The 144,179-nt window shown below is 40.6% G+C and overlaps 3 protein-coding genes across 3 annotated transcripts; all 3 read left to right on the top strand.

Annotated features, from left to right (window-relative positions):
• Positions 1 to 6,182: 6,182 nt before the first annotated feature.
• Positions 6,183 to 7,127, top strand: LOC125286796 (leukotriene B4 receptor 1-like). The gene has a single exon (XM_048232079.1). The coding sequence runs from the start codon at positions 6,183 to 6,185 to the stop codon at positions 7,065 to 7,067; it is 885 nt and encodes a 294-aa protein (XP_048088036.1). The 3' UTR covers positions 7,068 to 7,127.
• A 33,257-nt stretch (positions 7,128 to 40,384) lies between these two features.
• Positions 40,385 to 52,299, top strand: rnf4 (ring finger protein 4). The gene is made up of 7 exons (XM_048232213.1): positions 40,385 to 40,501; positions 47,411 to 47,517; positions 47,708 to 47,784; positions 48,347 to 48,359; positions 48,603 to 48,690; positions 49,223 to 49,274; positions 51,800 to 52,299. The coding sequence occupies exons 2-7, from the start codon at positions 47,460 to 47,462 to the stop codon at positions 51,947 to 51,949; spliced, it is 438 nt and encodes a 145-aa protein (XP_048088170.1). The 5' UTR covers positions 40,385 to 40,501; positions 47,411 to 47,459; the 3' UTR covers positions 51,950 to 52,299.
• Positions 52,300 to 53,840: 1,541 nt separating this feature from the next.
• Positions 53,841 to 82,496, top strand: fgfrl1a (fibroblast growth factor receptor like 1a). The gene is made up of 7 exons (XM_048231178.1): positions 53,841 to 54,272; positions 54,698 to 54,782; positions 67,769 to 68,041; positions 77,067 to 77,144; positions 77,421 to 77,705; positions 78,460 to 78,813; positions 79,447 to 82,496. The coding sequence occupies exons 2-7, from the start codon at positions 54,719 to 54,721 to the stop codon at positions 79,857 to 79,859; spliced, it is 1,467 nt and encodes a 488-aa protein (XP_048087135.1). The 5' UTR covers positions 53,841 to 54,272; positions 54,698 to 54,718; the 3' UTR covers positions 79,860 to 82,496.
• Positions 82,497 to 144,179: the final 61,683 nt, after the last annotated feature.

The raw sequence follows: 144,179 nt of genomic DNA, 5'->3' as shown, positions 1-144,179 counted from the left end.
CTAGACTCTCTCCATTATACAAGAATACAAGGCACCTTCCATCCAACTGTCTCTCATTCATCCACTTCAAACTATTTAACTCCATCCACTTCAATCTATCTATCCACTTCAAACTATTCAACATGATTACCATAACAATCAGCATAGCAAATGCTTTATATAGCATAGCAACCACCATATGTACCCTAGCAACACCCTAGCAACAATCACAATTACCCTATTAACACAAACCACTTTCCTTTCAACGTTCTATCCATCGGTCTAATTAGACTAAGTTAACATGGAATTTTCTTTTTTTCTAAATTTCTTCTTATTTATTTATTTGGGTTGCACTCTGTGCATAGATGAATGCGTTACTACTAGTAAAAATACTTTTTTTCTAAATTTATTTATTTGGGTTGCACTCTGTGCATAGATAAATGTGTTATATAAATAAAAGTTACTTACTTACTTACTTACTACTTCCAACCATTCATTCATCCATTAAACTATCTGTCTATACACATCCATTAAACTATCTATCAACATTCATTAAACTATCTGTCTATCAACATCCATTAAACCATGTCAACCACCATAGCAACCAAGATGATTACTCTACCAACCATAGTAACCACTTTATTTGGAATAGCAACCACCATATGCCTTAGCAACACTTTAGCAACCATCTCAATTACCCTAGCAACAACCTAGCAACCATCATAGCAACATTTTTACCTTGTCTCCACCCATCTTCTTCAAACCATTCATCCATCCATTAAACTATCAGCTTATCAACATCCATTAAATTATCTTTCTTTCAATATCCATTAAATTATGGGCTAAACTGTGCACTTGCTTACTTGAAGTCGGCAAACCAGTTTCCTGTTCGTTGACATGGCTATGAGTGCTTTAGCTATACCAAAACATTAGAAACACAATGTACTGTGTAGCGAGTCTTAATGTCTTTGTATGGTTTACGAGGCTAGGATCTAAGGAGAACTGCTGTGTGCCTCTTTGTCGTTATAAAAGTGATTTTAGCTTCCACCAAGGATGACAACGAGGGATGTCAACGAGGAAACTGGTGTGCCGACTTCAAGTAAGCTAGTGTACAGAGCCCAAAATATAGCCGTGTATACGTGTAATTACAGTATTTATAAATATAAATAAAAACACTGTGGGTGGGATAGGGCAGTGCAATTGTCTGGGGGGAAGGGACTGTTGAGGGGTAAAATGTCCTCAAAATGTCCACCTCCTTGTTGTCCCTGTCAAGGTTGCCATGGTAATGGACACCTCAAGGATGTGCAGGACGAATAATACAAAGAGCAGTAGAATATGGCTATGTATAAATGTAATTACAGTATGTACATTTATAAATATAAATAGAACACTATGGGTGGGATAGGGTGGTGCAATTGTCCGGGGGTAGGGGGTTGTTGAGGGGCAAAAAGTCTGCAAAATGTCCACCTCCTGGTTGTCTCTGGTTGTCAGATTGCTCTCAATAGCCCCCTTCAGACCATCGAGCCAGGCCAGGCTAGGGTAATTTGGGGGCCACCTGGTGATAGTTGCCCAGGTCTACAAGCCTCATATCCCTGAGACCTACTAGCCTCTCCGGATTACACCTCGACATGCCCTCGCTTGTGAAAACGTCACCAATACAACCCATTTTCAAACAGGATAAGCAGAAAGTCACGTATATCTCTATCCTGTCCTGTATGCTATCAAAGTCAGTCACCTATTTCTGCCATTTTACGTGTATGTCACTTAATATTCATTTCTATACAAACCAAGAAGGCAACACAACATATGTGTATATAAATGAGCTATGTACCAAAAACGACATTTTACCGTGACTCGAAGAGCTGTAAACAGTGTTGTAAGGCTGTGTGTACAAATTTGCTTGGAGATCCAGTGGAATTTTGATTTCGCGACGATGTGCCGCATGAGAGGGCACCCACCAGCCCAGCACCAAACTCTGAGCACACAGTAAAGAAAATAGGATTTTGAAGGCAGTAGATACTCCTGCTAAGAACCAAACCAGACTTTGTTCAAATCTACACACCTTTGGCTACTGGAAAATGTGAGGTTCATTTATCAAATGATATTTTGAAGTATTAAAAAACATCTTTATTTTAAAATTTTCGAACGAAAGGGGCGGAAATTGGTGCTTTTACAATAATTCTCTAAAGTATTCCACACTATCGATATATAGCATAAAACACCCTGGCAGGAATAATTTAGCGGTACGCTTGTCTATTTTAGTTAACTCATAAGTTCTTTTTACTGTGCTCTATAACGACCTCTGGACAGAGTTAGCCTCCTGACAGGCAAACATCTTTAACGCGGATGTAAATTAGCCTGGCTAGCTCGGCTTTGGCTCGACGGTCTAAAGGGGGCTAATGGTGCAGCGGTAGAAGTTCACCTCAGAAAGAAGAGACGCTGGTGAGCCTTCTTGATCAGGGTAGAGATGTTGAGGGTCCAAGAGTGGTCCTCAGAGATGTGGACACTCAGACACGTGAAGGTGGTGATACACTCCACCTCAGTCCCGTTGATGAGAATGGGGGTGCATGTGCTAGCTTTTGACTTCCTGAAGTCCACATTGAGCTCTTTGTCTTCTTGGTGTTGACAGCCAAGTTGTTGTCGGTGCACCACGATGTTAGGTGCTGGACCATCTCCCTGTAGGCCGTCTCATCGTTGTTGCTGATGAGACCAATCACTATAGTGTCATCTGCAAACTTGACAATGGTGTTAGAGTCATTTACAGGTATGCAGTCGTAGGTGAAGAGGGAGTAAAGGAGAGGTTCCAGCACACAGCCCTGTGGTACACCGGTGTTCAGGGGAGGGTTGAGGAGTCTGCGGCCTGTTGGTTAGGAAGTCCAGAATCCAGTTAAAGATGGAGGTATTGATCAGTTTAGAGGGGAAGAAGGTGATGAATGATGAACTGAAGTCAATGAACAGCATTCTCACATAAGTGTTGCTATTGTTACGGGGACGCTGGCGACACACGCCGCTCCGCCTGGCATCATGTTTTTTTTTTTTTTATGTAATGTTCGTAATTTTATGCAATGTCATGTTTATTTTTTGTATTGGTTTGTCTAGTTAAATGTTTTCCCTATTTATTTACGCTATTTTTGATAGTTTTCGTGTTATTCTTAGCCCTTTTTACTGCTTCTAAGTCAGCTGATGTCGTTGACATTTGTCCATTGGGTGCTTGCTGTGGCTAGCTTTTGCCCTAGCTGGGCATCGGACATCCTTCCATCTATCCGTGAGCGGTGCAGCACTTCACTGTCTGGTCGAGGGGATCTCTCGGGACAGCTGGACCTAGGCTGGCTACTCTGCGAAAGATCTGCCGTGGCCGCCGAGCTGTTGCTGACCTGCGAGCTGCTTGCCAACTGCAGACTAACGTTAACGGTGAAGAGCTGCAATCTCACGGAGCAACAAGCGGTCACTGTTAAGTCCACCGGATTGCGGATCTACACGATCGCCCAGTACTTTGGACTGTGCTTCCAGTCATCTCCAGACTGCAGTCTACAAGGCCTAGCTTCTAACGTTAACGTTATCTCCAGACTGCCAGTGAATTCACCGGGTTGGTCAGTTGCTAAAGAACTTTGTTGGCATTGCATCGGTTGTGAAGACACAGCTCTGTGCGCAGTTTTCACGGATCATCATTGCCCTTGGACATTTCCAGCTGGTTTGGAAATTGGACTAATTTTAACATCACTTTTCCCCCTTTTTAAATATATTTTCTTTTTTTATTTGTTTATTTGTTTTGTTGTCTGTCTTGTATGTCTTGGTGTCACGGGTACGCTGGCGACTACGCCCCTCCATCCGGCATTTTTTGTATTTGTTATTTTTTAAATGTATTTGTCATGTCTTGATGTCATGGGTACGCTGGCGACTACGCCGCTCCATCCGGCATCTTTTGTCTTGTTGTTATGTGTCTTGTTTGTGGAGCGCTTTGGGTTGCACTATGTGCATGTTAAATGCGCTTTAAAAATAAATCTGACTTGACTTGACTATTGTCAAGGTGGGACAGGGCGGAGTGGAGTACCGTAGAGATGGCATCCTCCATGCTCCTGTTGTGACGGTAGGTGACCGATAAGTGCCCAAAATGCGTTGCAATATGGCCGCCGAGTGGAGCGACTTGCCTAATATGACTTTGGTTCAGCTTCAGCAGTGCAACAAATGCACCACGAAGTTTGTTCTCTGTATAACCTACATTCTTTCCACAGTTATACTGAAGCTATGTCTTTCCTAAATAAATATGTAAATAAATTACAGTGCATTTTCCAGAAAACACAATATGTGGTGGAAGATGTGTCTTTGGCAGTTGGAAGACGGCATCGGACAAGTGAATAATTGTGAACACTGATGTCAGTCAATGAAATCAGCCCAACGAGATTGCAGGTTATAGTGATTTTAGAATATAAAATGTCATTTAGTTGTTGGTATGTTGGCTGTTATTGGTAGTTTGATGGTATGAGAATGCATAGACTTTCAGAGCAGCTGGTTAGAGAATTGTAACCTCTGTGGGGTATCAGCATTAATGCACAAATTGAATGTTTGAATATTATCCCAGAGAGTATCTGATTCCCCAACACAGAATGTGTGTGGTTGTGGTAATGAATGCATACGGAGTCAGATTAAGCGCATATGACAAACTATTTACAAATTAGAAAAATAATTCAACCCTAATAGACTTGCCATTTTCAAACTACAGCCAACATGGCCACCAGCACACCCTGTGCTTTCTGATAAACCGATAAGGAGGGCACTTATTGGCTGCTTTCTTTACCCAATAAATGCTTACACACTAGTTTAGTATAATACAGAGGGAATACTATAATACACAGAAACCACATCTTTCCTCACATCCTTGGTGGACCGGTTATCCTCCATGGGCCATTCATCTTTGGACTGATAGGAGGCAAGGCTTTGACTGGGGTGCATGACAGCATAACACTCGAAACACAGTTGCGTACGTCATCTTTCACGCTCACAGTCGGATGTATCAAGACTGAAATGAATGTGTGTTTCTCCATGCCAAATTTATGCTTGCACTAAAAAAAAGCCAAACTGCGTAAAGGACAACCATTTGAGAATGATGGAGGCTACCATGCTCTTGAGCACTTTCAATGTTGCAGAAATGTTCTTGTATCCTTCCCCAGATCTGTTTCTTCACACAACCCTGTCTTGCAGATCTACGGACAATTTTCTCGACCCTCGTGGCTTGGTTTTCACTCTGACATACACCATAAACAGTGACACCTTATATATAACCTTTTTTTGCGGAGTGTTGGATTATTGTGTGTAGATTAATGAAAAAAAAATGAATTAAATTAATTTTAAGATGAGTCTGAAACATAACAAAATGTGGAAAACTTGAAAGGATCTGAAAACTTTCCAGTTGCACTGTAAGTCACATATTCGGGCACTGTATTGGCAGTCTATAAACTCTCTTTTTTGATCCATATAATATACTAGTAATCTCGCATCAAGAGTTGCTTATTATGGATTTACAAAGAATTAATGACTAAGAATAAGAAATTGTTCAATTAAGACTTAAGAAATGTGAAATGATGTCTAATACAGTGTTACCACTATTTATTAGCCATTTTATTGTTTGTAATAGTCTGCTATTGTGAGCCCTGTAAACTTTAGTGTATTACAAAACTTTCTTTGATGCTTTTTGAATTTTACAAGAAATCTTACATGTGAGTCATGTTGCCAAAATTCACAGTTATGGACCTCTTTACAATGTTAGGCCATATATTTAAAATAGACCATATTTGGAAACATAGGCCTACATGTCAGTCATATTATGTCCAAAGTATTCAAATTGTCAAAAATGATCAATTGATCAAAAATGTCATCAAATTGTCATGTCATTCAAATTGACATCAAATATGTGAATTTGAAAGTACTTTCAAAATAGACCATATTGTATAACATATGTCACTCACAATATGCCCCTAACCTACTTCAAAAAATTGGATAGATTTTTGTTGTGACTACTTTGAGCTGACAAAAAATGTAGGCCAAATTAGGCAGGAGCCATTCAGACATGTTTTCAGTGCGCTATTGTGCACCCTTGTGATTTGGCATTAGACTCAAGAGACAAACTGAGAAGATGCTTCAGGTCTATAAAAACAGGGCAATGGCTAACTTCTGCCACATTGCTCTGATCAGTCAGGAGAACCAATATGTATATCCAAAACTCCACTATACCTCTGTCTGTAAATTTTGATCGTCCAGAAGATTTTTTGATATTTATTTTTCATATTTTGTTCGCCTCTAGCTCAGCCCTTTTGGGTGGTTCTGTTGTGATTGGCATCCTTGGTACTCGCTCTCTTCGAATACAAAACCGCTTTATTTTTATGCTTAACACCAGCATCAGTGACACACTAACGGGATTCTCGGTTTACTATCTTGGTCTTTTTGATGTTCAAGAAGGGTATCCATCAAGGAACGGAACTTTTTACATACTTCCATCATTTCTTGGTGTGAATGTACTGACATTTTTGTTTGCACAATTTGATAGGTATTTCGCTGTATGCCATCCCTTTTTTTACAACCGCTTCATTACTCGTGCATGCGTTATTTGGATATGCGCATTCTGCTGGATTTATACATACGTAATACTGACTGTCCAAAACATGGTGCCTATATCAAAGGCCGCCCAAATTAACGCGTTTGGCGTCATTGCTTTACAAATAATTGTTCTCACGAAGGTTATCATGACTATAAAATTGTATGTCATTGCAAGACATCAACTAGGCCGACAGTTGCCCACCGCAGAAAGAGAAACAAAGAAAGAATCGTTGCGTATTATTGTGTTTGTTGTAATATGCTTCCTAAGTTTATGGTGTCCTTCTTTTGTGAATATTATTGTCAGACAACTGACTGGTAAAGGTCTCAGATTCAGAAATGAAGCGACTAACCTTTTTGCCGTAATGGCAAGGTTTAACGCACTCTGTACCCCCGCGTTGTACATTTGGGCCAGTCCTTCCTTACGAGCTGCAGTGGGCAAAACCGTCTGGCACAGAATTTGCCCGATACTGAGGAAACAACAAATAAATTGCGCATAGTTTTCCACTTAAAAAGGCTTACCGACTGCACAAATCTGCTGACAACTACAGCGACAGACTTTAGTGCATCTTCACGATCACTTGTCCTCTGCTCAAGCTCATCCCTCAAGCTTCAGCCTATCAAAAGGGAGATTAAATCCAACTGTGCCTCTTGAAACTTCATTCATTATTTTGTCCTTTCAAGTGTAGTGAGGTTGACAGAGGGCAACAATTATGTAATTATGAATTTATAATTATCCTGTCATTTTCTTGACTTAGGTCTACTTATTTATGTTTTGGCCTATATTACATCACAGTGGAATATCTTCTTATTTGGAGAATGACATTTGAGTGCATGAGGGGGGAATGTGCCTTATGAAAATAGAACAGAATGGCATGAGGTTGTGTAGTACAACCTCCCACATGTTTTCAGGGTCAGCGCCAGATGGGGGGCATAGGGCGGTACAGGCCACCCCAGAATCCAGTCGGCCACTCCACCAGAGATATGATGGATGAAACGTCTCCAAGTATATTTTCTTGTTAGCCAAAACAAGCGTTTTACATTGATTTGATGCTGGTCAAATTATTGAGGCTATATTTATTGGTACGCATGGCGATGTTATGCATGTCCTGTGGCACTAAACTCAAGGACCAATTTCTATCATTGTAGTGAAGTTGTTCTCCATGCACATCTAGCTTATACAGTATATGGTGGAAAACTTCCTTCTAGTTCGCTACTGCTTTACCTGAAAATACTCTCTTCTTGTTGCATTGCATCTACAAAGTTATGTGCTTCAAATGTTCTAAAACTTAAGTTATTTGTTACTTCATATGTCAAATTGTGTATTTTCAATTAATCTTTACATAAAACAGTTTGGTTATTAATAATGCATAATTTGATATTGAATGTAAGGCTTTAATATGTATAGTTGTCTGTTTCACGTTATGTTTATGTGCTGGCCACCCTGTCAGCACTCTCTAGAATCACCACCGGAGGTTTCCCTCTTCACTTATGTTCAGCACTGGACAGTGTCTTAAACGGGCGCTTTATTTTGACACATTTGACAAATGAGATTATTATTATTTTTTTAATTTGACAAATGAGAAGATAATAATACATTTATCTCTTGTTAATTGTGTATAGGCTATTTAGAAATATGCCTACAGCAGGTAGAGTTGCATCTGCTTTAATGTTTATGAATTGTTAATCAAAATCAAGGAGACTCAATTCATTGGGCTAAAAAGTGAATACATATATTTCTCACTGTCAATAATGTTGTGTTTTAAGTTATTTTAAAATCCAACTTTATTTAGGCTACAAATTGTATTTTAAAATGTATGTACAACACCACTTCGGCTTGTTCATCGGAAATATGCTATTTATTTCTGTATATTTCAGTATGATTTTGCTCTCTAATGCATTGTATTAATCATAGAGAATTATCTGTAATTCCTCAGATTGGGAAGATCTTTCCTCAACAATGTACCAATAATCCATCGCCTAAACCTTGATCTAATGGTCACTAGTTGGAGCAGTATTAATACATATGACATCAGAACAATTTTATAGTTACCAGATCAACAGCAAGATATTGGCTACAAAAAAACCCCAATAAATGTAGCTTTTTTTATTGTGATGTTTCCAGATTCCTTGCACAAATAGGATCCAGTGTTTTGGAAGTTCTTTTCTGAGTCTGTTAATGTATTTTGTAGAACTTTTTTCTTTCTTCATTACTGTTTTTCCAGTATTGCACAGAAATGATCTAATTTGTGTGAGGCAGACGCATTGTCAGAAACATAGCTTATGAAACTATTTCCTGAAATAACACCAATGTCCTTATTCGAGTGGAGCAGAGTGGTGCAACTGTCTGGAAGAAAGTGTTAATATTTATTAGAACTGACTTTGAGCCAACAATGAGTAATGGAAGAGCACTGTCGGATAAGCTTTAGAATCGTAACATTTTTACAGAGGGTATTAAACTCTGCACAGGATTAGGACCCCCAAAATATGGGGTCACTCAGTAGACAGACTTTTAAATATTATAATAATTTCTCGCACAATTGCATAATCTTTTTTGTAATAAATTATCTTGTTATTAACTGTCAGACACCCATTTAAAAACAACCCCAACTGTAACCACTGTGCTAAACGTGGGTTTAGAGCAGTGCTTCTCAACCTTTTGGATTAAAGCAGCCCTGACACCCTGCCGCCCTCCACAATACAATCCTAAATGCACACATACAGACCTTTACACTCTCACACACATACCAGTGTTTCCCATACTAATCTGTGGCGGGGCGCCAGGGATGGATTACTGCACGGGCCTACCGGGCCCAGGCCAAGGGGTCAGGGGGCCCTGAAGCCCAAGCCTTTGCATGGAATTATTGCCTCAATGTCAACAAATCAGGATGTAGGCTATGAATCTGATTGAATTTAGTATTAGCCATCCCCAAAATGCACCAGAATACAGGAAATCACATCAAACAAATTAAACAATTTCTGGGGGAGGACCCCCAAACCCCCCCTCCCACATATACGACAATTAGTGGGGGGCCCTTAATACATCTGGGCCCAGGGGCCCGAAAGTTCATAATCCACCACGAAATAAAAATCGGCCGCCACAGATTAATATTCTATGCTTAATTTAATTTAATTTAATTCCACATCCACACATCAGCAGCCTTTCAACTGTGTTACAATTGCAAGGGTTCTCTCAAACTTCCCCCCGTTGTCCAAGTCAGCTACCGCCACAAATTGAATCCAATTCTGTGGGAAACACTGCATACTGTATGTCCATACACATATAAGGAGGCAGCTACACATGTTCAAAAATGTCACACATGGCAAGTTATAGTCAGTGGACTTTAAAGGAAAGACACAGTGCTTACTGGAATAAAAATATTGTGGTAAGAAAGTGCAACCATTAATAGGGAATATTCTCAACACATTGATATCCATGACAACTTCATATGGAATGTTTATTTGCATTTTGAATTCTAGTTCGCAAAATATAATCTTTAGTTATTTCTAAATATCTGGGGTGTGTTTCCCATACAACCACAGAGGTTATGAAACTGGTACGATGCATCGTTCAGAAAACAGTTCCCAAAACCACCGGACTAACATTTGAATCATGAATTCCCAAATTTAGTAGTCTGAATTAACCTGGTTAATAATGCAGCACGTGGACTGGCACATCCTGGCGATTACACCGCTCCATCCGGCATCTTTTGTCTTGTGTGTCATTTGTTATTTTTTAAATTAGTTTGTTATGTCTTGGTGTCACAGGTACGCTGGTGACTACTTTGCTCCGTCCGGCATTTTTGTCTTTTGTGTGTGTGGAGCACTTTGGACAAAAATGCGCCATATAGCCTAAATAAAAGTGACTTGACTTGACCTGCAAATAACAGAGATTTATGATGGACCACCTCAGTTTCATCTGTGAATAGTCTGTTTTTTAAAGTATCTTAAAATAAAATAAAGTAACTTTTATACATGTGTCATTAGTGCAGGTGCACTGAGCCTGGGAGTTGTCATCTGGACTGATCCGTATTTCATTTCCTCTCTTCTTTTTCTCCAGTGGTTTAGGCATTTCCCATGTCAACAAAGTGCTTCATGAAAGGGTGGACAATACAGCAATATTCAGCATCTGTGTGATGAGGGATGACATGCTTGAAAGAGGCATTAGGCAATGGAAGCGCCAGAAGAAAACGTCCCCCAAAAGCCCTCTCAGGTTAACATTCCTTGGATTCCAGGTATACAGAACAGATTCTTTGAGGGAAGGGACAATGACATGGCAAAACCCAGTATATATATATAAAATTTCCCTCTTGCCCCCTGTGGGCGGTCATTCATCCTCCAAGCTCAGGTCTTCTAGGCCTGGGAGCTTGAGGGTTCTGCGCAGTATCTTGGCTGTTCCTAGGACTGCGCTCTTCTGGATCAAGGTCTCAGATGTATTTCCTGGAATCTGCTGGAGCCACTCATTCAGTTTGGGAGTCACAGACCTCAGTGTTGCCTTCTCCTTCCACATTTTCTCTAACTCTTCTCTCAGTACTTGCTATTTCTGAAGCTTCTTATTATCCTTTTGCCTGATGTTGCCGTCACTTGGTATTGCGACATCTATCACAGCCTTCTTATCCCGTTTCTACTGTGTCTGGCTGGTTGGCCTTTTCCAGTTTGTCAGTCTGTATCCAGTCCCACAGTATCTTGGCTTTGTCTTTCTCGACCACCTTCGAAGGTGTATCCCATTTTGAGTTTGGGTTTACTTAGCACAGGTGTTCCTATACTATCCCAGCCACCTAATTATGGCGCTCCATGTATGCCTTGCCTGCCAGCATCTTGCACCCTGCTGTTATGTGTTGGACTGCCTCAGGGGCTGCCTTACACAGCCTGCACCTGGGATCATGCCTTGTATGTCAAGTCAAGTTTATGTATATAGCGCATTTTATACACAGAGCTCATTCAATGCACTTTACATAAACAAAAGCAAACAGTAATAGCAAATAAAGGGCAATAGACAAAGAATAGTTTAAAAAGTAAAGAATAAAAAAGAAAACATAAAATACCCAAGGTAATAGTACATAAAAGCATAAAAGGGCAATAGTTTAAACATTAATAATTGAAAGATATAAAAACAACATAGAATGATTAGACAGAGCGCAAAACAACAAATTACTGGAACACCGGCAACAACTTAACCTGTATCGTAAAAGCACCAATTACTGCACCTCGCGTTCGAAAATTCTAAAACAACGATGTTTTTTAATACTTCAAAATAATATTTTACTGCCTGAAATATCCGTATTTTGTTTACCACGCTCGGAGTTTAGTGCTGGGCTGGTGGTGGGTGCCTATTTCCGCCCTTTCACACGGCACATCAACGGTTAGACCGAGAATTCTCGTCGCAAATCAAAATTCCACTGGAGCTCCAAGTGGATTTGTACACGCAGCCTTACAACACTGTTTACAACTCTTCGAGTAAACCAGTGAACAGTATGTGTAGATCTCTATTGATCTTGTACTCAGGGCCTGCTCTGCTCTTGTGCTGCCATGAGCAGTGACTCTGTGCTGTATGGCAGTCCAGCTGTATGGAGCCACAGTGCAGTACAGTAGTATTTTCATGTCCAAAATACTGCATTTCTGCAGTAAAGTACAGTAGGCTACTATGCAGTACAGTGCAGTTTTTTTTGTGTCCGAAATACTGCATTTCCATGGATGGATTATGAGCCACTGGGCCCCTGGGCACAGACATGAAAAGGCCCCCCCTACCCCCCTGAAAAAGTTAGTAACTCAGAAATTGTAGGGGGCTCTGGGGGGATAACCCCTTAAATGATGACTTCTGGTGAGTTTTGTGGAAATAAACGGACAGATTGAGTCATGGGTGGACCTTAGGGGGCCAGGCCTGTCCAAACAGGCCAATGAGTTCTCTCCTTGAAAAAAACATCTAAATACTATTACGGGATTGGAATTAAATACATATTGAATACTGATGTTGACCACTTAGCCTAGTCAAAATGGAACATGACACGGACTGACACTTGAGTGCCACCGACACATTTACCACCACTCCTACAATGGCAAATGAGCATAAATCTTGGCCAGTAGGGTTTTTTTGACACTGCTGCATAAGAACTGCAGTAGTAGGTCTCACGATAGATCTGGGAAGATAATGGAAAATAGGCCAACAAGGTTTTTCGTGTTTCTGAGCGCAGGATGACCCAAGCTGTCAGAGGAGGCTCACTGAGGTGCTGTGAATGCATGAGCTGTTGATAAATAAATTCATCCCTGTACATTTCCTACATAAGAACTGCAAATATTGACACTTAAAGTAATGCAGTTATTTTTTTGTAAGGGCTGTAATAATTATGTCTGGGGTAGGCCTATTTGGTGAGGTAGCCTTACACACCGGTAGTGTGTGTGTGTATGCTTTTCTGAGAGAGAGAGAGAGAGAAAGAGGGACAAGATGAGTGTGTGTGTGTGTGTGTGTGTGTGTGTGTGTGTGTGTGTGTGTGTGTGTGTGTGTGATGAGTTTTTTGGTGTATTGCTCACTTGAAATTTTACATGAATTAGTTTACTACTTAAAGTTTCCACAACTTGACATCGTATCGACTCATGACATTAGGCTACAGCCACTACAAATACTGTATGTTCTTACTAGCTAATACATCAATGTTTATGTTGCCTTGTCTCAGCTACACTTGTTGAGCTGGTGTTAAGAACTGGATGCTCTCGGCTCAGATTTTGAATCATCATTGACGTGCCGTTGTGGTACGCCAGTTCTGCTTTGCAGTGGACACATAGCACCTTGTCTTCTTTTCTATAAGTTTGAAATTATCCCAAAACATTGGACATTCTCTGCTTTTTACGGATAGTCTCAGTGTGGTCAGAGTCATACGAATGGAGACTCGTGCATACTACTAACACTGTTGTAGTTAACTAAACAACTTGACAGAGGAACTGCCCTGGAACTGCCATGGGTGCCTCAGCCCCTGCCCCTTTGAATGTCCCTGTGGTAGGAATGGCCCTTTTGAGTGGTTATTTAAATGATCAATGCTTCGTAAAATTACTAATAAACATTTAAAAATTAACGTGTGAATCAATTATTCGAGAATAAAAAATGTTTAAATGTAATATAGAAGTAAAGGTGGTAGCCTCGTCTACCTGCGCTGCTGCCGATAGGTGACGTCATAGGCTATCAATGTGACCTTTCAATTTTGCCTGCCTGCGTGCATCTACTGTATTGTTGTTTCAAGAGATGGTGAAAAGCAGGGTAAGATCACTGATACAGTTAAGAACAAAATTATTCATACCCCTGGCAAATATTGATTTAATGTTGATTTTCTCTTCATCATGCTTGTTCTGACTGAAAATGACACTGTCACATGCCAAAAGGTTGTAAGACAATATGGGAGAAACATGGAATCAAAAAAAGACATTTTAACATTTTTATAAAAATGGCATGTCCAAAACTATTCATACCCTAAATAGTCAATGGAAACATCTTTATTTGCCTTCACAGCTCTCAAAATGGTTCGTATAGGACCTACCAAGCCTCTCCAGTGTCCACAATACTTCTAAACTGCACTTTTTAAACAGAAATTCGGATTTTGAGACAGGAACGATTATTTGCCATCACTCTGGCCTTGTGCTCACTTTTTTTGACAGATTGAGGTCTGTCTAAAACAAGGGGCTAAATTAAGATTCTGGAGGAAAAGATCAGGCAGTGTGCCGAGAGACCTGCCCCAATAGGATTGGATTGCATTAAACCATTCAATGATCCAAAACATACAGCCAAACAAGGCAAGAAATGGTAAATAGAGAACAATTTCAATATTTTAGAGTGGCCCAGCCAGACTCCAAACCTCAATCCGTCAATTTGTCTGCATAGTAATAGCAGTCTGTATAGTAATTTTCTGTACAACTTTCAATTACAGACAGCTCAGCAGTGTGTGTTTTGATTAAAGTTGATAGTATTAGCTATATGTATATATAAATTATACATATATATATATATATATATATATATATATATATATATATATATATATATATATATATATATATATATATACACACACACACACACACACACACATACACATATACAACATGTTACATGTTCCAGCCTTATTCCAAAATGGATTCAAATATTTTTTGTTCCTCAAACTTCTGCTCAAAATACCCCATAATGACAACATTTTAAATGCAAATTTATTAGAAATAAAGAACGATGTAAATTTACATTTATACAATGGGATTCAAGTCTGGGCTTTGGTTGGGCCACTCTAGGACATTCACAGAGTTGTCCTGAAGCCACTCCTCCGATATCTTGGCTGTGTGCTTAGAGTCGTTGTCCTGAAAGATGAACCATCGCCCCGGTCTGAGGTCAAGAGCGGTCTGTAAAAGGTTTTCTTCCAGGATGTCCAGGATGTACATTGCTGCATTCATCGTTCCCTCAATCCTGACTAGTCTCCCAGTTCCTGCCGCTTAAAAAATATCCCCACAGCATGATGCTGCCACCACCATGCTTAACTGTAGGGAAGGTATTGGCCAGGTGATGAGCGGTGCCTGGTGTCCTCCAAACATAACGCTTGCCATTCACGCCAAAGAGTTCGACCTTTGTCTCATCAGACCAGAGAAGTTTGTTTCTCATGGTCTGGGAGTCTTTCAGGTGCCTTTTGGCAAACTCCAGACGGGCTGCCATGTGCCTTTTACTAAGGAGGGGCTTCCGCCTGGCCTCTCTACCATACAGGCCTGATTGGTGGAGTGCTGCAGCGATCTGTGCCTCCAGACAATCCTGTCTCTCGGAGGTCTACAGACAATTCCTTCGACTTCATGCTTGTTTTGTGGTCTGACATGCACTGTTAATTGTGGGACCTTATATAGACAGGTGTGTGCCTTTCCAAATCATGTCTAATCAACTGAATTTACCACAGGTGGACTCCAATTAAGAGAACTGTAGAAACATCTCAAGGATGATCAGTGGAAACAGAATGCACCTGAGCTCAATGTTGAGCTTGATCGCAAAGGCTGTGAATACTTATGTACAAGTGATTTCTTTGTATTATGTATTATGGGGTATACCGTATTATGTGTAGAATTTTGAGGAACAAAATAAATTGAATCCATTTTGGAATAAGGCTGTAGCATAACAAAATGTGGAAAAAGTGAAGCGCTGTGAATTCTTTTCGCATGCACTGTATGTCTGACACAACAGCGTGAGTTAAAAATGACATAAAAAAGTCAATTTCAGGCAGTGTTTTACTTTTAGTTGCACCAAAATCTACACCTAAGGGACGACAGACTGAATGGAAATGTTATACCTCACTTCCGGTTAGTGGTTTATAAATGCGGAAGTTATTTTCTCACAATTGTATTACAATATGTTTTGTTGTTCTGAGAATCTATTTCCTTCATCATTTATATACACTTTATATAATGCTATACTGTATATGCTTTATAGTGTATTTCCAACCTACAAGATGCTCCTTAAGAAGGGTTATTTCACACTGGACACATTGAATAATACAATCCAGCAATCCCTATACATTTCCAGACAGAACAAACAAACCCCACTTAATTCCCATAACATTTACAGTATCACCAAGCTGACCATTAGAGGAAATGGCCTTGAAAATGGGACCCTTGTGAGGTGACTTCCTCTTATGGTATGTCATTATGTCCCTGTGAATGATGAAACATATCCTTGAATTGGCATTGTCTAACAGAGTCACTATGAATGTAAAAAAAAGCTTTCCTAAACTTTGGGCTCTGTCCAAAACACCACTACTTAGCACATTATCCATATCTCATAAAGGCCTTTGGCCACTTGTCATCAGACATCATTCCTGACAACCTGTGAATCAAGCTTAAAACAGATGACCCTGAAAAACGCTTTGCAGAGAAAGTAACGTAAATAGGTTAAAATCCCATTTTTTATTTACAATATGTCAAAGATGGATCAATCCTTACATTTCATTTCATTACCGTTTTTCATTTTTTGAGTCAAGCATGATGCTTATAGACCTTCAGACTTTGTTGTGTGTTTGCTTTCTGTGTTGTGTGTCTGTGTTCTGCTGCTTTAAACAGAGAGCTGAAAAAGCCTTCAGACTGACAGACTAGTTGGACAGTCAGGCAGGTTGTGTTACATTTGTCTTGTGTTTTAAACTGAAATAAATACAGCCAGTGCATGCAAAACACAGTAGTGTTTAATGTTGATACAACTCCTATTGTACATTCATTATTACTTGCTCTCATATTTGATAACTGCTGCACACATTTATTGACATAGAATGGTATGTAGGCCTAATGCCAAACTGTTCACTCACAAATAAAGACAAGATAATTGAAGGCCAACAAAAGCACATTTATTGGCATTTTTCAACAAATATAAAGCACTGTGTTGTGCATACACCACCGGTATTTAGTTCAGGTGATTCAATTAGGTAGACAGAACTCATTAGCAAGTTATAGTTTTAAGTATGCAAGCCTCTTATTTATCAACTCAAGTTTGAATTACAGTGAGGGACACCACTGCCTTTTTATTGTTATTATTATAACAACATTATTAGTAGCCTATCTATAGCCTACTACTACTACTACCACTAATAATAATAATAATAATAATAATAATAATGTTGGCATGTTGATTGTACAAGCTTTAGCTATTATTATACGCTGAAGAAGGGCGCACAGCACGAAACGTCCGTTGTTGACGATTAAAAGTTTGAAAGAGAACTGAGAGTGCTGTCCTTGCTTACAACATGCAATTGAGACATTACCAAACATACCATGCATTCTTTTTGACACAAGGAATAGAAACACAGGAACAGACATGATATGAAATTACAATGTAAACGGCCTATACATTCCCATACAATACACATTTATAATAGATATTAAAGCATGTGATTGTCGATGCAAGTTTTAATAAACGAATGCGCCATTATAAACTACTTCAGCCTATATCCTATTTCACATATCACGTTTATCAAGTCATTTTCAGCTGTGTCTGGCTCAAAGCATAAATCAAGCATCCTATGGGTCCTATTTGGCAGATGATGGGTGCATGTTTAGCACATGATGACGCTCCACGGATTCTGGTTCGATGCTGAAAAAGTACAAAGAACATTTGGCCTGAATTCTATCAGTATAATCAGTGTCAAGAGTCATAGTAGCCGTTCAACACATTTGAAAACATAAAGTATTTTGCTGACAATATGATGAAATATACGAACGATAAGAAAATATTGCATGCAATGGGTAAGCTTTAACGTGAACATCTTGAAGCTGAACCTGTTACACAGGTGATTATGCAAAGTTAATTTCACTTAATGTATTTAGACGTCATACCAAACAATATTCTTCGAAGAACAAATCTTTGTAGACTTTAATAGTCGTATCATAGTATAATGTATATGATGTGTCACTTAATATATTATGCAGAATGCAATTATGTCATCATTCAAATAACTGAAACGAGACTGTAACGAGCCAGCTATTTAGTTTGTGGCTTGGACACATCTGTGCTGTGGGTTGTGAGTGTGAGTGTACACGCGCTTGTATGTATGGACAGAGAAGACGAGGTTTCTTACCTCTTGTGATGGCAAAAAAATCTCCAGACCTTAGTAAACAGCGTGGCTTTAAGAGCTGCGCAACCCCTAATGTACAGCAAAGGTGTCAGAACCGCATTAATGCGAGGTAAAATACGTAATGGGTCTGTTCCTTCGTTTCTAAATGCGTAACACGTTGATCCCAGAAAATTGCATACGATAATATGTAGAAAAATTGGTAGCCAAGCAGCTAGAAAAAATACTGCCACTATAATAATGAGATAAATGGATGCACGGTTATTTTCTCGTTCTGCAGTTGGTGGTTCGCGGTCCAGTTGAAATTTTGCAATGAAAAACAAACGGATATTTAGTCCAATCATTATAATTACAGTGAAGATGTTGCCAACAAATGTCCCTATTCCCGTAACTCTTTTGGCTATACCAACGGTGACCAAATTATTGACAGCAACTATTACAAATGCATAGACCCAGTAGGCCACAATAACCATCAGTGTACGAGTGCGCGTCATGCGCTGAGAGTACTTGAAAGGCGAACTGACTGCGTGGTATCTGTCTGACTGCGCGGCTAATATGGCCATGTAGGAAAGCCCAAGAAAGGTTGGTGCAATGTAAAATGTGCGAGTTGGGGAGTCATAACTATCCCTCACGTTAAGAACACCGCAATAATAATAAGAAACACCTGAACAGATGTCACTAAAACACGTACTAAGCATATACATGAAACGATTTTCAGTGCGTAGGGCCCGATTCATCATAATGGCAAGAAAAACCGACACATTAAAAAATATGATCGCAGTTGCAAGAATTATATTGAATAGAAACAATAACACGTTGCCAAAAGTATTGAGAGGTAGCACGGTTGTAAGGCCCGTGCTATTGCGACTACTTGACATAAATAAAGCCTAGCTGAATGAGCTCAAGTTAATTTCACGCACAGCTCTTCTTAAAAGCAATGACACAGCAGAGAGGAGATATTTAACTGGGATGATATCTCTCCAGAGATGTGTGTGCTCATGAGGAGTGCGTGTGTGCGCGAGAGAGAGTAAAGCATTAATTATAGGCTAGCAGAATAAACCAACCAACCAACCAACCTTTATATTGTAGTGTTTGATTTAATTGCAATTTCAAGGTGTAGGCCCAGTAAGCCTATGTTGCAGTTTAGGCCTACTGCAAGATTTTAGTGGGCCTATTGTGTCTTTTGGAGAAATTATAAACCGAATGACCTGCAATTGTAATTTTTCTCATGCTGTAAAATAACAAAAATAACTCCACAGTCTTTTATAGCCTATACCCATTTGATAATTATTTATAGAATTGGATACTATAGAATGTAAAATAAAATTTGAAAATAAACAAATGTTAAGAACTATATTGCATTTTGGGGCCCTTTTACGTCATATCGCATCGTATCGAATCACACCAAATCGTTATACGTATCGTTTCTGAAACGAGTTGTAGCTTATGCATTTAGTTATGTATCGAATCATCTTATAAGGGAGAGATGCACACCCCTAGGTCAATGCCATTCTATTAACCAGAGTGACTGGTTACTAGAGTAACTAGTGATTGAAAATGCTGAAAAAGGATTTAGCGTGTGTCAAAGTTCAATAATACGATCCAGTATCTTGCAATTTTTTTACGGGAAAACATGGGGGATTTGAATTATCGCAACTGTTAAACTCTCGCGGGGACAAATTAGTCTGAAATGCAGACGTTTTGCTCAACACACTTTTGTCCTCTGCCTTCAAGTGGCTCCTGTGATTTCCAGTACGTTAAGACAGCAAACTTAGATTTTTGCTACCCTAGAGCTAACTTGCAATTCAACTTGCCTTACATTAATGTTCATGCGCATGAGAAAACATTTTTCCCAGTGAAAACATCAATCACGTCACTTCATGTGGGAATTGGGAAACTGGGGGAAGATTTTGCTGAGTTGCCCAGTTGGGGGCTTGTCATCATTTCTGACATCATGTTGTAGGATAGTTCATTTGTAGTCCATGTGGACTTTCATGTCCTATTTTAATGTGAACATGGGAATTTGCCATTTTTGTCACTTGAAAGCTGCCTATCCTTCTTTCACAAGTGCTTACACCATATTTTTAAGCAAATACAGTTGTTTATTTAAGATTAGTAGCCGATGTTTTAACCGTTGTTGTGGCACATTCACTAACAGCAGAAAAAGTCATAAAAAGTATGTAATATAAAAACACAACTAAGCAATAAGGACAGTAGAAGATAAAGAATATACTAAATATACTAAAATACAAATGATACTAACACTTAACCTAAATCAATTCTAAAAACAGTATCCACATAGTGGTGATTAATCAATCAAGAGGCGCTTGCAATGACTGAGGCAGGGACTGAGCCTGTGATTCTCTGTGCATAGTAAGGTAAGGTAAGGTGCTCTGTGTGAGTGAGTGTCACGGTAATAGTGCAATGGTGATAGTGGTCATGGTGATAGTGCAAATGAGTAAGTCCAACAGTGCAACAGTGCAAGAATAAGTCTATATATCTATATATCTATATATAACTATTTTAAGAAAAGTTCGGCTGTGGCATGGAGGGAGGGGTAAGGCATATGTGCTAATGTGCTAATATAGCATGCAAACAGTGAGGCAGAAAGACAGTGGTAAAAAGTGGACAGACAGTATCCAAACATGGAGGGGGTGAAGAGGCAGACAGACTATGCAGAGAAGTCGGTAACACTTTACTTGACGGGTTAGTTCATAACACATTCATAGCAGCTGTCATAAACTGCACATAAAGCATTCATGACTGTTTCATGAGACTTGACTCAACATTCATACCAAACCTTTCATAAATGTGGAAGACAGAATGACAACAACTTGTCAAAATAAAAGTCCAACAAGTCCATCGCAAAGCAGCATTGCCATTTTTGTTCAAAACCTCTTACCTCACATCACATCTGAGTCAACAGGCTACTCCAGTGCCAAAAAGTCAGAACATGGTCAAGAAAATAATTTTTGTTTCATAAAAATGTATTTGTTTTATGATATAACCTTTGCTCATTTTTTGCTACTGGGAATGTCCAACCGCTCCAGGTTACACAAATAGGGGTCAGCTGAATGTAGGCTAGTTTACCTCCCAGTGTTAAACTGTGATTACGAATACTTCACAACTTGTATAGTAAAGTGACATTTGATGTAGATTTCATAAGATATTCATGAAATATTTACAAAGGCTGGAGTGATTAAATTAATGGTATCCAGGTTACACAAATACATTGACTCAGATGTGACGTGATCAGGTAAAAGGTTTGAAAATGGCAATGCTGCCTTACGATTGTTGGACTTTTATTTTGACAAGTTGTCGTCGTTCTGTCTTCAACATTCATGAAAGGTTTGGTATGAATGTTGAGTCATGTCTCATGAAACAGTCACAAATGCTTTATGTGCAGTTTATGACAGCTGCTATGAATGTGTTATGAACTCACCCGTCAAGTAAAGTGTTACCGAGAAGTCTATCTCTCCTCTTCCCTTAAGTGAAGCATTGAACAGTTCAATGGCCCTGGGGACAAATGACTTCCTCAGTCTGTCTGTTGTGCAAGGCAGCGAGTGAAGTCTCCAGCTGATCAGGCTCTTCTGCTTAACAATAGTGTTGTGGAGTGGGTGACACTCATTGTCCAAGATGTTGATCAGTTTGTTCAGGGTCCTTTTGTCAGATATTGAAGTGATGCACTCCAGTTCAGCTCCCACTACAGAGCCAGCTTTCCTTACCAGCCTGTCAATTCGCCCCGCATCCTTCTTCTTTGTGCTTCCTCCCCAGCATACCACTGCATAGAAGAGGACGCTGGCAACAACAGACTGGTAGAACATCCTAAGGCGCTTGCTGCCCACATTGAAGGACCGCAGCCTCCTCAGGAAGTACAGCCTGCTCTGCCCTTTCTTGTAGAGTGCATCAGTGTTGGCTGACCAGTCCAGTTTATTGTCCAGGTGGAGACCCAGATACTTGTAGGTGCTTACCACCTCCACATTGACCCCATCAATGGGGACTGGTAGCAGAGTGGGCTTAGACCTGGGGAAATCCACCACCATCTCCTTGGTCTTTGAAGTGTTGAGTTGAAGATGATTGAGTTTGCACCATTGCACAAAGTCCTCCACCAGGCTCCTGTACTCCTCCTCCTGCCCGTTCCTGATACACCCCACAATTGCAGTATCGTCAGACAAATTCTGCATGTGGCATGACTCAGTGTTGTAGCAGAAGTCAGATGTGTACAGGATGAACAGGACTCGAGAGAGCACAGTTCCCTGTGGCGCTCCGGTGCTGCTGATCACAGTGTCAGAGAGACAGTTCTTCAGTCTGACGAACTGTGGTCGCTCGGTCAGGTAATCTGTAATCCAGGTTACCAGGTGAGCGTCCACACACATCTGCAAGAGCTTGTCTCCCAATCTGAGGGGTTGGATGGTGTTAAAAGCACTTGAGAAATCAAAGAACATGATTCTCACAGCACTTTTCCCCTTGTCTAGGTGAGAATGTGTCCTGTGTAGAAGATAAGGGATGGCATCGTCCACGCCCACTTTCTCCTGGTATGCAAACTGTAACGGGTGTAGTGCATGGCGCACCTGGGGTCTGAGCATACCTAAGACCAGTCACTCCATTGTTTTCATCACATGTGATGTAAGAGTGACAGGTCTGTAGTCATTAAGCTCACTAGGGTGTGGCTTCTTAAGGACAGGGGTGAGACATGATGTCTTCCACAGTGTTGGAACTTGTCCAAGGCGTAGACTCAAATTGAAGATCTGCTTCAGTGCACAATTGCAATCACTTCACAAATTATAATAAATTAAAATGCAAACCTCACACATGAATGAAAAAGGCACACTGTACATAAAGCACACAAATGAATTAAGGCATTAAGCTTAAATTGGGTTCACAAATTATGGCACAGCTTAGAATGAAGTTCTACACTTGACATTTCCCCCCCCTCTTTAATAATGGTAGTCCCGACCACTTACTCGATAACGATAACGAACTGGGGGCCTCCCAAAATTGGATCGCTGGGACTGACGTACAGTGGGCTGATGTGGCTCACCCTGGGAGGCTGCTGGTCTTTCGGAAGGGTCAGGTGGTTGGGCCTGAGCTAGGCCTCTGGCCTCCATGTCCGGCTGCGGTGTGGGGTTGACCAGAACCCCTGGGAGCCACCATGTTGGAGGGGGTAACTGGTTTGCTTGGTCCGCGATAGGTTGCTCTTCTGCTTCCCTGCAGCTAAAGGGCATAATCGGAGGTTATTACGATGTACTGTACGCGTCGGGGCCTCCTTACCCTCTGGCCAAAGCACGTATACTGGGTGGCCCTCCCGCAGCTGCTTAACCACCACAAATGGCTCTGGTACCCATCTAAGGTTTAGTTTACACCTAGCCCTCCTACAAAAGTTGCGAACAAGCACTCTTTCTCCTGGGAGCAGGGGTGCTAGTTTAGCATGTATCGGGCTTGGTCCAATTTCTGTCTGTGTTGAGTCTGTCTCTTCACTGTTCGATAAGCATAGTCCAGGTCTTCCTGATGCCTTTTCACCCAGCCGGATAGGGTATAGGAACCTGATGGTGGCTTTAGGCAGTCTACAGGTAACCTGGCATGTCTACCAAACACCACATAGTGCAGGGTCAACCCAGTAGCGCTATGGATGGTGTTATTGTATGCCTGGATGAGGCTGGCCAATTTATGGGGCCACTGGTCTTGGTCAGATTCTGTGAGGGAGCTTACCAGTCCCAACAGGGTCTGGTTGAATCTCTCAAATGTCCCATTCCCTTGGGGGTGATAAGCTGTGGTACGACTCTTCTGGCATCCATATAGCTGGCAGAGTTCCTTCATCAAGGGCAACAAAGGCAGCTCCTCGGTCTGTCAAAATCCTTTCCGGGCAGCCAAAAGGTTGGATCAAGTTATTGTAGAGGGCTTGAACTGTCATGCTGGTCTCTAGTGGGCACTGCTAGAGCATATTTTGAAAATAAGTCTGTTATAACCAAAATATAATGATATCTGTCCTGGGGCCGTCCTAAGGAAAGATAGTCTACCTCAAGCTCAAATGGATAAGAGGTAACGATGGACATTAGGGGGAGCCTCACCTCAGGACCAACCTTTGCGCAAACACATTGTAGGCAGGTTCCTGTCCACTCCTTCACATCTTGGGCCATTTTTGGCCAGTAGCAACGCTGTCGCAGTATGGCCAGAGTCCGCTCACCACTTGGGTGACCGTGGGCTTGATGGTAAGCCCGCCATATCTCTTTAGCTTCTTGTTTAGGGACGATCGCTTGGAAGACTTCCAATCCAGAGGCCACCTCCTTGCACATCCTCCCCAAGACACTATCCCGCAACACGACCTGGTTACACTCCTCGCAGTAGTTTCGCATAAGGAGACAAAGGGTAACTCCACTCGGCTGGAGGCACTTGTTGTTCCTTCCACTGTCGTAGCTGCGTCAGCTCTGGGTCCTTGGCCTGCCGATCCGCCCAGGTCTCTTCCCCCTCAACCACCACTCCGTGGGCACTGGCTGGTGTCGACTCTTGTGGGTCTGGTAACCAGCGTTTTTATTGTGTATACCTGGCCAATATTTAACAGTATACCTAAAGTTTGCCAACTGCGCCACCCATTGTTGCTCCACGGCGCCAAGGCGGGCTGTCTCCAAATGCACCAATGGGATGTTATCTGTAAACACGGTAAATTCTGCACCATAAAGGTAATCTTTGAATTTTTCGGTGGCTGCTCATTTCAAAGCCAACAGCTCTAATTTAAAGCTGTAGTTTTGATAATTTCGCTCTGTTGGTTGTAAGCTATGGCTGGCATAGGCGATCACACGTTCTGTACCATTTTGCACCTGTGCTAGCACTGCCCCCAGACCCTCTAAACTAGCATCAGTATACAGTCTGAATGGTTGAGTAAAATCTGCATAAGCCAGTATGGGTGCACCAAGTAGGGCTTCTCTTAACTGGTCAAAAGCTTGCTGGCACTCTGGCAACCAGTTAAATTCCCATAGTCTTCCCGTGTGTAGCAGTACCCCGTATCAAGGCATTCAGTGGTGATGCAATTTTAGAAAAAGCAGGGATGAAACGGCGATAGTACCCTGCAAAGCCAAGGAAGGATTTTACCTGCTTCACAGTCTGGGGAACAGGCCAGTTTCTTACGGCAGCTGTCTTGGCTGGATCGGTTGCAACCCCATGCTCGCTGATGACATGGCCAAGGTAGCTCACCTTGCTCTGGAACAAGTGGCACTTCTTGGGCTGTAGTTTTAACCCATGGTGATGAAGACATTGAAACACCTCCTCCACATGGCGTAGGTGGCTACTGAATTCAGGAGAAAATACAACCACATCATCAAGATAAATCAATAATGAGTCGTTTACTAGGTTTCCTAGGCAACGTTGCATTAATCTTTGGAATGTGGCTGGCGCATTACATAACCCAAATGGCATACTGTTAAACTCATATAAGCCAAGTGGAGTTGTGAATGCGGTTTTCTCTCTGTCCAGGGAGTGCATTTCTACTTGCCAGTAGCCACTTGCGAGATCTAACGTGGAGTACCATCCTTGTGCGTGAGGGCATTCAATTTTCTATAGTCAACACAGAATCGCCAGCTTCCATCTTTTTTCTTGACTAGCGCTCTCCCTCACCACACCACTCTCCAGCATGTTCTGCAATAGGCCTCTATATAGACTTGGCCCCAGCCGTGGCGCAACTGGCTGGGGCACCTGCACCATACGCCGGCGACCTGGGTTCGATTCCCGCCCCGTGGTTCTTTCTGGATCCCACCCCGACTCTCTTCCTGTCATTCTCTACTATCCTGTCAATTAAAGGCATAAAAGGCCAACAAAATATACTTTAAAAAAAAAAAAACTCTGAATATAGACTTGGAGGGACCGGTCGATATTGCTCACGGCTAGGGGGTGCTGAACCTGTGGGTATTTGGTGTTTTACAACACCTGTGCAGCCGAAATCCTCATCATGTCTGGCAAACACTTTCTCCCATTTGCTAATCAAGTTGGTCATCTCCCCCTGCTGGTCTGGAGTCAGCCCGTCTCCCTGTAAGGACAACACTGGTTGTGGTTCAGTGGCATCAGCACTCCCCATAGTCCCTATCCGCCTCACCTCTACTTCCACAACATCGGTTGCCACACTGTTGAGGATGAGCTCTTGTTCCCCTTGAATGTCGTCCGTGGCAACTTCCGTCACCTGGGCCAATGGTTGGCGCTGGGGCACCTCTACAGGTTAAGGATTTGGATTACAAAGCCTGCAGGGCACTCGTCCACCACTCAAGTTGCCAAGAAGCGACCCACACGCCATTCAAAGTCAGAGTCAGAAAGTGGTTCTACAATCACCTTACACGACTGGCTAACACGATGATTGGATGATTGGTTACTGTCATGGCAGTTTTGCCATTCCTTGATAGGGGGAAAGGGGCCCTCTGGTGGTGATCCGATGGCACTCTGCGAACGCCTGTGCCCAGGCCTGCCCTTCTACCAGAGGCAGTGTAGTTTTGAAAGCCGACAGGCCCGGGTGGTTCCCCTGAGTGAGAGCAGACCAAAGAGGTTTAATAATGTTCATGCCAAGTATACCTTTATGTGGTCCCAAACATCATTTACAATTATTTCCCTCTTCCCTAAAGCCTGGACACTTCCCACCATACAGTCGACCAAGGCATAGCCCACATAAGGGATCTTCAAGCCATTGGCAGCCCGTAAAGTCAGCCAGGGGGCATCAGCAATGTTGGTCAAAAGGGTGCCTTCCAGATGTTTCTTAAAGGGACACCAGGCAACGTTTTCGTGTTAATTAATCATCTTCGACAGTCGGTATGGTTAAATGACTCATTACGGGGCGAATGAAGGCTCTCTCGCCCGCCCCTACTGCCTGTAGGAAGAATATCCCACTTGCAAGTTCAGTGTATCCTACCCGCCGACCGAAGCAGGATACAGCACAGAGGCAGGCTAACGAAACGCCAGAGATTGTTGCAAATGTGTGTATAATGGCAGAGCCGGCGAAGAAGCAGCGAAAACCCTTGACGGAAGACGCAAAGAAAAGGAAAAGAGCTTCAGACCAAGCGAGGGGGAGTTTCGTAGAGAAAAAGCATCAGGCTTGCCTGGTGTCCCTTTAAGGCGAGACACGGCAGGTGAAAACATCGTTTTTTCAAGCACTGGTCAATTTCGAGATTTTGAGCTAGTATGTTACCTTAGCATGTATTCTATCACACTACTACAACAAAAAAGTCCGATTTACACATTTAGGTGTTTATTTCATTATATTGTGTCTACTCGCGCCTGTATATTTCTCCTAAATTCAGCAAAAGTTAGCATTCTAACCTTGCATGCACTCCCGCGACCGTGGTCCAAAACATATCATGTGTACACTGCAAAAACTGCTTATCTAACAAAATCTAACCAAGTGTTATTAATCTTATATCAAGATAAAAAAACTAGTTGGTATTGTTTTCAGTATAAAGAGACTTACCTAGCGCTTTCTTGTGAAATCATTTGACTTAATAAAAAAAAAAAGACTTATTTTAAGACATCTAATCTTGAAAACAAGCAAATTTGTCTGCCAGTGCGTTAAGCAAATTTGTCCTAAAAACAAGCAAATTTGTCTTCCAGTGCGTTGAGCAAATTTGTCTTGATAAGACTCCTTAAAATAAGTTAAAGTCTTCTTATATTAAGTCAAAATGATCTTTTGAGAGGGCGCTAGGTAAGTCTTTTCATACTAAAAACAATACCAAATAGATTTTTTAATCTTAGTATAAGATCAATAACACTTGGTTAGAATTCTTTTTTTGCAGTGTACTACCGTTGGAAAGCTCTGTTTTTCCTGTATCACGCTATGTGATCCATATATGGACACTTCTTTTGTATCAGCAACCAATCGCGAAAGTTCAAAGGCGAGTCTAGGCTGAGAACAGAATCTCATTGGCTGTCTTTCAAGGCTGTTTTCTCAAAATGAGTTTCCTCTCACACTCTGAGCTCAAAACTCCACTTCAGAAAGCATTACATACACTAAACTTTCTAGACTTATGCCTAACTATATGTCGAAGATTTCTACAGAGGGGTCTGTTGATATATTATTCCTAGCCTGACTTACATGACATTTTATGCCTAAAAACATGGAAAAAAATAATTTTTTTAGGGCTAGTGACATAATTTTCTGATTTACAGGATAACAAAAGTAGATATTCATAAATCCCTCTGTAAATGTTTCCCCATCTAATATCTGAACACAATGAAAACATAATTTTGAACCTGGCTGTATCCAATGCTCAGGTTTTGTGCCTTAAAATGTATGCAAATTAGCGCATATTTAATTAGATAATGCCTAATTTGCATATGTAAACATTAAATTACAGCAAACTTGTAATACATTTTTTTCTCATATTAATGTAAGTAATCAACTGGGGAAGTTTCATAGTGATGTCTGCTTGTTAAAAAATTATTTTACCCTATTCACCTGTAGTGTCTCGCCTTAAACAAACTTTGGCTGAGTAAGGTAACCTGTGAACCAGTATCAAGCACAAATGCCACAGAATTTCCATTCATTTTTATAAATATATTAGGGCACTTACCAATCAACGCAGACTTGTGTCGTGATGTGGGCTCCTTATCTGGGATAACTGCCCCTACTACTTGGCCCTCAGCTGTAGGGGGATTTAAACATCCTGACGACTACGCCACTTAATTGAATGTCACGCCTGGTGCGAGATTCTTAACTACCAGCATTTAAAGTTATCCACTGTTAGGAAAAGGCAGACCACTAATTGCTGCAGTTTAACAAGTTTAATTCACAAGTACAGGACACATTATAATAAATAAGCAATAAAAAAGCAATAGTATAAAACCACAGGATCCGTCATTCAGCTCAAAATAGACAGCACATATTCAATATCAGTTCATTAGTCTATGTGAGGGGAGGTGCGCGTTGCTGATAAGAGTCCAAAGAAGCGCCTTTTGGAATCACAGTTCATAATAACGTAGTCCGAGTCCAACCGTGCGAATGCACGTAGTTACAGCAGTAGAGGCGATAGGAAGTGGAATGCAGTCATCCAATGCAATCTTTCGCTGACAACTGGCAGCCTTCTACACCGCTCCGCGGGCTTGTTTAAATAGCTGCAGCACTGTGGAAGGACCAAAAGAAAGCCCTCAGTCGCGAACACACACAGATCTCAGATCTCACTCACACACAGGGCTTGAAAGCGAAATTATTTTTCAAACGTTCCGTTCCGAATGGTTCAGGTAGGCCTATGTTTAACGTTTTCGTTCTTGCATGCGTTCCGCCACCAACATATCGGTCCTGAACGGTTGGAACGCAAAATATCGTTAAGTTCTTAAAAGTTCCGGCAGTGTTTGGCGGGCCTATCAAGTCTATTTTTGTGGACTTTACCTTAGAATAGACATACTCATTATTTCCCCTTGATTTAGCCTATACCGTAGCTATGCCCAAAAATAATAAATCACAGGCGGCATCCAAAAACATTCAGATGGGCTATCCATCCCATAGCCTACAGACTTACTGTAGGCCTAACCTATGCCTATAAATAATTTCTTATCAAAAATATTTCTGGATATGTGCTAAACTCCTTACCTGGTTGTAGCCTAAGTTTTATCCATATGGAGATCTTCAAAGGCTTGCGCTATTATTCCAACCCTGTTTATAAACGAACCTGTCTGTTGCTGACAAGGCCTATCTCAAATTCTCTAATTCTCTAACTCTTCTACATAGAATAGGCTATAATTGCGCAAACATTTCAAATCCCGACTTTAAAACGACAAGGCGTGGACAGGCAAAATAGGCTATTAAGCATAGGCTACAAACAATTTCCAAATCAGTTTCAGTAGCCTACGCTACGAGCTGGCCTAAGATCCGAAGTGGCAGAAGGATAGGTTACATTACAACAGTGAGACAAAATATACACATTTGGACCAAAGGTCCATTTATTTGTTTTTTTTTTTCAAACTGCAGAAATCAAATGATTAGGCTGTTATATAGAGAACGAGAAAAAAAAAACGTTATTAACCGGTTTTGTGGATTTCAGAATAACGTTTCTGTTCCGGAACAGTTGAAGACCATTTTGTTTTCGTTTCCGTTTCCGCTCCTCGTAAAATTCCGTTCGTTTTTGGTTTTCGTTTTCGTTCCTTGAACCGGTTCGGAGCCCTGCTCACACAAATACATATGGACAAGACAACTTTCCTTTACTTAGCTTAGATAAGCGTTGAATCAAGTTCCTCGTCTCGTTGCTCTGTCTTCCTTTCCGTCGACCTGCGCTCCGTCGCTGCTTTGTCCACCCGCAAACCCCTCAGTAGATATAACGCTCCAGTCCACAGTCTCCACAAAATCTCCGCAGAATCACTGCTGCCAACCCTGCTTTCTCCCGATTTCTCTGCTGCTTACTCCCGTGTGTCCGTGCCTTCTCAGTCCATTTTTCACCTCCTCTCCTTCGTTGCACCTGCTTTTTATCAGACAGCAGAACAAAACGCCAGGCCCACATAGTCTCACATCTCACCAATGCTGGGCGAAGAGGGTTGTGTCTCAGGTAATCGCAGCTGTCCATAATTACGTGAAGCCCTAACTGTAAAGTGTTAGATAAATGTCCACAGCAAATCCACAGCACTCCGTGCTCACACACAAGCTCAGTCATATCAGGCCAATTGCAATTGCAATTGGCTTCGATGTGAGTGGTTGAAGTAGCACGTCAATAGATGACGGACAAGTGGCTTATCCAATCATATGAAAGCATTTTTTGATTAGGCCCAGCCTTCTGAAGCACCACTCCAATGGATTGATCCCAGATGGATGAGTGGAGCTAGGCGGAACGAAATTCATCTGGCGAGAGTCAGGTTACCCTACACGTGCATCCTTGAAAATTCGGCAAAACAAAGGACTACGGCCTTGGTAGAATTTGGTAGACTTTGATGGATGCTTGACATTGGAACAGTACGTCCGCGGGACATGATAATGTAACATCCTTCAAATGACAGCTTTGAAGGAACCCACCTTGACTTTGAGAAACGTAAGGCTATTTCATAGCCGAGTTTCTCTGAGGGAGATGAGTAAGACATCGTTGGTCTGTGTCTTACTCATCTCCCTCAGAGAACTGCGGCTACAACCCGGTACAACGTGACATTACAGTCTAAAAAAGCCTGCATAAAGCAGTGTCTGTAAGCCCGTATAAGCCTGCACACACAGCCTGAATTGGAACACGCAGGAAGGCGGCCCAGGACGCTGCTACTGTACACCCAGATTCCACCCACAATCCAATGAGACAGTCTCTGTTTAGAGAGCGCACGTCCCCTGGCCCCAGTTGCAAAGCCCACTAACAGTTGCTCACTGCGCCGGAATGATTGGGTCTTTTCCAAATACATGCACAACGCACGAACGCGACAAAGCGCATGAAGTCTCTCTTACTCCTCCGAAGAGAACTGAGGGGGGCAAAAAGACGAGAGCTGCAGATCTGAGCAGCCATAAGACATAGGCACTTTTGGCATGAATGCAACATTAGGCCGTGAAGTAACCCTGCACTGAACGCATGACGGGTGTGTGGGAAAAGCATGAATCTCACTCACTGTCTTTGCCGGGGGGGCTGTCTTATAGGAAATAATCTTTATTTCTGCTTGCTGTTGGGTTTGAACGGTGCATCACACAGTGCGTTCAGCACCAAGACCAGGTCCCAAGTCGGAAAAATAGGTCTGAACGCCGGACGCAGGCGGCAGACACCCATTAGAAATCTGCATGCAAGAGGGTGCGCTCCAGGGGAGATGCCGTCATAGCCTACATGACAAGCTGAAATGGCTGACAGGTAGACTTTAAGCGTTGAATGAGCCTTACTCTGTTCAAATAGTTCTTATGAACGTGAGGACTGCCGCGATCGAGCACTGGAAAGCATTTGATCGCACCACTTTTCGAATGCTGACCATTTTAAGTCATACAGAGACCTCGTAGAAGGAGCTCTGGCACTCTGAATGGTCGCGATGACAGTATGTGGCAGCCCTGCGGAACTCAGTGTTTCCCTCTCACGAGGAAGGCGCACAGGTTCCATACGCTCGGGTTCAGGTGAAGTAACTCTCCTCCCATCTGAGACAGGAGGTCCGTGCGGTTGGGGAGATGCCAAGGCTCTCCGACCAAAAGCTGGAAAATATCAGCCAGCCATGGCCCGTTCATCCACCACGGGGCGATCAGTATTATGGTGAGACCACCGTCCCTCACCCTTGCCTGTACGTCTGGGACCAGATGAACTAGGGAAATGCATAAAGAAGGACATTCGGCCATGTATGCACTAGCGCATCTGTACCCAATGGTGTGTCCCTGTCCTGAATGGAGAAGAACAGGTTGCAGTGAGTGTTCTCTCTTGATGCAAACAAATCGATCTCCGCTCGTCCGAAGCGGGCCCATACACGCTCTATTATCAATAGGTGAAATCTCCATTCCTGATTGGATTGGGAGGCCCTCGAAAGTCTGTCTGCTGTTATGTTTAGTCGTCCAGGGACATGAGTGGCTCTGAGCGATTTCAAATGAGCGTTCGACCGAGTTAGAATAAGATAGGCAAGATGGTAAAGTCAAAGTGATGGTGTATTGTCTGAGCAAATCAATACAGGTGGTGTGATAGTATTGGGAGAAAATGCTGGAACACTGCCATCAGTTCCAAAACATTTATGTAGTGCTGACCATGAGCAGCTCACAGCCCGGTCCTCTAGTGTGGTGTCCCAGCCAGTCAGTGACGCATCCGTGGTTAACTCTTTGCACACTGCTACCAGCCCCATCGGAACGCCCCGCTCTGCGCACAGACCCAGTGAGAACACCCATCTCTGCGTGTCTCTCATAAACAGTTGGCCCAGTGGCACTACTGCTATCATCGATGCCATCAAGCCTAGAAGGCGAAGGCAAGTGCGAAATTTCACTCTCCTCCCCAGCTGGAATTGGAGAGGCATTTGTGGAATGATTCTGCTCGCTGAGGCGTGACCGTGGCCCTGAACTAGACAGAGTCTAGGGTGAGGCCCAGAAAGCTTATTGTCTGGGCTGGGATAAGCACGCTTTTCTGGTAGTTTATGAGTAAGCCCAGAGACTCTAGATGTTTGAGGAACAGCTCTGTGTGAATGTCGTCTATGTACCCATAAATCCTTAGACCCTGTTCCCTGAGGGGGGTTATAATGGATTGCATCACCTTTGTGAAAAGACGGGGCGCAGTGGCTAGCTAAATATTATAACCTGGAACTCCAGGGCTCTGCCTTCGAAATAAAAACGCAGGGATTGTGTGGTTTTCTGTGAGGTTTGTAGACTCCCACATGAAAATAAGCGCGCTTCAGATCTAGCTTCGTGAACCAATCCCCCTGTCTCATTGACGCCAGGAGCTGTTTGTGCATCAGCATTTTGAAAGTGTATGGGTGTGTTCGAAACGGGAGACAGCTGCCTACTGCCTCCCTCCCTACATAGAGAGCTGTCTCACTAGACATGACTTTGGATTAAATGCATCTTTTAAAAATGAGTGTAGCACTCTAGAATCTTTGGTTAACACTATGGTATGACGTTAGCAAAGGCCTGACATTAAACTAAATTAGCTTATGTAAGCTAGCAGGCTAACGGTATAAATTAGTTTTACGGCCGGCAGATATATCAGACCAGACGCTATTAATGGTTACAACAATGGCATAATCAGATAGTAAATTGTTTATTTCTCATCTCTAATCTACAAATCTAAGCAATCTAAGGTCACACAAATTTTAAACAGATTCAGCAGCCATTACCGATGTCATCCGCAATGTTTGTATACCTTTCACAGCTGTTTCAGACGTTGCCGCAAGGGATTATGGGTAGGAGGGAGCATGAAGTGTGCATCGATGCTGCCTCCAAAAATGACCGTTATTTGGGAATTCTAAGATATCTTAAAAGGCAGCAGAATTTGTTTTTTCAGTTTCGAACCGCACTTGCTGCCTTGCTCCCCAGTTAGATATCTTAAAAGGCAACTTTACCCGTTTCGAACACACCCTATTTAGCTGGGAAGGAATATGTGAAAAATCATGAAGATTGGGCACTTCTGGATAAGTTTTTGATTTTTGGCAGGGTGTTAGGTATAGGCCTAAGGTTTTAAAAAATCCATGGATACAAGTTGGGGTGGCCCCCCTAGTGGCAGTTATCCATAAAATCCAAAATGGCCCCCGCCGAAAAGAGAAAAGGTTATATCTCAGCTTCCTTTAGTCTTAAATTGTTGTATAATGTATTTTCTCTACTTTGTTTGATACAAGGAATCCAATGTTGATATGTTCTTCTTATTTTAAGTCCATTTAAATCTAGTATCATAGTCATATTTAGCTCATAAACTGTCAATATCTCTGAAAAAGTCACATTGAAATATTACTCAGGTCCCTAGACCCATATTTTACCTCCAAGGTATGCTTTTCTTTGTTGATTGGACAGGTCATTATCACTATAGTGTCAAAAATCACATGTTGTGACCAAAAGGACCATTGTTGAGGCCTTAAATAAACACAAATTCAGAACTATGCCACAGTGAAAAGTTACAGTATATTAGGCTTTTCACCATGTTAAGGATCAATATTATAACCTGACCCTAGCCAGATGAATGTCGTTCCGCTTAGCTCCGCCTAGCTTCACTCACATCCATCTGGGACCTCTTCCATTGAGAGTGATTTCTCCAACCAACTTTATGGTTTAGCCAATCAGGATGCAGGGCGGGAGTTTCATAGATGTGACATAGCGTAGAAGCGACTGTGAGTCTGTTATTAGCGTCACGGGTTGGCTTCGATGTGAGTGGTTGAAGTAGCACGTCAATAGATGACGGACAAGTGGCTTATTCAATCATATGCAAGCATTTTTTGATTAGGCCCAGCCTTCTGAAGCAACACTTCAATGGATTGGTTCCAGATGGATGAGTGGAGCTAGGCGGAGCGAAATTCATCTGGCTATTGCCAGGTTATCAATATTATATTTTAGTCAAATAACACAAAATAAACAATTCATACTTAAACCATAGACTTTCTAATTAGGAGACACAGCACTCAAAAAATCCTCCTTAGAAATGCATGAGCTTAGTTTGAAATGGCAATATGGCAGTTGTCTACGCAAATCACACCCCTTCCGCGGCAAAATGTTGACATGTAAATACATTGAGCCAATCATGTGCTGTGTTGTGAATACATTGAGCCAATAATGTGGTGTGTTGTGAAGACATCGTGCCAATCATGTGTTGTGATCTCACCGGTGGAGCAAGATTGGTCCAAAACTCCAGAGATTCCAGACCCCAGTGAGTGGGGTTGGGAATGGAATGACAGAACCAAAGTCTGGGTGTCATATTGGACAGATCTGGAAGATGCCAGCAACGGATGCTCACTCCTCCTCAACTGTGGCTGTGTGGTTGCCTGTATGGGCAACTTGTAAGTGCCACTGAGCTGGACTTTGCTGTACTACATTGTGCTTGTATCAAACAAAGTAGAGAAAATACATTATACAACAATTTAAGACTAAAGGAAGCTGAGATATAACCTTTTCTCTTTTTGCTTTTATGGATAACTGCCACTAGGTCCAAAATGGGATGTAAGCCTCCGACTTTTTTGGGGACAACAAAGTACTGTACCTGCTGCAAAACCCTGAATGCACCTTGTTTTGAGGGATTGTTTGCACTGCGTTCTGCTCGAGAAGGGATTCTATCTCTTTTCTCAGCACTTTTTTTGACTTGACCACTGACTGTAGTAGTCCCCGGAAACTTGGGGGCCGTTGAGCAAACTGTGTTTTGTGGCCCTGTTCTATCATAGACAGAACCCAGGGACACCTCACATGCAGGCGCCAGACCGGGAGAAATTCTGCGGGTATTGGCTGAAGTAGATTGAATGGACTCGAATTAATTTGCCCTCCCCTCATACTGCCCTTTAGTGGTCGAGAAAGGTGTGACACCAGAGGCTTATCACAGAACAACCATGTGGGTGCACTGGTTTTATTTCTACCACAGACAAAGGTTTCGTGTTTGTGGGGAAACAAGTGTGTGTTCAATCTAGACCCAAAAGAGGAACCGTGGGACTTAGATAACCTGAGTGAGGGGACACGTGGTTGGCACAAAGCCTTTATTTTGGTCACATACGCATGTGCTTGTGGGACAAACAGTACTGGTGAACTTCCCCAGAGCTATGCGTGGGGAGGTTATGCGTAAGTGTCGGGCAAGGCGTGAGATAGCCGGCCTGATACCTCGCAGGCATGTGCAGGGCTTGCACTCCCGCTACGCCGTTTTTTTCTTTTTCGCCATTGGGCTACGGCATGGTGGTCGTCCAGTGTCAGCTGAAACGTTGGAAGATGTGCCCAAGCGCCCTGCACCGCAGCAGGGGGGTGGCTGTGGCTGAGGCAAGCTGTCGCTGTTGGGACACGTTTGGCCAGCCACTGGTGTGCGTGCCTTGCTGGCCGTGGCGAGTGAAAGCGTTGTGCAGCAGCCAAAGTTAGCCGACAGAGCGAGTTTACGAGGGAGGAGGTAGCTGAAGGCCTCGTTCTTTTTCTTTGACTCACAGTGAGTCTGCATTCCTGGACTGCAGAACCAAACAGACCGCTCGGGTCCAACGGGGCATCCAGGAAAGCATGCCTATGCATGTCTATCCTTATCCGGGATCTTAGACAGATTGAGCCAAAGATGTCTCTGGGCTACCACAGTCAAACCCATGGCCCTCCCGATAGCCTGGTTGGAGCAGCGGGTGGATCTCATGACGAAATCTCAGCGGATCTCAGCCCACAAGTCCTTCACTGGTTTGCCCTTGTCAATGGCAGTACCAACCTCAGCCTGTAGCTCAGCCACATAGGCGAGGAGCAGCGACACAGTGTTCTGACTGAGCATGGGCAGCCTGTCCAAGTACTTTATAGTTCTTCTGCAGTAACTGGGAGGTGAACTTAAGGCTCTGGCATGGTCCTGCGTCATATTTGCGCGTGTCCAAGACGTGCGTCATTTTTGCCGTGGACGTGAAGCATACTCCAATTTCTGCTGTCCTGAATGCGCGTTAAATCGTTAAGGTTAGCGCCTGCGCACTACGGATTAACTCTGATACTCTGCCCCACCAACTGAGGGTGGTACGTCAAGTGAAAGTAGGACACAACCACCAAAGAAGCCTGAAACGCCTGAAGAAAAGAAGAACTTGGGATGTGCGAGCACTGAACGAAGGAAGAGCTGATGAAGGAAAAAGCACCACGAGTATGTTCGCCTGTCTGCTGGGAAGTTTGATAAGCTGGCCCATCGCATCGCTCCATTTATCATCCACCAGAACACACCTGTTGGTATAGCTGAGAGACTAGCTTAGCCTACTTGCTTATTAGGCTACTTAGCCTATAGCTATAGCTTAGCCTATAGCTAAGTGACTCGGTGCTGCGAGGGCAGCAATATTGGTGTGATACAAAGTAAAGACATTTTTCTAAACACAGCAGTGTCATGGTAAGAAAGAGTTGTGCGTACAGATGTCCTCAATTAAATTTGTATTGAGTCTTCACACCTGCCTCATTCCAAAAAGTATGAACCAAAAACCTGTAAATATGACGTGTCAATAAAAGTTTTGAAGTAACTATTTGTGTTCATAATGTATAATGTCTTACTGTGATAATGGGTGTATTTAGAGCGAGAGGTAGCCTCTTCAATTATTATTATGATAACGCATTATCTGGTGTTGACAGGCGAGTTTCGAGATTTGAGTTCAGCATTGTTCAGGAGTAGGCTAGGTGATAATGATTGCACCTGGGAGAGGTAGGCTACATTCCCTTTATTATTATAATCACTATTGATAACGCATTATACGGAACAGGCGAGAATGCATCTCGATCAGCTAGTGTTACTGGTTTTCACCTGAGCGTTGTAGATAGATACCAAAGATTCTAAAGCTCTGTTCTAGAATCTTTGATAGATACCTTTATATGGCTCTGGGTTTCGCGATTTGATTTCAGCATACGCTCATTTTTAAAAGATGCATTTAATCCGAAGTCATGTCAGCTCTCTATGCAAGGAGTAGGGCTGTCACTTTTTATATCCGTATAATATCCGTGAAATATCCGTAGTCGAACTATAAATAAACTATTCGGTTTTTAGTGCTGTGTAGCGCATTTCTACAGTCTATGATTAGTTTTATTTTATTGTTTGCCATCTCACTCAGTGCTATATGATCCAGGGCTCATGACCAAATCAAGCCAATATAATAGCCAGTAGCCACAATGAGCCCATGCAGCCACCCTGTTTCGGACAATCAAAGGTAACATACAGAACGGCCAGCAGACAGATAATTACGTCCCCAACTCATCTAAAATGTGGTGTCTTGAAGTACTTTGGGTTCTACACCATAGATGGTAAAGTGACCGTTAAATATAATGTTAAAGAATGTATCTGTGGATTGTGGCTTTACATCGGTCGAAGTTGACTCCATGTCGTGGTGTCTCACGTAACTCAAAGCCAGGCAAGCTGAGGACAGGCGCTCTGTTCCATCGTCGTTATGGTAACCAAACAAGTCTTCTTCTGTCTAAGTTTGTTTTTAGGTTTAAGTGTTGTTCTTCTATGTGGTCCACCTACTGGAGGGAAGTGTTAACAGCAGTTCCGTTTCACACATGCGCAGTCTACGCGTCACTTTGACGCACAGTCTTAAATTTCGGTCGACTCAAAGACGCGACGCATGCTGTAAAAATTACGCAATTCTCATCACGCGCTCACCAGTGCCGCGTGCGCGGGACGCAGACGCGGGACCGTACCATAGGCTTTAGGTTGCTTATGTGGCAGCTGGGAGGAAGCTGTCAAGCCCATATAGCATCCGGAGCTAGGTAAGACGCCAGCGACTGTTCGGCCCTGGGACAGTCCAGCAATCCTCTCTCAGCTGTGCCCTCCATCTCTGTTAGTGAGCCGAAACTGGCGATGACCACTCTGTTAGAGAACAGCTTACCCCAGGTCTTCGCCACGTCGTCCAGACTGTCCTGGAAAGGGGGGGACCAAAGGTTTGGGTTTGTTCCAGACGTAGATTGGAGAAATTAATGGGAAACTTACTTCCGGAAACTAAGCTCTCTCAGAGAGGCGGGATGGTCACGGGCCTCTTCTCAAATCTCTATTTGCATACGGCCTCTCTCGGTCCTTGGTCTTCCAGCTCGTGCCCTGGAAATCGCTCAAAGCCCAATATCATTGAGAACATCTCATTCATCTAATTGCAACCAGAGGAGGCAAGACCGAGGGGAGAGGTTGAAGGCCCAATACACAAGAGTATCCTACGCAGAAGCGTTTTCAGTCCGAATTGTGCAATCATTGGTCCAAGCTGCCAAGGTTAAAAGTTCTCTCCCACGTCAACTTTCGGTTTCAAACAAGTTCGTAGGGATTTATTTGCGTCAATAAACTAGTAGATAAAAAAGACTGTTATATGCTGGAATTATCATGAACTACCATGCAAAAAAAAAAAAAAAAAAAAAGTTCATGCCTGTTTTGTTCATGCATTGTATAGTAAGTATTCATGCCTCGAGAACTATCAAACATTACCTCATTATCAAGGTCAATAAGTGGGAAGAGTCCATATTCATATTTTAAGGCTTTGGCAAGCTCATATTCTCTGCAATTTGCGTGTCTATTTATTCTAGCCTAAGAGGTGATGTGCCGCATCATCAGTAACTGACGTCCCTTAAAGGCACACTATGCAGGTTTTTTTAGCTTAATATGCAAGTTTTTTAGCTTAATTTACCTTCATTTAACAGCTTCAGAGTCATTGGAATGGTTATATGACTTTTTTCGGGTTGAATGGTGGCCGTGTCACTTCCCCCTAGCGCCTGTGAGCGGAAAAACCACCCTTGCAACTGTGGGCCGGCAGGCCGAAGGCCTCAGTGTCAGGAAGTATACCGAGTGTAACGAATTGCTTTACTGCATTCAAATACACATACACGCCAGGCACCGGCTAGAAAAAGGTAGCGATGGTTGTTTCTCAGACATTCGTCATGACAGAGCCAGCGAAAAAGAAGCAAAAACCGAGAAAACAGTAAGGAAATTGCCAATACTGCATAGTTTACCTCTAAAAGTGATGCGTGAGTGAGCAGGACATCTCATCTCTCATATCGGTCTCTCCTTCATTCTTCCATCCTCCTATTGTTCCTTCCTCATTTCCTTCACAAAATGAATTAGAAGGAGGGATTAGGACAGGAGGGAGGAAGGGAGGATGGATGGACAAAAAGACAAATGAGAAGAGGCCAGAGTCTGTGTCGAACGAGTCGACCCTCTGATATCCCATTCCCAACGATATTCACACCTCAGTCCAGTAGATGGCGATAATGCAGTAAGATTGCAAATTGCCAGTAAAACTAGCAGAAGAAGACAGCCAGAAATGGCAGTATTTCTATGTCGATTGGCATTTTCGTATGAATTTGACAGATAGTTGTGCTGAAAACTGGAAACCACTGAAGGGAAAAGGAGGTAAGGGTCTGACAGACGTGATGAGCTTAGTAGCTTTCTGATAGGTCCTTAGGAGGCTGTGTGTTTAAGGTATCTAGCAGCTAAGTTAGTTATCCTAACGTTAGCTGATGGCCATCTTACACCAAACAACTTTGACAAGATTTGGGAAAGATTATTGAAAGATTGTAGTCTTTTAACGAATGCCCTCTTTTAACTAAAGCTTTACTCAAAAGACTCCAATCTTTCAAGAATCTTTCCCAAAAGAAGGTACCGCCGTCTCGCTATCCGGAGAAAATAATCTTTGGTCACCGCTATTTGCCGATTTTCGGCGCACATTGACTTCCATTCAACACATGTAAACAAAACGTCAATGTGCTCAAACTAACGCCGATAACTTATTCCAGCAACCATTTCACTTTGGTAACAAACTACATTTTCGTACAACATATATACAGCAAAAACAACAGAATTTGGATCAAGCAATGTGGAGAAATATCGGGAGGAAGAAAATTGCCGAGTGTCCATGAGTCCCGTATAACAGGTCACCTCGGCACCGCTGTCTCGCTATCCGGCAAAAGATTCTTTGGGCGCCGCCATTGGCCGAATACCGGCGCCCATTGACCTACATTGAACACATGTAAACAAAACCTCAATTATGTGCTCAAACTAACGCCGCTGACTTATGACAACAACCATTCCACTTTGATACGAAACTACATTTTTGTACAACATTTATCTAGCAAAAATTACAGAATTTGGATCAAGTAATGTGGAGAAATATCGATATTAAGAAAATTGCCGCTGCGTGACGTCGAGTTAATGGCATTTCCCCTTGTCCATGAGTCAAGTATAACAGGTCACGTCGGTGGCCGTTATCCCTCACATGTCAGAGTAATGACATTCAAAAACGTACCTTTATATTACATTACAATTTATAAAGGAACGAAATGTCAAAAGAATTAAGCAATATGTTAGCTGGATGACACGAATATTAGTAAGGAAAAACAAGATTTTTACCGTAATGTCCAGTGAAATTACATATGTTGCGCGGCACGGCCAGCAGATGACATCATTGCACTATAGCAACCAGGAGCCAGCAATAAACCTAGACACTCGAGATTTTAGGGATGTTGTCAGCCACAACGCACCATCTGAAAATCTGAATTGTGAAGTAGACCTACTCCATAGTCACGTGTGCCTGTTCATTCATTCCATGTCAATAGAACAAACCAAATTAGGTTAGGCAAATTAGGTCTTGAATTTCCCCTGGGGATCAATAAAGTATCTATCTATCTATCTATCTATCTATCTAGTAATGCAATACTACATTTAATAGCCTAAATTCCGGCGCCGTCAGGTGTGGCAGCCTACTCTTTCTGCTGTTAAAGAATGTGTTTGTGTTGTATGTATGCTGCTGCTGAGACCTTGAATTTCCCCTGGGGATCAATAAAGTATCTATCTACATACAATACATATGTATATATGCATGGATATACTGTATGTGTGTGTGCATATATATATATATATATATATATATATATATATATATATACATACATACATACATACATACAGAGAGAGAGAGCAATACAGAACAGGTTGTCGGTCTGAACTGAAGTTAGTGCTGCATGTAAACACACACTTTGTCACATTTACATTTATATATGTATGTATGTAATGTGTATATATATATATATATATATATACATACATACATACATACATATATATATACATAGAGAGAGAGAGCAATACAGAAGTTTTTGCTGTATGTAAACACACTTGTCACGCTACATTTATATGTTTATTTATGTTGTGTGTGTGTGTGTGCATATATATATATATATATATATATATATATATATATATATATATATATATATATATATATATATATATATATATACAGAGAGAGAGAGAGCAATACAGAACAGGAACAGGTCGTCGCTTTCACTGAACTGAAGTTATTGCTTGTAAACAGTTAGTGCTGCATGTAAACACACTTGTCACGCATTTATATGTGTGTGTATGTATGTATGTAATGTGTGTATGTATGTATATATATATATATACAGAGAGAGAGAGAGCAATACAGAACAGGAACAGGTATGTAAACTTTCACTGAACTGAAGTTATTGCTTGTAAACAGTTAGTGCTGCATGTAAACACACTTGTCACGCATTTATATGTGTATGTATGTATGTAATGTGTGTATGTATGTATATATATATATATATATATATATATATATATATATATATATACATACATACATACATATATACACACACACACATTACATACATACATATATATATATTTATACAGAGAGAGAGAGGGCAATACAGAAGAGTTTTTGCTGTATGTAAGCACACTTGTCACGCTACATTTATATAAATGCACAAATAGGCTGTCACCAGACATAATTTCACTGCATTTCTTACTTCCAGTAACTATATGCATGTGACAATAAACTTCCTTGTATCCTTGTAACAGCTGTGCTGCTACAACCTTGTTACTCTTTGATACAGTGGAATAAACCTATTAAGTGTACCAGTTAATTACTTACATGTACATATGACATGTATGTTGTGTCTTCGATGTCTTGGAACAGGTCTACTAATTCACTACATCAACTTATTGCTCTTTGATACAGTGGCATAAGTACTAAGTACTTGGTCAATTCCATGGAAAATTACGTTTTTTCTAACATCCATAACGCCAATAAAATGTGATGGTATGGTATGATGTGAATGATTACATGAAATTTGAGCAATTGCTATTTTTGGCTGAAGAATGTACATGAGAAAAAATGCACAAAAAATGAATAGTAACATTCACATCAATCAAATGCCAAGGCATTTCACTGGCGTTATGGATGTGACAAAAAGTCAATTTTCTGTGGAATTGCCCACTTACAATTACATATTACATTACATGTTGTGTCATTGGTGTCTTGGAACATGTCTGCCATTACCCTACACACTGTAGTACATGTATCAACTGTGTTATTTATTACTCTTTTGATACAGTGGAATAAACCCATTCAAATAAAGTGTACCAGTTAAGTACTTACATGTACATATTATATCCTGTCAATGATGTCATGCATCCTGTAATTGATGTGTTGAAACATGTCTGCTGTTACACCACACAGTACATGTGAATTAGTAGACCTGTTCCAAGACATCGAAGACACAACATGTCATATGTACATGTAAGTAATTAATTGGTGCACTTAATAGGTTTATTCCACTGTATCAACGAGTAACAAGGTTGTAGCAGCACAGCTGTTACATATACACTGAAGACAATGAGGCCTTGACTGGAGCTAAGAATGATTTGTATATAAAATCTTTCATGACCAGATTTACCCCATCCAGCAGGTCTCAGGTCAGCTCTTTGCCTCTGATGAAAATGTAGGCAAATTGGCAACGTTTTGTAAAAGCACTCAGTATTACAATGTAACAACTATAGCCTATGTAGGTACCCACAAATACATAATGCAAGTACAATGATAGTACAGTACCTGATAGTACATGTTGTTACACAGGTTGTACCACTGTACCTAATTAGGTAGGTGCACTGTACCAGCGACACATTAAAATAAAGTGTTGCCAATGTATTTCCCCAGTAGTGGACAATAAAAACTTGTTGAACAGGTGTGCTGAGCTTTGTTTTTGGCTCTTCAAAGTGTTGTCAGTAAGGTGGTGTAAGCAGCCTATAGGCAGGTGGTGAGACAGGTCAAGAAATATGGTGCAGTGAAACACTATACAGTTGATTTTCAGAAGGTGGTTTAGAGTAGTATAAATGAAATATAAATATGTGCACTGTATTACCTTATAAGAGCAGAATAAATATGGCTATGAATAACAATGTCAGTTGATATTATTTTAAATGTTGGTGACACTACATTAATAAGGAGAATACCATTAATAAACAATAATGTGAATGCAATATCAATGGGCAATAAATGCAAATCAACAAATACTATAACATACAAACAATGACTCAGAACAGCCTAAGTGCATGGTGAACAAATATGTCTTTACACCCCTGTTGACAGGTGCATGCAAAAACACAGAAAGTAGACAAGGATTTTGTTTTTATAACACATGTAATAAGCAATGAACATTTGAAGATGTATTGTTTTGTTCTTCTAACATCAATAGTAGTTCAGAGGTTGTAACATAATGATAAATACATGCTGCCTGTCACATTATGAATATATACCCTGTCTTGTCTTGCACATCAGAAGCAGCAGCACTATGCTATTACATCGTTCACCGTAGGGACTAGTATGAGGGAGACTGAGTTGCCAATCTCTCTTAACAGGTCCTGCATCATATCTACAAATATCTGTTCTGCTCTGCACAAACATAAGCAGGGTCTGATTTAGTGTGGCAGAGTGCTGATTGACAATAACATGGTTCCCTGCTGTGTTTGGTGGATTCCCATTGATGTTTGTGCATTCTCTTTGACTGTACATTTTATGTGTGGCATCTCATTCCTCAGTTGTCTAACATGTTTTCTGATGGCCACTGATTGCATTAGCAGCTGAAAGACCAACTTGTAACAAGGTCCCAATTGTGGATACACCCATTAACAGTCCTTGCGACCAATGACATCTGGATCAACTACAAACTTTTGATTGATTTTCAACAATGAACAATTAGTTCAGTGTAATATGTTCAGCTCTCTCCCCCATCTTAATAAGTCAACATTATATGATATGACCCTATTTTTACATTATAGCCTACATATGTTATAGCCTAACCCTTATCTATAGGTGACTGATGAGATTCATGTTAGCATATATTCATTGGCGCCACATTTAATATTGGAGCTATTTCACTGTCGCAGAACCAGACGTGCTTGGTAGCCTAGTAGTCATAGGCTAACATGAGACTTAAGCCCCTGTGTCATCATGATTAGCCTATGTTCTTACTGTTGTTATTATCTGTAGGACATATTGTCTGTGCAGCACAATTGTAGGCTAGGCCTATATTTGATTTTCAGTAAGCTTATATATCAATGATAAAGCTCCTATACTTTTTTGGTGTAATTATTTATTTTTTTTTTTTTTATCTATGTAGGCTATTTTTTTAATGTTACATTATTATTTTGTTAATACATGGAATAAATCACCACAAACACACGCGACTGTAGCCTATTGGCTTCTTCTGTAGCCTTCCCGGCTTGCGCAGCGTGGCTAACAACGCCCCTAAAACAAGTGTAACCGTCGGCTCCTCGAGGCTTATTACTTAAAGGGGTGGTTCAGGATTTTGGACATAGGACCTCATTTCCAAGTAAGCAAGTGTGATATTTATCAGTGGAGACCGTTTTCAACACGTTTCATCCAGTCGTTCTAATTGCAGAGTTCGCAGGTGCTAGACTAGCGCAAGTCAACAGTATGTGCTAGCCTGCCACTAAAAACAGTCTTACCTACTGCAAAGGACACTCGAGGTATCACACTTGCTTACTTGGAAATGAGGTCCTATGTCCAAAATCCTGAACCACCCCTTTAAACGAAGTTACAGCAGCTATTAGGCCCGAGGTGCAGTGAAATGGCGTCATCTGGTGGTCATACAATTCACTCGCTATTAGACCCGAAGTGCAGGAGAAGTGGATGTTCAACCACGCCATCCTTCAGGTCGCAGCGAAACGTATGTGTACTTTATGTGCTGTGTCATGCTGCCATCTAGTGGTTGTGGAATATTTAACACCCATTATAGTTCTGGGAATAGATGTGCCCTCGAATAAATGTTTACTTTGTTACAAATTATTTGGGTAATCCATCTGATAAATTGTGTTTTTCTTTTTATACTTCGTACCTTTATAAATTAAAGTGTATCATGAAGGTACCTTTTTCAATGTCATTACTCTGACATTCGACATTAGTCGACCATAAATTTGGGCAATGGGCACATTGTTAGGGGTTGACACTTTGCATAAGATTTCTCCACATTACTTGATGCAAATCCTGTGATTTTTGTTGTATAAATGTTGTACAATTATGTAGTTTCGTATCAAAGTGGAATGGTTGTTTTCATAAGTCAGCGGCGTTAGTTTGAGCACATAATTGACGTTTTGTTTACATGTATTCAATGTAAGTCAATGGGAGCCGGAAATCCATAAATAGCGGTGCCCAAAGAATCTTTTGCCGGATAGCATGACGGCGGTCACCTCGGCGGCCGTTATGCTTACTTGTTAGAGTTATTATTACATTCAAAGACATACCTTCATATTGCATCAGAATTTATAAAGGAACGAGGTTTAAAAAGAAAAACACAATATATCAGATGGATTATACGAATAATTAGTTAAAAAAAAACTTTTTCTACCGTAATTTCCTGTTATATTTCATGGCGCTATTGCGCTGCACGGCCACCAGATGACGCCATTTTACTGCTTACTATTACATTATAAAAAATGCCCGAAGTGCAATAAAATGCTGCCATCTGGTGGCCTGAAATATGTAATGTAGCCCATTATGCCTGGTTGTTGACATTAGCATGCTATAACGTTACAACTTGCCAAGTACTTGTACTAGTGCAAGTGGATAACATCATGCAAATGCTAACATTGCTACTAGATCATTAACACTGATTGTTTGCTTATTCAGTCCCAATGGATTGTGAAACGTATTTCCCAAGACCCAGAGGAGAAAACATCGGTTACATTTGAAGTCGTAAACTTAGAAAAAACATACAGAAACTAAACACTCTGTGATAAACTTAATTATTAGCTATCCAGCTATGAACCAGTGGTTTCAACCAGTGCTGCTGTGGTGATGGCAAATACAAGCAGAGGCATTTGCCATCAGGCAAGCCTACAAACATGACAGAAGTAGAATTCTAAAGAACCCTAACCCTAGCACTGAATAATTGTGTGTGTGCGCGTGTGTGTGCTTCTCTTATTTTCCGACAGATAACAAAAACACAGACGATAGAAGGAAAGGAGAAACAACATTACCATCATGACGTCACTGGAACATACGGAGACAATTGACATTATTGATAGTGACAGAACTGACAGTGAGTAAGGTGTTTCATTTGGCTATTGTCCATTGTAAAGGTGTGTTTAGCTTCAGTGTCTTCAAGAGAGGAGAACGTTACAACTTTTTCTTCTGTACTGTCATGAAAGGTCCCATAGACTGTTCCTGTTAGTGTCTGTATTAGGAGGTTGATGGAAATGATTACAGTGGAAAATTATACTTTTGTGCAGGCGAAGATGTCGTGGATCTTACAAGTGAAGTAACAGAAACATCTGTGGTTGACTTGACAAACAATGATTCAGTTGTGGTGAGTTTGGGGAATTATACTGTCATGTGCAACCCATATTTTAATCTCTTAGTGTTCTTACCACTTTTTTCTGTTTGTATCTTTTTTCAATTGTTCCCAATGAGGGGAGAGCATATGCGCCTGCCTAGCTAAGTGTCTTTAATGGGTTTTCTGCTCCTTTTTGTGTTGCCTCTCCGAGCGCCTTTTAGTTGAAAATATCTCAACTCTTGGAACTTTTAGAAAGGCTCTGAAAACGCCACAATGGGCTACTGGAAGTCTATCGTAACTGGAATAATGATAGACCAAACTCCATAGATAGCCGAAATGTAATTTGTTTTGCTTTTTTGTCATGGGTTTTTTAGAAGTTTCAGAGAAAGACACTACAGTTAAAAATGCTGTTGTAACCAAAAAGTATGTGTCTACCCACACTCTGCAATTTACATTTTTGATTGCATGCTGGGTTGTAGCACCTTTCTGCCAGGAAAAAAACCTTTACATGGACACAGGGCCTTAAGGTTTAGTGGACACTGTCTAACATGGTTCTCTTTTGCTCTTTTATATTTTGTAACACCATCTGAGGCAGTTGGTAGATGAAGGTAATGTACAACCTATTAATTGTTACTACATCATTGCGTCATGTAACCTCACAATTTGCTGCCCTTTGAATTTGTTTTATTGTTTAGGTTTTCATTTCATTCATTGATTAGGTTTGTCATTTGGCTCATTAAGCATACTGTCCGGCAACATGCAGTTGTGTGTCATAGTGATTCATACTAATTGTCACTTAATAATCATAAATTAATTATTAATGTTAATCTGATTCTCTGCTCATTTGTCAGGTCCACATAACCATAGCGATACAGATGATTCCCCATGTGCCCTCAGGCCCAGAGTGTTGTCCTCTCCCCATAGGAACACCAGCACCAGGTACAGTAGCATGCCAGATGGATGGGTTGATGGGTAATATATCAGGAATGGCCAAAAGGCAGATGCAGTAGTGCAAAATTCATGTATTTAAACTGCATGTCTTTTGTATTTAACTGTTTAATTTAATTGATTGTTACATTTTCCATAGAGACACTGGCCAAAGCATGTCAAATGATGCTTCAAGGCAATATAGATTTTCGTAGTTGTAATAATGTTTTTCTTATTGGTCAGATGGCTTTTTAATCTGAAATATTGCATTACCATTTTGAATCTATTATGTGGTTATGGTTTTGAATCTATTATGTAGTGCACCACTAACATTCTGTTGGACCCTTAACGCAAAATGATGTTTCTTCCTTGCACTAATACAATGATAGATAACAGAAAGAAACACACATTCTTGCTTTCAGAACATGTGGCCAATAGGATGCTTGCATCCTATTGCTCTATGAGTAATGAAGAAAAAAGGGCCGTCATTCATACATCATTTGTTTTAAAGGGCAACAGATCTGAAATTATATTTTGTTCACAGGTCTAAACCTGGTGTAGTAAGCTGTCCAATTTGCTTTGATACATATCCTGAGGTAAGGATCCCTGTTTCATCTTTATCTGCTAAAGACAGCTATGGCTTTGAAGTATCAGGTTTTGTAAAATGTCATGCTAACATTTGATATTTGGGCCGTACTGTAGTTCAACATGGATTTGAATCATTACATTTATTTCGAGAAACATAGTAAGCTACTTACAGCATAAATTATATCTTACAATAAGTGTTTAAAGGGTAACTAAAACGAAAGAGGTAACAGATGTGTTATTGGTAGTGATGCACGTGTCGGAGGTTTTTATGACCCGCACCCGCCCAACCTGTTTTGAAGATCCAATTCGCCCCGCCAGACCCAAGAAAATATGCATTAAACATTTACCCGAACTTGATCCGACCCACAAATTGCTATTTTTAATGAGAAGTAACGTTGTTACTTCCATATCATGGAGTAGCAGTGACAATGTTTCCTTGTTTTAAAAGACGTTCATGTATGCTGTCAATATCACATGTTACCCCGCTATCACATGTTACTCCGCTGCTCATCCAGCTACACTGGCTACCTATGGCGGCCCGCATCAAATTCAAGGCTCTAACGCTTGCCTACAAAGTAGTCTCCGGTTCTGCTCCCACCTACTTGAATGCCCTCATACAGACATACGCTACCTCCAGACCGCTGCGCTCCTCAGACGAACGACGTCTAGCTCTACCACCAGTACACTCAGGCCAATCCAAACTTTTCTCATCTGTTGTTCCTCGTTGGTGGAACACACTGCCAGTTCCTACAAGGGCAGGGACATCCCTCTCCATTTTCAAAAAAACTCCTGAAGACCCAGCTCTTTAGAGAACATCTCCTCTCATAGCAACACTTACAACAAGTCTTGCTGATCCTAGCACTCACCAGCCATCTTAAACTGACACGTAACTGTTAAAAACAGTACTCACTGATGCACTTATTCTGACTGTACTGACTGTAAAATTGTTGAGAATTGCTCTAAAACTTAAACTGTTTACCATGTTGTTAGTCGCTTTGGCTAAAAAAAGCGTCAGCCAAATGTAATGTAATATAGCCTTGTCTAAAACAGGGTATGTTATATTAAACTGCGTATTACAATGGGAAACTCCTCTCCCTCTCACACACACATGTACTGTATGCGTGTGCACACACACAAACACATGCCTATCCTTCACATTTCTTTCCTCTCGTACAGTTAATTGGAGCGAAGTATTTGCAGATATTATCTCTTCTTTTCTTGCTGACCATCAAAAATCTGATCAAAAGGTTACAGGCTACCACTAAGAGAAAACACTCATGAAACTCAAGCCCAAATAAATAAGAAGACTGGGATGACTTTGGCTGCACAATATTTTGCGTGTGTGTGTGTGTGTGTGTGGCAGATATGGCCTCCCATGAACGGAATTATATGAATCTTGGCACGCATTCAAAGAGTGTCATAATGATCCTACACTTCAAATTTCGCGCAGCTTTGAACATGTCAACCAAAGATACCTGCGATTACAACCCCTCGTTTTTGCTTTTTCATTTTTAGCTAGGTGGCGCTATACCTCAAATGAGTGGATATGGAATGGGTTGACAATAGGGGTGTCACGATATACCGGTTTCATGATAAGCGTGATAATTAAAACATGAGAATCATGGAAATAACGCACCCATGATATTATCGTGCAGCAAAACGATGGCATTTTGAAATGAACGGGCTTGTTACTCTCGTGGTTTCTCTCTCTTCCTCACTTGCTCCCTACAAAGTCACACACACAAACCTGATGTCGTAGCAACGCCAAACTTTAATATTGTAACTTGTCAGACGTGACGTGATGGAGAATGCAGCGGATAGAACAGCATGTATCCTGCAGTCCGTCTCTGCTGCTCTGCCCTGCAGTAGGACATTCACTCTCCAGTGTGGGAATTCTTTGGGCTGCGCAACAAAAATTGATATCAGGAGATTGTGTCTAATTCTATTAGTCTAATAACTAACTAGCCTACCCACAAGCAAAAGGCTGTGAAACACCATAAACAGCCCAGTTTACACGAAAAGCCTATAGCAACACAAAAAATTTGAAGGTCATGCTAAAAGTTTGCTTGTAGAAAAATAAGTAGGCTTAAAAACGTACCTCTGCATAGTGATATTTCTGAGCTCAAAAAGGCAACAGAAGTATCACTGCAATTGCTTTGCTAGTGTGGCGGTCATAATAATTGACATTCTTAACCACATCACAATAAGAAATTCAACCAAGCAGTGGTATAAAAGCTGGTTAAGGAATAGTCTCAATAGGCTCTAGACCAGTGGTTCTCAATATGGGGGTCCAGTGGTTCTCAATATGGGGGTCCAGTGGTTCTCAATATGGGCTTTAGCTAAGCATCAGCAAATTGCCAGTAGTAATATAGCAGTCCTTGTGGACTAACAATTTTATGCGATGTGATAATGTAGTCCTCTGTGGTTGGGTTGTTCTATTACCTGTGCATTGTAGTTTGTTGTCAGGAATTGATGGATAAAAATGTGTTTGACCTTCCCTGTGTACTTTTGTTTGTTTTGTTTCTATTCACAGATCTTGCACAGCGGCAGAGTAATGGTGTCCACTCTGTGTGGTCATACGTTTTGTAGTCAGTGTCTGCGTGACTCCCTTGCCCATGCACACACCTGTCCAACTTGTAGAAAAAAGCTCACACACAGACAGTACCACCCCATCTACATTTGATAATGAGCACATGTAGTAACTTTGAAAATGTTAGTTGAAGTCTGTTCTGTAGATAGTGTATTCACGTTTAGTCCTGGTGCACTATTAAGAACATCATTGAATCTTAACCCTTGATGAAGGGCTGAGTGCATATTGTGCACTTTGTTTGGACTTTTACTTTCTCAATGTTGGAAAGATCTTTATGTGTGAATTATACTTTCCCTAATTGTTGCAGTAACATTTTGTTACATTTGGATGTACATGCTTTTTTGTTTATGTATGTGTTTTGTCTGCATTTTACCTTGATTGAATAAATAAACAATTTGAATGCCTACATTTCCCTCGGGATAAATAAAGTATTTATCAATCTACCTAAATTGCTGTACTTGTTGATATCATATAGTGCAATATATGATGTATAAAAATGAATTGCTCTTATCACTCAAATGCCCCATTCAGACAGGCTTTGTCCACCATTTCATGAGTATTTATTTAATGTACTACCTGTGTCCTGTCTGAATGCTACGTACACATTAATGCCATAAATATGTGGGCAGAGGATGTGGATTACCAGGGGAAACATTATATGTTGGTGAAATCAAATAGGTAAACAATACATATTATGTCATCATTATAATATTTGTATAATGTATAGATGGATTATAATCATGACTTTTTCACATGCTGGTGCCCAGATGCCTAACAGTAGATGGTGCTACAGGCCAATGGGAAGAGAGAAATAAGTATGAACGGATTGGCCATCATCAGTAGCCTTCCTTAAAAGGCTAATCACTTTGTGGGGACATCTCTATCTCGAGGAAGAATGTTGAGCAATCTGTTGTAGGTTTTAGTGTACACATCTATTCAGAAGATACAGAATCAATTCAGGTTTTAAGTCTTTCTTTGATGTTTCATGCAGATAAGATCTGAAGTTTGTTCTGTAGGTAGTGTATTCACCTTTAGTCCTGGTACACTATTAAGAACATCAATAGATACAATCTAGGCCAGTATGTTACAAAATAAATGTATCTGGGGATTATTTGAATGAAATGATTACCAGACTGGAAATCTACTGATTTTGAGCGGCAGCCCTACAGGAGCTTGTTCATGATGACAGTACGTTCAGATGGGATAGATGTTATAAAAGGAAGTGTAGATCTTAAATGTTTGAAACTTAAAGATGTTGGAAAAGCACTGTTCAGACTTCAGCCAAATTAATCTAATTCATAATAATTCTTCCGAACCAACTTCAATGGGGAAAAAAAGGTTTGACCTGCAACCTTCTCTGCAGCCTGAAAACCTAAATGGCCAACACCATCAATTACTTTTATCAATTACTTTTAACTCAGATTCTGTTCATGACATAATAATAATTATAATGATAATAATAGAATAATAATAATGTACTTTCTCATTTGTTGCCATTTCTTTTGATGTAATTTACACAAATCATTGTAGGCCATACGCTTTTGGATGAAACAACAGAATCGCACCAGTAAGACTATAGTAGGGTCAGGATATTGCCATGGCTTTTTCAAACCTAAAAAGTAGCTGGGAATGCCGGCTACCTAAAAAGAATAAAGACTGCAGAAAGAAGCAGGAAGAGACATTTATGGCAATATAACAAGCTTTGGTGTGAGGGTTTAAGTCCTCAGAGCAAATGTTTTCTTCCATGTCTATTCAATATTTTATTTTAGTTTGTTAAGGCTACAACAAGGAAGAATGAAATCCTCATAGCAATTGGGCTTCTGTTGTCACGACCAATATCAGTAACAACAATAACGTTATTAACAGTAGGCTATACCTATTATTGTAAAGTTATTCTATAGGGAAAGAGTTAAATGTACTTTTGTAGTGCCTCCCTGTGATTGGTCAAAACTTTGCTTTTGGGCAGGCTGGAATGCCCCTTGGCGATTGCGGTTTTAACAGGACATCAGCTGTGTAGGCTATGTGTCGTTAGTTAAATTTGTTATGCGCGTATTTGTAATAAATGTTCTTGGAATCAAGCTCCAGTGCGGTTACGCTTTTGAGAGGGGAACAAGCCACTGAACACATCGCCTTACAAGAGCAGTGGACCTATTACGAGGGCCTTCACGATTGTCACTAAAACCATGTCAACTGGTGGTGTGTGACCGCGTGTTACTGGACCTGCTAATCCGACTCACTTGCACAGAATCGTTGTAATAGGAGTCTTTTAATGTATTTCTACTCAAGTGGTGGTTTAAAGTGTGGAATATATCAATCTATATTGTCACTGGAGCGGTCCGTCTTTGCAAAGATTTAAGCATGGTTGCTCTGCAATCCGCAGTTGGAGACTAATTCCAAAGTTCATTCTCGATTGCTGGTAAGATATCACAAATGTCCTCATGTAGGCTATGTCCTTGGGTGGATGCAGCTTAAATTATATTTTACATTCAAAGTAATGAGTAGGCTAGGTTAATATTTGGGGTTCAGAGTATCTTGGGGTGATTAAGAAACTACAAAGACCCAGTTACTATGAAAGGTGTGCCTATGTATTTGGCTACTGTACATGGCATTTATGATCTCATTTTGAAAACACATGTGCTTGTTTACTTTATTCCAATAGCCTAGGGTTATACACTGTACAGCCTAATAACATTTTGGACATTAATGATTTGTTATCAATGTTTTCATATAGTCAAACAAATATTTAGAGGTAATTTTAGCAGCCTTGTAGCCTAGGCCTAAACAATTTCACAGTCTTTCAAAGTCTATAATTTTAAACCCTAATTATATGCACTTTTTCAGATATTCAAGACATTAACTGGAATGGAATTTTTATGGATAGTGTTCCTCTTATTTCATGGTTTATTGTTGTCGGATTGTGCACGAGGTAAGTTCCACATTTACTGGTATCCTAAAGATGGGCTCAAAATGTTGGAAAGTGAGGAGATGCTAAATAATTGCTCTAAGGAACAGATAACCATATTAATTCCATGATAATCTCTGTAGGCTACTACAACTCCTACATTTTTGCACTCAATTTATTTCAGTTAAGTTGTATGTTATGATAGGTTTGTTGTCTTTGGTCAGTTACTGTCTCATTCTTTTGAACAAGATTGACAAAATTTTACCATGGAAATCTGACAACTCATGTTATATGAAAGATCAGTTAGTTATGTTCCCCATAATATTCTGAATGAATATATCTGCCACTGAAGTGCCCTTAAGGATGGGCAACTCACGTCATCAGAGCGCACGAGTGAAGCATGAATGACTGATGTTCAGCAAGTAAGCACTCCAGAGTCAGCTGCTGTGGACAAAGGTGTGTGTTTGACACTGGGTAGGGATGACTGCTGGATGGAAGGATAAAGTACCTGAACATCACATTAGAGGACCGCATTTGTGAAGGAATTTCAGAACAGTCACAAGTCCACAGAGGCTTTGTGTTGTTTAACAAACAGAAGCTTACAAATATTTTGGAAGGGAATTTTACACAGAGAAGATAACGGACAAGATTCTGCCATACCGTTCAATCAGATAAAACTTCTCTGTTGCTGTTGCTGCTGTCATTGTGCTTCCCTGTACTTCCTGAAATTCCGTGCTGGGCATGAGTCTGTCACATTTTGTAGACATTTTGTTGTTCACTGCATCAGCACCACAAATATACAATCATTTGCTTTCAGTTTAATGACATGTTGAACATAAGTAAATTGGCTCATCAAAGTTTATTCAAAAGTAGCCTGGGTGAACCTGGGTTTTGGTGGTTCAGAAATGGGCTCAAATGGGAGCACTGCCAGAGGGATGTGCTGAGCAAATTCAAATGCGCTCACAGGTTTGTAATTCAAAATATTTTCATCACAACACTACCCCACACACACACACACACACACACACACGCACACACATACACACATACTCACACAAGAAGAAATACTGTATATTATATATGATGTATTATAGATACAGTAACGAATGCAATATAAACTGCAGGAGGTGGAAAAAGCAAGACCATAAAAGTGCCATACTGAAGTAAAAGAGACGTTGTATGTTTTTGAGGCATATGAGTTTGCAGGGCAGAGGGAACACGTATTGCCATTTTGTTATTGTTGTTTGGTATCCTTGCTGTAGCATTTGTGAAAATTGGATGTTTAGATTGAAAACTATGCTTTTACAGTAGATATTAGGCAATAGCATTCATACCTGATGGGGTCTCACTCTTTATCTTGCGCTTTAAATAGGTAGAAGGCTCTCTCCTGGCCTTGGTGTGTGGTGGTACCAAGGTGTTGAGCTCATATTTCGCTGTGGGGGAGGTACCCTCTTATCATGTGAGTGAGAGAAAAAAAAGTAAACACTTCAGTCGCAGAAGGTGGGGGTTGGCGGTTGAAAATATGTTTGGGCAAAGTTGTGGTCAAAGGGGAACAAGAATCACATATCTTCAAATTTTGGTGATAACTTTGAGAGCTGTGATGTGATTAGGTTGAATATACTGTATCTGAGATATGGCCTCCAACTTTAGATTTGCAAAATATAAAAAGAAGAGATTGAGCTGATTGTTGCAATTGTTGTATAATGAGAAATATTTTTCCTGAACCTGTAATTGTTGTTTTTATCTGTCTAGCTGTAGCCGCTATAGTGTCTCTATGTTTCCTAATATACCATATGGCATGCAAATGTACTTTTTGTCAGCAGTCGTTATTTTGATTTAGCAAAACAAGAAAGGTTCATTGTAAGGTCTGGAGCCTGTGGTCGGTCAGCCTTCACAAAGGATACCAGAGGTCAGTGTCTGGAAGCCTCTGGAAGAGGGCAGGATAGGGTTAGGGTTGGGGTTAGAGTACAGGAGAGGTCACATGCCTGACCTTCCCACAGTACTCTAACAATAACATCAGTTTCCCCTGCCTGTTCCTTCACTCACATTAAAATACAAATGTAAAAGTTCTAAAAATGTGCTAAATGTTTATTAGCACTCTGATGAAGACTGTTAAATGATTGAGACTTTTGCTAAATATTTATTACCTCTCTGATGTAGATGTTAAATGTGTATTAGCACTCTGATGTAGACTGTTAAAAGCACCATGCCATGGCGTTTGCCTTCTTTTTAATTGATACCTCTCTCACATCTTTCATTATTTTTAGAGTATTGTTCCTCTACCTACACCTGACCAAACACAGTATTGTTCCTCTACCTACACCTCTGACCAAACACAGGCTGCTCTACAGCATCAATTTCATGCATAATGTATTGAGAGATGTACTCAGACTGTAATCAAAAAATAAAATTCTGTAAATGAGAGCACTGTCATCTATGTCAAGATCTCATAAAAGTATTTTACAAACATATTTCAAATGTGTAACCGTTTAATTTTGTATTTCGCAAAGTAAGTCATCCTCTTTCGGTCTTTGAGAGGTCACTGATCACTTGGTCAGTAGCCGCTGAGTTACTAGATCCCGCCCTCAAGCATCTGGAAATACATCCCGCCCTCCTGCTGTCAAATCCATCCCAAAACTCAAGAGAATCTTTCAGAACTGAGAGTGAGACTGAGAGAAGTAAAACTGAGGACCTCACAAAGAGCGAAAGGAGTTGACTTATTTTGTAAAATACAAAATGAAATGGTTACACATTTGAAATATGATGTTTGAAAAACACTTGTGTAAGGTCTTGACATAGATAATGCTCTCTTTTACATAATTCTACGTCTTGTTTACATCCTCTGTTGGATTTGGTAAGGTAATGCAGGGCTCTGTACTCCTCAGTAACCAGTAACCACCATATATCAGATGGAGTTGTGCGGTTTCTTCTGCATGGCATGACACACTGCACGTAAACATAAGACTCTCACATGATTTGTAGTTGGCACCTTAAAAATCCACTCAGCATACTCATTTTCACACAAACACACACACACACACACACACACACACACACACACACACACACACACACACTCACACACTCACACACTCACTCCACCATACACACACATACCTCTCCATCTGACACTCAGGACATAATCAGTTGTTAAAGAGGCATGGGGCAGAAGACAATGCCACTGTGAGACTCTCTGCCCTGGCATGCTGTCTCTATAGTCTGGATATATTCACGAACTGTCATGTCACAGGAATTCAATTCAGTTAAACCCTCCTTGTGTAGTTTGATGCATTGGCGTCTATGTAGCTTGCATAGGCCATCAGCCCTTGGCCTCCCTGCATTGGGGTAGTAATGAGGAGAAGAAAACAGGCTCAGGTCGGGAGGAGAGTGGCAGCAGCAGTAGCATTGTTTTTGTGTACCTGTCCAAGGCTGACAGGGATGGAACTGAATGCAATTACATCTAGAACCTGGATGACCTATGCAGAGGTAGAAAGTGTTGAAGCCAAGATCACCAGCCACAGTAGAAGTCAGACACTGAATATTTATGGATTTATATTGCAGCGGCAGGCAGAATGTCAGTCTGAACTTGCCATTACTGCAACATAGCTACAGGAGGTACACCACATTCAGCATACAGCAACCCAGCATGTCTCTTCACACAGTGGTCAGTCAGTGGTCAGTCAACCAACCATTCAGCTACTGGAGCTAATGATCAGGAGCAGAAGGAATGTGTCCAGCATCCACCGTGAGGTCAGGGAGTCAGATTGATGTTTGCCATTGACCACTACAGCAATATTATGTGCTATTTTATCTCTTCATCCCATTACAACAATATCTATTTCTATTAAATGCAAACCTAAGGGAACATTTGAAACAGAAACAAAAACCCACATAGACTAAGTTGCAACAGTATACATTTACATTGCATTGAAAAGCACTCAATAGAGCTCATGGTCTAAACTCCCTGGATCAAAAGGTTGGAAACTCCTTTTTAACAGGAAGAAAGCATGAGCAAAACGCAGCTAAGATGGGGAGCCATGGGTTGAGGGTTAGAAGGTGGGGTGTTGGTTTTTGCGATTAAAGTTCTTGTTCAGTTGCAAGAGGATAAGTTTATTGATAGAGCCCTCCAATATTAATATGGTTTACTCTATCATTAGCGCTTAGCTTTCCTCACATGTAGTAGAATGTAGTCTTTAACAGCATTGTGTTGTGTTTTTCCTGAACCAGTTTCAATGTCTAACTGTGGGGAAATGAAGCGCTCATTGAACTTCTCTTCTTACAACATCTTCGTTTTTGTTTACTTTCATATATTAGCTAATGATTGGCCCTGCTTTCAGACGTTGACATGAGATTAATAGGACATGGCAGGTGCCCGCCCACCTATCAGTGGAGTGGGTGCCATTTGATGAATAGATAAGTTTGAGTAGAAGAGTGGTCTGTGCATGCCAGACTAAAGCATTATCAGTAGACTGGAGGCAGTTGTTGTCAAATATTAACCACGCAACATTAACCTTCTCTGTCCTGTAGACCATTTGTGGACAGTGTTCAATGTTTTGTGCCCAGGTCAAGTTTTGAGTAAATGCCCTGATTTCCCCTTTTTAGAAAAAGTGTTCAGTGTTTTGTTTTTTAAAACAGTATTAATGGTGTTATAATTGTAGTTTAAAAATGATCGTTATGGCCTTACCTGGTAAAGATAATAGACAGGGAGAATGCAGTCTTGATCTACATGTGTTTACACATTTGACTGAACACTTTGATTCTTGTCTGTAAATGTTCTTAACTAATGCGAATAGCCCTGCTGTGTGATGATGAATGTTACATGCAACATTTAGCCTAATCTATGAATGCATAATGGCATGCCAAAATTACGATTACTAATGGCTCCTCAGTCTGGTTTGCGTAGTTTGGACATTAGATATTTCTGATTATACCATAGTTTACAAATATATCTGGTCAGAAGATATAATTTGATATCAGTGATTTTCAGTGCACCTTAGATACACATAAATAATGCAACAGTTCATGTGTATCTTTTGCAACAACCAACGATTTACAGAAACACAGAAATTATGTCTTTGGAGGAATTTATAGCTCTGCACTTCAAATTGCTCACATGAAAATACTGGACTTTGTCACCATACAGTATATTAACACACCAGATGATATTTTCCCTGTAGACCAATGAACTGGAAATGTGACTGTAAATGCAAATATTGCAAGGGAACACAAAATATATTAACCATAAAAAATCATCACCATGACCTGTTAGGGGCTTTGTATGTTAGTGACCACCAGTGTTGGGCAAGTTACTTCAAAATCGAAATGTATTATGCATTACTTATTACTGTCATTTCAAAGTAATTTGTTACATTATAATATTACTGTCTCTGAATTGTAAGGCATTACACTACTATTGCATTACTTTTAAGTTACTTTCACCAAAATATCTGGAAATATGGATTTGCCATTCTAAATGCAGTTTATTACGCTCAATCATAGTCAGAATTTTGTTAAAAAAACGATAAAAGGTCAAAGTCTGGTAAATTGTGATATACATACTGTAACTCTAAGGCCTAGGCCTGCTCATTAAAATCAATAGAAAGCCTACTATATTGTAAATCAAAGCTTAAAGAAACTGTATGTAAGATTGTGGCCAAAACTGGTACTGCAATCACTTTCAAACTACTGTAGAGCGATGTATCCCCTTCCCCTCCCCTCTGACTGGCAGAGCTGGCAACACGGATGCCGAAACACTACTGACTTTGTGATTAGTAGATAGGTGGAGGGTGGCGCATCAGGCCAAAACACATGACAACATCAACATCAGTTGAGGGCTGCAACTCCACTTTTTAAATGACAATATCCTGGCCAGACTACTGTTGTCAGTGATATAAGTATTTGAAATAACATGATTCTTAATGTCTAGTGACATATCAGGGCCATTTATGATTAATTGAAATACATTTCTTACATACGGTTCCTTTAATAAAGACATGTCAAGAGGCCTACTGACCATTTTGGTGCCCTAAGTGAGTGGTTTTGAGTGAGTGACATTTAAATGATAACTCAAACACCTAAAGTAAAATAAAAGGCCTATTATTTACAGACCATTACTGTGTGTTTTTAAACATTCATGCTGTTTTCTTATAAATGGTGCACTGTCACTTTAAGAGTATTGATCTTTACGTTCTAATAATGCCTTTTTGCCAGCTCTTGTTTACAAGCCTTGTTTGTTGAGTTACATTGATAGCACAATATTAACAATAATATGCACTGTGTTAAGTTGTTTTAAGCAGCCTTCATTGCTTTGGAAAGTATGCAATAACATGTTGCTTCACGTTTCGTTTTGCAAATAAAAGTGAATTATGAGCCTGGTATCCACCTAGCTATCTGAATGGATTATTTTTTTGTCAACTCGGCATATCATGTGCTTCATGTAAATGCTTGGAAAACGAATTATTGAAGACCCACCAATTCCATTCTAGCACTACGTGGTGGAGATTGAGGGAACCCAAAAAGTATCAAACTTGCATGTACCATGGTGTTAGTGCATTCTGACATTGTAAACGTTATTGATGAAGAGTGAAATGCAGTGTGCAGTAAAGCTACTATTCATTGGTTACATGTGGGTGCCCCCTCTGTCCTTTGGTGCCCTACACAAAGTGCATGATGCGCGTGGTGGGAGCGGTGGCACTGCCAGGCTACACAATCTTTTTCTGCATTTCTATCCCTTTATTCTCTTTAAGTTCAATTGTGAATTCAAGTTCAAAGCTGACATGCACTAGAAGTTTGTGTTTAATCAAGAATCAAAAAGATTAGCGTGGCACCACTTTAGATGTTTCATTAAATTACTTGTGCTATTTAGCGAGGCATAGTGAGATCTTTCGGGTTTAGCACAAAGTGCACTAACTATTATGTTCTTCATATCCTTGTCTCTGAGCGTAGGCTTATGTCCATCCCGCAAATAGAGTCCGCTGCAGCCACAGTCATCTTCAACCAGTATCAGGAGATAACGTTCTACTATTTCGTGCAGATTTTTTTCTCCTCTGTTGTTCTCGCGGTGGTGGTGCGGATATGTATCAAAACAAAACACTGCTTAATTTTTGGTTAAAATGCATTGTAACGCACGTTACTGAAGTTTGTACTGAGTAAAATATTACCCAAATTTTTGTAATGCCTTACATTACCGCGTTACCACAAACAGCAATATATTACAGTAATTACATTACTTTTGTAACGCATTACTCCCAACACTGGTGACCACTGTGTTCGGGTGATTTTTGCAGCAATGACCGGCTGATTGTATTATCCCTTGCATAATGGACAATGGTCCTGTGTCTTCACTCTAATTCTTTAAGAATGATATTAAAGCAACTACATGTTTCACTCCCTAGTCATCTGCATATCTGACCATGATGGAGCAGAATGAGGTCTGCCGCGTCTGGCCTTCAGTTAATCTTGCTCTGTGTTGTGAGAGGGAGAGGACAGAGGGAGTGGTAGGTCAGATAAACTCCGATTTCACATTCCATGGCCCTCATATGCAGTTTGTCACAGAGGCCATGTGAAAGCACTAATTCCAGCCAGCAAGTGATCCAAAGAATACTGGACTTTCAGGTGTTTTCGGGATGTGCCAGGTTTTGAGACGTAAAGTTCTGTTAGCAATGTGTAATTGTAAGTTGTGGCCTTTAACACACTTTTCAGTCAGCATGCCTTAAGAAGCTCGACTTCAAACTCAACTCACTGGCTTAGTTTGTCAGGTTTTTGCATGGGGAGTTATCAGCTAATTTGCTTTTTGAAGAGTCCAATAGATTTTGATCATTGTCGTTTACACCCTTTTCTTTAAACTGGAAATGTTCACATTTCCCCCCTCATGTCCAAAAAGTGTTGCGATATGTGATTCTTCTTAGGAATCCTCACGACAGTAAAAAATAAACCATGATAATATAGGAGATATTTGATTGTATAGGCTGGATGTCCAAATCAGGTGACAGTGATAATGAAATCTGGAAGAATGGTCCACCCAGTCTTGTCTGGCTGCTGTTATGGTGGCCAGGCTGCTCGCTAAGCACATTTTTGGATTTGATGAATAAACTGATTAAAAGCAAATATGTAAATATTTTAACACAAAACACATTGGTTAAATTAATATTTATAAATAGTTTCCTATTTATTATTGTTTTAAATGTAATGTAGCACACGGGACAAATTGTTTTGAAATTTAAATCTATGTTAGTTTTATTATATGTCTGGTTCAACAACATTCAAATCTGCACACCCCTAAGTCCACTTGAGAGAAAACAGCATGGGGAACATTAAAGTCTGTGGAATCTGCTGACTTGTTGGCGTGTCAACTTGATCCGTTCACAGCCCCCACTACTATTCCAGCCTCTGCTCCTGTGATTCCCAGAGTCTAGAGGCCCCCTTGGCTGAGCAGTGCCAAACAGGGTTGAGAACCAAGCTTGCTTTAGTGCCCACTAAATATCCATTCATTTATGTTTTCTCATTTTTGTCATTAGTGGCACATAATGCTTTGTCATTGTTAAAAATGTAATAATTCAGCAGATTAGGATTTATTTCTGTATTTAATTTAAAGGTACACTATGGTTTAGATATTTTTGGTGGAGTTCCCTCTAGAGTCGCGATATATTTCTATTTTGCTCTGGTGTTGTAAATAGCAAACTTTTCGTGACTTATCCCCCCTGTACACAATGGAAATGCTTTTGTTGTGGAGCTGAAGGATTAACAGCAGGCAGAAACTCACTTCTCACCATATTTGTCGGGCCGCCATTCTTGAAGTTGTATGGCTTGTTTTCTCGGTACAGCGACTCGCTACGTCTATGCTGTATAGCTATGCTAGTTGAGCATTTCACCTATTACAAGTTTGTTTACCATCAAATTGGCTTTATAAAGGTGAAAATCTTGCATAGTGTACCTTTAATTCCACTGTGTATGAACTTGCATAGACTGAATGATTGTCCATGAACATTTGTGTGAACAGGTGTGACATGGACAACCTACAACAGACAGGAGATGTGCAGCATAGGTAATATCAATAACATCAGTTATGAAACCTATAAGCACAATCAGTCAGTGGAATCATTTTAGAAAATATGTCTACAATGTCTAATATCTTGTCCTGTGAATTCATTTTTCTTTTATAGCCCAGAGAATAGTACCAAATATGATACAAATGGAGTTAACATTCCTTGGAGTTAACATTCCTTGAACATGTTCACAGACCTCAAAAATGCACTATGAGTTACAAATAATATCATAGATGTAATGCAGTTGCCGATATTAGGCAGTGTAGTTGTCTGGTAGTGTAGTTGTCAGTGTAGTTGTCTGTAGGACCTGGGCTAGCATGTAGTAGCCCAAAGAGTTGTGGATTCAATTCCCAGCAGTAGTAAAATGTTTTGTCTACTCAACCAAATCATATTACTTTCACAATGCATTACTTCCCATTATTTATTAATGGCTGTAATATCTTTGGTAGAGACTATGAAACAAACTTGTATTTACACATGTATTTATCCCTTTGTTTTACAGAAGGATACCCTTGACCAAGCAACATTTGATGTTGTTAAAGGAGAACTTGGCAAATCAATTTAATAAAACCTTTTAGAAATCAGTAGGATGGTTAAATGACCTGTTCCAGTGAACATCCACATTGTTCTACCCAACTTATGCTAACCGTTTCGCTAGCTTGTAAACAAATCCATGTGCTTTATTGTTATCTTTTTCCATAGTTTGAAATAGCATGATGCACAACTTCTCCAGAAGGAAAATATAGCTAATCCTGCCAAGTTTCCGTTTAAAACTAATACCTTACTTAGTATGTAAGAAATAATAAAAAAGCATTTGGTATCAAAAATAATTCCTGTTTGAGGTGGTGAAGCGAAGTGGCCATACCAAAGTCCTTTTAGGCAAGTCCCTCCACTCGGCGGCCATATTGCAACGCTTTTTGGCCACTTATCGGGCATCTATTTCGGCAGAAATGCATGTGTGCAAGGCTTCACGACACCAATCTTGCTTCAGCGGTGAGATCACAACACATGATTGGCATGATGTCTTCATAACACACCATATTATTGGCTCAATATATATTCACAACACAGCACATGGTTGGCTCAATGTATTCACATGTTGACGTTTTGCCGCGGAAGAGGTGTGATATGTGTAGATGTAACCTGCGTTGTGTTGAACCTGCGCGATTCAGCCCTGCACACGCCCGGACTCGAACCCGCGAACAGCAGCACCTCGGATCGGGAGGCGAGCGTGCTAACAATTGAGCCAATGGCCCAGGCTACTGGCTCGCATGCCAGCAGCACTCTTGAGGCGGCGGAGAGTGAGGTTTGCTGGCATCCGTTACATAGACAACTGTTACAAACTAACCCTATGCATTTCTATGGAGGATTTTTTGAGCGCTGTGTCTCCTCATTAGTAAGTCTCTGGTCATATCATCTCAAAGTGCATCATTTTATGCTACATGAAGTCTGCATCTCACTTATACATACCATGGCTGCCACACTACAACCTATGCTAATTGGCAGATATAATTTTCATATTTTATCGCTAAAACTGGCTTGTTTGTAAAGCTACGAACTGTGCACCTCACATTGAATATTTTCCTGTCTTATAGGACATCCCTTACAAAAATGAAATGTTTGCGGCAGATTTGCAGCAAACTTGTGAGTGATTTGTGGGAAACAAATGAGTTCATTAGAAAATATTACCAGAAGTTTGCCAATGTTGACCGCTCGAGGCAAACTTTCAGCAAAGTTCTGGCAACAATGAGAAGTTTGCCACTAGTGGCAAATGTGTTTGCCAGTGATTTGCCACCACACTTAGCTGATAATGGCAAACTTCCAGTGAACTTCTGGTGACAAACCTAATTTGCATATGGAATTGCTGCAAATTTGCTGCAACATTGCCAAAAGTTAACTGCAACTGTTTGCCAGAAACCTAATTTGCATGTGAAAATATAGCCTTGCCGCTAATTTACGGCAACTGTTAGCAAGAAACCTGAAATTTCTGTAAGGGATGTTGTTAAGTGGATGGTGGCTATGGCCAAAACCTAGGTCAGTCATTCATTCCATACCTGTTGTCGCCAAACTAGCATACGCTAAGGTTAACTTTGTGAAATCTTTTTACAGATTTTTACACACATACACACACACACACACATACACACTAGGCAACACTGTCCATATCCCATAGAAATAGAGTAATTCACCCAAATTGGATTTCCTCTCTTTGTCTGTACTTAAACATCAAAGGTCTAAAATAGTGTTGGGCTGTTTTTACTTCTGCAAGTTGAATTTCTGATGAGTTGAACTTCAAATGGTGGTGAGTGACCTGCCATCAAACCCAGAGGTAGCCGGTCGGCTCTTGGCTGGGTCCACAGGGTTTTCTCAAACAGAAGGCTGAAAAGCAGAGCACTCATAAATCTGGGTAAAGAGTGGGCGGGTTTGCAGGTCTCCAAGCCTGGGAGAATGAGATTTCAATCTGTGCAATTTTTAACATGGGATTGAAAACTCTGATGAGAAATCCAGTTGAAAAGGGAAAGAGGGATTCCTGGCTGAGTCTGTGACAAATGTTTTCTTCACACTTTCAGGCCTCATTCATCAAAATGTCAAGTTCTCACTCCAAGCTAGTAAATAGCAATAGCATAACATGGTTGAGCTGCCTAGGTAACTGCCGCAAGTGTTTCCTCTACTTTCAACATCCATAACAGCAGTGGCCTGTTAATCAATTTGCTTTGATGAGCAGATTAAAAGACCTGAAGTTATTTGTTCAGCTTGTAATGTGTTGTAGGGTGGATAAGTGCCATTGTTTTGTAACTTTATTGTTTCATGAGACCCGTCATCAGCTTTGTAAACTAAGTTGTGTAACTTTATTGTTTAATGAGACCTGTCATCAGCTTTGTAAACTAAGTTTTGTTGTTTGTATTGTCTGTAATGCCAAGATAGCTTACGCAACATGAAGGAGAGAAACAGAGGAGATATTTCTAGCAGACAAGGAATTATATATTAATTAAATTAGATTCAACTTTATTGCCATTTAGCAGAGCACAGGTTCAGAGCCAATGCAATGTAGTATGTTTATGTATGTAATAAACATACAGTACTGTTAGTATGTTAAATGTTTATAAATCCGTAGAAAGAGACTTGGTAAACTCAGAGCCGCGTACATCTCTGTATGATGTGTTATGCCGTCAGTGCAGAGCTGCTAAACTGTTTCGTTGTCTGTAAAGCAATGACAAAATAAACTATTCTATTCTATTCTATTCTATTCTATATGGCTCTGGGTAAAGTGATCTGGTAAAGCATAGTGGGCTATTACAAATGCAGCATTACAAATGTATTATTTCAAGTTATTTTGTTGTGCTGTCATTGATATTTGCAAGAATTCCTCATACCTTTTAGGTTAGCTCACTAGTTTTTAGAGTGTGTCCATGAGAGGACCAGGCAGGGGTGATACATGCCACGTCACTGAGTTTGATGAACCTCGGACAGTTTCAATGGTCCACCTAAAAATTGAAATAGTACAAAATTCAAGTCAACATTTTAAATGCAACTTTGGCATAAAACAAGGGTGTCCTAACTCCCCCTGCCTTGTTTCAAATTTTTTACTATTTTGGCTTTTTGAGTTTTTAGGCTGACCATTCAAACTGGCCGAGTTTCACCAAAATCGGTGACGGAGCATGTATCACCCCCTGCCTGGTCCTCTCATGCAGATACTCTTAAACTCTCTACTAGACATGTAAAAATATGTGGATTTGGGATCTAAACATTTTAAGGCAAAATAATACGTTGATAGATTTAACTTCCAAATATGTGAATTAATGTATCAATATGTTTCAATAATGTATTAATGTTTCAATAATGGCTGTAATACATACTAGTAATAATTTTATTACTTGATGCTATCATGTCAGTTTTATCTCATGTAACTATTTCTACCTGTGATTTCTAACCTGTGCCCAACTCCTGCCATACGCGGGTCTTTAGGTCCTCCTCGGGTAGCTGAGAAGGTCAGTCATCGCCAGACAGTGCGTGCTGGTCGCACCATGAAGCTGCTGTGTCCAGTTGAAGGCGATCCACCGCCTCTCATCATGTGGACCAAGGATGGGAGGAATATCCACAGTGGGTGGATGCGCTTCCGCGTCCTGCAGCAGGCCCTGAAGATTAAGGAAGTGGAAGCAGAGGATGCTGGGACATTCATTTGTAAGGCCACTAATGGCTTTGGCAGCATCAATATCAACTATACACTCATCGTCATTGGTGAGGCCCTTTACCTTACTATGCCCGTTTGCTCAAGCCCTGCTTTTATAAATCCTATCCCTTGGTTTAGTGTAGGCTACTGTATTACTGAAGTGGACCTACTAGGTCAAATGGGGGCCATCATTTGAAATTGTAACAAGTATCACAAAAGAGCTTTGCACAGCAGCAACAGCACACTAAAATAGTCAGTAATACATTTATTTGATAATAGACAGTGAAATAGGCAGTACTACCTTCATATTATAATAGCCACAAGGCATGGGTGCAAGCAAGCATAAATTGAGTAATTAGTGGGGGTGGCAAGCCCTTCTTTATCAATAACATTCAATCATATCTTACTTACATCAACACAGAGCTCAGGAACTGCTCTATAATGGAGCGAATAACACATTTCAGGTGGCAAACTCTATGGTTTACACCAGAGGAGATGGAGATTCTTGTGCGGGATCCTTGCCTGACACTGAACATCCAGCCGACCTCCTTATTTTGCAGAGGTCAAGAGACAGTCAAGTCAAGTCAAGTCATTCAAGTCACTGAATGAGTTTGGGATTCTGAGAACTTGTGGAACAGTGTAAAACATGGTTCAGTGATGTTGGAGATGGAGAAGGAAGCAAAAACAATAGCTTCTATTAGAGAGGCAAGGCAGGCCAACAGCACTTCACCTGAGGATCTGGCTTCACCATCACTACCACTACCAGCCGTAGATGTGTCAGACTTTGATGGCTTCGCAATAGATTCATTACACATTCTCTGTATTCAGCCAGTGAAGCAGCATTATCTGGGAGGGTAGGGTCTCAGGCTGGAATTTCTGTGAACAGAGAGAGTGGCCATTTCAATGTTACCGCCTCTACATAACATATAAAAGGTGGCCAACAGCAAGTCCTGTCCAGGGTGAGGTCCTATGACCAAACCAATCCAGCAGAATGGGTTTTGCTGGCGGTCTGACTAATTGGCAGTGGGTTACATTGTAGCTGCATGACCTGTGTTTTGATTAATGCAAACAGTGAGAAGGCAATTAGAGATGTCTTATCTTGAAAGAGAATCCTGATTTTTGATTTGGAAGTGTGGATGTGTCAGGGAAAGAACAGGATATCTTTAAAGTGCAGGACTTTTTTCTTGAGTTGAGTATGAGTCAATGGCTGTCCAATCATTCAAGACCTAATTTGGTAGCGTTCTCCACAGAGAACTCTAGCTTAGTCTTGTGACACTACACCCCCACTCTCTTCAAGTCATACACAACCATGCCTCCTTACACACACACGCACACACACACGCACACACACACACACACACGCACACACACACACACACACACACACTAATCCTAATCCTCTCTACTGACCATAAGAGGGGGAAAGAACAAAGGAAAAGAATGTTAAACATATCCACTTTTAACCCTGAAATGTCACTAAATGTGCCAGTAGAATAAAAAGGTAGTTGTGTACAGATATATGATATAGAGATAGAGGATGAAGACAAATCTTGAGGTCAGAGTACAACTGTTCCAACACTGGTTCATACATGTGCACGCTTTGTAGAATCTTTCAACATCACAGGAATACTTAGGATCCCGTGGCTCCCGGGTTACAGAAGAAACAGTGAAATGAATCTGTTTGACTGAAACAAATGTGCAACAGGAGATGTATGCCTCACTGTACTGTTAGAATGAGGTAAATGAGACTAATGTAAAAGCCTTTACAGTTTACTTTATTTCAGCAAAATATTCAGTTTTTGAACATGTATTTATTTACCTGTTCTTCTTAAGGCCATACCATAAACTGTAGGATTGTGAAGACCATTATTAAAATGTAACTTGCAAAAGTACAGTGGGCTTTCAGTGTACACTGTCAGTTGCCAGTTTGCCCTTTTTTTTTGGAAGTGCCACCTTTTCTTCAACTGCCCCTCCTTTCAGTGTGGGATATAACAATCAGCAAGTACTGTACTGTGCAAGTACAGCACTATTAGACTGCAAAATGCCAGTTCCTTAGATTACATCTACTCATAAAACATCTCCTACTACCAGAATTTGGTTTGTTGTTGTAGACAATTACTCTCGAATAGAGGTATCCTCCCACGTTTGATAAGTTAAAAATTGGCATACTGCCTATTTCAAATTCAATATGGTGTTTGCACCTCATAGTGCTGCTTGAATTACTACAGCCTTCACAAGCAAGGAGTTGTGAAAATTCAAGTGAAAGGTACTTAGCAGACACGTGTATCCAAAACAACAGGGATTCCCAGTGTTGGGTCTAAACCCAGGCTGTGTGGACACTGAATATGCATAAATGGTTGCTTACAGAAGAAACGCCCACATTTTGGCTTTGCCCCGCCCCCAGTGCTCTTTGTGGCCTCCAAGTCACAGACTGAAGTCATGGGCAGAGTACGCGTAGGCCTAAAAGTGAGTCGTACATGAGAGAATCTCGCGCCTATGTAGGAATACGGTTTAGCATGTGAACACAATATACAGGTTTAGCATGTGAACACAATATACACATTGTAAGCGACAAAACAATTATAATGGAGTCTGTGTTCAAGATATAAAAGAGATATAAGGGAGTTGATGCAGGTGAGCAAGGTCTAAAAAGATAGCAAAACAATTTGGAATGCACACTTAGATAGATAGATAAATAGATAGATACTCCTAGATAGATATTCATCCCGAGGGAAATGTTAGACATCTAGTAGCTTATACAACCATAACACAACAAACACACAAACACACATGTATCTCACGTACATAAAAATCACTCACAGAAATGTAAAAATGTAAAGAGCATGTGAAGTGATTACAAAGGTCTGGTATGAACTGACCCTGTGATGCACTGACCATGATAAGGTGCTATGGTAGAGTGTGTGCAATGGTGGTAGTGCAAAAGTGAACAGTGCAGGGAGTGATAGCTGAACTGAATTTATTTTGTGTACACATGTATTGACACAAATATTGAATAATATTTTCTAAAAATGCTCACAAAAGCCACTTTCAGGTTTTGTATGAAGCAGCTGATGGAACTTCTTCGAGCTGATGGAACTACTGATGCTTTTTAGGATGAGCGTTGCATTCATTCATACGCCTAGTCTGCATTGATTGTGCTCAAACATAACGTTTATGACTCTTGGCCAAAAAGTTTAATTTCCAAATACCTAGATATATTGCAAAAAAAGTACATCTGAAATGTGAAATATGTGTGCATTTGGACAAGGAGCACTGAAACAAATCGTTTCAAAAACGGACCAAAAGAGTGAAATGGTGTGAATTTCTGAGCGTATAGGCCTCAGTGAAGCAGCACAGGGCTTACATGCTCCCCCCTCCGTTCACGTCCTCACGGGGAGTTTGAATACAACAGCTGCCAAGATGAGATCAGCGTGGCAGCTGCGGCCTCCCTCTCTCTCTCCGGGCACTTACTCTCAGCGCTTGCCCACCTTTGATGAGCCGACATGGACCCTGCCATGGCATTTAGTCAGGGCACGGCGTGTTTTCTAATCTCTTTGTTTGCCTGTCTCAAGGCTTGTAATTCAACCCATGGCAGCTGTAGCTTCATGCATACGATGATGTTTATGTGCTACAAGCATGTGCACAACTTCGAATGACTGAGCCGACACAAGGGCAAGTTAGAGTTCTACTGGAATGAAGACTGTATATGCAAGTAGTTCTGTAAATGGGAAACAAATACGATGGTTCGGACTGAGCGATAAACAGTCCGAGTCAATCAACACACATGCTTCCATGACATGGCCGTAATCAACAGTTGATATGCCCCTCCCTCATTCCAGTCCATTAGTCGGTGACAATGAAAGTTACTTACTTGTAATTTTCAGCCTTTCTATCTCCTCTTCAGTGGCTTTGTGCTTTCTATACTTATAGAAAGAAACTAAAATGTACAAACTATGTGGAGAAGTCCTGATTGGAAGCTTAACTTTCTTCTTGTCTTACCGTGACACAAGCCAAAGTCTACAGCTGTCACAGGGATATCATTTAAGAAAACAGATCATATTACAACACTAGTATTGCAACCATCTTGGGCCCCTGGAATATCCAGTGATACATAAATGAATTTGGTAACCCTCAGAGTCATGAATTTAATTCTGCAGTATGGTGTCCTATCTCATTTGCAGAGGAAATGAGCAGTAATCTGACCTCCAGTGGTAAGACCCACACTATGCAAGATTTCATTACAGGAGGTTATGTATTATCTCTGCAATGATTATATTTCATGTATGTTCCTAAGTATTTTGATTGACAATAACATTTCATATAATACAATGATTTGTTATTAGTGCCTTCCAGAAAGGAGGGAGTTCTCTATATACCTGGCACACCTAGCTTGATGCTCAGTACTCATAGCAAGGTAGTACCAGAGGTCCTTAAAGGGAATAACTCTAGTTCTTCAAAACTGTTGTGAATAGTTGGTCTGCATTATCCAAGTCGATGAGCTGAAATGGCCCTTTAGTACATGATGATGCACACACCCAGGACAGTGGGACTTAAAGAGAAAGGTGAATATCCAAATCCGACAGGTTTTACAGAGAAAGGTGAATTAGATTGGAGTGCTTCATTGACCCCTTTTTTTTGAGACACAACTCATAACCAGCAGGGACACCAGTGTCGACTGTGTCTGTCAAATACAAATATTGTATTGTAATGACAAAATGGATGGAAGTTTGAATTTGACATGCAATAAATGAATGTAATGTTTCCTCAAAAGGTGAACATGGGGAGAGGGACCATGCACCTCAGCTAAGGTTTAAAACTACTCTTTAGAATATATTTACCGCTATTTACTAGAGATAAAAACACATGTACTGTAAATGTGACTATTATTCAAAACTCTGGAATCACACAGAAACATTTAACGTTTCAACATTTAGAATTTTACAATTTTCAACAGTATACTATTTTTGTAGTTGAATTTGTGTTTTATGGAAAAAAAATCATCTAACTTTGGGAAAACAACCACTGTTTAAAATGACTTTCATGATTAAAATATCAGAGCATTGCAGAATCACTAAAATACTTGACATTGGCATCCTAAGAATTAAACTAATAATATCCAAAGTGATGCAGTGCTTTGTTTATTACTATTGGATTGTCAGGCCTGGTTATGTACATAGGTGCTCCACAGTCACTAACCAATCATAAATGTATTGAAAAAATTGAAGAACAAATCACAGATTTTTATTTTTCTGAATTGGTGCCTTTGATTACAGAGTGTTGAAGTATACACTCTTTGGAGGGAAATAATTGGGGATTGATCTTTTGCATTATTGTACAGTGGACGTTTTGGGAGACAAACGTTTGGGATTTTGAGGAGCAGAAGGGTCAGGGTGTATACAGCTCCAAATCTGGGCCTGGGATTTCATTTCACTCATGTCTGTTCATGAGTGTCTGAGTTCACGTGGGCTGGCTAGGCCCCCACATCCTGGTTCTGCATCACTTACCACAAGGAAGAACTGAGAGAGAGGGGAGAAAGGAGGGAGTCGGAATGACATTCCAGTCTGTTTTTGTAAAAGAGTTTGTCGTAAAAATAACAGCAGTTTGTGCGTTTTATTTATATAATTAAATATGTGCCACCTTAATTGTGCAATAATGTATGCACATGAGTTAGAACTTAAAGGTTTGCAAGGTAGACGAGTAGGCAAAGTATAGCATTGTCCATTACATGCAGTGTGATATTTTTAGTATTGGTATTCTGTACTGGTTACATTAGCTAAACCCAGAGTCAATCTGATCCCAGGAGATTCCCTCAAACCTATTCAATAACCAATCATATTAAAAAGCAAAGTAATGTATATATCCAAACATGAAGCAAAAAGAGAAGGGAAAGGATGAGGAAAGGGATGAGAGCAATTCATAGGTTAAAAGTTTCAAATCAACAGGATTTATGTGAGCAGATGTATAGAACTCTGGTCATGGTCCTGGAACTCCTCACAGGAATCCTGCAGCAAACAGCCCTCTGTGTTCCCCACTGGATAGGGAGAGAGGACACAGTTGGCACGGAGTGAGCTGCTGAGATCCAGATCAGTTGTGCTCAGAGTTACTGCATGGTAATGAGCTGGGGCCTCATGTAGAAACACACACACATGTTGTATGCGCTTATTTTAATACTCTCGGTCAGATGTATCATGCATGAAATGAACATTAGATTGAAGTAGCAAATGGACCGCTATCCATATCCCATAGTTCTGACCGCATGATTTGACTCTGACTTTATACATACAGTATTGTGGTGCACTTTACTGTTGAACAGTTGAACTGTGAACAGTTTTCCTAAATGTGATTTAGAAAATAGCAATACATAACCCTGATTACAGTATTGCAATATATTTTAATATTGCATTGTAACCCTTATCATAATGCATGTCTAATCACCAGATTTTTGCCAATGCACTCTGTGTATGACATACTCATCTGTAACATATTTGAAATGATTTCACAGTATGGGAAGAGAGGTGTCGTTTTCAAAGGCGACACAGAGTGATCAATATGAGATATGTTAATTTGGTAAAGCCCCATGCTCTCCTTGATGTGTCCTCAAATTTCACTGAGGCCGCTTTGAAGAGGGGGGTGTGTGTGTGTGTGTGTGTGTGTGTGTGTGTGTGTGTGTGTGTGTGTGTGTGTGTGTGTGTGTGTGTGTGTGTCTGATATGGAGAGGCATGGATGTTTGATCAACATTATGTACATAAAAGGTGTCCTGTAGATGGCAGTAGATGAAAGACAGCAACCAGGGTGATGTGCTGCTAAAATGACATATAAAGTATAATGTTGATGGGCAATTCCATGGAAAATGGACTTTTTGTCACATCCATAACGCCAGTGAAATGACTTGGCATTTGTATGATGTGAATGATAACATTCATTTTTTGTGCATTTTTTCTCATTTACATTCATCAGCCAAAAATAGCAAATGCTCAAATTTCATGTAATCATTCACATCATACCATACCATCACATTTATTGGCGTTATGGATGTGACAAAAAGTCAATTTTCCGTGGAATTGCCCTGATGTAATATATAATTAAATATAGCATGATGCAGTTATGAACCGGAGCATCATATGAATATTTCTTTGAATACCAGTGACAAATTGCTCTGTGGGGCCCATGGAAAGGTTAGTCTCTGTGCTGAATTTATGAGGCTGTGAGGCTGGAAAACTGAATTTTTGAAGGCAATTCCTGAACAAGAAGAGGAAACACTTAATGCACGGTCAGTCCTCAGCTAGCCGCACATGTTTATCTGTGCCAGAAGCAGCATAGGACTGAGAGCTTGAAGAAGTGTAATATTACTTCATATGTTTAGTCTAATCTAGGACATGTTATACAAGTAGCATGATATTTTCTTTCTTATACCCAAGTATTTTTAGGGATGTACTGATTTTTGCAAAAAGGCAGATATCTGGTGCAAACCTTCAACTATCCAATATAAAGAGATGTTTGTAAAGTGTCAGTAAGTATCAGAGAAGTGCAATGTGAGCTCAACTTCAATGGATGTGCAAATACCTAAAATGTATGTATTATTGAGTCTTCTGTTGACATTCTGTAGGCAATGAATTTGTCAAGTTATCATTATTTTTCATTCTTTAGTAGTGATGCCATTAGTTTAGTTGTTAGGTCTGTATTATGACTACATTATGAATTGTGAAAGTTGAAGGCTGGCTGTTAATAAAAAGCTGTGTAACTGCTGTCACAGTAATAGTTTCCAGAAGCTCAGGGATGGAAATTGTGTAAATCACAGGGGGATTGTGAGCTGGAGCCAGCAGTGTGTGCCCCATGTGCTCTCCTCTCCTCTTAAACCTAAAATGTGTGTATTGCTGTAATTGCACTAGATCTCAAATTTCACAGCCAATTTTGCCAAGACACAAACTAGTAATTGTATAATAATTAATGCACTATATTTACAACTTTGAAGAAATGGTAAATACATCTGCTTTTTGTCAAAGTTTGGAATTTTACAGAGCTGATTGTTTGGATTGTTACTTAACACGTAGGTCCACTGGATGTAGACTTGGATCCACAGTAGTTAAAATAGATACAGCAGTCTACAAAACAATAAGGTTCAGCTAAAACTGAAATAAGAAAGATTTTAATATTCCTACAGCAGTACTGCCCGACTCACATTTCAACAGACAATCCCCAAACCAGGTTCTTCCACATGAAACCTTGGAGAACTTAAACTATGGCAATTTGTGCATGAACAGAGACTTGAGACTCAGATTTCAGGTTACTCAGTGAGCTCTCTGGGGCAGTCTGCTCTGCAAAAGGGAATGCAAACACATAGAGAGGTTATGCAAACACCTCTGTCATACAAACTCATTGCAGCTACAGAGCCAGAAGAGTCATTAAATCTGGGAAATATGTTGTAGAATGCCCTTGTTTCATGGCGCCTCAATGAAAGAGAGACTTTGGTTTGTTTTATTTAGAAATCTGATTATCATCATGCTGCTTTTGTGTGCTGACTTTTCCAGTATACATTTGAGAGTTTATGTATATGAGGGTGTTAAAGCTGACAAGCTCCACATTTTTATTTTGTAAAACTGTGATAACTCAACCTTTTGGAAGGGTTCATAATAACCCAGAGTTTCCAAGAGCTAAGACTTGTATCAGAAAGTAAGATGAACAGGCTGTATATTTAGAAAAAAAAACCCTTTCAGTTCAACCAAGCAAAGAACTTGTAAGTAGCCAAGAATGTCTTAAATTGTGAATCTCTTAAACAGAAGGCACTTTAACATGAACAGCATGCAGTTTCCATTCAGTAGTAGCACAAAGGTCCCACAGATGTGAGATGTCCACCTGAGCTCCCTACTCTTTATGCCATCTCTACTTGATGACTATTATTCATCTGGTCTTATACCCTCGGCATAACGCTAAGTTTACAGTACAGTACATGCCATTTATAATTATTGTTTTTGTATATTTATGATTTTTTCTTTTTTTCAATAACATGAATTTGAAGCAAGAGATCATAAAAGTTACTACTGTTGAAGGCAGAGTTGGTCACTAGTTCTGTTTCCTCTATCTTGCTGTCTGCAGAAGACTCAAGCACAGGGAAGGAAACACCAAGTACAGTGGGAAGCTTGGACTACTCAACCCAACTGGCAGGGAAACAGGGTAAGGTAGTAATTTGTGTTGTATGTATGATAGCATATAATTGAATTTGTTTGACAAAGGGCAAAGAGTTATGTCAACAATTAATGTATCCTACAATGAACACATGGTTTGGATTTCTGTGCAAGTTCTATTCTTCTGGCCTCTGGCGATTGTAGGCCGAGCAGCCATGTATTTTCCACCAGGCTAAAGAGGAGACTTCACATTAGTATGCAATAAAAAAAGCTTTCCATCTTAAATGAATACACAAAACAAAGCTGAGTTTTCTCTTTTGTCAAGTACGACCCAGGTTTACCCAGCCAACAAAAATGCGCAAACGGGTGATTGCAAGGCCTGTTGGGAGTTCGGTACGGCTCAAGTGTGCTGCTAACGGGAACCCACGGCCAGAAATCATGTGGCTAAAAGACAGCAAACCTTTAACCCCTGAGGAGATTGGTGAAGGCCGTAAGAAGAAGTGGACCCTTAGTCTGAAGAACCTTACCCCAGAGCATAGTGGCAAGTACACTTGCCATGTATCAAATGGTGCTGGGGAGATCAATGCCACCTATAAAGTGGAAGTCATACGTAAGTCAAGAGTTATTTGACACTTGCTTTTGAGTGTGTTTTGTGTCTCATGATTTAAAGGTGCCATGTGTAAGAATTGAGGTAAAAATATCCAAAAAATGAGCTACACGCATCGAAAGAATGAGAAGAAATAAGGGCGATGATGTCATTAAAAAAATGACAAGGTATAGTGCTGCAGAGATATCAACCTGAATTAGCATGCTAAATTACTAGCCACAGCCCGACAGGTGTCATAATACCAGTTTCGGCCATTGGAGGCGGTGTGCGGGCAACATAACCGCTAGCCAAACTGTAATACATGTGTCTCGGTTGTTACTCTAGGGTAGACCAACTCACTTTCTGGAGGTATACTGCCCCCATCTTTTATGGAATGTGGAGTATGAATTGATTTTTTGGCGGGCATTACACATGGCACCTTTAAAGGCTTGTAAGTACTTAAGTTTTAAATGGCATAACAGTCATAATACAACATTAAATAAGATTATAAAGTGGTAGCCACTCGTGTCACTTGCTAATAGTTTTAGATAGGCATCATCAGACGAGACATGTTTTAAGATTAAGATTCAATTCACTTGAAATTAACTTCCAGCTGTGTGCGCTAACAAAGACTAGTTCTTAGAGATGAAACAGAATCAACCTTGTACTTGGTTTCTTTCATAGGAGTCCAAGCGCATTATTAACACAGAAAATAAATAAACTTGTTTCAGACTGTTAATCATTTGAAATACTTAGAACACTGTTATTGATATTCCAGAGCGAACAAACTCCAAGCCCATTTTAACTGGTACACATCCAGTGAACACCACTGTATCCTATGGTGGGACCACGTCTTTCCAGTGTAAAGTCCGTAGTGATGTCAAGCCAGTCATCCAGTGGTTGAAGAGGGTAGAGCCTGGTGATGAGAGCAAATATAATTCCACCATTGAAGTTGGTGATCATCGCTTTGTTGTGCTGCCCACTGGTGAAGTGTGGTCTCGACCAGATGGCTCCTACTTGAATAAGCTACTCATCACCCGTGCAAAAGAGGAAGATGCGGGCATGTATATTTGCCTTGGTGCCAATACCATGGGCTACAGTTTTCGCAGTGCATACCTTACAGTGTTACCTGGTAAGCCAAAAAATCTGCTGTCTAATGACCATTCAAAAACCTTACAAAATGTGAAAAGATATTTCTGTAAAAAAAACTGTGACAGTAACATTTGTTATACTTTTTCTGATAAGTCACAATGTTAAAGGGGTTTCAAGCTCTGGGGTCTATAAAGCGTCTTGAGACAATTTTAGTTGTTGTTCAATTGATAAAATTGAAGTGAATTATTCACATTATATCACTTATTCTTAAAACATTTTTGTACAGTGACATTGTTTTTAGAATTAAGGAACTAAGTCTATAAGAATTGTTTTTTAATCAGTTTTCAGATTACATTATGTGCTCACATAATTGCAAAAGGGTTCTCGACAGAAATGGCTGATTTATAATGCAATATCTACATTGTCCATTATCAGCAACCATTCATCCAATGTTGCAAAGGCACATTCTGTTTACTAATCTGGTATCAATCTGGAACCCTTTTGCAATTATGTAAGCACACAATGTAATATAAAAACTGCTGTGTCTCCAAAAGTGTCTCCAAACTTTTGACTGGTAGTGTATATATATATAATATATATATATATATGTTTATGTTATGACTGGTAGTGTATATATATATAATATATATGTTTATGTTCCTTCCATGTGTAGACCCCAGCCCGCACCACTATACTATCCCCACGACGATGTCCCCCAGCCTACCCTGGCCCGTCATCATCGGTATCCCTGCTGGAGTGGTCTTTATTCTTGGTACTATCCTCCTTTGGCTTTGCCAATCCAAAAAACAATGTTCCCCCGGCACCACTGACACAAGCCAGGTAATGCCAAATCAGAATCGCCAACCTCCTCGCGATTGGGGTCCATGTACATTGTCTGCCAGTGACAAGGAACAGATGGGTTCATTTAGTTATGAGGAGTATGTGGCCCAGCAACAGCAATGTTTATTGCCCCAAGGAGGTGCACCCAAAGTCTACCCAAAGATCTACACGGATATCCACACACATACTCACTCACATGTCGATGGTAAAGTACATCAGCACCAACATATCCATTATCAGTGTTAAGCACCCTGAGGCCAACCTCACTCTAAATGTCACACTGTGAATCACACTGTTTAAGAAACCACTGACTGAAGCTACAGACATGTTTTTCTATAATTTCATCCAATAATTGTAATTTCGAACTTGCTCTCACCTGAACCCATCTGATCAAGACCTACAATCATTGACATCTGGAGAACGTTTCATAGATGACATCAAGACAAGCAAAATATAGCAAAAAGGAATGAATGGAATGGAAGGACTTTTCCTGGCAATCCACTCAAAAAGTACATGAATGGAATAAATGAATGTATAACATTGCCAGATCTTCACAAGTTGCATAATGGATACCACAGAGGTTAATTTACTTTCTGATCACTATTAATAATCATTATGCTTTATGATGACTCGAGTACAATAATTTCTGGTTTTCCAGGGAAATCTGTGATGCAGTTCACAAAAGCTGAATAATGACTGTTGACCTACAAAACACCGCTTTTACCCAGAACATTGGCAGCTTGTAGTATGGATACTTTACATTGTACACGTTACCGTCTGGGATCCACAGTACTTCTGATATTGTAATATTCTTGAAAATGTGTTTGGTTTAGAAGAGTAATGATGAGTCATGGTTCATGTCAGCACTAATAATGCTGAGATAAATGACTTTCATCACATTATTTTTTTAATATAGGGTTACAGTTTCCCTTTATGTTCTTTGCACTTTCAGAGATTTTTACCTGGGTCTGATAATGTTTGGAAAACTTACGCATATAACAGTGGCTATTGGACCAGATGCTACAATGTTTCTATCTGACCAAAATAAGCACTATCTATGTTTTGGTAAAATACCCTGGTTATTTGTCCTAATTACTAACTTGCATTGACTGAATATAGGGAATGAATATTAACTATCTCCCTCTAAAATAGTCTATTAGGTGAATTTATTATTAGCCTACGTTTGCACTGTTGGTAGGTCATTAACAGCTATTTAACAGAAGGGAGAAGACTACTTTGCATGTCACACTCATTTGGTGCCCTTTATTCTGGACTATGTGTTGATGTGGTTACTGTAGTAAAGTTTCAATTGAGTCAGTAGGTACAGTAGATGCCATTTTGTAAAAATGTACAGTAAATAACTCAAAATTCCAAAATACTTCCTTTTACATAAACTATATCACATGTTGGACAAAATGACCATCAACATCTGCTTTCTGGGACCATGTTTGGAACCTTCATCTCCATAAATCTCGAGTTCACTAGGGTTCATGCCATCAATACTACAGTGCTTATCAAGCTGAGATATATTTGTATTTCATGCTGTAACAAACAAGCACATTTGAATAAAAATACATTTTGTACTTGAAAGGTTGCTACAGTATCTCATTGTTTTGTCAGGATCTGGTCCAATAGTCACAACCCAATACTCATACATGCTCTCACTTTTGGATACATAGGTGTTCCTTATACTCAAAAAGGTGTTACCATACTTACCCCTTTTGAATGTGTGGTTATACTTTTGCTAATATCAAAAGGCATTATCTGAACCATTAAATGAAACAGCATAAAATCATTTGATAACTTTATTAAGTCTTAAAACACTTTTCAGAATATGGCTAATGTGGATTATGAGACTGAAATCAGAATGGACAACTATGGTATCCAATTTTGAACAGTGATTATAAAGCAAACATGAATTTATTTGTTAAGCAAGAAATGTTACATGAAATGGGGCATTACTGTAGTATATACTTGTTGAAATCACAAATACAGAATTTGTTGGATTGTGTGAACATAAGCTATATACTGCAGCACACATCAGATGTACACAAGTTGTCTTGGGACAGTGTCCTGGTAAATATCATATATGCATCATCTAATATACAATATTAATGGCATTATTTTATCATTTAAACCCATGCTATAGTGTCCTGTCAATGTGCTTTTGAAAAGAATACGGTTTGTGCTGACAAACACAAGCTACTCCTGCAGCTTCTTTTAATGAGTTCTTGTGTTCCTCTTTCTATGATTGAAATATCTAAAAGTATTTAAAAGTTAATATTTCAATGTTTAATCAATTAATGAAATGAAATAAAATCAATCCATTAAATCAGTGTTTGATGGGTGAAAATTATAATGGATGTGCCATGTGAAACATACTTTTAATTTAATAGATGCAAATATACAGTAAGACTGTGAGCCTTAAGACTGCAATAATGCAGCTGAGGATGAACTGCAGTGATAGCACTTCTTAAAATACACACACTACTGTGATTTGGGGTGTCTCAGTGCAATTATAGATCTACTTATGAACTAATGGTCAGACTACCCACCTTGTTCCTTGTTTTAAAGCATGTTTGGGGAGCACTGCAGAAGCAAAACTTAATTTATAAATGCTGTAAAACGGCTTGTGAATAAAATCACCAAAGCCACATGTTCACACTGGGAGGTTTCCACTGCTCAGACCCTCTTAATCATTTTATGCATTATTTGTTATTTGTAATGCTAGAAATGCTGATCCCCCCCCCACCTCTTAGTCACCAAGTTGATTTGAGACAAGCTGTTGTTGACATTACGTTGTGTGTATTTCAAATACGATGTCAAATGTTTTGAAATTATTCAGGGATATAAGCTGATAAATAAACATATCTTTCTTCCTAACATCATGTGGACACTACAACTTTTTGACAAAGGAAATCATCATGATATAGCTAGTCAAGAAATCAGTGATGAAGGCTATTTTAATGCACAGAATAAATAGATTGTTTAAAAGGACAAATCAATAGGTTTGCCATTTTCTTTTACTGTTGTTCCATTTGCCAACCATATTCAAGAGGCCCCCTGGTGGCTGGGACCTTGTGTTAAAGGCTCTACAATGACCACATGAAGGCCCTTGAAAGATAGAGCATACTGATGTTACTGGGATTTTTTAAAGTTATCATCTAATCCCCCATTCAATTGTTAGGAAATGTCAAGACACAAGTGGCAAGAAGCTGTAATCATTTGTAAGCCTTTATACCACAATGTAGAACAAAACTGATGTTTTCAGAGCCTAGAGAGAACAGATTGGACAGATACCTGTCTGACCTGGAAAATCACTGCATGCCTGACTAATTAAAAATAAAGAAAACAACAAAAGTGTTTGTTACAGACATTGCCAAACTTTTGTAACAATTACCTTTCTATTAGGTTCTACCACATTTACAGTATATCCAATATACTATCTAAGGTGACCACAATATTTTTAGGCCAATCTCATTATGGGCCAATTTAGGCCAATGACATTGCAATATTCAGCTTTTAAGAAACTGTATCTGTCCCTACATTGCAATTTAAAGTCAACTGCTGATTAAGTGCAGGTGAGTGATATATACATTAGATATAATATGACAATCTGTTAATCATTTTAATCATAACAAAAGAAAATAAGATCATATTTACACACTTTATGTCACATGTTGCTACAGCATTTGGACCTCTATTTGCTTTACTGCACTTCTGTTTAATGGTCCCTGATGTGTTATGTTACTGGATGCAATGACGACAGGGAAGAATATCTATAGGGAGGTTTAAACACAGGGGTTTCCCATGATGCATCTCTGGGATTCATCAGGTTCAGGGGTTGATTCATCAGTCCATCTTTCAAGCTACAAGAAAACTCCCGGCTAGAGAGAGAAAAGACAACAGTATTATCTGGACCGACGAGATTGTTAATAAAAATATTTGACATTTCCATTTGTGGCCGTTATATTTGAGATTGAGCACTAATTGGGTGAATGAATCAATTACCCACCTTTTGACTACATATCTATGATGATAACTCACACCCCCTTCAAAGTAATATTTGTAATTGTTTCTGTTCTGTTCTATGTGATTTGTACGGAGCCCCTAATGTGCTCACGTGCGCACATGAAAGTTTCACGTGAGCACAGGAAACTTTTGTGTGCGCACGCAAAACCTTCTCATGAAAAGTTTATCTGAGAAGCTCTCATAGAGAAGAGTATGAAAAGCTGCAGGGCTCATCGATGGAACAGGGGACTTGTAACAAAACAAGGAGTTTCCTGTATAAGTTAGCAATGAACTTAAACGATAGATAGATAGATAGATAGATAGATAGATAGATATATAGATATATAGATAGATAGATAGATAGATAGATATATAGATAGATAGATAGATAGATAGATAGATATATAGATAGATAGATAGATAGATAGATAGATAGATAGATATATAGATAGATAGATAGATAGATACAGTCTTTATTGTCCCATAGGGATGAAGCATCTGTTTCCCAAAACTTTCCAACCACCACAGTACTACCCAGGTTTGAACCAAGATAGTTTTAGTTTTACTATCCAAGTTTTAGTAGTTCAAACTACTGTGGTTAATGATGTATAGTAGTGTGTGAACAGACACACCTGCAAAATCATGAGACTATCGATGGGGTACCTCAGTTTCATCTGTGAATAATCTTTTTAAAATTCCTGGTCATCAAGCATATTAATTTATAGGCTGACCTCAGAAAATGAACGACAATAGTGAAATCATATTTGTAGGCCTATATTTTTCATTTGAACAATTGATATGAAACAATTTGTCTTGATATTCATATTCATATTAACCCACATCTTTCATCAGCTCTGTGGCTCACAAGGCACAATTTCTCCTTAGAGGCGGTATGGTAGTAGCCTATGCATAATGGGTTCAAACCTGCTAAATGGCTAAATGTATATCTTCTGGCGGTGTTCTCATTGACATGCTTTTTTCACCTCCAGTGAGAGCATTCCAAAGTAGCAGAGTTGTAAAAGTCTGGAGGCAGCTGTAGTGTCGTAGCAAAACCACCTGACCACTCATAGTATCATCCAAAAATGGAAAGAGTATGGCATAACTGCAAACCTACCAAGACGTCCAGGTAAACTGTACACCCCTGTAGACCTGCAATAACCCGATTCATCAGTCTCTGAAATGTTGCGGGTGCATTCCACAAACCATACTCATGACACGGTACGAATACAGGCCAGAGGGAGTTGATGACTGCCGATACTTCCTGAGCACGAGTAGTGAGCCTAACTTGGTAGCCCTTTAACAGATCGAACTTGCTAACGTAACGCGTGGCACCCACCTTATCTACACAACCACTCATCCTGGGAAGCGGGAACGAATCTGGTTTAGTTAACTTGCGGTAATCTGTGCAACCAACACCTCAGGCCCTACACAATAAAAACGCTGGCGAATCGGCAAGGCCAACATCTATATCCTGTTCGATGAGATCCGTACATGTAAGCATGTCTGAAAACGGAACAGGGAAAGTCAAAATACACCACCTGGACACCCCATTGTTGCGGCTATTGGCTCCCTGACTGAAAAAATCTCATCATTTGTAGACCATACTTTACAATCTTTGGTTGTCTCGCTCCCTTCATATGTGAAAGATTCCATGGATTTTATTAAAATGATCCAGTCTGTAAAATTGACTTCCCAAAATTCCCAACAACTCCTGGTAACAATGGACATTGAGTCATTGTACACAAACGTCCCCTTCCAGGGTGGTTTACAGGCTACAAAATCTTTCTTGGAGAAAAGGACTATCAGTAGCCCAAAAACTGAATGCCTTCTTGATCTGACTGAGTGTTTCCTAACATGTAACTATTTCTTATTTGGCACTGATTTCTATCTCCAGATCTCTGGCGTGGCGATGGGATCTAAAATGTCCCCCAGCTTTGCATCTCTCTACATGAGACTGTTTGAATCAGTGGTGATCTTCGACACACAAAAGAATCCCTACATACAGAACATATTCTATTGGAAACGGTACCTGGACGATATTTTTTTCATTTAGGAAGGGGATGAGACCCAACTAAAAGAATTTAAAAAATACATGTGTGACAGCAATCAACATCTAAATTTCACCATGTCTGTGGATGAGTCAAAAATGATTTTTTTTGTACATTTTAGTAATAAGGGAAGGAAATACTCTAAAAACTGATCTGTATCGTAAGAGCACCGATAGAAACTCTTTACTTCATGGGGAGTCATATCATCCAACCTCCCCATATCACAGTTCAATAGAATTAGGAGAATTTGTCATTCAGATGAGGACTATCAGATCCAATCTACCATACTAAAGGACAGAACAAGGGGATACAATGAACACTGGATCACAGAAGCCTCTAATAGATTTGATAAAATGTCCCAATCTGAGAGTCTGAGCAGGAAAAGAGCCCAGAATCAAGTGCCTAGGATTACTTGCTGCGTCCAGTTCTCTCCCATCGGCAAAGATATCAAACGGACTATTAAAAAACATTGGCATATTGTGGATACATGTACAGACCCGACACTGAGACAGATCTTTCAAGGACCACCACTTGTTGTCTGTGCTTGTTAGGGCGGACTTACCTCCCTCTCCCCCCACATACTTTCTCAGCAATGTCCAATCGGGAAACTATAAATGTGGAAATTGTCAACAATGCAACTTCACATACAAGACACACACATTCAATCACCCACACACAGGAAATAAGTACAGAATTAAGGGCATAATTTTGTGTCAAACAAAAAATGTAATATATACTGTTATGCCCCTGTGGATTGGCCTATGTGGGTAAAACCACAAGAGCACTCAAAACCAGGATAACAGAACATAGATCCACGATTCGTAATCAGGATATGAAAAGTTTTGACACTCTACTTCTTAAACGTGAACTGTACTGGATTTACACACTGGATACAATGGCACCTAAAGGGTTAAATGAAGACTTCAGTATTAGGCCCTTTCTGTAACTGATTATGTGATGTTGTGTCTTGACTCGACTGTGTGAATTGCTATTTGGATATGGTTATATTTTATAAATGTGAATGTAGTCTCCTTTCTATAAGTGTATGATTAGTAACCTGCAGACTGAATAGACGCCAATATCATGTTTACTTATTATGACGGCCTAATACACAGCCAAGTATTCTGATAGGGTACATGCATTTTGTTAGCCTAGAAATCTAGACACACCCTAGCGGCAGCAAATTACATTTGCTGCCAGGGCTAGTCTAGCAACTCTCCGTTGGCTTGTGAGCTCGAAAAATTAAACTTCTATCAGGCCAATCAAATTGTGTATAGAGTCGTTAGGCGGGCTTAACATAATGATTGATGGCAGGGTTGCAACGGTTTGGCTTGAATTCCCTGCTACTTGAAAACAAATAAGATGGATGTTGCTGTTGGCAAACAGTGTGACACGAGTTAAGCTTTTATTAAGTTGGCAAAAGTTTGAACTAGCCAACTAGCTCCGCTGGTGGGAAACACATGGGATTCATAGCGCTGTCCTATTGCGTGCAGAGGGAATTTGAAAGACAACCGATTATCCCGCCCCTCGGACTGAGAACTGCGAACGGTGAGTGCCCAGACCCTACATTTTAATGTGGGTCTGGCTCGTCAGGCTAGCATTTTGTAGATATTATGACGTTGTGTATATATGTATATAAGTGTTTTGTAAATCTATGTAATTATAGCCTATCACTCTGATGGGTCATGTGACCTTTTGTACTTGTTTAAGTATGGCGACAGTCTGTCTGATATTCAAGTCTGATGAAGAGTGTATAAGCTCGAAACGTTACACACTGGTGAAAGTCAATACAAATTCCTGATGGGAGCAAGTGTGCGGACATTCCACCCTTTTTTCCTTTTGATAGCCTAGCACTTTTTGTCCAGCACCTGCCTTGGATGTGCGCACCAACAAACTACTTTTCAAAGTCTAAATCAGAGCTTTGAGCTCCTCAGCTTGATCTAATGGAAGATGGCCTATCAAGGTATCCAAGTTAGCCAACATTGCAGAATTATTAAGCCTTGTCTGCAGCACAGAGTCATCAGGGCCAAATTCTTCAACCTCTGCTGCCACCAAAGGTTGAGAAGAGGGAAGACGTTTTGCGAATAGTAAGGCAAATTAATGTGGCACTTAGATCGCTTTCTATCAGGAGTATCTAACAGGTAGTCATAGTCAAACACCCGCCGAGCAACAGAATAGAAATTTAGCACAAAACGGTAACCTAGGTACTGGCAACAAAGCCAGGACTTGATCACCAGAACTAAATAGACGTTCTACAGCACGGCGGTCAAACACTCTCTTCTTCCCCTTTTGGGCCTTGGTAAGATTGTCCCTGGCAATTTTCCAGGCCATCATCAACCTCCGATGAAATACATTGACAAAATATCCATTTCCTGCACTTCTCATCTCTTCTTCTGTCAAAGCAACAGCAAAAAGGCCTACTAAGACCTTGTCTTCCTTCTGCGCTGCCACAACCTCGTCACAGGAAAGAGTGGTAACAGAGGCAAATTTAAACCAGCATGGTCTTTAACAGACTCTAGTTCCTGTTCCCCTCCTTGGGTACGACTCTCAGCACGAGTCACCGCACAGGAGGTGAACACTTCAGGAAAGTCAACAGAACATGAATCAGATTCAACAGACAAAACAGATGTTGTGTTTACTATAGGAGGCGGTGACATCTCAGGCCACACACGCCCACGTGTTGTTTGTTTGTGTCTTGTGTGTGAAGCACTTTTGTTGCACTTTGTGCATAGAAAAAATGCTCATGTTTGTCTGTAAGCACTTTGTGCTCAATGCTTGAAAAGTGCTATATAAATGAATATTATATTATTATATAAGCTATGTTATGTGCTGATGGATTGTAATATGCTTACTTAAAGGAGAAATTCGGCCGATTTTTACATGGATCTTTATTGCTAGACGTCACCGAGTACTGTCGAAAAAATGACCAAAATCGGTGCTACCGAACAGGAGTAGCTGCAGCTAATGGCCAGTACTCCCAGTCAGCTACAATGCTAGGTCTGGGGGCATCATCTACAGTGGGCATCAGTTAAGTTTGGACGGTTTCCTGCATGAATCACACACCATATTCTCGGCAGAAATGGCACAAACTGCAGTTGACCTAAACAACCACCAGATGGCACTTGGGAGTTCTGCCACTGCTATTTTTGATGCGACTTGCCTTCATACTGCTTCCATGACGCATCGAGTTTCCAAGTCAGTCGAAGTCAGTAGAACAATCAGAGACAGTTGAGCCATTACCAAACATATATGATAATACAATAGCGTGAGTTTATATATCTTATACCCTATTTGTCACGGTTACTTATAGATTTGATAGTGTAATGATAGCGCATGAGACACTTGGAGACTGGACACCAGAGACAGATGCGTTAAGTCAAAGACGTACCCTATTTTCCCCTATAATCAATGGAACTGGCGCAGCGAAGATTCTGAAAAAAATGCCTTTTCATTTTGTTTAACCCAAGTCAGTAGAACAGTCAGAGACAGTTGAGGCATTTGTCACTTCATCACTTCGACAGACTAATACGAATGCACAGGACTGTGATGAGGGCGAGTAGAGTTCGATTCCTGATCGATGTATAATGGACGAAGTTTGCCAGGGCGGATAAGCATAGTTGTAAAGGGAATGAATAAAAAAGGCAAAAAACCCAAAATGAAATTTGGAATGAAATTTAACGAAATTTGTTATTTACCCCCTATTCACCCATACTCACTGTCAATTCTGTGGCGCAGTGCTTTAAGGCCGGCTGATGACAGCTGAGTTCACCTGTCCAAGAGATCGAATCTGGGCTGAGGTTTTGACAACAATATTCACATCGTTGTTTACCTAAGTTTATCTTTTATGCAGATCATATTATCAGAATCAGAATCAGCCTTTTTGGCCTGGTTTGCGTAAACTAACAAGGAATCCCCCCACTCCATGAAAATCAAAGGGTACCGGTCAAAAAGTGTGCACCTTATTATTATCTGCAGGTGTGTCACTTTGACTTACATGCACGTGGCTGCAAATTGACTTTTAAATGTATTTCCTGCCTTAGGTATTTTAAAATATGGATGTATGGTGGTTAGAAGTGGAAATTAGAAACCTACATCTATTTATAATTATTAATTTGCAAACAAATAACTGGCGTCTTTGACATGAAGATCCCCGGAACTATGCTTCTACTATCATTCTACCACAGGTCGAGAGGTGCAGTTGTAACTACACAACTTTACGATAGTGGTTGCGAATGTTCGTTGCTACTATGGTTTTGGGAAACACTAACGTAGTGTAACGATGCATCGGACTATGTAAGTTCCACCACCATAGTTCAAACTATCGTAGTATCGTAGTTAGCAACGATGCTTTTGGGAAACGCACCCCAGGCTATGAAGACCTGCAAATTAAAAGTTAAAAGCTGAACTGCTGTGAAAGAAGGGGGCTGGACTCGCCTTTAGTCTGGCAATTTAGGCTACAGAAGGCTATAGGCCTACTTAAGGATCTATAGAAAGCCTATAATATAACAGAAATAATAGAAAATGCTGCTTGGCCATGTCTGGTCCTTTCACTCTCGTTCGCTAACATAAGCAATATATTGTAAATTCTCTGAAGCAATTTCCTGACTTTATATTTCTCTATTATATTATAGGCTATCTCTATCGTAGTAATATAGTATATAGTTGTAATAGGCATGAATAAAAAAGGCAAAAAACGATTGGCAATTGGATTGGATTGACAATTCCTTCACTGTTTTGTCGGTTTGTGCCAGATTTGTGCTCACATTTTTCTGAACGGAGCTCCAGGATCGGCCACTCCTTCACTGTTCTCTCGGTTTGTGCTCGTATGCATTTTTCCGACACTTCCGACAAGCCCCCCTCCCCCACCCCCTTCTTTCACAAGCAGTGCAGCTTTCTGAAGCGGTGCTTTCTGAAGCTAATGTAACAATAAATACCACTAATATTGTTGTGTGGCAATAAAAGTTTTTGCGCAAGCAGCCTAAATATAAACTAGATGTACCGCATAGCGGTACAAAATATGACCGCCGCTCAGTCCTGTACATCCATTCCGCAAAAATAAATCATATTAATGAATTTGTCTCCATCTTCTACTCCATCCCCCACTCTTGAAACTTTTGTGTATGCTTGTTTGAAATGTGTGTGTGCGGGCCGCACACAAAGTCGCCTACTGGCGCTGCAAAGGTGAATAGATTTGTAGCACTTGCCAAAAAATTTGTAGCATTGTTATAAAACTTTTAAAATCTCTAAACAATCACAAGTAGGGCAGTTCATCACAGTACATCCATTGCAACTGTACTGATGAAAGGTACACCTGTAGACTACATTGTATTTGGGAAAAGCAGAAGGTAGCAGCATAATGTATTTATTTATTTATTTATTTGTTATTAAACAAAACAATCCCTGTCAGTTCCATGCAGTTTTCAACAGCTATCAAGAAGAGAGGTCATGTCATGGATTTTTGTGAATGTTTTTTCTTCTACATTATGCATAAGTTTAGTCATCTAGTTCATATGATATTCAGCTTTATTGTCAATGCACAAATTAAATAACAGTAGTCTAAAAAAAATGTAGTTTTACCCAGTGGTGCAAATAACTGACATGTCCAAAAGGGCTTTTATGAAATGTGTTGCTAAACTGGATCATACACATTTTAACGGGCCAAGTTGAAGAGCTACCGTCCGTTATTGTTCGTGCAAATAATAGGCTGATACATGTTCCCTTGCATTTTGCAACTATGAGGTCCATGGTTAGTCTGGCTTTTGCCAGACCAAGCTCAATCTTTTAAGAAATCGAAAAAGAAATAGCCGACAGATCAGGCTGAGTTCACCCAGCCTATAGCCCATGGTAGGCACCCAATAGAAATATTGTTACATTTTTCGATTGCCCCCCCTGCGACGTGTTCGCCCCCCGGTTTCAGAGCTATTCTAAATGTAAAAATGCATAGAGGAGTTATGACAAAACCGTGACTGTTAACAAACTATATAAAAGGTAGGCCCATGCTAGGCCTATTACACAACATAAATGGTTACTAGGCTATGCTGGCGACCCAAATAAAATCTCCTTTGGGAACCAATGGCTTACAGTATCAAGCGGACTGAAGCTGCCACCTCTTGGCGAAAAGTTAATAGTTTTGCATATCAGTAGTAATACATTTCACGCAGCTGTGTTAATCACGGAAAGCGTTATCATTGTTTGGATACTTCACACACACATGTTTTTTAATCGCATAGACTACAACTACCAAGCTGGAATCAAAGCACATCGACTCCCCTCTCACACCCTAAACACGCACTTCGAACAAATAAAAAGCATCTCAGTCTCACGGTAGCCATAGGCAAAACTGTATCGGACCGGTGTAACGTTGGTACTAAATCATCTATCGCAAAGAATGATTTTTGTAGCACGTGCAACAAATATGTGTAGGTACAGCCCTGCCCTGGATACATCTCTCAACATGCGCTCTAAAACATTTGGTTTAAATGGAGATATAGATCATCACGGGTGCGTTAATAAATCTACATTGCGGCGAGTTGACACAAATTATTCACTTTGACGAATTTATGTAGTTTCAGTCCTAGTTACTTTACTTTGGGCCATGCTCTTTCTTACTTGAATCACCTTTGAAAATAGAGGATTGATGTAGCCTATATGGGTGTTTGGGAATGAACGTTGACTCAGATGCTTTTTGAGACTTTGAGCAGAAATGTCCCAGCCCGGTGTTTATCTTTCAGGTAGCCTATATATTTTCCTTAAAAAAAAAAACATCACGTAGTGAACGTGTTGTGGCTAACTCACTTAGCTCCTGTTAGTAGCCTAGGTTATGGTCATAAGCAAATGAGATGACAGACGAAAGATACAATTAGTGCTGCTATCAATTTGCTTGGTATAACCGCATAGTTTTCTACAAATGCAATCAAATTGGCCTCCATCACTAAACCAATGCTAACGGTAACATTATTGTACCTAGGTCCTATAGCTATTGATATTATAAGATTTACGTACGTGCAGTAAAAACCAAGCATGTCCGATAAACATTCTCAGATTTATTTCGGCTTCAAGAAGAAATGGGAATTACATTTCATGTGAAAATCGTCCTATCCTTATTAGACGTTCTCTGCGGTAAACTACAGTCCTTGTAGGAAGCGTCCATTGTTTTTCCAACCCACTTTAGATTAACTTCCAACAAAATTACGTCTCACTGCAACGATGCGCCATCTGGTGGACAAACGACTATGTATCGCCAATACTGGAAATGCAGCCATGATGATGATGAATATTTGGTTTTCCTTTAATCCTACTGAATTTGTAATTATGTATCGGCCGTTCTAATTGCCGATACCGATAGTATGTGCGTGCCTGTGTGTGTGTGTGCGTGTGTATATGTGTGCACCACCATCTACAGGCCAATGAGTGTACAGTCACTAAATGTACACATAACTTACATTTTTTTAGACCCCCCCATGGATGAAATTCTACGAAACTTGGCATAACCCCAGAGAATGCTAGGTCAATCATACACATAAAATTTGGTGCAGTTCTGAACATCTTAACTGAAGAGAGGGGCGATTAAAGCAGAATGATATTGCATTTTCATTTTTTACCGGGGTGCAAATCACAAATGAGTGATTATGGGCTAGGTTGATGTGGGCCCTTGAGACCAACATACCATAAAAATGTATTCATCCTCAGTGCCACGGTTCAGGTAGTTATTTAGGAAAAACTGCATTTTTTGGGTTTCGGGGGGCCCAGCGCGGAGGGGGAGTGGCCCCCGGGGACCAAACGAAAGTTAAGTCTAGTGGGGCTACATACCCACCAAATTTCATGTGCCCTGGTGTTTCGGTGTCCCGGGTATCGTTGACCAAAAATTCAGGAAGTAGATGATGGAAAAAAAAAAAAAAAAAAACTTTGACAATCATTATATGACCGGCGGTCATAATAAATTAAGGAAGTAAAATCCTTAACGTGAAAAAGCTTAACGTAGCTTAATGTCCCAAAACGGCAACAAGTCGTTTTACTCCCGTATGCGCTCATTATAAAGAAAGTTTAACGTGTCCCAAAAACAGCTATCAATTAATCACCAAACATCTTATATAAAGTCTTGCAAAACACCTTGCAAAAAAAAATGACAAAAATAGGCATAGGCCTAATAATGGTTGGAATGGAAAGATGCAAGTGATGTTTCAAATATTTCCCGTTACCCCGCAGAGGTTTCAAAGTAGCCTACACCCAGCCTAAGCCTAGGCTACTTCAGAACACCTCATCGACTGTCTGTAGTAGGCTACAACTTCGATTCAATAAAAAGATTTCTAAAGAAAATGTTGCATCTTTACTCCTGCCTGGACTCAACTGCCTGAAAGTTGCAGACCTGTTTTAACCCACTCGACCGCCAGACAACGCTAGCTGCATCGAGTATTGGGTAGGACTGTACACTGGTTGCCAGGGGTGCAGCTACCCATTTTTGAGGGGTATGCAACAACAATATTGGCCCCCCAAAAAAAAAAAAACACAAACACCTAAAGTAAAACAAAACGAGAGTCTAACGTCCTTTTGCCAGCTGTTGCTCACAAAGGATAAGGTTGATCCAACTCTCGCCTTATTTGTTTGCGCCACATTGACACACATTGAACACAATATTAATTTATTACAAAGAGCCTTCATTGTTAGGATATGGAAACATGTAGCCTAATGCGTTGTTGCTAGCGTGACATTTCTGTTTGCAGTTTGCCATTACAGTTTTTTTTCAATCACTAACAAGCGCTTACCCATACTTCATACTTACCCATACGTAATTCCTTTTTCTAAACTCTTAACACAGACTCACACCTACAAAACACAATTGGCCAAATGGATAATTTTCTTCTCAAAGACACATTATGTTAAATATATACTAACACATCTTTCTCTGCACACACTAACTTTACCAAAACACTGGAAATTGACTCAAAATGAAATTATTCTGTTAAAGAATAACACTTGTTTTCACTTCACAAGGTACATGCAGTCAATCAAAGTACACCAGGTTTCAAAATACTGGCTATTGTGGACATTACAAAAACTGCATAGATGTTTATGTTTCGGTTTTACAGGTATTTGCATGGAAAAAAATGCAATCCACCACTTTTACACTAAATTTCTTGGTTAGGAACTGTGTGCCCACATGTAATGTTCACATTCAAAACCATTTCAGTAAAAAGCAAATCATTTTTTTTTCCTTTACTGTTTACTACAGGAGGTACAGTAGAAATACTGTTAATAGTATGATAGAACAGAGTTTTACAGTACTGCTTACAGTGAACTAAATATACATGAAACACACAACAAAAAAAACAACAGCAAAAAGCCCAGATGAAAAGGGGGGAACTAAAAAAAAGCACAAAATTACTGTATATAATCTCTGCAATCTTCAGGGTTAGGCCACATGTTTTCATTAACATCGCATCTGGTATTGTATCCAAGGCGATGCACCTGGGATAAAACCACTTGGTAGAAGCAGAACAGAAGCAGAGGTTTTTATACTGTATCTAAGGTTTGGAATATTGTTTTTGCTATTGTCAGATGTTGTGTGTTAACATTTGTAAATACTGCAAAAACATATTTTTGTTGGGAGGTATAGCTTGTTTGTTAAGAAAATGTAAGCATTGTGGAAATGTGTTCACTGACTGCATATTGTGTGAAAACGACATGAAATGTGTGAATCGTATGGCCACAAAAGACTGATGCTGTGCTAATTGTGTTTAGAGTTTTGAAAATGTGACAACTGGTTAGACAAACGCTTGTTAGCGACTGAAAAAAACTGTAAGTGCAGTATAAGCATGGTAGCCACCTAGCTATCTGAATGGAATAGGCTGTTTCAATCAGCATATCCTTAGCAAATGCAAGTTAGTCTGTTAACATGAATATTTGCAAGCCTCCAAGCACAGACGTTACACTTTAAATCCTACCTGTTGCCTTTCACCATCCACTTATTTAACTGCTGTCACATCCCTCGACATGCCATCTCCTTTTTCTTTTTTCTATTTTTTGGTGCCGACAGCTTTTTTTGCTGTATCCATCTTTTTCCATAGACGGCAACTCACTACTCACTAAATTCTAAAATGTTATAGGCCTATAACATTGAGAAAATTTTGAAATTATATGAAATTATTTTTTACCATCGCTTTGGCGCCCCCATGGTGCTGCGCCCCTATCCGCCGCATATAGCGCATACCCACTTTTTACACTACTGCTGGTTGCTGTGGCACAGCCTTGAGTGACCGAATTTGTTTTCCTTTGTCATATGAATGCGGTCATTTTGTTAGCATTACTGTTAAGGAGATGCTGTAGGCAAAGGCTATATTTCAACCTTGTTAGCGTAGTAAAAAAAATCAGAACTATTCACAAGGTTTCTGGGCAGCATATTTATGTTCTGTTAGCAAGCAAACTTATCATGACTGCCGACAAAGTAGCCTACTGCCAGCTGACAAAGCTCTCATTTTAAAACATTACTGAGAGACAGGCACTGTACAATCAAGAAATCCTGCCACTGAATCCAAAACTATGTTTTACATTATGTACAAAGGTTATAGGCTACAGTGGACTAGCATGTTGCAGGGGCTGCTAAAAACACTGACAAACACACTGAAAACTCAATCACAGCCCTTGGGGAGGAACGCCAAAGCGGACTTATGCTGCCCCCAAGCGGCTGCACTGCAGTTTTACTTACATTTCACGTAGCTGCGTGAATCACGTTTTTCATGAGTGAAGTGTCCATTTTTAACTAGTACCCACTGTAAACGTGCCTTTTTGCCTCTTAACAGACTCAAAATGTCATTAAAAGGTCTGTACTATATTAAAGTTACCCATTACCTGATAGGCCGCTCTGATATTTAAGAACACTTTTGTATTGAGATTATGTTTTTCTTGTTCCATGTTACAAATTTTGAATTTAGACAGTTTCTTCTCAGAACTCTTAAAACAACTTTTCACCTGCTATTACTATTACATGGGGCTCACTGATACTCAGCTATGAGTACAAACCTAGCCATGAATGCTAGCTACTACTGTTTACTCTTAACTATTACTCTTCTCACTGATAAAATATGAAAGGTATACTTCCCCCTATATTTCCCCCGTTAATGCACATAGATAGATAGAGGGATAGATAGATACAGTATACTTTATTGCCATATGTTGGTGGTAATTGTGCCTGACATTTCAGGAGTGGCATTATTTAAGTAGATCGCTTGAGTAGGACTCCAAGCAAATGTTGTTCTGACTGTAGAAGTTGGACTGAAATGAGAGACTATAGCAACTGTAAGCCTACAGAGAATGGGTCTGAATCATGAATAAAGACAATTGTAGGCTATGCATGGCCAGGGCAGAATGACCACAACATCACTAGAGGAGACATGCAAGGAAAAAGCAGGATTTATCAAGCTCAGCACTTCTCAGAACACATAGCTTACTATGCCACCAGAGCATCTAAAACTATACAGAAACACTTGAACACATGTGTAGCCAATTGCACAAATTCATCATAACTCAAATCTCTGAAGTGGTGAATTTGTGGTTCTCAAACTACATGCTGCATACAGTATGCTGAGACCTCTGTCAAACACGCCGTAGCTACGGCAAAACCTGAGCAGACTCCCTGTATTCTGCATGACCCATAATCCTTGAATGCAAGTATGGTGAGAGGTGGGACTCAGGCCTTGCCAGCCAATCAGCTTTAACTTGAATCGGATGTTAAGACCCTGCCCTTCTCAGGCAGGCTCAAGCATAAATAGAAACAAATTCTTTATGATTTTTCAATTATCAATTTTTCTATCCAATGTTACACAAATACAACGTCAGGATACAACTCCAACATCCTAAATATGCATTTATTTGACGAGCAAAAAAGCACAATTCTAGATAATTGAATAGAATTGGCAGATTTTTCCTTTTACATAGGAAATTGAACTGATAAGTGTTAACACGGACCTAAAAGGATATATAATAGCAATACCTCACAGATGCAGATTGTGCAGCATGGTTGCTCACTCTGTGAGATACTGTGCCTGTAATTCACATGTAAATAGTATGTTTTCATGCTATGCAATATACAACATATTCAAACATAATAATATTCATACAAAGATAATTCCACTAATAATTCCATTGTAAACAATAATCTATCAAAATATTGCATTTAATTTTACTTGCAGTAAATTTTTTTTTTTTTTGCATTAAATTTTACTTGCAGTAAAATTTTAAATAAAACGTAGACATCTATTTTAACATCAATTTTCAATCAATACTGACCAATTCTGCCAGCTTGAGGTGGGCTGATCATTGAGAGTCTTGGTATGCTTCCAGGAATTTCAGTCTTTGAAAGATGGAGTAGACATATATATGAATTCGTACAAAAACAGCAATATTGACAAAAACACAAAAAGAATATACAATGAAAGAGATAATATAGTTTAAATGTTTAGAATGTTTAAAACTAACCTTACAAAACAGAGGGATGGTGTCAGCTGCTGCATTTCCAGCCCTGGAATAAATAATTTAAAGAATCTAGTCTTTTCAATTTCAATAAACACTATCCACTAGTGACTATGGGCAGGTTTTTTTTATGACCCTCATTCACCCAACCCATCTGGAGATCCAATCCATCCTACCTGAACCGCCAAAATATGAGTTAAACATCGACCCAAACCCGAACCAACCTGCAAATCGCTCATTTTAACAATAAGTTACATGATTGTATCCAGTATCCATGATGTTTCCTTATTTCACAAAAGCAGATTCCCATGTAACATATAAGAGCCCTTTTTTATTTCACAGGAAAATCCAATATAGATGTAGCCTCGTCTTAAAGGAGAATTCCGGTGTGATATTGACCTAAAGTGTATTGAAACATGATACCGAGTGTGAACGTATGTCTCATAGCCCATCTCGGCTTGTCCCCTGCACTCCAAAATCTGGCGCAAGTTAGCCGATGCTACCAACAGCTTTTTCAATAGTGGTGCTTCGGCATCGGGCTAGCCATGCAAATAAATCACTGTTTTACACCCATTTACGAGGCTCAATGTATCTCCACACTTTATTCTCTCTCCCTCTTACACTCTTAAATGCGCATACACAAACACATGTATCTTTCACATTTGTTACCTCTCTTACAATGACCTCAAGCAAAATATTAGCCGATATTACAGTGCCCTCCAGAATTATTGGCCCCCCTGGTAAAGTTGACTAAAAACTGGTATAAAAAATAAGCACATTTATTCTGAAAAAAAGGAATATCTCAGAAAAAATGTATCTAATTAATTACAGGCTCTGTGATTAATTAATCTAAATTAATCACATGCATACATTTTGCTATGAACGTAGGTTACTTTATTTAATATTTTGGCAGATGAGTGAATCAATATTGCCAAACCAATTTTACTATAGACTTTAAAGTTCAACGTCTCTTTTATTATAATTTTTACTTCATCAGTGTAGTGCCTGCAGTGATATTTCAACATGGAAGCCTAAATGCAAATGACTGTTCTATTTCATATCGGTCAACACGCCACAGTATGGGTCATCCTCTCCGAGAGGGTGAGCTATTAGGAGACAGAATAGCAAATTAACCACTCCCCGCTACGTGCGTGCAATCAGCCTCAGTCTACATTTACAGGTGCATGCACGCCGGCACTTTCTCTTTTTGCTTCCTGAAGACGGTAAGCTGAAGCGAGACGTGAGTATTTTCAGAATCTATTGGGATTGTTGCTGAAGTAGGGCCTCTGCTCTCGAGAGGGAGTAAGTCACTGTTTGAAACGTATTCCTGTTGCGATTAGCAATTAACAGCTCGCAACCGCAAACAAACTCTTTGTTTTTCATTGTTAACGAGGAACCGCTGGAGTGTCACGCGGTCGACCCGGGTTCGCATCCCACATGGTGCAAGTACATTTTTTTTTTAGTATTGTGTACTTGTATGCCATTATTGATATATTGTTCTAGACATTATTATTTGAGTAGTCATATGCTGGGAGCCTCTTTGTCTGTGAGGACAAAAGCTACCTGTATACTATCTTTATTGATATATTGTTCTAAACATTGTTGTTTGCGTAGTCATATGCTGGGAGCCTCTTTGTACGACAGAGTATTAGGGCCACACATGAAGAAAAAAAATATTTTTGCCATGGCGAGATTAAACTCGGCATGTTGACTTTAAAGTCGACATGTCGACATTAAACTCGACATTTCGAGAATAAAGTTGAAATGTAATGTCGACTTAAAAGTCGACATGCTGACATTAAACTCGCAATAGGCCCTACTGTTTAAACATAGCCTACACAGTTTAAGCTATGTAGCCTACACTAATACACAATATGTTACATGAAAAATGGGCTTCAAATAGGTGTTATTTCAGATAGATTGCTAGATTGCAGATATTCAGATAGATTGCGTCTTGTCTGTTAACTACTCATTGCCGTCATCGTGAAGTGCTGTCTCGCGGTTATGGAAATACCATACCAAATATATGTATCCAATGATATAATGTTTCTATACAAAATGTTATTTCACTGTTTTACGTGGGTAAGGCCACTGCACATCCAAATAACTGCCCTTCATGACCCACAGGCCGTCACTCTCCATAGGATAACGTGGCAAAACTCATTTTTCTAAAACTGCTTTTCCATGTCTCACCTGCAATACGTAGCCTATAGGAGGCTAGAAACACAGGTATAGCCTAAGCATATATACTATTTTGATCCCGGGAGAGAATATGTGTGCATGCACTTTAGGCTATGTGTGCATATGTGTGCATGTAGGCTACTAGCCTACATGGGGTGGTCGGGAGGACAGCTTCATTCGTCCCTCCATAGACATTCAGCAATAGGCTGTTTTGCATCCATTACAAACAAGCAACGTGAAAGTCTAGGATTGGGGAGAGCGCCTAGTATGCAGTTGAACCAGACATGTGGACTCGAGTCACATGACTTGGACTCGAGTCAGACTCGAGTCATGATTTTAATGACTTCAGACTTGACTTGATAAAATTCGGCATGACTTGCGACTCGACTTGGACTTGAATACTAATCACTCGAGACTTGACTCGGACTTTGCCTCTTTGACTTGTGACGACTTGGCATGTCTCGAGTCAAAAACTAAATCTCCTGATCGTGGACCAGTCACCCCAGAGATGCTTTCCCCGCGAAAAAAAAAAAAAAAAAACAGCGGAGACAAGCGGCCAGTCCAGAGCACAGTTCAGTGCTGCCGCTACCCCCACATGCGTTACGCACTGTGTGTAGGGCACCAAGAGACAGAGAAACGACCAACATTTAGCCAATAACTAGTAGCTTTACTGCAAACTGATTTGCACTCTTGTTACAGAACGTTTACAATGTCAAAATGCACCAACAGCATGTTACATAAAGATGATACTTTTCGTGTCCTCTCCATTAAGATCCAACTTGAACTTATGCTAGCCTACTGCATTTAATTGAGAACCCCATCTAAGCACGCACGAGAGGGAGAGAAAACGAGTGGCAGGTTCCAGCTGGCTTGTCATTGTTGATGATGATTGATATTTTCTTTTAAATATAAGAAACGTATAAAAGGAAATCATGAAGGCAACAAATATGAGATTAGGGGAAATTGCGGATTTATCCAGTTCTCACTACTGTTATAAACTATGAGATCCAGGTCATTATGACATAGGCTGCACTCACTGTGATTTGGAAAGTGGACAAGAATATGAAGAGTTGTCTTTGCCTTTGTGTAATGGAAATGGTGAGTCTTGAAGTAGGCCTATTCAATAATTTGTTTCCATGAAGCACATTGATATGCCGATTGAAACGCATTCCACTCAGCTAGCTAGGTGGCTACTGGCTACCAGGCTCATAATTCACATTTAATTGCAAACAGAAAATGTCAAGCAAGCATCATGTCATACAGTACATGCATCTATTTCCAAAGGAATGAAAGCTGTTTGTGCCAACTTAATATCATGCTTATCATTGTTAATATTGTGCTATACATGTGGCACAAACAATGTTTGCGTTTGTGGACTAGCCATAGGAGTGGAGCTGGTAAAAAAAAAGATCATTATGAGAATGGGTGGACAGTGGCACACAATGGGCTTAAAGTGACAGTGCACCGTTTACAAATGAGATAAACGGCATCAAATGTGTAGTATTTCTTAAGAAATGAATACTTTAAAACAAAATTACTGTGTCATTATTACCTTTTAAATAATATAAAAGTGTTGACCTTGGCTTCCCTTATGAGTCGCCACTGGCAGACAGCCTAATAAATTGTTTGCAGGCAAATCTGTGGCCTAGCGCAGTGAAATGCCATCAGTCAAATTATTACTCATACTTACAGTGGGCTCCGCAATTTGGAAAAACAATATATATATATCTGTCATGTAGCTATCCGTTTTGTACAGATTACTCCGGTATGCACATGTGTATATTGTATGCGCATGCATATATCGTAAAAGATTTCAAGACAGAAACATTGAACATATTTTAATCTGTATTTATAAAATAAAATTCTGTGGATTAGATGGAAGTGTTAAAATTATGATCGATAGTCTAATAATGCCATTATTAAGTGAAGAGTACCTGATGACTTGTTCAGGACTTGAAAAAGATTGGGACTTGGACTTGGACTCGACTTAGCTTTGATGAGACTTGGACTTGGACTCGACTTGCCCTTCTCTGTATTTACTTGGGACTTGACTTGGACTTGAGTGCTAAGACTTGGGACTTACTTGTGACTTGCCAAATAGTGACTTGGTCCCACCTCTGAGTTGAACCTTTAGATGAAAAACAACACTTTAATAATGGGCCTACAATAAATAAATAAACCGCTAATGATGTTTAGGCTACTTTTGACCATCGCATTTATCGCCTGTAACTCCGTGATAGGCTACTTTGCTGTTAGGTCCTATTTGGCTGAGCAACGTAGGTTAATATGTTCTATGTTTTGTCCACATGATATAGTCCTATGTCTAATCATTGTTGCACTTGAACACTCTGAATCATTGTTGCACTAGTTGCATTGTTTCATTCGTCCTCCCTTTCAATCGTCTCAAGCGGTCGTTCTCTCTCCAAACTAACTTTATTCTCAAAATGTTGAGTTTAATGTTGACATGGCGACATTAAAGTCGATACGTCGAGATTAAAGTCGATCTTACATTTCAATTTTTTTCTCGAAAAGTCGAGTTTAATGTCGACATGGCGACTTTAAAATCGACATGTCGAGTTTAATCTTGTCATGGCAAAAAAATTTTTCCTTCATGTGTGGAACTCCGTCGTACCTTTGTCTGTGGGGGCAAAAGCTACCTGAATAATATCTTTGTTGGTTAAAAAAAAACAAAAAAAAACATTGTTTTATACGTAAGTATTGTGTACTTGTATGCCTCTGGGAGCCTCCTTGTCTGTGAGGACAAAAGCTCCCTAAGCTAAACCCTCCCCAACACACACGCAAGCTCTCAGCTGGTGACATGTTGGAGGAAGAGCGCGTCCTCCCCTGTGGCCAGGAGGTGCCAGCCGAAAGTGAAATCCCTGTGCAGAGGGCTGCTGGGGGGAAGCGCGCCCACAAACGCAAGCATGTGGAACAGGATGTGCAGTGTCTGCGGCGTCAATTGGAGGAAGTACAAGGTGCATTGCATGGCCTCCTGGAAGACCGAGAGCAAGCTCGCAGGCCAGCAGGCCTGGGCGAGCCAGCGGCTAGATGCAGACGTCTCAGCCCTGATGAGCTGTCACTGGCAGCCTCAGGCGGCTTACTTTCCCATGACAGCCTTGCGCTGGACTTTGAAGACCCTAAAGACCCCGGTGACCGCTCTGAGTCTGAGTTCAGCGAGGATACCTCACAGAACTCTGAGCCAGCTCCTTTAGATCCGTCTGACGGAGCTATGATTGCGAGAGCTGCAGATCGTGCTAAGTTGCCACCTCTGACCTCTGCCATGGGGGCTTCTGTCTTTGACAGGGGTCCGCGCCGACGCAAGTCTGAAGGCCTGCCAGTCCTGCCTGATTTTATGGCTGAGCTGCACTCTTCCTGGAAGGCCCCGGGCTTGAGCCCACTGCCCAGAACACAGCTGGCTTCCTTGGCTGGGGCTGACACCTGGGGGCTGGCACCTGGGTGGTGGGGCCTACCTTTGCAATGCTGGCAGGAGCAACAGGTAGGGCTGGCAGGGGATGCAGTTCATCCGAACAAGCGCTGCAGGGCTGTTGATTCCCAATTGCGGAAGGCTTATCAGGCGTCAGCATTGGCTGGCAGGCTGTCATTCTCCCTTCTGCTGGTATATTTGGAGGGGCTGCTGCAAGATATGGCATCCTCGGCCCCAGAGGGCGAGATTACAGAGATGCTGTGAGTGATGGACATACTGATTTGAGGAACCAGTGCTCATGCTCAGGCTCTGGGTCAGTCCATGGCGTCGATGGTCCAGGCATGACGTCAGGTCTGGCTCTCTCAAGCCAATATACCAGACCAGGACTGCATGGCAGTGGTGGCGGCTACAGTGGTGCCAGGTGAGGTCTTTGCCCTCCTTCAGAAGGGGCCCTGGAACAGTCAAGGAGAACGAGGGAGCCGACTCGCTCAGTGCATTTGGCTGGCAGAGCAGGGCGCTCTGGGTCAGCGAACACCTGGTTTCGTTCAGCTCCTCAGACCTGGTCTGGTCCACAGCGTGACCCCGCTCAGGCTGCCACAGCAGGTCCAAGCCAGGCTGCCTATCGTCCCATCGCCCTTTCAGACCATATCACTGTTATGCTAATGCCCGCATACAGACAAAGGGCCCACACAAAAGACATCATCACTCGGGCTAACTGGAAGCCATGGCTGACAGGGGATGTCCTCAGGCTGCTGAGGGCCAGAGACAAAGCCTACAGAGCTGGGGATGAAGCTGGCATGAAAACAGCGAGAGCCAACCTGTCCCGTGGCATCAAGGAAGCAAAAAAGGAATACACTCACAAGATAACCACCCACTTCAAAGACAGCAGGAACGCACAAAGCCTATGGCAGGGCATTCAGGCCCTCACGGACTACAAGCCCGCGCCACAGAGCTGTGAGAGCAACATCCCTCTGCTCAACAACCTGAACCGTTTCTTTGCTCGCTTTGAAGCACAAAACAGCACCTGCCCACAGAAGACACATCCCCCTCTACATGAGCAGCCCCTGTGCCTCTCTGCCGACAGCGTGAAGAGGACACTTGCTGCTATCAACACCCATAAAGGCAACAGGTCCAGACAACATCCCAGGTCGCGGCGCTGAAGGACTGCGCAGGGGGGAGCTTAAGGATGTCTTCACAGACATCTTTAACACTTCCCTGAAGCAAGCCATCGTCCCATCATGTTTCAAAGCTGCCACCATCATACCTGTGCGAAGAAAACTGCTCCATCCTGCTTCAATGACTACCGCCCTGTGGCACTGACACCCATCATCATGAAGTGCTTCGAGGCTTGTCATGTCACATATCAAAGCCATTCTCCCCCCACCCTGGACCCCTTCCAGTTTGCATACCGAGCCAAGCGGTCTACAGAGGATGCAATCTGCTCTGCCTCCACCCAGCCCTCACCCACCTCGAAAAAAGAGACTCATATGTGAGATTGCTGTTTATAGACTTCAGTTCTGCATTCAACACCATAATACCACAACAACTCATCTGCAAACTTGACAAACTGGGACTCAGTACCTACCTCTGCAACTGGCTACTGGACTTCCTCTGTCAGAGGCCCCAAGTAGTAATGCGTGTTGGCAACAATACCTCAAGCAGCATCACACTGAGCACAGGGGCCCCAAGGCTACAAGCGTGCTCAGTCCGCTGCTCTTCACCCTGCTGACGATGACTGCACTGCAACCTACAGCAACAATCACATAGTGAAATTTGCTGACGACACAACTCTGGTGGGTCTCATCACTAAGGGCGACGAGACTCAATACAGGTTGGAGGTCGACCATCTGACCCGTGGTGCAGGGACAACAACCTCCTGCTGAGCGTCAGCAAGACCAAAGAGATTGTTGTTGACTTCCGGAGAGGTCACACCCAACACCTGCCACTGACCATCGACGGTGCTGTGGTGGAGAGAGCGAGCAGCACCAAATTCCTGGGGGTGCACATCAGTGAAGACCTCTCCTGGACCACCAACACTGCATCACTGGCTTAAGAGAGGCTCAGCGCCCGCCTGTACTTCCTCGCGGAAACTCAGGCGCAGCAAGTGCTCCACCAGCCATCATGACCACATTCTACCGAGGCACCATCGAGAGCATCCTCTCCAGCTGTATCACTGTGTGGGGGCGGAAGCTGCACTGAATACAACAGGAAAGCCCTGCAGCGCATAGTGAACACAGCTGGAAGGATTATTGGTGCTTCACTCCCCTCCCTGAAGGACATTTACACCACCCACCTCACCCCAAGGCGACCAAAATTGTGAGTGATGCAAGTCACCCCAGCTCACAATCTGTTTGATCTACTGCCCTCTGGGAAGAGGTACAGAAGCCTGCGCCCTCCCGCACTACCAGACTCACCAACAGCTTCATACACCAAGCTGTAAGGATGCTGAACTCTCTCCCTCCTCTCCCCCTCCACCCTCAGCTACATAACATCCTGGACATTGGACCCAAAATGGCCGCCTGCACTACCTCCACTTGCACACTTGCACACTTTACAACTTGGTGTTGTTGTCCTGAAAACACAACACTTCTGCTGCTCTTACATAACTTGCACCACTATGCCACTTTCTTTCTTACTTAGGTCAAACAGAACTACCCAAGCCTTTTATTGGCCTGACTTTGCACTATTATTTTATTGACTGTCTATGCACAATTTCAACCAAATTTTGCTGCTCTTATTTTTTCATTATTATATGTGCCCTCTTATTTACTTATTTACTTACTTTTTTGTTTACTTGAATGTTATGTTTGTCTGTGGACCTAAATTGGCAAAATATGTCTTGTCTTCACCGTGGGATAGTGAGAAACGTAATTTCGATCTCTTTGTATGTCTGGAACATGTGAAGAAATTGACAATAAAGCTGACTTTGACTTTGACTTTGAAAGGAGCGTCCGGCCTGCAAGTGGTAGGCAACCGGGACGGGCATTGCGTCGCTGACGATTGCCAGCCTCCGACGTGTCACTTCACACCTCAACACCTTGCCCATTGGCGCCAGTGTACTCATTGCCCTTGGGTGCTCAGCACCCCTGGAGACAGGGTACAGGCTGCAGTTCAAAACCAGACACCCATGTTTTCGCAGGGTTGTCCCTACTGTCTTGAAGGACAATGCCAAGCACGATTCCTTGTCAAAGGAAGTTTCTGTAGACCTGTTTGCGTCCCAGGAAACGTCACACTGCCCTCTCTGGTACTCCATGATAGGTCCCAAGGGGACGTTGGGGATAGATGCCCTCGCAAACGAGTGGCCTCGGGTCCTCCTCTATGCCTTCCCTTCGTTTCCGTTGCTCCCAGCAGTGCTGGCCAAGATACGGAGGTTGCGAGCCAGGGTGCTGCTGGTGGCACCAGACTGGCCAAATCGGTCATGGATGCCGGACCTGGTGGCTCTGCTTGCGGGGTCTCAGTGGTGTCTTCTAGTGTTAATTTTGTCACCTATTTTTAATTTAGTCTTAGTCCTAGTCTTGTGACGAAATGTCCTTTTTAGTCTTTGTCATATTTAGTCATTCAAATATCATTTTTGTTAGTCAAGTTTTAGTCAACTAAAAGTCTCATCATTTTAGTCTAGTTTTAGTCAAAAGAAAACTAAAGCTATCTTAGTCTTAGTCAGTTTTAGTCAAAACATTTTAGTCTTTTTTTATAACAAATTATTTCTGATTACCATTTAAGTCAAATAGTGTTTCACACATCTCAATTTTCGAACAATATTGTGTGTCCACAGGGCTACTCGACTGTTATAATTACTCATTCTGATTTTTTTTGTCAGTCAGTACATGCACAGGTAAGTCGAGCTACAGTTATGGACCCTTTCAAGAGAGTTCCATTATCAGCATCATAGTTGGCCCCACAAGACTTCCTTTTAACATTCCATATGTTATCTTAATGCAGAGGAAGTAGATTGGGGCCCAAATAGAACGATTCAAGCATTGTTTTTTGTTTACCTTGTTGAAAGGGTCTATAGTTCGGCTGGGATTTGGCCATAGACAGTAAAGATTTGACTGGACCACTGTCATGATCTTCATAGACCAGTGTTTCAGTGTCCATAGCTATCCCAAGTGGTCCACGAGCAGGCGTGGTAAAATATAATATAGATGAGTTGTTTGCAATATTGTTTTAGTTTTTATTTCAAGCAAAACATTTTAGTCTCGTCTTTTTTCGTCAACAATAATGCATCTTAAGATAGTCTTAGTCAGTGTTTCAGGACATTAGTGCAGTCTCGTCATCGTCTCGTCTTAGTCATGGAAAAAAAGGTTGTTGACTAACATTTTTCCTCTCGTCTCGTCTGACGAAATTAACACTAGTGTCTTCCCCTCAGGCGAGATATGTTGACACAGGGCCGCGGACAGCTCTGCCACCCGAACCCAGGCCTGTTAAGACTGCATGTTTGGCCACTACGCAGCGCCAACCAGGCAGTCTGGACCAGAATGTCTTGACAACCTTGCAGGCAGCAAGAGCACCCTCCATCAGGGCCCTTTATGCTGGTAGGTGGGAGAGGTTTGTTCGCTGGTGTCGTCCCTGGGGTGTTGACCCGGTCTTTTGTGGCGTGCCTGTTATCTTGTCTTTCCTTCAGTCTCTTTTGGAAGATGGTCTAACAGAATCTACCTTGAGGGGACACAGTGGGTCCCAGTTAAAAATTGACACTTCATTCACGATCATGGTGAATGGTGAAATGTAAGTACAACTGCAGCCGCTTGGGGGCAGCATAGTCCGCTGTGGAGTTCCACGGTCGAACCAGACGGCGCATTCGACAGCAAGGGCTGTGATTGGCCGAGTTTTCAGTGCGTTTCTCTGTGTTTTTAGCAGCCCCTGCAACATGCTAGTCCACTGTAGCCTATAAGCTTTGTACATAATGTTAAACATAGTTTTGGATTCAGTGGCAAGATTTCTTTATTGTACAGTGTCTGTCTCTCAGTAATGTTTTAAAATTAGAGCTTTGTCAGCTGGCAGTAGGCTACTTTGTCGGTAGTCATGAGAAGTTCGCTTGCTAACAGAACATAAATATGCTGCCCAGAAACCTTGTGAATAGTTCTGATTTGTTTTACTACACTAACGAGGTTGAAATATAGACTTTGCCTACAGCATCTCCTTAACAGTAATGTTAACAAAATGACAGCATTCATATGACAAAGAAAAATGAATTCGGTCACTCAAGACTGTGCCACAGCAACCAGTGTAGGCTACAGTCCTACCCAATAGGCCTACTCGAAGCAGATAACGTTGTCTGACGGTCGAGTGGGTTAATGCACGTATTTCCAGAACAGGTCTGCAACTTTCAGGTAGTTCTGAGTTCGGATCTAGGCAGGAGCAGAGCCATATAAAGGCCTAGGCCTATTGTTATCATTTTTTGTAAGGTGTTGCTCCTGGCAATACTTGTTTATAAGACGTTTGGTGATTAATTGATAGCTGTTTTTGGGACACGTTAAACGTTCTTTATAATGAGCGCATCTGGGGAGTAAAACGACTGTTACACGCTGTTACAACTGTAGGCTACAATGATTGCAATACAAAAATATGCGCGTGTTAGTTTAGTTAGTTTTGTGATGTTTTGCACTTTTGCCTCATGTGTTTTCAGGTTTGAGGGCTTTTTTCGCAAGATTGACCTTGGTTAGACTCTGCATATGTTATTTCTCCGTATGGAAAATAAAGTCAATTTTCGACACGCGTCTGTTATTAGTTCAATAACAAGTGTTGCTTGTTAAAACATGTGACTAGTGAAACTCAAATGATTTTAGAAATATTTAGCCAAAGCCAAAAAGTGTTAGAGAAGAGAGGCAGGTGCAGCTCAGATGTCTTCTTAATTTTCTTAATTCTTTAGTAAAAGGTGCAGAACATTATTAAACTTTGACTAACGTTTAGATGTTCGTTAGTCAAAAACATCGACGACATGAAATGTTAGTCAAAAGTTTAATAATGTTCTGCACCTTTTACTGAAGAATAAAGAAAATTAAGAAGACATCTGAGCTGCACCGCCTCTCCTCTCTAAAATATCTGTCCTGGCCTGGTTGCAGCGGATTGTGGCCAAAGCGACAGAAGCGTGCGGAGAACCCTCCTTTGTCTACCAAAAAAGTGTTACTTTGTAGGCCGCTCCCCCACTGCTTGTGAAAGAAGGGGATGGGGAGGGGGCTTAACGTGAAAAAAGCTTAATGTCACAAAGCGGACAACGAAGTGGTTTTAGGCTACAGGCCTTCATAATGGTAGGCTACAGGAAGTGGGGAGGGTATGGGATGACCAGAGCCATCATCTATCGTCTTTCCAGGCACACAGCTCGTTATATAGCCTATAGACTGCCTTAACAGATAGGCTTTGCTCTTGGGTTTGGCCTTACAGCGAACTCAATGCTCTTGTTGCTTGCAGTTTGTTAAATAAAAGCGATGCAGATTACATTATTTATTTCTGATTAATTGCGTCTTTTGATGTATTTTGCAACATTTGCTTGTTAGGCTGGGCTACTGTCAATGTCCTGTACAGGTCAATGTTCAACAATTGCTGGTGTAGGCCTAGGCTATTAATCAATTAGGGACTGTTCGTTATTTATTTAATTAAGGCTAAGGGGGCTACGGAGGAGTTTTGGGGCGTTAGTCAAAAAGGCGTGACCCTCCCTCGCCAGCAAGAATTTTTTCTATGACCCTCAAAGTGATTGAAAAAAGCGCATGACCCTCCCCAGTCCCAACAATTTATTGATGCCTTAGGCTACTGGGTCAATTTGGGAGCTTGCATGCTACGACTCCTTCCTTGAAATGCCTTGAAAAGGCTGTCGTTTGCACAATTTCACAAATAATCACCGGGACCGAAACAAACCTGTCAACTTTTCCCGGGTTTATCGCGTATTTTAACTTTTTCCTCGCTGTCTTAGGAGGAGCTGCAGGGCCGTCGCAAAGGGATGCGAGGCCCTGTGCGAACTTGACAGATGCAAGGCCCTTTTCACTTACGTGCATGAAATCATGCGATAGCTTACTTTACACATAGCCAAGGCTACCGTCGGTGTATTTTAATAGTAGCCTAGTCTAATAAGCTACACCAGCTTGCCTTTAAGAGGGGAAATTCAATTGTATAGCCTATAACATTAGCTGAGTCACATATTTGGCCATATGGTGTTTATCATAGGCTACATCACGAAACCAAATAGTGTAACAAAGGCGAACACTTTAACAGGGGAATTAATTGGGCATGAATCATTGTGCTGAGCGGTATTTGTCAATGAGCAGAAACACACACGACATTCAAACTATTGATAAGATGTACTGGTCTGTATCTATAGGCTAACATTGGACAAATAAATGACACTGACTTCGCCATATCCTGACTCAGGAAAAAAACATTTTCTTGCTTTGCCGCCAAACTCAGCAATGAAATCATAGGCCAGTTTGCAGGTAGCCTAACGTCTTTTTCATAGAAGGGAGAGCCCAGTCTCTCCTGTGACATGGAGGTGCGCAAATAGTTTTTAATAGCCTGTTCAACTTCGAAAAGCCGTTCACCCGATGCCAGTCACTGATCGCAATTTCAAAGTTCGGAAAGCTTCATCTTTTTAAGTTTTAAGTGCAGTGGCCCCTATCTGCCCCCTTTGGAATTATATCTCGAGCCTATTATAAGGTCCAGTGCGTTATGTCCTGGGATTCGGATGTGCTCAAAAAGAAAAGAAAAAACACTTTTTTATAGATGGTTATGAGGAGCAATGTGAGAGAGAAATTTGATGATCATTGCTCGTTGTTTTGGGGCGTTAAGCCTTTTCCATAGGCGTCAGTGAAGGAGATTGAAGAATGACCATTTTTTTTTCACGAAAATATTTCTTAACTACAAAAAACTCAGTGTCATTCAGACTCAACCCTCTTGTTGTTTTATTATCTTTTTTCGTTTGTCGTTTGAGCGTTGGCAAGCAGGCATGTTGCGGTTGCAATTTAAGTGAAATTTCTATAGTAGGCCTACAACATGCTGTTAGGCTGGGCTACTGTCAATGTACTTGTACAGGTAAATGTTCAACAGTTGCTGGTGTACAGGTTATATAATCAATTAGCTAAATCATTTGTCCAGCTGTTTAAACATTTTTTTAGGTGCTACATTCAAAGCGCCAAAAGGTGCTTTGATATATTTTTTCGTTTTGAGCGTCGGCAAACAGGCATGCTTTGGTTGCAATGAATGAGGATAATAATTTTTTTTTTTGCATTATTTTGAATATGACTCGCTCCAGTCTCAACAGCACGTACTTTTTTTCCACCACAGCTAAGTTCTAACACACATAGGCCTATCCCCTCTCGCTTTCTCTCTCTCCATCCCTGCACACGGTGCTTTCTTAAAGGAGCTGCACCATTTTACAACAATTGCATCTACATTTTCATATTAGAATGTTTTTGTCAAGTGTAAGCTTAAACTACCGTGATCAATTTAAGTTCCCGTGCCCGCTGCATCATGGAAGCAGTAAGTCCAGTCGCAAAAAAAAATAGTAGTGGCACCCAAGTGACACCTTGTGGTTGTTTGTGTCAACTGCAGTTTGTGCCATTTCTGCTGAGAAAATGGGGTGCGTGATTCATGAAGGAACCCGTCCAAACTTAACGGGGACCCACTGTATGTGGCAGCCATATCGGATGGCCATGATTCTTTGAATGGGTTGTCAATGGGCTCACAGCCACTTGTTGGTCAGTTCCTCAGAGGAGCCCAGAGGCTACGTCCATTTCGGTCCCATATGGTCCCTTCCTGGGATCTGCAGGTAGTGTTGGAAGCTATGTCACAGGCTCCATTTGAGCCGTTGTCCAAGGTGGATTTGGAGTTCCTTACGCTTAAGACTGTGTTCCTCTTAGCCATCACGTTGGCAAGACGGGTCGGTGAACTGCATGCCTTGTCAGTCCATCCGGCATGTCTACGGCTTGGGGAGAGTGGCTCTCCCATCTCCCTCTTGCCGAACCCGGCTTTTTTTGCCCAAGGTTCTCCCACGGTCCTTTGTTTCAAGGCCGTTAATTCTTGATCCCTTTCACCCTCCTCCTCATGACTCTCCTGACACTGCTAGGTTGCACCTTGTTTGCCCAGTCCGGGCACTACGGGTCTACGTTGATCGCACTGCGGCTGTCAGGCAAACAAATCAGCTGTTTTTGTCCAACCGTGGTCAGGCAGTCTCTAAACAGCGCCTGGCTCATTGGGTGGTGAGGGCGATCGAGTTGGCCTACAGTAAGCAGGGGCTGGCCCCGCCTACGGGGGTTGTGGCTCACTCCACCCGGGGGATGACGGCCTCTTGGGCTTTGTTTAAGGAGGCTTCCTTGGAAGACATCTGTGCTGCAGCTGGCTGGATGTCTTCATTGACATTTGCACGGTTTTACCGCCTCAATGTGGCCTCTGCTGTCCTACAAGCTGGGAGCCAATTGTGATTTTGTCTAGGGGCCTTTTTCAGTTACTACAGGGTGTTCGACACCTGGTGATTTGATTGATCTGGTTTTCAATAAAGACTTGTGTGGAATGGAATATCTGTCTTTTGTCATCATTTTTTTTCTTCGGATGGTTCCCCGCTACTTGCCCCTCGTGACTTTATTTGGTACACTGTTGACCCATACTGTGGTGTGTTGACCGATATGAAATAGAACGAAGGGTTACGCAGGTAACCCAGGTTCTGTGAATGAAGGTCAACACGCAACACTGCACGGTCACTCGGGGACTGGCATGATGCCAGCTGGCAAAAAGAGAAAGTGCCGGTGTGCATGCACCTGTATGTAGACTGAGGCTGATTGCACGCACGTAGCGGGGAGTGGTTAATTTGCTATTCTGTCTCCTAACAGCTCACCCTCTCGGAGAGGATGACCCATACTGTGGCGTGTTGACCTTCATTCACAGAACCTGGGTTACCTGCGTAACCCTTCGTTCCACTCACTCACTATCCATGAGTTAGTCAATTAGTTAGTTAGTCAGTCATATGTAGAGTAAGTAGGGAAGAGCCGGGACAGTTGAAACACTTTTTAATTAAACATAATTTACAAAGCGATCGTACCACGCTGAAAGCTAATATTTGGTCACTAGTAACCTACATCTGTAGCCTAGAAATCTAGACGCGCCCCTAGCGGCAGCAAATTTGCTGCCAGGGCTAGTCTAGCAACTCTCCGTTGGCTTGTGAGCTCCAGAAATTGAAACTTAATCAGGGCATTGAAATCGTGTATAGAGTCGTTTGGTGGGCTTAACATAATGATTGATGGCAGAGTTGCAACGGTTTGACTTGAATTCCCTGCTACTTGAAAACAAATATCCTATTGCGTGCAGAGGGAATTTGAAAGACAACTGATTATCCCGCCCCTCGGACTGAGCACTGCGAACGGTGAGTGCCCAGACCCTACATTTTAATGTGGGTCTGGCTCGCCAGGCTACTACATCTGTCCTCTGTCAAATACAGATGCATTTTCAGCTTTGAACAAAACCGTTCAGGAATTATTTCAACAAAAGTGGGACGTGCGTAATGTTTCATTCGTCCCTCCTGGTCGGGACAGTTGAAACAACATAAGGGGACGAATGAAACTTACAGTTTAAGCCATATAAACGTCCAACAACCTCGACATTTTACTACATATCATGAATGGTACTCCCAAAAGGTTTTATTTTAGATAGATTGTTGCAGGGTCATACGTCTTTGTGCATATCTGTTAACAACTCATTGCCATCATCGTGAAACGTGTGAAGCGGTTTTTGAAATATCATGCCCTGTGGATGATTCTGCCATGTTTATAGCTAGAATGGTAAGCTTTCCCATTTATATCATGTTTATATTGTTGAAAATATCGTTTCACTAGGTTTTTACGTGGGTTAGGCCACTGCACATCCAAATAAGTAGGCTTAACGACCCACCGGCCGTCAGTCTCCATAGGATAACATGGGAAAACTCGACCCCCTGCCTGGTGGGCCCAAATGTATTTTCATCTTCCTAAAACTGTTTTTCCATGTCTCACCTCCATAAATTATTTTTTAAACACAGATATTTGTGCATTTAATTAAAATACATGGAGTTACAGCCTGGTCGGGACGATTGAAACATGTGTTTCAATCATCTCGACACAGACATATGTCACTATAGCTTGTTTTGCTTTCCATGTAAACAAGCATGCGATATGAAAGTCTGGGATTGTGGAGAACACTAAATGGTCTACTGAATAAGCATTAAGTATAGTATAACTTTTTTGATCCCGTGAGGGAAATTTGGTCTCTGCTTTTAACCCAATCGGTGAATTAGTGAAACACAAACAGCACACAGTGAACACACAGTGAGGTGAAGCACACACTAATCCCGGCGCAGTGAGCTGCCTGCTACAATGGCATTTCGGGGAGCAGTGAGGGGTTAGGTGCCTTGCTCAAGGCACTTCAGCCGCGGCCCACTGGTCGGGGCTCGAACCGGCAACCCTCCGGTTACAAGTCCAGAGTGCTAACCAGTGGGCCACGGCTGCGTAAGACAAACCTTTAAATGAAAAACACTCATTGATAATCAAAAAAATGTAACCGCTAATGAAGTTCACTTTTGCGCATCAAAACACGTTTATCGCCAGTAACTCCGTGATAAAATGACATAGCAGGAAGATATTTGGCTGATAGAAGGAGGTTAACATGCTCTAGGTTTTGACCGAAGGACGTCGGTCTATCATCATTACACTCGGAGAAAACTGGATTGTTTCATTCGTACCGTGTGTTCGTACCGTGTCGTCCCGGCTCTCCCCTAGAGTAGGTAGCCTATGTTTGTGTCTGAACGCCTGATCGGGAGTGGCTTGACAAGGCTGGGAACAACCGCAGGGAGGAAGCTTCCTCTGGTTCAGGTGCAGAGAGACCTGTAGCACCTTCCGGAGGGGAGTGGGGTGAACAGTCTGTTGTTGGGGTGAGAGCGTCTTTGATGATGCTGCGTGCCTTACACAAGCATCGCTGCAGTACTTTTATGGTCGGAGGCAGTGCAGTTGCCATACCATACTGTGTCACAGTTGGTGAGGAGGCTCTCAATGGTGCAGCGGTAGAATTTCACCAGGATCTGAGGAGATAGATGGACCTTCTTTTGTCTCCTCAGCAGGGCTCTACACTAAAAAAGATTTTCAGGAGCACTTGTGCGCCCACGTTAAAAAATTTAGGAGCACAGACAAAAATGTGGGCGCACAGTCAGTTCTGTACTTAACTTACACATCTACCATTATACTGCAGCTAACAGTTAAACATGCCAGTGCACCAATTGCGAATATTAAGAATGACTGACAACATTTAGGCTACAGAAAACAGGATTTTAAAGATCAGTGCCAACATTATTTTCAGTCTGTTCTATTTTCCTACATTTTGTTAATGTAAAATAATATAATACATTGCCATATTTGCATTTAGCCTGTATATCAAGTATCCTGCCAAATGTAGGCCAATTTATTTATTTGTGAATCCATCTATAGCTAAACCAAATATGCCCATGGTGACCTATCTGACTGCATACTGCCTAATACTACTACTAAAACAGTCAATTTTCTCTTCCACAAAACCCAACATAGGCTAATCAAGGATATATGTTTTATACTTTTAGTTTTTATTTGAAATATCTGCATTGATGGGGGCAGTAGGCAAACGTTAGGCCTACTTTCGTTTTGCACTTCAGCTTGTATTCGGTGTAAACAAACAAGCATGCGTGGAAGCCTGGAGTTGTCAATAGCGTTCTACCTTTGAATAAAATGGGAGTATTACGGGAGGCTTCTTTTGTGCCGGTTCGCTACAGTTATATTTTGCATATTGCAGCCAATCGTCCAACTGGGCTAAAAAGGCATGTTAGGTTACCTTTCCTTCTCTCACTGCATTTTCAGAATCTCATCCTGTTCCTCCTATATCCAATGAATTCGGTGGATAGAAGAACTAATTTCTTCAATCTTTGTAACTAATTTAAAGAGTTACAGGCATTCCCTGATACATGATATCATTGATCACTTTAGGCAGCTGAAGTCCGTGAGCAAGTGGATCCTAGGGTGGAGAGGTACATTGAGCATTTAGCTTTGGCTGGTGTTAGAACAGTGAGTGAAGTCAGGAGACATTTGGCCATCTTTGTGACTGACTTGTTCAGAGGAGAGGCTCCCCTCCGCAAACGAGGTGGTTCTTCCCTCTGGACAAAGACATACGTAACATCTTCAGGACAGCAAAGGAGAGGAGAAGACAGTCAGGTGTTGACCAAGTCAATCTGCAGGTAGCATAGGAGATGAAAAACACAAACTAGCCTGCAAGCTTGAGGGCCTTATAAGACCTCCGACCCTATGTAGTTATTGGCTATGTACACTGTTTCCTCTAGATTTTTTTTTTTAGCAGTGGGGAACTCCCAAACTCCCAGCTCCGTCCCATCAAATCAACACAACAATACACACAACAAAAGTAAAACTGGACAGACCCTAATAACCTCTGACTAGTTCTAATTATTGTTAAATTGCAATGTGAACGCCAGACATTGAGGAGGACACGTTGGCAGGTTCAAGTAAAAGTCAACATTGTGCATCTGCCCTAATTCTGATAGAGTGGGGGCAATAATTTTACCGTGGGGGGCGGCCATGGCAAAATCAACGTAGAGGAAACACTGTACGTGGTTTTGCATCAATGCTCACATATTGAAACGTAGTGGCAACCATAGGGCTTACACATTGCATTGTAAGGCCCTCTGGTTTGTAGCTTATGAACAGAGACAATACTGTGGTTCTTATAATAAAACCCTTTCCATTACATAGGGGTTGGTGGATGACTGGTCAAAGCGTGACTGTCTGGTCAGCTTCAGACCTAGTTTGGAGGAGGACGATGGCTCCTCTTCGAAGCTGCTGTTCTGCCTGCAGACCACCTGGCAGCAAAGGTTGCTTCTTTTGTATGGGCAACAGATGTGCCTGCTTGACGCAACATATCGGACATGTCAGTATTCTGTGCCCTTGTTCTTCTTGTGTGTATGCACTAACGTGCATTATTGTGTAGTAGGTGTTTTTGTCACACAGACAGACACATCTTCTGACATAAAGGAGGCTCTGAGGGTTTTTAAGGAGTGGAACCCAGAGTGGAAGCCAAGCCACTTCATGGTTGACTTTAGTGAGGCTGAAATTGGTGCCCTGGAGGCAGAGTTTCCAGGTAATAGTGATTGTACAATGTTCTCAAATGTGGTTCACTTTACTCCTTGGTTGTTTTGTAACATGGTTTTATAAATTGTTCTCTTTGCACCAACATAAATTATTATGTGTGTTTGTGCATGTCCTCTACAGAGTCCACAGTCATCCTCTGTGACTTCCACAGAGAGAAGCCCTGGGTGGAGTGGACCAGAAAGAGGGACAATGGCTGCCATGATTCTGTGCTCCCTCTCCTTAGGTCAATTGCAGATGCACCAACAGAGGATGAGTTTGAGCAGCGTCTCCTTCTGCTCCACCAGAGCGAAATGACAAATTGAGGCTGTGGTTTTCAAGTAAATGGCTGCCCCAAGCAAAGGTTTGTATCATGTTGCTATTGTCAGAATTATTCTGTCATTGGATTGGATACACAATAAACAATTATGTCTTTTCTTTTCTAAATCAAGAGATGGGTGTGAGTCCTCAGAGCCGAGAGTCTCAAAGTTGGCATCTACACCAACAATGGAGGCGTCAAGTAACAAAATACAAATACTTCGTATACAGAGTGTGAACGTATGTCTCATAGCTCATCTCGGCTTGTCCCCTGCACTCAGAAATCTGGCGCTAGTTAGCCAATGCTACCAACAGTTTTTCGATGAGGGTGCCTCGGGCATCGGCCTAGCCATGCAAATAAATCACTGTTTTACACCATTTACGAGGCTCAAAGTAGCTCCACACTTCATTGGTAGACTTCCAAAGGCCTTGACATTTAAAACGAGACATTGAGAACTTTGAAAAAACACTGGTAGTTTATTTACAAGACGATTTATACAGACAGTACCTTCAAGAAGTTTACCGTTCGCCGCCATCTTGAATTTAGTCACGATAAGTCGAGCGACGAGTACGAATGAACAGGTATGATAAGGGATCAGATTCCAAAAATAATTCAGTGGAAATGCATGGATTCCAGTTGCTTCCAGTAGCACAACTGGAATCCAAGCATTGCCATGGAATTATTTGAATAGGCTTACCAGACACTTGCACACATGCACACCTTTTTCTTCTAGGAGAGAAAGTGCCCTTTTTCTAGAGTGCTTTAAAAAAAGGGAATATACATATTCCTGGTTGCACACAGCTTCCCTGTCAAAAAAATATTGATTGAACAAAAAAATAAATATGTCGGGAGATTAGACTTTGTTGATGTTGCGTTCCGGTGCCCTCTCTAGCGCTCCTTCCTCCACGTCTTTTGCGCTACGGTGAGCACATGCAGTCACAGCCAGGCATTCACGTCAGACAGACAGGCAGCACCTCTCAGCGCCTCTGAGATTAATAACACTTGGTTAGATTTTATTTTTTGCAGTGTACATTGTATACGGCTGGGGTGGGTTTTAACGGGCCTGGTCTGGCTGTGTAACATAATAGGACTGCATGACTCTGTGCTTGGGTGTGGCTGCCAACCGGCAGTAAATGAAACCTGTAAGGTTACTTTGGTCTGGTGTCTGTGACTCAGAGAGGTACGAACCTGTGTGGTATTTGGTTGTGTAACGCTACATTATTCTTATATTAAGATAAACAAATATAAAAGTCTGAAAGTGCTCTCTTGAAAGATCATTTTGACTTAATTTATTTAAAGGAAAATTCCGGTATTTAGCACTGAGTCCCTTTTCTGGTTTGTTTGGGATGAACTAGAGTGGTGGACACCGAAATTTTGACGATTGGTCCTGTCTCGACTTTTCTGACTCGTTTTAAATCACCTTTACTGCTTCAGAGTGGCTGCCTACAGGCATGCACAAACATGCCCTTAAAACAATCCTTAACGTTAGTTTTCAAAACTGTGCAACTCACCGAGTGGTTAGTGGTGTTAGTTGATTATTAAAATCAAATATATCGGCGCAATGTATGTTTTCCAGCCGTCTAATTTGCTATTGTGGAACTATTTTTTCAGACACCTCACAACCGCATATAAACTTCCGCTCAATATTTGAGCCTGAAGCATAGACAGTAAAAGAAGGTCTCGCGGAAAGACTACAACCAAATGTAAACAGCCCCCGTTTCCCTTTCCAGTGGCGCAGTAATATCAACATGCAATGAGTCTTCCAACAAAAATCAATGGGATTTTACAAAATAGCAAATAAAACATGACAGAAACGGTATTTCGCTACGCTACTTGTTTTGGAACATCAACGAACACCACTAACCACTCGGTGAGTTGCACAGTTTTGAAAACGAACGTTAAGGGTTGTTTTAAGGACATGTTGGGTCGTCTTATATTTGGGGCCTAGACAAAAAACCTGTGATAGCACTCTATAAATATTTTTTAACTTTTTTTGAATGAAGTGAGAAGCCATCCTTCTTTACAACAGTGGAATGAGCCTGAATGATGAAGAGACCACGATATCACAAAATAATTCAAAAGAAGGTCAAGTTAACCAACGATTGAGAAGGAACTATGATCGCTATTTTGAAATCATATGGTGTCAGCACATGTTCCAGTACCGGGTCATTTATCCCCCTCTCCCACTTCCCCCCATCATTCAAAATAATTTTTATTCAGATTGTTATGTAGCATAGTCATATTATACATCATTTGAAAGTTTGGACTCTTGGGAATCAATACGTAAAATTTGTGTAGTGCTTTACATTGTCAGATTAATTTTACTATGTCTCAATAAAATTGTCCCCCCCCCCTCCGTTTTTGGTGCTTCCCTACCTTCTAGCTGCAGTGTATATCCTTAGCAATATGCTAGATTGAATATTCATGTCATTTGATCCAATATTAGTTATGCAGATGTATAGTCCACCAATTTAATTAAAAATAGAGATTATAAAGATTTATAATTTTTTGCAATTATTCTATATTTAGTGTAGTCATTCCATATATGAACCCCTGAAGTATAATCCAAATGCAAGCATGAAACTTCAATGTGTTACCTTTCATTTGAAGATTATGCTTCTACACAAAGGGGTTCATATGCAGTCAGCATTTGATTGTCAGTATGCATTTTGGATAACCAAAAGTCCTATGGGGAGTTTCCCTGGTATGCTCAGGCGTTCCCAAAACGCCTGAGCATACCTTGGCAAATAAGGGTCTAAAGTATGTAGTTTTCATTCTATATTGATCTACTTTTGCACACAGCTTCACAAGACCTGGTGCTAGGGCTCAGTTGTGTTTTTATGTAATCTCAAGTGACCTAAAGGGCTGAAATGTGGTCAGTTCAGAGATGCTTGTTATCTGGCAGAATGAGAAAATAATATTCTAGCCTCTGTAACTCTGTGTCAGTACATCACACAGTTTTACTGTCCAAGAAACTACAGTGTCTAAGCTTTCCAAAGAGGTCAGGCATTTGATTATAGGCCAAAGTATGCAGGAGCAATGATGATGTACAATGTCGGGCAAAATACTCAAAATGGGGCGTATGCATAAGAATATAAGGCAAACTCACTCACACCCCCTGGATCAGATGGGCAATGCTGATCCCCAGCATTTAAAAGTCAAACAAAAAATATATATACATGTATAAAAGACCTGCTTTTTTATTTTATTTTATTAAAAAAATTTGTCCTGAAAAGGGGGGTTGTCTTATATTCAGGTAATTACAGTGCATGAAACTGTACTGTTCTTCCTAGGCTTCTTCTTCTTCTAACACAGTTAATGCAGCTTCAACTGCTTAACGTAGAAACTTCATTCAAACTACGTTGCGTAGGTCTTACTTAGGAAATGCAAACTTTGTATTTTTCATTTTTGTAACTTTTATACTTTTTAAACTATTAATTAAAAACTATTCAAAATTGGTTAGCATAGTTAACATTGTTAGCAGTCAACATTGTTAGCATAACTGCTAGCAAACATTAGCTGAGTTAGCAAAGTAACACGGTTAATATAGTTAGCATAATTAGCATAACAGCTAGAAAACATTAGCTAAGTTAGCTAAGTAAATGGTTAGCATAGTTAACATTGTTAGCATTAAATAACATAGTTAGCTTGTTGGCATTGTACAGTTAGCTTTGTATCATAAACGTGCCAATTACCAACCATTTCGTTCGAAAATTCTAAAACAACAATGTTTTTTAATACTTGATAAATTAACCTTACATTTTTCAGTAGCCATAGGTGTGTAGATTTGAATAAAATCTAGTTTGGTTCTTACCGGGGCTTTTACTGCCTGAAATATCCGATTTTGTTTACCACGCTCAGAGTTTAGTGCTGGGCTGGTGGGTGCCTATTCCCAACCTTTCTCACGGCACATCAACGGTTAGACCGAGAATTCTCGTCGCAAATCAAAATTCCACTGGAGCTCCAAGCGGATTTGTACAAGCAGCCTTACAACACTGTTTACAGCTCTTTGAGTCATGGTAAATTTAAATGTTGGTACATAGCTAATTTGGATACACTTATGGTGTGGGTGCTTGTGTTTCTTTAGGAATCCGCCATCTTGGTTTGTATAGAAATTAATATTAAGTGACACATACACGTAAGAGGTTGGAAATACGGGACGGTTGGTAATAGCTAACGTTCCTATAGCTAAGCATAGTTAGCTAATTAGCAAAATAAATAATTTAACTATTTAAACTACTCAACTATTTAACTGATCAACCATTCCAACTGTCAGTCACATCATCAACTATACTTCCAGCCATCTATACAACCACAACCACCTACAACAACCACCACCTACCTAGCAACCAACATAGCAACCCAAAGCATCTACTTCATTTTCCATAGCAACAAACATGATTACCCTAGCAACCATCATGGAAACAGCTTTATTTAGCATTGCAACAACCATGTCTACCTAAGCAAAACCATTGTAACTATCTCTGCATTATCTTTTTAACACTATATTTATAGTGGATGGAATCCACTATCTTAAAATCTCCTGGCTTCTTCTTATAACCTTTTCTTTTTACCTTTTCAAAAAATGAATGCAGCTTTAACCGCTTAATGTACAGACATGTTGAAATAACCGTTGTGTAGGTCGGGAGTTGGACAAGAGAGTCATCATTTCAGATTTTAGTTTATACTTTTTGAGAAATAGGGGATTAAAAATGTTAAAAAACGTATTTTTCTCTGTATGACATCACAATGGGGGCTCATTTAGAAGGGTCTTAAAGTAATCAGGTGCGGGTCCACCTGTATACAATCAGGCGCTCCCTAAACTAGTCTTACACATCCTGTAATTAATCGCTTTTGAACCACACTGCTCAATTCTCTTCAAGACAGTTTACGGTCTTGGTGTCTGCTTCGTCCAACAAACGACGAAATGGCCGTTTTCCTACCACACCCAATGTAAGTTACAATTAATTTGTATTTTCTATTTGAATGGAGTATCTATCTGAAGTCTTTTTTTAACGACTCGGCCTGTTTTTAGCTGCCATCAATTAGCAACACACTCGTAGCTGCTACGTCTAGAGAGGACGTTACGCTTAACTCTAGTTAGCTTGATAATATTGGTATTACGTCGAGTAAGTTCATAACTTGATTAAACGATAACCAAGGATTTAGTAGGTAAGTTATATTACGTTAGCTAGACCTTGGGAATGTTTCTAGGTTCGCGGTTGTGTGCAGTGGCAGCGGTAGTGCTAAGCCTTCACACTCATTGTCAGCCGCCTTTCCTAGCGATAGCTGGCCTGACGAGGGAAATGGCCTTCTATGGCAAACAGTCACTGGCTGAAACTTAGCCTTCGTTTTGAACTACGTTTATATGAGTGTATATGAGAGTTGTGGCGTAAAATGACTTGATTGTAGGCTTAGCTGTTAGTTTATTGTTCATTTGAACATATTTATCTAACAACTGTCTCTTTTTTCCCCCTTCTATTTCTGTTAGGTGCCGCTTCACTCTGCTACTGGAGGATCAGGCTGAATGAAACTGCTATGGATTCTATACTGAATGGATGGCAGGAAAGCACAGCACACGTGAATTTCTAGATGAAGAGTGAATAAATGCACTTGCTTAACTGATAAGTTGTCAATGGTTATTTATGCAAGCTTGTGTAGCCTAAACCTAGGCCTAGCCAAATTTATCCTGGCTATAGATTTTTATGGGGCAGCTGTGGCCTACTGGTTAGCGCTTCGGACTTGTAACCTGAGGGTTGCCGGTTCGAACCCCGACCAGTAGGAACAGCTGAAGTGCCCTTGAGCAAGGCACCTAACCTCTCACTGCTCCCCGAGCGCCGATGTTAATGCAGGCAGCTCACTGCGCTGTGATTAGTGTGTGCTTCACCTCACTGTGTGTTCACTGTGTGCTGAGTGTGTTTCACTAATTCACGGATTGGGATAAATGCAGAGACCAAATTTCCCTCACGGGATCAAAAGAGTATATATACGATTATACTTATACTGATAAAGCAGGATATGAATTTCCCAATATTTTGCCAGATTAGGCTAATAGTGGTTTACTGAGGTTTAATATCAATTGAAATACCATTGAAATCATGTTGATCTTTAGTTTGGTTGTACTTTCAACATTGTTTCAATATACATTTTAGTGGAAATACCATTGAAATCCTGTTGATCTGTAGTTAGAATTTCAACGTTGCTTCAATTTTAATGAAGGGTGCAAAAGTGATGTAGAATTAATGTTGCAGTGCGACATTGATTCAATGATTTTAACGTTGACAAAGTAGCCTAATGTTGATTTAACATAGATTCAGTAAATTGTTATCTGGGGGCAGAATGAGCAGTTATCAACACCAACTGAAAGCCCCGTTTTGCAGGTATCCTATTGCATTGCATACAATTAGGCTTTCTCTGAATTGCATTTTCCAAAAAGGCCAGCTTTCGTGCCACAACTTCAGAACAGCTTGAAGTAGGCTACATGCTTCAAATTTGGTGTGAACATTTGTATGGACTCAATGATGAAGTCAAATGTCAAGGTCAAACCCACCTTGAGTGTGATATCTCAAGAACACCAGACACACAAGGCTTTTTGGTAATGGGTTTGTATGAACTCAAAGATTAAGCGATTCAATGTTTTTTTTTTCAGGAATCTCCCCACCAATATTAAGCCAGAAGCTTTCCATCCACTATTGTAATTCCTTTGGCATTACATTTCTAGTTTACATCATATGTTTTGCATTTTCATGCACTGGTAATTCCTTGGAATTGTATTTCTAGTTTCTTTACAGCTATTCTGTCTGGAACATTTCTTATGTCTTACTCTTTATGGTAGGGCATTCTTTCATACTTATTGTGATTTAATAGACTTTAAACATTTATTATATTATTATATAAATGAATAGTGGTTGTGTGGTTGATGGAACCCAATGATGCCCTTGGTACCATCAAATGGTAGCCTATAGCGATCTGGTCAGGATACATACTGTGCTGTGGTTCACCTTACTGGTCATATGGGGCGTGCCACCACGAAATGAGTTCAGTTTGACAAAATAAAAAATGTTTATTGGATATTCATAATCCACAGACCTTACACTCTAAACCCGGATTTAGTTGTAATAAAATAATTGAGTGGTCATTAATTAAGTTTATGTGTTTTAGTAGAAAGCGATCTCATTTCTAAAAAAAGATTCATTGTAATGCTCAGTTACACAAATTCAGTGCACTGATCATGTTAAGCAAAGAGAACCAAAATGTTTTGCAAGGGTGGGGGGAGGGGTTAGAATTCTGGCAAGAGCAAAGCCGTTGCCACCTTTTTAACTTCAGTTGGCTGTCGAAGAGCTGGAGGAGACGGTCTGCAAATGCGTTGAGAGGTGGGTGAACTTTCTGCAGAGCCTGTTAAGTTTCATAAAAAACTATCAATTTACATCTATTTCGCTAAAGTCTTTGTTCACTGAAGTCCTAATTTTATAGTTTGTATGAGTGTTGGCACTGTTTTTTTAGTAGGTCCACATAGTTTAATTTAAGATAGCTATGATAATGTTCCGTTACCTTAGCATTGAAAACAACGTATCAGTTGGCTCAAATTATTACATTAACACACAGGTTTTCATTATATTTTAATTGTGTAGTTTCTGCTGGTTCCGTTGAACTAAAGTTTCATCGTGGAGATAGTGTGTCCATAAACAAGATAAGCTAAGCAAATGCATGCTGCAACATGTGCTTTTAGCTAACAAATGCATAGTAGCCTACAGTACCCTACATTCAATCCTGAGTGAATTGCTACATTACAGCAGTGATCTAACAAACTTTTACCTACAAAACTGCATTCCAATAATTGATTTTTTATTTTCACCGACAATCAAAAAATCCAGTGGAAACTAGATGGCAGACGTATGTAGGCCAATCAGCCCACCAGCTTTTTCTACTTTGCCACCTACAGAGTTTGACAGGTACTTCGACAGGTATTTCGAAACGCCATGTTATTTCCCATAGACATTTGACGACCGGAAGTTGGGTGGACACGGATGTTTCGGAGGCGGGACTTGTTCTGGAGAGGTTTATTGAATCGCAATTCAATGTAATGAATGCAGTTTTTTATTGAGCTGTGAAATTATGCTTGAATAAATTGCATGTTAGATTCTTCAACTAAAACATTGTTTTCTGGTGTTTTGCAGATTCTTCGTGCTCCTGAGATGCAGTGGAATTGCAAATATTGTGAGTTTGAATGTGACAAAAGGGGATACCTCTTGAAACACTACAGAATTACGCTCCCTCCGCTCAACTCACTCAAACCTCCTCCACATACCCAGAACCAGACTCAGGACCATGGGAGATAGGGCTTTCTGTGCTGCTGCCCCACGTCTGTGGAATGCCCTCCCTGACACCTTGAGGGCACCAAAATCCACTGACTGTTTTAAAAAAGGTTAAAAAAGACATTTCTTTTTAGCAAAACTTTTGGTCCCCTTTAGATGTTTTTTAAAACCTTTTTCTTTTTCCTTAAACTGCTCATCTTTTTTGTTTTTAACCTGTAGCACTTTGAGATCTATGATGAAAAGTGCATTATAAATACGTATTATTATTATTATTATTAGGGCCCGAGCACCGAAGGGCGCAAGGCCCTATTGTTTTTGTAAGGATTATTATTATTAGGGCCCGAGCACCGAAGGGCGCAAGGCCCTATTGTTTTTGTAAGGATTAGTATTATTATTATATTAACTTTGTCTCAGAGCGTTTTCCTTTTTTGAGGTGGTTAAGATGGGTGAAAAGTCTTGAAATTTGGCACACACTTCAGGTGTCACGCAAAGCAGTTAGGTACAAGAGCTTGTCACTATCGGCTTAAATGCCAAAGAATGCATGAAATAACAACCAGTTATCTATCTGACTTTACATCCTGAATTTTACTTGTAACAGGCTAATGGGAAAAGGTAGAGGTGACTTGCAACTTTGTGTCTGAAGTAACCTAATAATGTCAACGCCGTGCCTCTACCGCGCACCAAATTAACTCAAAAACGGGAAGTTTTGTATTGTTTCTGGAGCTAACTCACTATGGGCTTGTAGTCGAGGATGCCGTCTTGACGCTTCAGAAATTGGTGTATATCCATTTTAAAAATCCATTAATTAATAAAAAGACATTCAGTGTGACTAATCTTTGATGCTTCCTGCCGACTGACGCAAGACGAATGGTCACTGACACCATAATGCAGTGCAATATGGATAAACTGTGTTTGTCATCGTTCAATTCATCCAATAACAAAATAAATCATGCATAATTAAACATTACCTCGATTTAGGCTACTTGGGTATGGCTTAGGGCTTGACTACACGGTGGTAACGAAAATCGAAATTTGCTGTCTACATTATTGTCAGTGTTGGGGGTAACGCAACTACGCAAATCAAAACAGTGGTGTGATAATTGAGCCAGTAGAGAAACTAGATGTACCGCATAGCGGTACAAAATATGACAGCCCCTCAGTCCTGTACATCTGTTCCGCGAAAATAAATCACACTTCAATTTGTCTCCATATTTTACTCCATCCCCCACTCTTGAAACTTTTGTGTATGCTTGTTTGGCATGCCTGAGTGTGTGTGTGCGGCTGCACAGAAAGTAGCCTACTGGTGCTGAAAAGGTGAATAGATTGTAGAATAGCCAAAGAAGATGTAGCATTGTTATAAAACCTTTAAAATCTCTAAACAATCACAACTAGGGCAGTTCATCACAGTTCATCCATTGCAACTGGATTGATGAAAGGTCACTTACACCTGTAGGCTACATTGTATTTGGGAAAAGCAAAAGGTATCAGCATAATGTTATTTATTTATTTATTTATTTATTTTTTGTGTATTTATAAACAAAAACATCTCTGTCAGTTCCATGCCGTTTTCAACAGCTATCAAAAACAAAGGTCATTTTGGATGGATGGATTTTTTTGTGAATGTTTCTTCTTCTACATAAGATTTTAGTCATCTTTAGTTCATGTAATACTTTATTGTCAATGCACAAATTAAGTAACAGTAGTCTGAAACGTTATTGTTAATGCACAAATTAAGTAACAGTAGCCTAGTCTGAAACGAAATGCTGTTTTACATCTAACCAGTGGTGCAAATAACTGACATGTCCAAATGGGCCTTGATGAAATGCGCCGCTAGACTGTTCATACACATTTTAACGGGCCAAAGTTGAAGAGCTTTTGTCCGTTATTGTTTCGGCAAATATAGGCTGATTCATGTTCCCTTGCATTGTGTAACTGAGGTCCATGGCTAGTCTGGCTTTCATCAGACCAAGCTCAATCTTTTAAGAAATCAAAAAATAAATAGCGGGCAGATCAGGCTGGGTTCACCCAGCCTAGTCCATAGGCACCCGATATTGTTTAATTTTTCCGATTGAGATATACACGCTCTGGCTATTCTAAATGCAAAAATGCATCAGGGAGTTATGACAAAACGGTAACTAACAAACTAGATCCTAATAGAAAGCTGTTAGCTTCCCTAAGCTACAGGTAGGATTATAAGGTAGGCCTATTTACAACATAAATTGTCAATAGGCTATGCTGGCGACACAAATAAAATCTCCTTTGGAAACCAATGGCTTACGCCTTACAGTATCAAGCCGGACTTAAACTGCCATATCGTTGGTTTAAAAGTTGTAATAACATTCAAGCAGCTCCATGAGTCAAGGAAAGCCGAATGAAGTAGCCACTTCTAGATGGGACCCACTACACAGTAGCTTAAGGTGTGTTGCTAAAGCAGCCATAATGAAATGAAGGTGTCATTGTTTGGATACTTCACACACGTGCTTTTTTAATTTCACAAGACTACAACTACCAAGCTGTAATCAAAGCACATCGATTCCCCTCTCACACCATGCACGCACTTAAAACAAAATAAACAGGCGCCTCAGTCTCACGCATGTATAGGCAAAACTGTATCAGACCGGTGTAACGTTGGTAAATCTTCCATTGCACAGAATGATTTTGTAGCACGGCAATAAATGACAGTCGAAAGATACAATTACAGTGCTGCTATCAATTTGCTTGGTATAACCGCATTTATAGTTTTCTACAAATGCAATCAATCAAATGCCTCCATCACTCAACTAACGCTTAACGGTAACATTACCTAGGTCCTTATTGATATTACAAGATTAACGTACCTGCAGTAAAACCAAGCATGTCCGATAAACATCCTCAGATTTATTTCGCTTCAAGAAGAAATGGGAATTACACTTCATGTGAACATCGCCCTATCCTTATTAGATGTCCGCCATGTAAATTACAGTCCTTGTAGGAAGCGCCCATTGTTTTTCCAACCCACTTTTAACTTCCAACAAAATTACGTCTCACTGCAACGATGCACCATCTAGTGGACAAACGACTACTTATCGCCAATACTGAAAATGCAGCCATGATGATGATGATGAATATTTATTTTAATCCTACTGAATTTGTAATTATGTATCGGCCGTTCTAATACCGATAGTATGTGGGTGCCTGTGTGTGTGCATGTGTATATGTGTGCACCGCCATTTACAGGCCAATGAGTGTACAGTCACTAAATGTACACATAACCTAATTCTTTTAGACCCCCCCATGGATGAAATTCTACGAAACTTGGCATACCCCCAGAGAATGCCAGGTCAATCATACACATAACATTTGGTGCAGTTCTGAACATCTTAACTGAAGATAGGGGCAATTAAAGCAGAATAATATTTTTTACTGGGGGGTGGGGGTGCAAATCACAAATGAGTGATTATGAGCCAGGTTGATGTGGGCCCTTGAGACCAACATACCATAAAAGATTCTTCATCCTCAGTGCCACGGTTCAGGTAGTTATTTAGGAAAAACTGTTTTGTTTTTTTTTGCGGTTCGGGGGGCCCAGCCCGGGGGGGGGCTGGTGGTGGTCCCCGGGGACGAAATGAAATTTTTCCAATAAAAAGTCTAGTGGGGCTACATACCCACCAAATTTCATGTACCCGGTGGTTCGGGTGTCCCGGTATCAATGACCAAAAATTCAGGGAGTAGATGACGGAAAAATTCTTGAATTATGTGCATGTGTGCGTGGACAAATTTATGTTTTGTGTGTGTGTGTGTATGTGCGTGCTTGTGTGTTTGCCTGCGTGTGTGTGTTTGTGCATGTGCATGCATGCGCATATGTCTACTGTGTGAGTATGTGTCATAATGTGATGATTACTGTAAATGTATGTGTGTGCGTGTGTATCTGTTTCTGCACATGTGTGCACATGGAATGGGTTAACATGACCCCTGGAGGCAAACATACGGAAAAAATTGGTCATCCTAGGCCCTACAGTTCTCAAGATATTCAGAGAGAACTGTGTTCGCCCCACCCTCCTTCTTCGGGGGTCCAGTCCAGCGGGGGCTACAGATCAAAACGAAGAATGACGGTTCCATGCTATCCATGTGGGGGTACATGCCCACCAAGTTTTGTGTACCCCGGTCTTTCAGTGTCCCGAATCCTTGTTGGTGTACGCCACTAAATGTACACATAAATTATTTTATTGTAAGGCCCCCCATGAACGAAAGTACACAAAACTTGGCATGCATTCGGAGGGTGTCATAATGATCCTACACTTTTAATTTCGTGCAGTTTTGACCTTGTCAGCCAGAGATATTGTGATGAAAACACCTAATTTTTTGCTTTTTAATTTTTAACTAGGTGGCGCTTCGCTGCGCGGCGGTCATAATAACTGTTCAGAATTAATCTGTAGCCTTGGGTAGGCTTCTGCAGAAAACAATGTTGTTGCCGATTTAATACTATCTGGCGACGTTTTTAACAGGCTATGCAATAGAGACTTAGTCAAGTCAAGTCAAGTCAAGTCAAGTTTATTTATATAGCACATTTCATACACAGAGGTCATTCAATGTGCTTTACATAAACAAAACCAAACGATAATAACAAATAAAAGCATAGAAGGGCAATATAGTCAAAGAATAGTTAAAAGGTAAAGATCATAATAAAAAGAAAACATAAAACACAAGGTAAAATCATTTAAAAATAAAGAATAATTAGTAAGAAAAAAAAACAAAGGCAAAAGTAGTAAAAAAGTAATAAAAGACAAAGTAGAATAATTATTGAGGCAGATTCAGAATTTGTAACTCGGCACAGTTAGCAGAAAGCGCCTGAGAACAGTTTGGTCTTAAGTCTAGATTTAAAACTGGCTACAGTTGGGGCCTTTTTAATGTCATCGAAAGTTGGTTCCACAGCTGAGCCGCGATAGCAGCTAAAAGCTGCTTCACCATGTTTAGTTCTAACTGTAGGTTTTACTAGCAGGTTTTTCACCTGGGACCTGAGAGGACGAGAAGGTGTGTACTGCTGAAGCATGTCTGACAAGTATTTAGGTCCTGCTCCATTTACTGATTTATAAACAAGCAATAGTGCTTTAAAGTCAATTCTGTGACTTACTGGAAGCCAGTGCAAGGACTTAAGAATTGGAGTAATGTGGTCAGTTCTTTTAGTTTTTGTTAGAGTCCTAGCTGCTGCATTTTGTATCACCTGAAGCTGTTTAATAGTCTTTTAGGAAGGCCTGTGAACAGTCCATTGCAGTAATCAACCCTGCTGGAGATAAATGCATGAATGAGTTTTTCTAAGTCGTGTTTTGACATCAGCCCTCTGAGTTTGACAATATTTTTGAGGTGGTAAAAAGCTGATTTAGTTATCGCTTTCATGTGGCTGTTGAAATTTAGATCACTGTCAATTAATACACCAAGGTTTTTAACAGTATCCTTTGCCTTCAACCCTTTTGTGTCAAGGAGAGTGGCAACCCTAAGTCTTTCCTCATTTTTACCAAATATAATTCAGTTTTTTTCTTTGTTCAGCTGAAGAAAATTTTGAGACATCCAGGTGTTGATTTGTTCTATACACTGACACATAGATTCAAGAGGACCATAGTTGTTTGGTGATAGAGCTAAGTAAATTTGTGTGTCATCTACATAGCTATGATATGAAATCAAATTATTTTGAATGATTTGTCCAAGTGGAAGCATATAGAGGTTGAATAATAGTGGCCCCAAGATCGACCCTGGGGAAACACCACAGGTCAAGGACGTTGGTGTTGAGGTACAGTTTCGATGGCAACAAAGAAGCTCCTTTCTTGTAGATATGATTTTAGCCAGCTGATAACTATGCCTGTAAATCCAACCCAGTGTTCTAGTCTGTGTAGTAAAATATTGTGATCAACAGTGTCAAATGCTGCACTAAGGTCCAGTAGCACTAGGACTGATGTTTTACCTGAATCTGTGTTGAGGCGTATGTCATTGGAAACTTTAATGAGGGCTGTTTCAGTGCTGTGATTTGCCCGAAAACCAGACTGCTTAGACAACTATGACCCACGTTTTGGTTTCGTAAATTAATTTGCCCTACTTCTTGACTGCAATGTAGTCAATTGACTTCTTGACATGTCATTTTTATTTTTCTCTACAATAAACAAATACATCTGCTTTATGCCGCAGAATTACATTCATATTTGCCTGACTTCTGCAGACGCGCAAAAAAACACTGCCACTTCCCTCCCCATATTCCACTGATCACACATCAGACATCAGGGGTGCGTTTCCCAAAAGCTAACTACGCTTAACCCAGATTCGAACTCTTGGACAGGGGACTGATAACTGCTGCGTAACGGCGGCCACGCAGAATTGACGGCGTGGGTAAATAGGGGATAAATAACAATAGAGTACACAACTGTTTCACCAGCACATTTAAATGACTTGACTAAAACGTGCATAACTGGAGGTACACCTGTTATCTGAGCAGTCTGTATGTCCTCATTTTGCGAATGCGAGGACGATATGAGTCTGTTGCATTTCGTTAGATGTCTGAGTCACGCATAATGTTTGAAAACCACTGGCTCGTAATCACAATAATTTAACACACAACAGTTGGATACTTCATCATGTTCCCATGCCTACATTTTGGTGAGTAGCATAGAGATCGTTAAAACAATATGGCTCTCCGTTTCAGACATCGAAAACCTATTTTTAGGGTAGACTACCGTCAGAGATGCTGACTTGCAAAGGCCTCGGGATAACACGTTATCTCCACTATCATCAGTCAATGGCCCCTTGATCAAAGTGGGGAATGAAAGAAAAAGTTTGAGAACCACTTCCAAAGTCGGACAGAAATCATGGGAGTTGTACTGGAATCGCGGCGCGCTCCCGTCAACTAGATCGTTAAGTGTAAGGTGCCAATCTTAGCGGTTTTAAATCAGTCGGAGTCAGTCCTTTTCTAGTTTTGCCGCTACGACAATATCTAACATGTTTGATATTATCGCAAGTCTTTCTAGTCGTGGCTCATGCAAATAGTGACGTGAACTATAAAAGGGTCAGTGACAGATAAGGGTTGGTAAGATGAGAAAATTAAAAATATGTTTAAACCTTTAAAACAAAACATGCCTGAGGTTTGCTAAAGTGTATACTTTGTATTTCTGTTGTATTCATATTACTTAATATGACGTGTATGCTATTTTTTAACAAAAGATAGAACTAACAGCCTGTTAAATTGTCAAATGGTGTAACCACAAAAATGACAAATATCTAATATTTCACACCTCCTAGAGTTCATGCAATTGCTCTCATGAAATTATTAGTTTATTTTGTAATATCCTATGAGAATGTTTTATTATATTTATTTCTAAATTTAAATTATATGGGTTTTTCATTGTACTGAGCAAGACCATATGCTGTAAACATCTTGTTTTCTGTCTATTCTTTGACCATTTGAGTAAAAATGGTTTAAACAACCATTATTACAGTAGAGTAATAAATCATTATCCATATTCATTTTTTTGTACATTATTAGTGTTTTAGACAAAATACTGGTTACACCAATTGACATAAATCGGTTACATCAATTGACCATGAAACGTTTATAGCAATAGGACAAGAAATTGACACAGAAAATCGGCATCAAGGTAAACTGAATTGGATATTTTGATATGTATTCATGTCATTCATCATATTCCATATCAAATATCATTTCATAACATCAATGAAGAAACTTGTGTTCTATTTGATTTCAGTTCTCATACAATTTCAGTCTATACCCATTATTTTCAAAGAGAGTGAGATAAAGGGCCCTATTTTCGCGATGCAAAACCTGGTGAAAAGCGTATTATTATTCTGACGCAAAGTTTTTTCCTATCTTACACTTCACTTTTATTAAATAATGCGCCCGGGGGTGTGGCAGTTACCGATATAAGGTGTGGTCTGGCACATGATCTAAAAATCGCTATCTTATACCGTCTAAAAAGAAGTACGCCACTGACCAAGAAAAGCCTGGTCTATAGCGAAAGGCGCATATGAAACACAGCTGAAGACGCACTGTCACGAGATGTAAGCAGCAATTCCTCTGCAGAATAAATGTCCTTAGGTTATTTATTCAGTCATTCGAACATAGGGGGAAGTTTTGCTTTTTTCAGGCTATGTTTTTGCTGGTAACCCATTGTCAGTCAATATTGAGAGTAATTAACTGTTTACTGTTTTGTCGTTGACTATGACACCACAGTGAAGTTAGTTTCACTTTGCCTATATGTTCAATAAATAGACAAGTGCAGATGTGTGTAGCCTATACACTACTCGGCTTTAGTAAAGAATGGCTGTTCCATTGGTCTTGCGTACAACAAAACAATACAATACACCGCTGACTATCAAAATACTGATGCACTGTTTGAAGTTTCCCTTCTTGCTGGTAAAGGGAATTACATATATCCTCCTCATTGGTTTAAAGGATGTTAAGCCCAAAACACACCCATGACTGATTAAGAAACATAAGAGCCACCTTTTTGCGCCAGGCACCTGACGTTTGATAACAAAACCACCCCGAATGTGGACTGGACAAATTCCTAAATGTATTTACGCTATTTGCTAGTGACCATGCATTTTATATTGCTAAATTAGGGCCCAAAGTGTGTGTGAGAGAATAAGAGTGAGTGAAAGAGTGGGTATGATATTTTCTTAACAACCAACCAACAGCAGGATCTGCGTTCACATGCACTCCGTGGCGAGACAAGTTTTTCTTGCTTGTAAGTGGCATCCATTGGGGGACAAGAGGTACATTTTATATATAATAAATGTATTTATATTATTTATTTATAATTTGAACATACTGTTTACATACAACATAATAAAATAAAAAAAAATAATTATGAAAGTTTAAATTTAAAATGAAAAGCTTTGACATTTCAAAAATCGCTTAAATTGCAATCTATTTAAACCTTTTTAAAGCTATTGTTCATGCTAAACAGTTTATTATTATACACTATTTAAATTATAAATAATAACATAATTGGCACCTAAAATTACATAATCTTGGCCCTGAATCTGATCAAACTGGTCTCAAACAGAAAAGAGTCAAATGGTGTAACCGGTTACACCATTTGACATTTCTATTTAAAAGCAAAATTTGTAGGCATTGTTATGGACAACTGTGTAAACACTTCACCTTTATGTGAATATTCAAACACAGTTTTTACATTAAATTGAATATTTTATGATTATTATGATTTATCAACATTTTTAATAGGTCATACCATTTGACATGTAACCTAAGCTTGCCTGGCCATGGCCTAAAAACACTATTATGTTACTTTAAGAGAGTTGCTAACCTTGACTCATAGCAGTTGGGGTCTTGAAGGGTCCTTCTCTATGACATAATTTCCTGTCACATGATTCTCTGACATAATACATACAAAATTGCTCCTTAAATGGTGGTTACACCACTTGACATTTTAAGTGGTTGATATGACAGACACGATTCCCCATATTAATTCAAACATTCAGAACAATGGGGTTTCATTACTTGTATTAAATATAGAAAAGTTCTTGTGCAAGATCATGCCAGATTATTTTAGAAGGGATTTTGGAGAGAATTTTACATTTTTTTCAGCAAGTGTAATTATTTGGTTCATGTTTTTGTGGTTACACCGTGTTGACAATTTTACCCAAATTCAGTTAATACTCTTTCAAAATTAAATAAATCCAAAACTTTAAGATTAGGGTTTGATGAAAATGATATTTGAAAATAATTTGTCAAATTATTTTCAAATTTTAACAATTTTTAATGTATGTAACCCATATGTACACAAAAAAATGAGCGTCACGTCATTGACCCAAAAACCAATAGTGACCTCTCTCCAACACCAAACAGGAAGGGGCAAAGTAGGCGACAGCTGTAGCCTATATGATTATTTGTTATTCTTAATATTTGGAATTTCTTATACATACAGTATTAAGTCGGCTCTTCCACGTGACGGAACAACTCTATATCGGTAGGGATGTCACGCATGAAACAATGCTGCAGAAACACGAAAATACGACTTTGAGTTTAGTAGGCTATCATTTCAGTTCCTGTTAATCTATTGCACGATGGGTAATACTTTAAAGGAATCTAGTTGCAGTCTTGTAAATAGTGACCCTGCAAGATCCCTAGGCATTGCAAAATCATAGTCTGTGACTACTAGTCTCTACAACTTGTCTTTAGATGTGAAAGGGTCTGAGACTGTAGGCTTTCAAAAATATTTTTCAAATCTTTGCAAATCTTTCCAAAGTCTGTCAGTGTAAGGAGGGCTTTAGGCACGAGCACATCTGTGAGGCCAAGCCTCACCAAGTAGCCCGTTTGTTTACAACTAACATTGCATTTAATTAAACTGCTTATAGGCTATGCCGAAATAGTTTTCAACATTTTGAATATTAGTGTCGGGTGAATTAGGAAATGTTCTCAAAGTAGCCTTATGGCTGAAAGCTGCTTGGGATCCCCCCCCCAGTCAAGCAATATAACCATACAAACGCGCGGCCGGCCTGCACTCATTGTTTCAAAATGAGTAATTTCTGCTTTGTCGGAACTGAAGAGCTGTGGATGGCACGCCAATGAAAATAAATTAACGCCACGCCACACAACACAGACCCCGCTTCTCTCGCGTCAGTCACTGAAATGAACGCAACACAGAACCCGCTTCTCTCGCGGCAGTCACTGACAGTAGCCTAGAATAAATGCATGGGAAAAAACACTTCCCCATGACAAAGACATCGTAAAACACTGAAAGTTAATATTTTGTCACTAGCAACATACATCTGTCCTTTGTCGAAAGCAGTTCATGTAGCAGAGCATGTATAGCTCTGAACAAAACCGTTCAAGAGTTATTTAACTCATTGAGTGCCACATGCGTTGAGTGCCAAAAACGTAATATTACGTTTTTAGCTTTTTTTTTTAATTCCGAAACTAGACACTAACACACCTTATATGTGATTTTGGCAACTCTGTGATTAATGGAAATGAAATATATGACGATCGAAAACTCACAATCTGGACATTTTATCATAACTCGGTTGCCGCTTTGGGTCGAATCAGTGACGCATGCACGTCAGGTCAAAACCAGGCCATTTTCGTGGGTCTATCACTAGGTGGCAGTCTCGCCAGGTCTCGCTGATCACTTCCCGGAAAGTTTACACAAGTAAGTAACAGGCAACACTTCATGTTTCATTAAAGACGTTATATCTCCATTTCTAGAAAAAACAGCGATTTTGATGAAAACTAGCCACTGTTTAGCTTGGGATTTCTCAGGAACAGAGGCGTGTAGAAATACACGGTTTGCACCCACCGAGCTTAAAGTCTCACCTTTTAATCAAGCCATTGTATGTGTTCATAGCTATAACACAGAATATGCTGTGGCTGTACAAAAATCATCAACAATGGTCTAGATTGCTGGCACTCAAAGCTGGACAAAGCTCCCGAAAATAGCTTGGCAGTCAATGAGTTAAGGGGGACGAATGAAACATCCTACAGCTTAAATTATGTAAACTTCCCACGACTTCAATATTTCACAACATATCATGAATGGTACTTCAAGTATGTGTTATTTTATATAGATTGCTGCTGGGCTATATGTCTTGGTTCATGTCTGTTAACGACTCATTGCCGTCCTCGCGGTTGCATCCATCCGCCCTTCTATGAAATGACAAAGACGTAGGCTACCTGCAAGCTGGCCTATGATTTCATTGCTGAGTTTGCGGCAAAAAGCAAGACGATGTTTTTCTGAGTCAGGATATGGCGAGTCAATGTCATTTATTTGTCCAATGGTAGCCTACAGACCAGTGTCCATAGTGCACAATGTATCAATAGTTTGAATGTCATGTGTGTTTCAACTCATTGACAAATAGCGTTCAGCATGATTAATGCCCAATTAATTCCCCCTGTTAAAGTGTTAAAGTGTAGTTTGGTTTCGTGATAGCCTATGATAAACGGCTTATGGCCAAATATGTGACTCAGCTAATGTTATAGGCTATAAAATATAAATATAAACCCGGAAAAAGTTGACAATAGGCTATGTTTCGGTCCCGATTATTTATGAAATTGTGCAAACGACAGCCTTTTCAAGGCATTTTAAGGAAGGAGTGGTAGCATGCAAGCTCCCAAATTGACCCAGTAGCGTACAGAAGGCATCAATAAATTGAAGGGGAGGGTCATGTGTTCTTTTATAATCACTTTGGAGGGTCACAGAAAAATGTCTTGCTGGCGAGGGAGGGTCACGTCTTTTTGGACTAATGCTCCCAAAACTCCTCCGGTAGCCCCTTAAATAAATAACGAACAGTCCCTAATGAAGTAAAAAATTGTTTATCGCCTGTAACTTCGTGATAACAGGACGTAACAGGAAGGCATTTGGCTGAGCAACGGAGGTTAATCCGATCTATATTTTGTCCAAATGATGTCTGTCTATCATCGTTGCACTCTGAGAAAACCAGAATGTTTAATTTGTCCTGCATTTCTTCTCTGGCTGCAAAGCGGATTTCTTTCGCAGTTAACCAAATATTTCTTTATTAGGGCAGGGCAGGCCTATTTCTGGCTATTAAATTATTTCTAAACCTGTCTGCTAAAGTCTGTAGTGAAGTCTGTGTAGGGTTTTCCAGGCTCCATTTCTTTTTACGAGACACCCTGCTCACTTGAGACATCTGCCAATTGTTTGGGTTGTTGCAGCGTCGTTGCAGCGTCACTGGAAAAATACAAATTAAAGTCACGTGATACAGCGTGATCCCGCGCGCGGACCGGACTTAAGGGAAAATGTTAAGGAAACCTTAAGGCAGTGGCGGTTCTAGGATTTTTCTGAGACAGGGGCCACATCATACACTGAGGGGCCAAGAACCGGTCAATATCCATACACAGAAAATCCCTTGTTCAGTAAGGCAGAGTGCATACATCTCACCAGTCTTACCTTGTTCAAATACTTGAATGCTAAATGCTAAAAAACAAAAAAGCCAATACAATTCTTAACAATTTTCCCATTTATTTATAATGTGCATTGAAAACACAATATAAAACTAAAATATAATAGACACTTCAGTGGAAATACATTGATATTTTAAACAGAAATCATACATCATCATACACACATTTTTCATTCAATTAAACACATTTTACTTTAACTCTTTCCCCTTTTGTTGATGAAAGAAACCACTTTCACTGCCAGTTTGCGTACATTAAAACAAACACAAGGCAAAGTACACACACATAGCATGTGAGCAACAACTACATCATATTTACACAATTTTTTCCACAACTATTTTTACAATGGTTCGATTTGGAATGGTCTTTGAAGCCACCGTCCTGCTTCCAGTTAGAAAAGCCTGATTCTGATTTGAAGACTGACGATGGGTCATTTGAAAGCGAAAAAATTACGGAAGGGGTAGCAAAACACTAAAGATGGAATATTCCTACCATTTGAAGTCTTTGTATCAGAAGTCATTGAGTGGCCTCTTCCTATTTCCGTGCTGCATCTTGCGGAATACCAGTTTAGGAGAGGTTGTACAGAACCATCTGCTCTAGAATGGGAAATGTCTGGAGAGAAGAAAATGAAACAAGTTTGAGTAACTTAATTGTTATTAACTTTCATAACCCACTGTCAACCTGGCGTTTCTAAAATGAATGACAAAATATGCTCACTGTAGTGGCAATAGGAAATAGGCTAGTGACAAATGGTCAGAAAGAGCTTTAGTTTTTGAGATACCCCTACCGGAGGTAGAACTAAACCCAACAATGTTTTCATATGAAATGGATTCTTAGCTAAAAATATTTTACTGCTAAGATTGTTAAATTAACAGATATTGTTATACACCCCAAAACCAAAAAAGAACTAAAATATAGCCTGTCCGTATGGGAGTTAAGGCATATAAATTAGTGCATATCAATCACACAAGCTCTGAGAGCTTTGAAACTTGGCATGTTTATAGTCAGGAAGTTGCTTTACCTACTAGAAAAGACTGGATGTGAATATCTTTATGTATGGAATGAATAGAGACATGTAAACATACATAAGCGGACATGCAAAAAATGAATATCTATGCAGAATGTTTTCATTTACTTTGTAGCTGCTTTACCAGGGATTATTATAGAAACACATATGATGGCTTATGGGAAAGGTGGGGTTGTACTGAATCCAACAATACCAAATATGTAAATATAGTATGACGAATCAGGGTGTTCTGTGACTCAATGTATGAGGTGTCCAAAATGAAAGAAAACGGAACACTGGCAAAATACAGTCTCCAAGTCCAAATCACATTATCAGTGGTGAGGAGAATGTTGACATTCATTGTTACTGCAGGGTAAGTTACATAAGGTAAGTGCTGCTCTATATTTACATTTAATAATGATACATTTCATATGTCCCAGTATTAAACAATTCATATGAAACACAGATCCAATTGAATCAGTTTAATATTGGAATGGAACACCTTTATTAAAATATTTATATTCACTTGAATTTTGTTTTGGTCAAGTCATTACTGAATAATGGAAAATAATATTGTTAGCTTTTGTCTGTCTAGACCAGCAGTGGACAGTAGAGCCTACACTGCATACTTTACCACTAAGTAGCTAAACAGTTAGTTGTAGAAACTACTTTCCCTAGCTAAGAAAGTACTTAGCCCTCTGACCAATGTTTCATGTGTAATTCAACTTGATTTGCATTTCGATGAAAATTCTGAAATGTATATCATTTTTCCTTTTCACTAGTATTTTGAATTATGGAGAATGACAGGCATTGGATCCAAAGCTTTGTATCATTTGTGGGAAACATTTTGAAAAGGGCAAGAAAAAAGATCCCTATGTCCAAAACCCCACAGTAGAAGGCCTCCAACCCATACTTACCCTTGCTCAGCAGAGAGAGATGGTGATGTCCATAAAACTCTGGCTCCATATACAGATGATATTTCCTCCAAAATCAAATGTATCTTGTATCATGTAGAGTGAACTACTGCAGTAAGACAAAAATCAGTGAGCAGCAGCAAGTTGCAAATGTTGAGAGTGAGAGCACATCTGCACCAAGAAGGCTGAGTAGGGCTGATACAACATCATTTCAAATGCAGAGAGATTGTTTCATTTGTGGGAAGGCCAGCTCTAGATCAGAACTTCTGACAGCCATTTCGACTGGTACTGGGGCAATGTAAATTATAGGCCAAGTATACTTGCGTATACAAGGAATTTGGTCTCTGCATTTATCCCATCCGTGAATTAGTGAACACACAGAGCACACAGTGAACACAATTAGGTGAAGCACACACTAACCCGGAGCAGTGAGCTGCCTTATTACAGTGGCGCTCGGGGAGCAGTGAGGGGTTAGGTGCCTTGCTCAAGGGCACCATGGATGTGGGCATGGGAGAGCAGTGCTCAACCACTTCCCCCGCCTTTTTCCCTTCTGGGTCGGGGATCGAACCGGTAACTCTTCGGTTACAAGCCCGAACCCCTAACCAGTAGGCCACGGCTGTCCCCAGTACCAGAGACAAGGTCCTTCGAGCAGCTTCTGAAAGGCTTGATGAAGATGTACATTCAAATTCTTTCATGCCCAGATCTCTTTGTATATGGTGCCAAATACCATAAAATGTGCCTTGCACACTACAGTGGGTCCCAGTTAAGAATTGACACTTCATTCACCATCAAGGTGATTCACGCAGCTGGGTGAAATGTAAGTACAACTGCAGCCGCATGGGGGCAGCATAGTCCGCTGTGGCGTTCTACAGTCGAACCGGACCAGCAAGGGCTGTAATTGGCCGAGTCTTCAGTTTGTTTCTCTGTGTTTTTAGCAGCCCCTGCAACATGCTAGTCCACTGTAGCCTATAAGCTTTGTACATAATGTTAAACATAGTTTTGGATTCAGTGTCAAGATTTCTTGATTGTACAGTGCCTGCCTGTCTCACAGTAATGTTTTAAAATGAGAGCTTCGTCAGCTGGCAGTAGGCTACTTTGTCGGCAGTCATGAGAAGTTTGCTTGCTAAGGGACCGTTCGTTATTTATAAACGGGGCCACCGGAGGAAAATAGGGGAGGGTCATGTCTTTTTATTCTTTGTTGAGGGGAGGGTCACCTAACTTTTTTTTGTCTAGGAGGGGGGGTCACCCATCTTTTGTATTAATGAAAACAGCAAAAAATCAAAGTGGCTTGTTTGATTGTTGATTTCTGTCGCCATATAACGTTCTCTTTCGTTCCATAGCTCTGTCAACATTGAACAATGAAAATAAGGGAGATTTCCGGGGTTTCTCACGCAAAATACGGAAAATGTCAACATCCGTCCCCATTAACGTTGGAAGGGTTGGAGCAACAAAGTACCCTACTTTATTCACGCCTAACAGCCTATATCCATTTGGTCAACTTTATCCAGTCCTAAAAAAGCTAAATTTAACTTTGGTTTACTTGTAGTTTACCGTGTAGCCTAGCCTAACTTTAAACAGTGTGCATGCTTATAAAGCATACTTGTGCTTCATTCATCCACACATCCAGCTCCTAACGTTTTGACAAGCATTTCTACCAATTGACCTTGTTCCTGCCCATCTCTAGCTTTGCTGTCTCCATCCTTTCTGTTTTTGTTGTTTGCAAAAAAATATATAGTAGGCCCTATTTATTGGTAACCAGCAACAAGTGCAATTTGTTAATCACTGTCATTCTCTCTCCTACCAACAAAAACGTTCCATGTAGCAGTGCGTAATTCTGCTTCATAAAGTTGAACAAATACATTGGTCATATAAATAGCCAGTATGGTCTACAGTGTAGATTTGGTAAGTTATGGTAGGCCAACTTGGAGTGAATATACAGGGGGATTTCTTTTGCTCTTAGCCTGGCAGGTCTTGGCGTAGACATAGCCTCTGACCCGAACACTGCAAAAGCGCCAATGAATCGTGCTCTCACGACAACCACGTCGTTAACTTAAATAGGCCTAGTAGGTTAACATCACTCTGAGTTCGCATTCAAGCAAGCAAAACGATGATCTTAATACATCTGTTTCTCTGGAAGGGCAAGGGGTAACAACAGGACAACACAGAGACAGGCCAGAATGCAGGACTAATGTTATGAGAGTATTACAGTAATATGGGATATTCTACAGGAAAATATTAAAACAGCAAGACAGCGGGGAAAAGTTAAAATGATAGGCCTAAACCCGGAAAAAGTTGGCATGTTAGGTATTTTTCGGTCCCAGTGATTATTTGTGAAATTTAACGTGACTTAACTTGAAAAAGCTTAATGTCCCAAAACGGCAACGAGTCGTTTTAGGCTAGGCCTACACCCCGCAGGCCTTAATAATGGTAGGCTACAGGAAGTGGGGGGAGGGTATGGGATGACCAGAGCCGTCATCTATCGTCTTTCCAGGCACACACAGCTCGTTACCATATAGCCTATTGACTACCTTAACAGATAGGCTCTGCTCTTGGGTTTGGCCTCACAGCGAACTCGATCCTCTTGTTGCTTGCAGTTTGTTAATAAAGCGATGCAGATTACATTATTTATTTCTGATTAATTGCGTCTTTTGATGTCTTTTGCAACATTTGCTTGTTAGGCTGGGCTACTGTCAATGTCCTGTACAGGTCAATGTTCAACAATTGCTGGTAGGCTACAGGCTATTAATCAATTAGGGACTGTTCGTTATTTATTTAAGGGGCTACCGGAGGAGTTTTGGGAGCGTTAGTCAAAAAAGACGTGACCCTCCCTGCTCCCTCGCCAGCAAGAACATTTTCTATGAC

The sequence above is a fragment of the Alosa alosa genome, chromosome 21 (assembly GCF_017589495.1).
Source record: "Alosa alosa isolate M-15738 ecotype Scorff River chromosome 21, AALO_Geno_1.1, whole genome shotgun sequence".
Taxonomy (NCBI): Eukaryota; Metazoa; Chordata; class Actinopteri; order Clupeiformes; family Clupeidae; genus Alosa; species Alosa alosa.
This window is presented reverse-complemented; position numbering and strand designations above follow the sequence as displayed.

What these genes read in the sequence shown, in the direction of transcription:
- LOC125286796 (XM_048232079.1), top strand. Translation starts at nt 6,183, where the DNA reads ATGTATATCCAAAACTCCACTATACCTCTGTCTGTAAATTTTGATCGT.
- rnf4 (XM_048232213.1), top strand. Translation starts at nt 47,460, where the DNA reads ATGACGTCACTGGAACATACGGAGACAATTGACATTATTGATAGTGAC. An exon ending in TGATAGTGACAGAACTGACA is followed by an intron (nt 47,518 to 47,707) that starts GTGAGTAAGGTG and finishes ACTTTTGTGCAG; the next exon opens with GCGAAGATGTCGTGGATCTT. An exon ending in CATAGGAACACCAGCACCAG is followed by an intron (nt 48,691 to 49,222) that starts GTACAGTAGCAT and finishes TTTTGTTCACAG; the next exon opens with GTCTAAACCTGGTGTAGTAA.
- fgfrl1a (XM_048231178.1), top strand. Translation starts at nt 54,719, where the DNA reads ATGGAATTTTTATGGATAGTGTTCCTCTTATTTCATGGTTTATTGTTG. An exon ending in CTATACACTCATCGTCATTG is followed by an intron (nt 68,042 to 77,066) that starts GTGAGGCCCTTT and finishes TGCTGTCTGCAG; the next exon opens with AAGACTCAAGCACAGGGAAG. An exon ending in CCAACTGGCAGGGAAACAGG is followed by an intron (nt 77,145 to 77,420) that starts GTAAGGTAGTAA and finishes TCTTTTGTCAAG; the next exon opens with TACGACCCAGGTTTACCCAG.